The sequence below is a fragment of the Macaca nemestrina genome, chromosome 10 (assembly GCF_043159975.1).
Source record: "Macaca nemestrina isolate mMacNem1 chromosome 10, mMacNem.hap1, whole genome shotgun sequence".
NCBI classification, from domain to species: Eukaryota; Metazoa; Chordata; class Mammalia; order Primates; family Cercopithecidae; genus Macaca; species Macaca nemestrina.
Genome location: NC_092134.1, coordinates 31,304,085 through 31,425,980, shown reverse-complemented (window position 1 = coordinate 31,425,980; position 121,896 = coordinate 31,304,085). Strand labels below are relative to the sequence as shown.

The 121,896-nt window shown below is 41.6% G+C and overlaps 1 protein-coding gene, 3 non-coding genes and 1 pseudogene across 5 annotated transcripts; 2 read left to right on the top strand and 3 right to left on the bottom strand.

Annotated features, from left to right (window-relative positions):
* Nucleotides 1-234: 234 nt before the first annotated feature.
* Nucleotides 235-87,941, bottom strand: LOC105493830 (N-acetylglucosamine-1-phosphate transferase subunits alpha and beta). 2 transcript variants are annotated; one of them, XM_011761759.3, is made up of 21 exons: nt 87,735-87,941; nt 53,713-53,798; nt 46,958-47,077; nt 45,477-45,518; nt 42,926-43,131; nt 37,167-37,231; nt 36,762-36,896; nt 27,745-27,906; nt 27,155-27,334; nt 26,770-26,940; nt 24,420-24,543; nt 22,441-22,644; nt 20,547-21,649; nt 17,959-18,158; nt 17,522-17,741; nt 16,435-16,548; nt 14,348-14,433; nt 13,988-14,086; nt 10,159-10,326; nt 4,782-4,872; nt 235-2,331 (listed from the first exon to the last, which is right to left on the bottom strand). In XM_011761759.3, the coding sequence occupies exons 1-21, from the start codon at nt 87,849-87,851 to the stop codon at nt 2,254-2,256; spliced, it is 3,771 nt and encodes a 1,256-aa protein (XP_011760061.2). In that variant the 5' UTR covers nt 87,852-87,941; the 3' UTR covers nt 235-2,253. The 2 variants fall into 2 exon arrangements, with proteins under 2 accessions (XP_011760061.2, XP_070927339.1); XM_071071238.1 differs by lacking the exon at nt 87,735-87,941 and adding an exon at nt 68,434-68,505.
* Nucleotides 21,753-21,856, bottom strand: LOC112428895 (U6 spliceosomal RNA). Its single transcript, XR_003020960.1, has one exon. It is a non-coding gene; the product is annotated as a U6 spliceosomal RNA (small nuclear RNA).
* LOC112428897 (small nucleolar RNA U13) lies at nt 46,832-46,932 on the top strand. Its single transcript, XR_003020961.1, has one exon. It is a non-coding gene; the product is annotated as a small nucleolar RNA U13 (small nucleolar RNA).
* Nucleotides 53,442-53,548, bottom strand: LOC112428903 (U6 spliceosomal RNA). Its single transcript, XR_003020966.2, has one exon. It is a non-coding gene; the product is annotated as a U6 spliceosomal RNA (small nuclear RNA).
* Nucleotides 87,942-113,449: 25,508 nt separating the features above from the next.
* LOC105493829 (insulin-induced gene 1 protein pseudogene) lies at nt 113,450-114,393 on the top strand (annotated as a pseudogene).
* Nucleotides 114,394-121,896: the final 7,503 nt, after the last annotated feature.

Sequence of the window (121,896 nt, the reverse complement as noted above, 5' to 3'; positions counted from 1 at the left end):
CAGCTTTTATAATGATACCAACATATCCTAAATTTTTACCATATGATAAAGTCCATTTAGAAACTATTTTCCCCCCTATAAAGCAACATTCTTCTGTATAATACTAACCTTTCCTTACTTTCCACTTAATTTTAGTAATGTTCAGCACAGAACCTGATACACAGTAAAGGCACTCAAGTGACTGCTGAATCTGAGTAACAGTAAACTCAATCCTCAAAGATTTAAACATCAAAGTGTCAGACAAAAATTTAACTTTTTATGAGATTGCAGTTTTTGAAATACACAACTCTTACAGCACAAACACAGTATTTACATTTCAAGTTCTTTGTACAAAAGATGTACGCCATTTTGAAAGAATATTGTTGAGATCATGATCTAAAATACCTGTCAGAGTTACTCATGGAATCTGGTCTTCACAAATCCATTGTATTATGACATAAACAAAATATGGCTAGATGCCAAGGTTTAACCACACATAAAAATACTAATTCTCAGCTGGGCGCAGTGGCTTACACCTGTAAGCTCAGCACTTTGGGAGGCGGAGGCGGGTGGATTGCCTGAGGTCAGGAGTTCGAGACCAGCCTGACCAATATAGTGGAACCCCGTCTCTACTAAAAATACAAAGATTAGCCAGGTGTGGCGGCGTGCACCTGTAGTCCCAGCTACTTAGGAGGCTGAGACAGGAGAACTGCTTGAACCTGGGAGGCGGACGTTGCAGTGAGCTGAGATTGCGCCACTGCACTCTAGCCTGGGCAACAGAGCGAGACTCTGTCTCAAAAAAAAAAAAAAAAAAAAAAAACAACCACCACCACCACCAAAAACTAATTCGCAGTGATTGGCAAATGATGGCCTGAGGGTCACATCTGGCTGGTGGCCAGTTTTGTACGGCTGCAAGTTAAACATGGTTTTTACATTTTTAGAGGGTTGTTTGAAAAAAACAAACTAAACAACAAGAAGAATATATGACAAAGACACAGGTGGCCTGCAATAATTTACTATCCAGCCTTTTACAAAGAAAGTTTGCTGGCCTCTGTTCTATCTAAAACTGACTGAGAGAGATAGCTACTGGAATATACCGATGAGTATTCAACAAGACACCACTGTAATGTGCCAGTGCCATCAGCACTACTCATTTCTAAAATGAGGCACTTCTGTTTGAATATGTACATTTCCAAAACATAATTACATCTGGTAAGTAGCACTGTTACTAACTCTAGCCCTTTGAAATTAGACCTGCACAGGCCGGGCGCGGTGGCTCAAGCCTGTAATCCCAACACTGTGGGAGGCCGAGACGGGCGGATCACGAGGTCAGGAGATCGAGACCATCCTGGCTAACACCGTGAAACCCCGTCTCTACTAAAATACAAAAAACTAGCCGGGCGAGGTGGCGGGCGCCTGTAGTCCCAGCTACTCCGGAGGCTGAGGCAGGAGAATGGCGTAAACCCGGGAGGCGGAGCTTGCAGTGAGCTGAGATCCGGCCACTGCACTCCAGCCCGGGCTACAGAGCAAGACTCCGTCTCAAAAAAAAAAAAAAAAAAAAAAAAAAAGAAATTAGACCTGCACATGAAATTATAGTATTCTTAGGGGCTGAAGTCAATAATTACAAAGCATTTCAGATGTCAATCACTGACCTCTTCAGTAGTTAGTGGTTTAAGACCATTTACAGTCTTAAACATTAGTAAAACCCATAATTTAGGTTATTGTCAGTAAGAGGTGATATTGCTGCATTATTTAAATAACATCTATAAAAATAGGTTTAGACATCCCAATTCATTATACTCAGAAGCAAGAATAACTAGTTAACTTAGTAACTACTCATTTTAAAAATGGGAAATGAAAAAAAAAGTGCAAAACTTCAGCAAAAGGCTTTGGAATGCAAAGACTGGGGCCTCTTAGCAATCACTCCCAGCTGGCATAGGCTTCTCGTAATAAAGTTAGTCTGCAATGATTGCTGTGGGAAATTAGCAGCTGTCTCTTGCCAGTGAGCCTTTTTATAAAAAGGATGACAGGTCCATGAGCAAATTCTTGAAAAGTAAAATCAGTTCAGAGCTGCTCAACACACAAGTTTTCAGTGGGTTGGTTAAATAATTCCTGGTCATCGGGCTATATTCATGCCACAAAACAGCATGGTACTGGATATTTTCCTTCTTCGAGCCAAACTGCTAAGCATCACATCGCAAAGACATCTCTGTGAAGCTGAGTTTTAAAATGCTCAGTAAATGCTGAGGTAGATGGTTTTCAAATGAAGATCTTCTATACTCTGATTCGATTGGGACTAGCTTCTTTGTGTATCCTCCTTCTGGGAAATATCTTCCGCTTAAGTGCAATTAACTAAATGATGAAAGACACAAAATACATTTTAATTATCACGTTGATGAAAGAATATAAGTGCATCATACTTTCTAAGAGCCATATGACCTTAATCATTTCCACAATCTTATACATAAAAAACAGACAACAAACAAATCTCCATCATTCCTCCTCCAAAACAAAAACATTAGTTTTGTTTAGCTTTGTAGGGTCAATATGCCTAGATATGTGCCCACAAAGACACCCAAGAGAATTGCAATTATTTTAGCCCACGCTTCATTTTTCTAAGACCTACAACTGCAGACTTTTACACAGCTATTACCAAAGCATATTTATTTACAAGATATCCATTTGTCAAGTCTTTCTACTGAAGGAAACTGTCTCTATTTAGCGATAAGACACTGTCTCTGGGTTTGAAAATGACTACGTTTGTAAAAAAAAAAAAAAAAAAAAAAAAAACCACACACCTATATTGAAAATCTTATCAGCATTTCTCCCCCGCTATTTAACCTAATCATAATCATTGGAGAACACAGGCAACACCCAATTTAAAATGGATTGTAATATATAAGTTCATTTGTAAATTAGTAGCTTAGAACTTGAATACTTTTTTCCTCATAAAAAGTTTGCCTATAATACATCTGAAACAGAAAACCAAATCAACACTATAATAAAATTTCAATTTAAAAATGTGGGGTTTTTCTTTGAAGAGTCTCACTCACTCTGTTGCCCAACCTGGAGTCCAGTGGCGTGATCTTGGCTCACCGCAACCTCCACCTCCAGGGTTCAAGCGATTCTCCTACCTCAGCGTCCCGAGTAGCTGAGACTACAGATGCACACCACCACACCCAGCTAATTTTTGCATTTTTCGTAAAGATGAGGTTTCACCATGTTGGCCACGCTGGTCTTGAATTCCTGATTTCAAGTGATCTGCCTACCTTGGCTTCCCAAAGTGCTGGGATTACTGGCATGAGCCACCGCACCCGGCCCAAAATGTGCTCTTTATGTTTTCCATCTAGGATCTCTGGGTTTACCCTGTCTTCCCTCTCCCCAACCATGTAGGACTGGCTTGTTCCTTCATCTCTAGGTGGAGGCAGGGCTTTGTCCAAACATAAGCCACCATGGACTGAATGATGAACTGGGATTTGGGAGGGAAGGAAGAGGCAGCATTGGCTGATTTGTTTGTGAAGGTGGTAGGTATGGCAGGAGGAAGGAGTTTGACTCCAGTAGGTAGAGAGCAGGGTGCTGGGATTTAACCTGCCCTTCCCTTCCCTTTTCCTGCCTCTCTAGTTCCCTATTCTCTGCTGGTATAGATGACACAAAGGAAAGACTAACAGTCCTCTTCCTTTCCACTACCACGACTGCTCCTTTCGGTCAGGGCTCCTTTCCTTCCCCATCCTAGGTCAGCACAGCAGACTCAAAGGTTCCTCACTGGACCCTGTTCTAAAAGCAGGCACAGCCTTTCTGAGATTTTTTCATAAGACTTTTACCTGCCATGAACAATGGTAACAAACATCAAGAATAAGATGTACAATCCCTGGGAAGCAGATGAAGGTTAAGTTGCTGTCCTGTTCACCTGCCCAGTCTCTGTTTCCTGAATTTCCTTCCATTTGCAGCAAGAAGCCCATTCGTTTATCCTAAAGCTCTCAGTACTTAGGTGCCTGTCCTTCTTGGTATAAGTCAATTTGGTGTACATTTCATTTGAGTGACAGCTAGAAAAGCTCCACTCAATAGTCACCTTGATTGGAGGCAGAGGCCAAGTCACTTGCCCAACCCAAGTCAGGTCGGTAAAGATGCCCATTCCCCTCCTTCAATCCTTTATCTTCAGAGTATTTCATATGTGAATAGCCTAATGAGGACTCTCTTATCCCTTTCTTTTTACTTCACAAATCTCCCTCCTACTTCTGGTCGCTCACCTCAAGGAGGCTGCGTGTGTACATGCATGCAGAGGAAAGCCCAGGTGTAGAGGGGCTGATGAGGAGAGGAGGGAGGAGGAGAGAGGAGGGAGAACTCCTAGCGACTGAAAGAAAGATAAATGGGAGCTACCGGTGTGAGTGGGACAACACGACGGAACTGGGGGATGTCTGAAGACACTGTGCTCACTCAAGGAAGGGTGAGAGAGGAAGATAATTGGAGACCCACAGAAAATTAACATTAGATAAGGATCCTAGATGGTTTTTTGGTTATAAATACTTAGAGCTACTTGGTTTTAGCCTGGTATCTACAAGTTAATCTGTTGAGTTCCAGATAAAAAGAATACTGGTAATGGATTTAGAAGAGAAATGAATAAAAGACTGTTATATTTGCTGCCTGAATATTGTGAAACATATTTAACATATTCACATATGAGCTATAAGACAATAAGAGAAGCTAAAATTTTGATTGTAAGTGTATATCATTTTCTAAAACATTCAGACACTAGTATACCAAGAAATACCATTTAATATCCACACAAAATATACAAAACTTACCTGCTCAGCAAAAAATGAGAATATAGTAAACATAATCAATGTTGCTAGTACACAATGGGTCCAAAACTTCAATTTGTCTCGATAAGCCCTCCTGTGCAGAGAGAGAAGAAAGCAACTATGTACTTCTGTATATGGTTTCACTACCATTGGTTAAGCATTATTTATGTACTAGTTTTATAAAAACTATGTTGGGAAACACAAAAACATTGTCTTGCAATTCTAAAATGCTCACACAATATACATTTCCAACATGAGTTCAGATTTTTTATTATGTCATAGTAAATATTATACTTGAATTAGTAAAGTTATCCAGGCAGGGGAGAGGATTTCAAAAGAAAATTACTTCTGGCACTTAAACAAAACCACTCTTTCATTCATTTTTATTCATTCATACTTATTCACTCAGTTACTTGATAAATACTTCCTGTGGATATGGAGAGATGAACAAGATGAAGTCCCTGCTTTAAGTGTTTAGAAACCTGAGGCGTTGCTGACATGCTGACTGATGACTTGCCGTCACATAAGACAGACAGAAATACGCATTATCAAAAGCAGTCTTGTGGAAAAACTTAGAGAAATGAGGACAGCACCACAGAGATGGCGGCATTTCCTGTGAGCCTTGAAGGGGACAGGAAGCATAAGGATGAGAAAGAGAAGGAGCAGTAGAGTGGCACAGTGGCCAGCTGGACCCTGCAGGACTGAGTGGAGTGAATCCATGCAGCAGCATGGGGGGAGCTAAGCCAGGTGAAGGTGAGAAGGTGTGAACTGCAGCTGCTCTGCAAAACCACACAGTGGGGTCTGGACAGAACACTCTAGTGGGAAAGTGGATGAAACAGACAGGTGGGGGTGTGTGTGACATAATCAGGGTAAACATGGTGGCCATTTGAAGGATGGACAAACAAGAAAGGCAGGCATTTTAGTTTTAGACCAGGCATGAAAGGAAGCAGTGACAATGAAAAGAAATAAGCAACAGAAGAGACATTCCTGAGGTAGAATCAACTGGACCTGGAGCCAACAGAATACTGGGGATAAAAAGAGGCAGTATAGCCATTTCCTCATCCGTAATTTGGAAATAATGAACAATTGGTTATGAAGATTAAATAAAAATGCTTACCATAGGTTTGGAAGATATGCTAGTAATTACCAAACTCTGGCCTCTGTGCTGAGTTACAGATTCTCATTTTCCACTGTTTGGGTGTGGATGTCTCTACCTCAAGTCACACATCCAAAATGGCACTCTCCCACACACAGGTCTTCCCCCCGTATTTCCCACATCTGTTAACAGGATCATAACTAGCTCTGTCAACTAATGTCTAGTGTCATTCAGAATCAATGTGGATTCTTAAAGAGCTAAGGAGCCACAGACTACAGACAGTTAACGTGTTGCCTCAGCTGCAAGAGAACCCATGAAATGAGCGCCTGCTATGTACTAGGGAGGCACTGTGGACTCAGCAGTAAGACACCACCTTTGCCCTGGAAGAGGACTCATAGTCTATCGGGAGAGACAAACACAACCAGACAGATGGCTGTGCAGTGCTATACCCCAAAAGGAATGGGCTTCTGTGGGGACAGGAAGAAAGTCAATGCAGGCAACTAGGGAAAGATGGCAGGGAACTCATGGAGGAAAAGAGAAACAAGACAATTTCTAGGAAGCAGGGCTAGCAGTGAGAGACGATGCAGAGCTGAGCAGGAGGAGGAGCAAGCAGCCCCCAGGGCAGGGGAATGACTGCAAGAGCACCCACACCTGATTCACACCATTTGTATAGCACAGAAATCAAGGACCTCTCAAATTACTTTTAAGCCCACTCTTTTCTTATTCAAATGGACCACTGAGGGTAAATTTAGTCACAAATTGGATTTGGGGAGTTAACACTTAGATCCACCTAAAGATCTTTTTCCTCTGAGTTAAGGGAAAGTGAAAATGGTGAGAAGCCATTCCTTGTCATTTCTGGGAGAGATGACCCATGATTCAGTAATAACTTCTCCTTATGAAAATAAACACATAAAGATAGCAGCAATATTCATCCTAATTGTCTCATTTGCCCAACTCCAAGACAGCGAGGAGTTCTAGTGCCAAGGTCTGCCAATTTCCCTTTTAAAATGTCTCCCAATTCGTCTACTGCTTTTTCTTTATTGCCTGTATCCTTGGTTCACACCTGACTGTTTCTAGGACTATTGAAATGCTTACTTGTCTCCCTGCCTCCAGTTCCCAGACAACCCTGCCCCACTCTTAAGTACTTCTCCAACACTCCAACCTCCACTCTAATACTAATTATCATCTCAAATCATGAAGTCTGATCATGACAAACATCTAAAAAAAAATGTCTCCTGGGGGTCCATTCTCAAAAGAAAAAAGTCTAATTCAAATACAGTCTTTCACAATCTTCTTCCTTGACACAGGATTATCTTACACCTCTGTGCCTTTGCACATGCCATTTCTTCTACCAGGAATGCTCTTTCTTACCTGGAGAAGTCATTTTCATAATTCAAACCCAAGTCCAAATGTCACCTTCCTATAATAGAATCAGCTGGTCCTTCCTACGTACACCAACTGCACTGAACTCTTATTGCTGCCCTCAATATACTGTATCACAATTTGCCTAGTATCTGTCTCCCTGGATAGACTGTGAACATCTCAAAGCCTGGTACCACATACCTTTTATCTTAGTATTCCTAGCACCTGGCACAGAGAGGCAAGCAAAGGGTCAAAAATCTTCCTGTTACCAGGGGGTTCCTTGCAGGGGTTCCTTGCTCCCAGAGCTCCCAAGATGGTGGCAGGCCGCTTCCAAAATGGCGGCAGGCCGCTTCCAAGATGGTGGCAAGCCTCGTGTTCTCTGACCTGGGGTTCTTGGCCTCACAGATTCCAAGGAATGGAGTCTTGGGCCATGCGGTGAGTGTTATAGCTCTATTAGAAGCCATGGGTCACGGAAGACAACCACGGAACCCAATGACTAGTGTTCAGCTCGATTAGGACGAACCCCGGCACTTAGCCACGCAGGAACAATGGCAAGCCTTTAGCCCGATCGATCGGGGGAGTGGCAATGGGCGCCTGGCTGGATCAGGAGCACAGCAGACACCCTGCTGGATCCGGAGGGATGGAAGTCATCAGCAGGTCTGTGACGGCGGCAAACAGCAGTGGTGGACGGTGAGTGAAAGCTCAGTTCAAGCCGTAACAAACAGGGACCAAAAGAATGTGCAGTTGCAAGATTTAATAGAGTGAAGACAGAGCTCCCATACAAAGGGAGGGGACCCAAAGAGGGTAGCCATTGCCAGCTCGAATGCCTGGGTTTATATCCCGATCATTGTCCCTCCTGCTGTGCTCTCAGGCAATAGATGATTGGCTATTCTTTATCACCTGTTTTTGCCTAATTAGCATTTTAGTGAGCTCTCTCTACTATCTGATTGGTCGGGTGTGAGCTAAGTTGCAAGCCCCATGTTTAAAGGTGGAAGCGGTCACCTTCTCAGCTAGGCTTAGGGATTCTTAGTCGGCCTAGGAAATCTAGCTAGTCCTGTCTCTCATTCCTAAACCAAAAGATAAAATTATTTTTATAATTAAATGTTGGCAATTGCAGTAGAATGAAAGATGAAGAAAACTTATAAAGCAGCTTTGGAATACAGTGGAATGTGCAGAGGGTTGGGAGTCAGGCTGGATCAGCCACTTGCCAGCTACTTCAGCAGGAGCAAGTTACTCAACTCACATTACTATGTTCTCATCTTTAACGTGGCAGTAACAATACTTTTAACTGTAGATAGTAAATATCTTGCCTAGCACAGTGTTTAACAGACAACAGGTTCTTAAGAAAAAGGGTAGCTACTCTGATGGCAGTGATGATGATGAAGCACACTTAGCCGGTGTTGTAGGCAGAATCTGGTGAATGGGCTGCCCAGGTTCATACATGGGCTCCCCCATTCAGGAGCCAAGATGCCTTATGCAAGTTACTTCCTTTTGCTGTACTGAGGATAAAATGGACCTACTACAGAGTTGTTAGAAGAGTTAAATGAGAATGTGCAAGAAAAGCTCTTAGTCAAGTACCATGTTACAATTAAGTTAAAAAAAAAAAAAGGTCTTAGTAAGTATTGCTAGTGATTATTCCCACAGCAGATACTCAATAAATTAGCTGATTTAACAAATATAAGAATGAAAATTAGGGCCGGATGCGGTGGCTCACGCCTGTAATCTCAGCACTTTGGAAGCCTGAGGTGGAAGGATCGCTCGAGCCAAGGAGTTTGAGACCAGCCTGGCCAACCTGGCAAAACCCTGTCTCTACTAAAAATAACAAAAATTAGCTGGGCGTGGTGGCACATGCCTGTAATCCCAGCTACTCAGGAGGCTGAGGCATTAGAATCGCTTGAACCCGGGAGGTGGAGATTGCAGTGAGTAGACATCATGCCACTGCACTCCAGCCTGGGTGACAGAGCAAGGCTCTGTCTCAAAGCAAAAGAAAACAAAACAAACTGCTTAACTCAATCCTTTACTCATTATAAAGTTTCCCAGTTGATTATAAAGGCTAACCAGATAGTCTGGTTGTTGAAGTAGTGAATGAAATGGCTCCTAATACCTTTTCAGATTTACATTCCACGATTTCAATATATGAATTCTCCAACTAAGCTGGGCTAGCCCTCAAATTGCCCAGATCATTCCCACCTCCAAGCTTTTGCTCATTGTTCCCTTCTCACCACTTCTGAGATTCTGCCTTCAGGACTTAGTTTAATTCATTTTCCCCAAAGTCTTTGACTATCAACACAGCACATACTGACCTCATGTACCTCTCATTTTATACTAAACAATTCCTTCACTTACACATTGGTCAACAAACAGCTGAATAAATGAAGTTCCAAATAGACTGAAAGAACCCAGTTATGCATTTTTTCAAATCCCTTAAAATGCAAATAAATGTCTTTCAAATATTAAACTCAATAAAAATTATAACTATACTTTTACGAATAAATTACAGAGCAAATAACACATTAAAGAAATTTCAGCTGGGCACGGTGGCTCACACCTGTAATCCCAGCACTTTGGGAGGCCAAGGCGGGCGCATCACCTGAGGTCAGGAGTTCGAGACCAGTCTGGCTAACATGTTGAAACCCTGTTTCTACTAAAAATACAAAAAATTAGCCGGGCTTGGTGGCGCATGCCTATAATCCCAGCTACTCAGGAGGCTGAGGCAGGAGAATCACTGAACCCAGGAGGCGGAGGTTGCAGTGAGCTGAGATTGCGCCATTGCACTCCAGCTTGGGCAACAAGAGCAAAACTCCGTCTCAAAAAAAAAAAAAAGAAATTAAAAAATTTCATCGCTAACATATAGATACATACGTATGTATAATGTATACACTCATACACACACACATATATATAAAAAACATGAGAATTTACCATTCCTGCAGCTCATGCATATGAAGGAAACGGTTTCGATACTCTCTTGGCAGCTCAAACTGGGAAGGTATGGGGAACATGGATTCATAGAAGTCCCTGAGAACAGCCTTCACTGTCTGGGCATCTTTATGATTGTGGTCAATGTTGTCATTCAGGCAAACAAACTTCCTGAAATAACAGAGATCCAGGGTTATTAGTTACATACGGATAATCCTGACCTAACAAAACAAGGATGTGGATTCCAAATATATTTTAAATGGACTTATGTCCCAAGTTGGTATATTTGCTGATATGATTCTCTGGGGGAATGATGTTCTATACAATTTTTCTTTAGATATTCCTCACCTATAAAACAAGAGAACTAGGGTAGATGGCCTTTTAACTATGGGAGTAAATTAATTTAATGACTTCTTTTTGGAGTGTCCTGAATTAATTGTTCAATAAATGTAGTTAACTGACTAGAATATTTTGTTGGCAGCTAGAAAAGACAATCAGTGGCCAGGCATGGTGGTTCACACCTGTTATCCCAGCACTTTGGGAGGCAGAGGCGGGAAGATCACCTCAGGTCAGGAGTTTGAGACCAGTTTGACCAACATGGCAAAACCCCGTCTCTACTACAAATACAAAAATTAGCCAGATGTGGTGGCATGTGCCTGTAGTCCCAGCTCTTCGGGAAGCTGAGGCAGGAGAATCGCTTGAACTTGGGAAGCAGAGGCTGTGGTGAGGCAAAAAAAAAGACAATCCATAAGTACCTAAAACCAAGTTCTCTGAAGGCCACGCGTGGTGGCTCATGCCTGTAATCCCAGCACCTTGGGAGATCAAGGTAGGCTGATCACTTGAGGTCAGAAATTTGAGACCAGCCTGGCCAACAGGGTGAAACCCCGTCTCTACTAAAAATACAAAAAAATTAGCCGGGCGTGGTGGCGTGCCTGTAATCCCAGCTACTCAAAAGAATGAGGCACGAGAACTGCTTAACTCGGGAGGCAGAGGTTGCAGTGAGCAATCTTTAGATTGCACCATTGCACTCCAGCCTGGATGACAGAGTGAGACTGTCTCAAAAAGATTAAAAAAAAAAAAAATCAAAACTAAGTTTTCTGAACTGATAGTTATATTACAAAGAAAAATCATGTAAATGATTGAGAGAGACAGACAGTGCCTTATAGCTACAGATTCTATGAATTTGATAATTTCTGCTTACTATGTCTCTAACCAAGTTGTAAGATGCTAGAGTTCTGGCAAAAAAGCAGATTACAGTGGTGCTTCCTTGCTTGTTTCAAGTTCCTTTCAAGGCAAAGGTCACTAAACTGAGGGCCCATTAAAATGGCTTGTAGGTATGCCAACACTTTTGAAGTAGATTCACCAAAAAAAATCAAACAAACCTGATAAAGCCTTCAGATCCAACTACCAATTTATGGGAAATACAAGAGACATAGAAACATGTTAAACAACTAGGAATCAATCAGAGAAGGACAAAGTGTAAGATAGCTATAGAATCTATAATCAGACTTCTTCATATACACATGCAAAAAATTATATGGTTAAAAAAAGAGAGATGGAGGGAAAACCCATAGATTTAACTTCAAACCAACAAACTTAAAAACCAAAAAACACATAAGTCCTTATGAAAGTTAAGAGGAGTGAAAGGTGTACATTGACAAAGTAGTTGGTCATATTAAGGAATCGTTATTGATTTTTTTAGGGTGATAATGGTATTGTGGTTATATATACAAAAAATATGGAGCTAAAATGATACAATGTTTGAGATTCACTTAATATTAATCAGGTAGCAGTGATGGAGTGGGTGTGTTTAGATGAAACAAGGTTAAATATAAACGGAAGTAAATAAATGTAAATCACCTGTCTTCCTTCTGAAGAAGGATTCGATCAGGATTCAACCTTTCTGAAGAAGGAAGACAAGTGACAGGTATGTGCGAGCTCACTAATCTTTCTCTAAACCTGGAGACTGCTTTAAATTAAAGGATACGAAAGAGCTATGTCAACCTAATATAATATATGAGCCTTGGCTGTATCTTGGATTTAAAAACAAACAAAAGAGGCAGACAACAGCTATCAAGGGCATTTGGAGGCAACTGGGGAAATGTGAAGACAGGCTATTAGATGGTATTATTTAATCAATGGTAAAGTTCTTGAATGTGTTAATGGTCTGTGGCCTGATGATGAAGCCAACACAAGCAGAGCTAAGAAAATCAAAGAAAAACAAAGCCTGGATATTGTCTATCCCAGACTCCTTGTTAACGGGATAAACATGTCCTTCGAGCTGAAGTCAGTCTGAAGTCTAGTTTTCCACACCTGACTTAAAATAAGCCTTCATTAAAGTAAAACAAAACAACATAAACAAGAGTTAATGATAAAATCTGTTCAGGTACACAAATAGCAGCTGGGCCTGGCAAACTGTGGAAAAAGCCTGGCTTGCCATGTGTCTTTCTACTAAACCCCTGTCCCTCTAAGTACCATGAAAATGTCTATGAATACTCTAACCCAGTAACTTTCAAATTGGCACAAAGACGTAAAAGTATTGGCTACAACTAAAAACTGCAAATTCTCACATTATTACTACTCATGAATGAGACAGCTCATCAAGAAAATAGGGGGAAGTCTGTACTCCCATCAAAATTGGTTCTTAAAAGCTAAAGTTATTTTAAGAAATTGAAACAGTACACTTCAAGTGCAGGGAACAGCATATGCAAAGAGGGCTGTATGCTGGCTAATTATTATTGTACCTTATGGTTTGGTTGGCTTGTGGGAAACATTTTGTAAAAAATCAAGCATATTACTGGATTACTGAAGACACTAAATGGGTGTTAAAGATATTTTTACTTTTTTGAAAATTCCAATTTCTTTCTCCTCCAAACGAGAACAGGATTTGTAGAAAAAATATAACGGCTTTAAAATGCCTATAAGGTTCACATCTTTGATCATTTGTAATTAGAATCCTAATTTCAGCGAGGTAAAACTAAAGACCTCCTAATGCATTTAAAAGACTCAGAAATTAAAAATACTCAATTTTAGCTGGGTGCAGCAGCTCATGCCTGTGGTTCCAGCTACTCAGGAGGCTGAGGTGGGAGGATTGCTCGAGCCCAGGAGGTGGAGGCTACAGTGAGCCGTGTTTGCATTACTGCACTCCAGCTTGGGCAACAGAGTGAGATCCTATCTCAAAAATATATAGTTTATATGCCAGTGTCTTTATTTTCCAAAGAAGTTGATGAAACACCTATTTCCCACTAAAGTTAAAAACTCAAAAATGCATATTTTTAGCACATTTTATCAAACCTGCTAAAGTAACAGTTAAGGGGCTGGTAAAGAAATTGTTAAGGCTTAGGTAAACCTGAAAATTTATTCATCCCCAAAGGATGGCTGGAGTATACTGGATTAATGTTCCCATTTATGGTAGCATTCCGTTTTCCTCAAAAGCTAATCTGAACTTTACTTTGAATTGCTAAGATAAATCTAACCATCTAAACAACTGTTCTGGAAGCACCTTTTTAGAAATGCCACAATTCTAAAAAGGCATTTCTAGAATGTCCCAGCTGCCTGGCCTCACCTCCCCACAATGAGATCTGCCCCAGCTCTCCCTGAACAGCTTGTTATTAACAGAACCCAGTTCTTAGAAGTTCAGGCTCATCCCTTTGCATGGGGGACCCCACCTCAACTTGCAACTCCTATCTCTCACTCAACCCCCAACACTGCCTCCACTGTTCGGCCTTTTGGTATGTTCCATACAGAAATAAGCTACTCCCTTCTCTCCAGTCCTGCTGCCTTTTATTCAGGTTTATTTGCATAATTAAAAATTATATATAAAAATCAATACCTAGGGTTTTTTCTTATGTCATCCAACTGGCCAACCACATGAGAAACGTTGGTACGAATCATTTTAAAAGCGATTTCTTCTTCTCCCATGATTTCAAACCTAATTATCAAACATATTTGAAGAGTTTAAATAATTACATGGATATAAAAAATAAAACTTCAATAGAAAATACATTTTTAAAAACTGTAGTGGACTCAACATCCACAGGAATAACTTAAACTTTTAATACTACTACAGCAAACAATCTCATATAAATTTTAGAAGAGTGCTTAACAGACAAAATATTGTAGATTTATGAAAAAGCCAGACTTTTGTAACTACTCTTATACTAAACAAAGGGAATATGTGTGTACTACTTACCTATATTTGTTTTTGTCCTTATATGCTTTGTGGATTTTGTCAGTTACTGGTTTACAGTTTGTTACTAGACTTTTAGTGACCGGTGGCTATGAGAAAACATAAGTAGATCAGATATCACATCAGAGCTGAAAGTAGGGCAATTTAGTCCTAAGTTCTGATTTTTAAAACTTTGATTCTATTCTCTTCGGAAGTAAGAAAAACACCAACTGTGACTACATATACATCTTTTTCATCTTTAAGAACACATTGGCAAACAATTACTACGATTTATATAATAGAGAGTTTATAATGCATTTTTCACAAACAAACCTGAAGTACTTTATCCCACTGGATCATGCCAAAAACCCAAAAGAAACTGCTGAAGTACATAGACAAGCTGCTCCTCTGTTATTAGCCTGACTGCATACCAGCTCTACATGAGGCATCTGGTGAATTCCCAACCCACAAGTAGTCTCATAGTCTCATTCTTTTTTTTTTTTTTTGGAGACGGAGTCTCACTCTATTGCCCAGGCTGGAGTGCAGTGGCGCGATCTCAGCTCACCGCAACTTCCACCTCTCGGGTTCAAGTGATTCTCCTGTCTCAGCCTCCTGAGAAGCTGGGATTACAGGAACCTGCCACCACACCCAACTCATTTTTGTATTTTTAGAAGATATGGGGTTTCACCATGTTGGCCAGGCTAGTCTCGAACTCCTGACCTCAAGTGATCCGCCCGCCTTGGCCTCCCAAAGTGGTGGGATTACAGGCATGAGCCATCATGCCCGGCTGATTTTTGTATTTTTTAGTATAGATGGGGTTTCACCATGTTGGCCAGGCTGGTCTTGAACTCCTGCCCTCAGGTGATCCACCCACCTGGGCCTCCCAAAATGCTGAGATTATAGGCATGTGCCACCGTGCCCAGCCCTAGTCTCATTCTTGACCTGCTGATTCCTATCTGTTAATCTCACTAGAGCAAATTCCTTTAGGGCTGATACCAGGTCTTTACTCCTCTATTTATCTCAACTTTATTAATTTAGTAATGTTAAGTCTTAGCACATTTAGAGAATTGGCTTTTAAGTGGCACATATCTATATACTAACCCATGCCATATGCTAAATTAATCCACATGTGATAGGCAATACTCATACTGTATGCTCCGATGGCTGCTATGCTGACCTCTTTCACCAATGGCTGCCACTTTTCACACTACGTCCCCTCATGAGGGAGGAGGTGTCCTATCTGCAGTCATTATTTATACATGGCTTGAAGATTTGCAAGATAGTAATTTTTTTAAATACCATTTTATTCTGATTATGAAAGCAAAATCTACTCATTATAGAAAACGTGAAAAATTCTAGTGTACAAAAAGGATATTAAAAACTACCTGTGATTTAACCTACTGTCATTTCTGTTGTCTTTTGGGGTATGTGTGTTGTATATGTACTTGCGGGATTTCTACAGTTCAAATCATACTGTCTATATGATAGTACCCATTATTTCCCCCACCTAATTATATAAGAATTTTTCCATTTATCAGTAAAAAATTAACAGAAAATATCTAATGGCTGTATTATATTCATTTCATCAATTCTACAATTTTCTTCACATTTTAACTTCTCTGAAACTAAAATGTCTCTCATAATCTACAGTCTTCCAATTATTTCAGCTAAATGATATCCCAATGTAGTTGTGTGTTAGTCACCCACTGCCCCTACTGGTAAAATGGAGTAAGTGCCAGCATTAAAGCAATTGAGCTTTGATGAACGATGACATTCCATGTGATGAATATTTTCTTGATTGTTAAACCTCAGGATTGTTCTCTCTGGCCAATGAGAACAATCTGGGGCTATTTTCTGTCACCCTCAGCGAACAGGACATCTGTTTATGGAATACAAGCAACAAATCCAAATTACGCATCTATGGGGTGAACAGGAAGATTCCAAAGCAAGCTATGAATGATTCTGGATTACCTGTGCTACTATTTTGCAACAAAGCCATATAAAACCATAGAGCCTGCTTCTAGTTCTGAAGTGCTATACAGAAATGCTGTAAATAACACTTGATGAGGATGTACTTTCTGTTGTACATAAAAGTAACCCATTCCACTTACCAGATTGGGATCATAGTAGGCTTCCTGAGTTGGTGGAATATTATTTAGCTGAGTGATATCAGCAGGCAGCATTTTTGAGCAATTTATTAGCATGTGTTCCAGACCCATCAAATCCTAACAAAGAAAAAGAAGAAGATAAACCTGTTATGTGCATTGTAAGTAATGACTGTGGTTTTAAAAATAAAAATTAAGTGAAAGCTTCCAAAAATGGTTTAAATGCTATCTTCAAAGAGAGTCTGACTACATGATTCTTAAGATAAAGGCACTCTAAGAGAAGCAGAATGAGACAATGCCAACACAAATATTTCATCTTCATCTCAAAGAACGTTCTGGCCTCTGAGATACGCATTTACACAAGGTGGTCCAAGGCTCAGGAGAAATCATGCCCTGCAGCTAGATTCATCTGGGCACCTCCATTAGTTAGTTTCCTACTCCTGGGACTAGAGGATGCCATGAAGGAAGGGCCTGGCTGAGCTCTCTGGTTAGCCACATCTGAAGTCCTAGAATGGATATACCACAAGAATCTTATATGCAGGTATGGTCTGGCTCTTTTCCAGACAATCAAAATCAATCTCTACTGAAAAACCTACAAAAAGTAATTTCATAAAATACGAACCTCAAATTTGGTTATAATTCTGGCACTAAAACAGACTAGCTATGAATACCCACAGTAAATATTAAGAGTTATTTTTACTTGCAATAAATTATGTAAGGGAAAAAGAGACATGGTCAGAATTAAAATTTTCTCTTTGTTTTGAGACAGAGTCTGACTCTGTTGCCCAGCCTGGAGTACAGTGGCACGATCTTGGCTCACTGCAACCTCCACCTCCCCAGGTTGAAGCGGTTCTCCTATTTCAGCCTTCCAAGTAGCTGGAATGACAGGTGCATGCCACCATGTCTGGCTAATTTTTTGTATTTTTAGTAGAGACGGGGTTTCACTGTGTCGCCCAGGTTGGTCTTGAACTCCTGAGCTCAGCCGACTAGGCCTCCCAAAGTGCTGGGATTACAGGTGTGAGCCACCGTGCCTGACCAGAATTAAAATTCTCATTTAAAACATCAAAAAGTTTAGAATAAGACAATACGACACCTGCAAACTTAATGGCAGTTCGTGAATTCTGGTAGCCAGTGTTCGGATTTCTCTGTCAGACAAGACACCAGATTGGTCTGTATCAACTTCATCAAAGACTTGAGATATATTCAGTGGCTGAACTGCACTCATGAGATAGTAAAAATAAGAGAAGGCAAACTGCATATCCTCAGAATGGCGCACTTTGTGAAATGACGTCTTGTCAAATTCTTCAGGGAACCTGTCCAAATATAACATATTACAAACTCTGGATATTCAAAGTATGTACCGTATCTAACATTTGCAGAGATGGACTTTTTTCTTTCGCACTTAGATCATACCTTTAACATATTAGTCATCAAATATTAGAGCCATAAATTTAGTATGGTAAATATGCAAACTTCAAGTAGCCTTAGTTCTGAACACAAGCCAACAACTCAAACACGAGGAAGACTTACATATCTTGCAGCTCTTGCATAACAATCCGGTCAATCATGTGAGGCATGTGAGCGGGGACTTTCCGTGATGTGAATCCAAACTTGCTATTTAGAATTTTATTTACATATCTGAGGGAATCTGCAAACGTATCTTTCAGTTGCCTCCCAGTATTTTTGCTATCAGTGAAGTATGCCAATTGTGTCTTCAATGACTCTTCTTCCTGAAAAGAGAATTCTACATGTAACTCAGCATTATGTTTAGTGCACAAGTATACTTTGTTACAAGACATTTTATATAATGTGGTAATAACTAGTCACAAACTCTCCATTAGGAGCAAATGCAATGCATGTTAACAAGTCACTTTAAGGATCTAAACTGGATTTAGCAGGACTCAACTGGATTTCAGTGCAAGTATCACCAATATTGGTTTGAGAACAATAGCTGTATGAGGGAGATCTACGTAACAACAGTCACATATGGAGGATATTCTTCAAGGACTGGTCATTGTGAGATTTCAAAGCCAATTCAATGCAACATTTAGAAAATTTATTTACATATAAATTTGATAGTACTTTCAGTAACAAGCTAATTCTGCAGATGATATCAAATGTGCAAGTCCTTGAGTTGTAAGCACAAGGACTAGAAACAAATTTGGTTTCATCGTATAATAGTTTTAATATTATAAAATCAAAACCAGTTAAGTGGCAGAACTAAATAGGCAAAGAAAATTGGTAAAGCATTCAAATACTTTACAGAAATACTTTTGCTTCTCAAACTGATAAAAATGTAAGGAGACTGATATTAACTGGTGTTGGTTAGACTGCAGTGAAGCAAGCACTCCTGTATACTTTTTGTGGAAATATGAAGTGGTACAACATTTCAGAAAGACATATTTAAAGTTTATATCTGCTAACCTAGTAATCCTAGCCACAGAACTAAAACTCACTGAAGTGTAAGATATATGTACAAGAGTATTCACTGCAACACTATTTGTAATCACAAAACATTGGAAATAACTAACCTGCAGCTATTAAAAAGAATAATGGCATTGGCATGGGTATAAATAAATAATGGCATTTGCCCACATACTACAACTGCAGGGAAATACATGTAAATTTACACTATATATATATATATATTTCTCTCTATATAACCATACATACATATAGGTATGTTTGCATAGCTATAGAAAGATACTGGAAGAATACCCATCAAAGTATTAACAGTGATTATCTCCAGGAGGGAGACTGAAGAAGGAAGAACTTCCCTTTTTTTACTGTATTTTTTTGAATTGCTTGCAATTTTTACTACTAACCTATAATGCTTCTGTAAATTAAAAAAAAAAAAAAAAGGAAAGAAGCCAGGCATGGTGGCTCACGCCTGTAGTCCTAGCACTTTGGGAGGCCAAGACGGGCAGATCACCTGAAATCAGGAGTTCAAGACGAGCCTGGCTAACATGGTGAAACCCCGTCTCCACTAAAAATACAAAAAATTAGCTGGGCGTGCTGGCATGCGCCTGTAATCCCAGCCACTCAGGAGGCTGAGGCAGGAGAATCGCTTGAACCTAGGAGGCAGAGATTGCAGTGAGCCGAGATCACGCCATTGCACCACTCCAGCTTGGGAAAAAGAGCGAAACTCCATCTCAAAAAAAAAAAAAAAAGGAAAGGAAAGACAACAGGGGAAACTGAGGAAATAAACATCGTCAAGAACACTGCAGTCCTTCATTAGATCTGTAAATGCCTCATGTGCAAGGCACAAGATACTTCCTAAAATGCTGAGGACATAGTTCCTCCTTCCCCCTCTTTTCTCCCAGTCTTACACCCACTCGTGGCTGTGTGCCTTCACTATCCAGCCTAGACTGTGTATTTTTGTCTTGGTCTGTCAACTCCCACCTCTTTGAAGGTCAGTCCACAGGGAACTTCCTCCTGTATGCCTTCCTAGTACTTCTAGGCAGAGCTAAGGAGTCCTCCCCTCCGGATTTTTTGCCCATATCTCAACACAAACACACCTCTTTGTTATCTCCCCACAAATTTGTCTTCTCTACTGGTCCCTGAGCTTCCATGAGCAGTGGCTATGTTCCTGTCATCTTGCATTCCCCCGTGGTTAGCACCGTGAGAGCACTGAGGAGAGGTACAGATGACACCACAGCACAGTGGGGCCATGGTACAGGGGACGAGCACTCCAACTTTGAGGCTTGGCTCACACTGGTTTGCTGTTATAATGTTGGGGAAGCGAATGAACTTAATTGAACTCCAGGGTTTTTTCATCAGTAGAGCTGGAGAAATACCAGATCTGAAATGTCAAGACAAGACAACATACCACTTCCCGCTCTCCTTCCTCGAAGTATGCCCCTGGCTAAATCCCTTACTCATTCACACTTGGGCTGTTTCCTAAACTACAAAATGTGGATAACAATAATAAATACCTTCATGTGGCATTTTTTATTATTAGGGTTATTGGGCAAATTAAATGAAACCACATAAGAAAAGCATTTAGTTCCGTGGCCGGCACAAGGAAGTGCTGAATAAATGGTAGCTATAATGATATTATCACGAGATTTATTTACCCTTCCTGAACATGAGAAAGAATGAGGCTGGATGGAACTTACATCAAGAAGATCTTGGAAATACTTTTTTTTCTCCCATGGCAAAAAGCCCAAGTAACTCTCCGTGTAATGCTGCAGCTTTCTTCCAAGTAACACTTCAGTCACGCCTATGTGATTTTCGGCATTTTCCTCCATTCTGTTGTTCTCTTTTTCTTTCCCTGTGATTTTCTTTTCTTTTGTCATCTGGCTTGCCAGTGGAACAATCAGAGATGAGAGCTTTTCTTTTGTCACATTTCCACCTACAGTTTTTTGGGTGTGAGTTTCCGATCTAAATCTTGCTGTGGTCTCCAAGTCCAGGGGTAGATTCTGACCCTGGTCATGACCATTCACTTTTACACTCACTGCAGGAAAAGTCAACCTCTGTAATCTTTCAGACACTCCTAAGCTCTTTGGCAAGATGCTTTTATGAACCTGTTTTTCCTGTGGAGTCACCAAACTGTCATTTGTTTCATGTGTTATTATAGCTTGATTTTTTACTTTAGCATGCTGTGAGTTCATCAGAAATGATCTCAGCAAGGCTGACTTGGACAAATTGTATCCTTTCAAAGTGATGTCTCCATGTTCCAGTTGCAAATCCAATTTATTGAGACTTAACTGGGCCTCTTTTGGAAGGAGTGAAATATTTACCAGGGGAATTTTCACCTCTTCCTGGGCTCTCCTGGTTGAGTTAACATCGTGTCTCCTGAACTTCGGGAAGCGTTTTTCTTTGGGAATATCCTCAAAAAGGATTTCCGCCTCCGGAAGAAGTGTTGTGGGACTAACTAAATTTTCGTAATCTTTCTGGGCCGTGGAATTCAGTTTTGGTCCCTCCCTTGTGTCCACCTCCACTGTTATCTGGATTTTGAACTCTTCGTCATTTCTATTTTGAAATGTGAGATTAAAATGTATTGTGGTGGCATTCATTCCGCTGTGCATTATGAGGTGGATGGTTTTCCACTTGTTGGCAATAGAAGCATGTCGAATTATTGGATTGTCACTATAGGCACCTTCAACTCCTCTTTTGGCTATTTCTGCAAAGCTGAAATAAGGCAGGCATTCACCTTTTGGAATAATATAGTGAGTCTGGTTTGGGAGAAGGGTCACTTTATACAATTCATGAAAATGATCTAGAGGAAAAAACAGAAACATGATTTTTTTTAAAAAACTAGGCATTTTTCCTCTGTTTTCCTTTAATTCTTTGGGTCTGAGTTTTCACTTTCTTTAAAAAAAAATAATAGGGAATGCATCACAAATTTGCACGTCATCCTTGTGCAGGGGCCATACTCACGCCTAAACTGTTCTAATTTTAGTATATGTGCTGCTGAAGTAAGCACTGAGTTTTCACTTTCTAAGAGTGACTTTAATTTCAAAATAATTAGATATCCTAATACAACAGTTACTGGTACAGGGCTCATTTCACTATCTGAGGCAGTCACAATAATTACCATGAAATAGTGATCCTGACTCACTACAGAGATATGGCATGATTCTTAACAATAAATTACAATAATCAATTTCCATGTTTTTATCCATTTGAAAAAAACTTTCTGCCAAAACAAATTCCATTTATATGTTACCAACAAAATCCAGGATTTGAACCATCTTTATTTAATGAATTATTGATGGATATCAATAATTTTTTGTTTCCAAATTAAAACTTCACCACATATTTTCAGCTAAGGTAAATCTGCTTGGTCAAAACAAAACAAAACAAAACACCAGACTGCAACAATAACACTAAAGAAATAACACTCTTTAGTGATTTCTGTTGTTCTCTTACTTTTATAACGAGTCTGAATGTAAGGCTGGAAAAAGGATACACAGAGAATCATTATTGTAAATAACAAAAGCCATTCAAAACTCTACCTGTCAAGAACTTTTTATCCTCCTATTCTTGTTTGTTTGGCAGTAAACATACCTTGCCCACAGTCGCCAGCATCAAACCCACAGGACAAGACATTGCACGCTTGGTCACAGAACTTATCAGCAAGCCAGGAATTTGCACATCCCTGATTACAGTAAGAGACACTGTTTATTCCTCCACCAAACTGCCAGGGCTGTCCAACTCCAATACTCCCAGTACCTCCACCTCCTGCAATATAGCGACTCCCTCCACTGTTACCTGTAGAGCGGAGGAAGAAGAGGGAATCTTGCTGTAATTACAATTTTGAAAGGCAGTTCTGAACTGGGCGCGGTGGCTCACGCCTGTATTCTCAACACTTTGGGAGGCCAAGGCGGCTGGATCACCTGAGGTCAGGAGTTTGAGACCAGCCTGGTCAACATGGTAAACCCCATCTCTGCTAAAAACACAAAAATTAGCTGGGCGTGGTGGTGGGCACCTGTAATCCCAACTACTTGGGAGGCTGAGGCGGGAGAATTGCTCGAACCCAGGAGGTGGAGGTTGCAGTGAATCAAGATTACTCCACTGCACTCCAGCCTGGGCAACAAGATTGAAACTCCATCTCAAAAAACAAACAAAAAAGACAGTTCCTTATTTCATATTAATGTTTTCAAGGTTGATGTGTAAGTTTTAGTCAGAAAAGGTTCACCTCATTCTTTAGTAAAAGATTTCATGTACCTTAAGAAGAAAATAAACTGAAAAGGGAGTCACTTGACAGAAGTGTAATGAACAGGCCCTAGCATTTTGTAGCTATGCAACCTATAAGTACAGGCCTTACATTTGCTCAAGCGGCACGTGCTGACAGAAATGGAGGAGCACGAAAACAAAAAGAGATTATTCCAAAGACTGTGACTATCAGAACTGCCAAAAACATGTCCAAATGTGGGTATCGTGTTTGATACCCCTTGTTATCAAATGCTAATGTTCTAGTAGAGACTGACTTCTCTGGTCTACACAGATCTGCTTTGCACATCTGTATTCTCTCCCCACAGTTAAAGAGCATCTGACATATCTGACTGAAATACAACTTGAAGCTTTGTTTTCTCCAATAAGCAAACATTTCCAAATCCGTTTCTTCATATGGAAATGGGTATGATAACATTTGTGTACATACTCACTCTCAGGTGACAAACAAAATTCAAGTGAATATAATGAATAATGCTGTATACATTTAATGCTTTATAATTGAAAGGCAGTAAGTAAATGTAACAAATTGCTATTATCAGTAAGTCAAAATATAAGTATGTGAGGGAGGGAGAAGAGTTGCTGAGGAAAATACTTATTTCTTTTGCAACTCTTTAGTCATTCTGTAACCTATCATAATCTGCTGCTGATGGCAACCAGCAGTGAGCTCCTATAAGAACCAGTGAGAGTGATGCTTGCTCTTGGGTTTATAGAACTAAGTATATTCCAGATTTTCATATTTTAAATAAGATGACATTTTCAAGTGTATTTTCTCTTGTTCAATGCCCTCAACAACGAATAAACTGGGCCACATGGGAGCACTAATTACCACCTCCAAAGAGTGTACTGATTACTGATATATATATACATATATATATATATACACACACACACATTCATATATATATATATTTTTTGAGACAGGGTGTCACTCTGCCGCCCAGGTTGGAGTACAGAGGCACAATCACAGCTCACGGCAGCCTCGGACTCCTAGGCTCAAGTGATCCTCCTGCCTTAGCCTCCCAAGCACCTAGGACTACAGGTGTGCACCACCACACTTGGCTAATTTTTTTTGATAGAGATGGGGTCTTACTATGTTGCCCAGGCTGGTCTTAAACTCCTGGCCTCAAGCAATCCTCCCAGCTCAGCTTTGCAAAGCACTGGATTATAAGCTTGAGTCACCATGTCCAGCATTACTGATTCTTTATTAATACATAAAGAATGTTTGGTTACGTCTATTGTACATGTTCAATAATGATTAAGAAGAAAATATTCCATAAAAATGAACGAACGACAGTTTAACACATCCTTACCAGAGCAATCACCACCATCCCAATCGCAGGCTGAATTATTACAAGCCTTGTCACAATAGCCATCTTTAATCCAGGAACCGGGGCAGCCCTCGGCACAGTTTGGCACAGGCCACGTCAAATAAACCTACGATAAAACCAAAGAGAAAATAAAATGACTTCTGGCTTCTGATACGTTTTATTCTTAAGATTCCCTTTATAAAAAGAAATTAAGTCTCTAGAAAGATTAAAATTTTCAAAGGGCTGAGTGTTCACACTCACAAGCGCTTTAAGTTTGCCTGTACCTATAGTTATTGTTTAGATCCTGCTGTGTTGACCATTCTTACTGAGCATATTTACTTTTTTCCATTACTCAAGGAAAGCAGACAAGGATTCAACTCATGGAGTAGCCTCTCACAACATGCTTTGATAATCTACTGTGAAATAAAGTAACACCATGCCAGACTTGACTGCAAGTACCGAAGCATGTCAAAGCTGGTGGGAAGTATGCACGGTCACTGCTTTTCTGCAACAACTATCAGTAGCTCATCAGTGTATTTGTGCATAATCTTGTCTCAAGGCTGAGAGACAATATCCTCTATCTTCATGCATAAGGCCCTGTGATAAATTAATCGGCACAGCATTCTGAGCTGTGCATTCACCTGCTCTAAAAATGAGTGATGGGGTACATGGTTACTTTTTAAATTCAAAATCATTGAAAAAAAATACACTCCTCTTTAAAAATCTCTGTGCCTTTGCATATTCTGTCTAATTGGAATATCTTTTTTCACCTAAACTAACTCTTACTTGTTCTTCAAAGTACGTGTCAATTCGGATGGGCATTCTTCCTATCCCATCTGATTTAAGCCTCCTATGCTCACACGCCTCAGCACCAAGGCACACCTGTCAGCAGGAAAAGCACTGCACAGTCATTGATCTTGTGTTTGTCCCCTTGTTAAGCCACAAGCTCCCCTTTTAGCCCTACAATCTGATACAGAGGAGACAGGTCAATAGGGGAACAGGAGAATGGGCCTGGTTGGGTAGCATAAACAATAACAGACAAAGTAGTTTTGTTATTAGCACTTAGTTGCAGAGTTTTATAACTTATAAGTTTACGGTGATAAGTCTCTAACTGATCACTGAACCCTTCCAACAATGCTACAAGGGTTTTTGTACTTTCCACACTATGCAGACAGAAAACACAGAAGTAGAGCCACTGCCCAAGGTCATCCTGAAGAGTTGGCCCCCAAGTCTGCACTCTTAACCACTTCTCCATCCCACCTCTCAACAAAGTTAGAGCGCAACAGGCTGCCTTAAATGAAATTTTTTTTTTTTTTTTTTTTTTTTTTTTTTTTTTTTGAGACGGAGTCTCGCTCTGTCGCCCAGGCTGGAGTACAGTGGCCGGATCTCAGCTCACTGCAAGCTCCGCCTCCCAGGTTCACGCCATTCTCCTGCCTCAGCCTCCCGAGTAGCTGGGACTACAGGCGCCCGCCACCTCGCCCGGCTAATTTTTTTGTATTTTTTAGTAGAGACGGGGTTTCACTGTGCTAGCCAGGATGGTCTCGATCTCCTGACCTCGTGATCCGCCCGTCTCGGCCTCCCAAAGTGCTGGGATTACAGGCGTGAGCCACCGCGCCCAGCCATGAAATTTCATCTATAGCTTTCAGCACTAACTTGAGTTAACTTTCTATTTTGGCCCTTTTGCTGACATTCTAACCATGATTTTCTGTTTCACAGTGATTTTGCTTTTTCTGCTATCGTAGTAGTAGAAAATTTAGATGGTCAGGGAAAAGTGAGGATCCTGGGTGTCTAAGAATGTAGGAAAGCAAATTTCTAACTGTAGTGTTCTTCTTAATTGTTGACTTCTGAGCTTAGCACTCAAAAATGATTATTTGATCATATATACATATATATTTTTTATTTTATTTTTCAAGATCGGGTTCTCACTCTGTCACCCAAGCTGGGGTGCAGTGGTACAATCACAGCTCACTGCAGCCTCAACATTCAGGCTAAAGTAATCTTCTCATCTTGGCCAGTGAGCCCCCACTCCCCCGACTGGCCCCCAACACCCAAGTAGCTGAGACTACATGAGTATTCCACTGGGCCCAAATAATTGTTTTACTTTTTGTAAAGTAAAACAATTTACTTTTTGTAAAGTAAAACAATTATTTGTCTCCCTGTGCTTCCCAAGCTGGTCTCAAACTCCTAGGGTCAAGTGATCCACCCACCTCTGCCTCCCAAAGTACTGGGATTACAGGTGTAAGCCACCGTGCCTGGCCTGTGTGATATTTGACTATAGTAGTATGTGCACTGATTTTCTGATTTGCTAAGTGACTTCCACACTAGACATCCCCCCCTCCTCTTAGGCACTCACCTTTTGGCCTTTGGAGTGACTGTAAAAATCATCTGGCCAGACATCCTTCCCAAACATGACATCATCATTTAGGTAAATAAACTTCTGGGACAGCCCTTCGATGCGATGAATGTGACTTTCAATAGCAGGTGAACTAAAGGTAGGCAAGTGGCTCAAATTTCGAAAAACATCCTTTTAACAACAGCAAACAAAAAAAGAGAGTGAATGAGAGCTGTTTGGGTTTGGTTTAGTTTTTGAAAGGAAGGAAGGGAAGGCAATGAAGAGCTAAAGAAAGGCAGAAATGAAGGTAGAAGGGTACGGAGAATGAAATTATGGAAATCCCTGTACCACACTAAAGGAGCAGAATTAGAAACCACAGTCTCGTAATTTTTAGAAAGTCTTGTACCTGGTGTGTTACTATTGTCACTCGAGGATTGTCAAGGTTCAGCCAGGATGGAATCTGCCCGTTGGTGACAATGAAAATATTCCGAACCCATGGTGCATGCTTCTCAATAGATCGCAGTGAGTACCTCAGTTCTTCGTTATCTTCAAAACGACTGGCAGAGATGTCTTCATCCTGCTTAGACTGAGAAAAACCCTTGGCACATGAAGATGTGAAATACCCCTTAAGTCACACCTCCTCCTCTTTGTCCTTTCCTTCTGCCCCATCTGCTCTCAAGGTGCTCTGGCAGACTTTTAACAATGGAGTCTTAATTTTAAACATTACAAAAAATGCAGAAGATCAGTATATATATTTTTAAACCCAAAATTCAAACAGACAGCATTTCTCTAACACACTTTATAAAAAAGGTTATTGGATCTGATTCTAGGTCACTTCAGTTAATACCAAACCAACGGCAGTGACTGGAAAATTAGAAAAGTTCCAATCAACTCACCTCTCTGTAAGTCCCCTTTCCTCTTCTAATACAGTAACTTACACATTTTTAACATCCTAACTCTTGATTTGGGTTGTAAAAGCTTCTGTGCATCCCTTACCTGGCTGATAGCACTCAGATCCCATAATAAATATGCAGGACTTATGGTCAGTTCTTTTCCATCAATGGTCATGTTCTTCTTAGTTTGCTTGTTCAATTCTTGAAAATCCTTGGGGTTATTCAGTTTCAGAAGTGCTACACTGGCCTCTGAATACAACTGCAACTATCAAATAACAAGAGGATTACACATGAAAAGACTGAGTCTCAAGGATGAGGCACCTTCAAATTCCCAGTCTGCTCTTTAATCTTTCCTTTTTTTTTTTTTTTTTTTTTTTTTGAGATAGAGTCTCGCTCTGTCGCCAGGCTGGAGCACAGTGGCGCGATCTTGGCTCACCTCAACCTCCGCCTCCAGGGTTCAAACGATTCTCCTTCCTCAGCCTCCCAAGTAGCTGGGACTACAGGAATGCATCACCACGGCCAGCTGATTTTTGTATTTTTAGTAGAGACAGGGTTTCACCATGTTGGCCAGGCTGGTCTCCACCTCCTGACCTCAGGTGATCCGCCTGCCTTGGCCTCCCAAAGTGCTGGGATAACAGGCGTGAGCCACCACAACCACCCTGATCTTTAATCTTGAAATGGTAAGACAATATCAAAACACAACGAAAAGACCTACACAGACCAGATGCATTTCCCAAATGAATGTTAACAAAACAGGCATCTAAAAATAAGAAGGAGTGGTAAAGGCAGTGGCAAACTCGACACCTCAGAGCCATCTGAAAGCTGCAACCACTCAGTGGCACCAAGTGCTGCCAGTCTCCTCAGAGGCAAGAATCCCCAACTGCTGTATGAAATCTCCCCAATTTTTCAATGTTGGCTCAAATGATTTTTGACTTCTTTGCAAATATGCCTGCTGGCCAACAGTTTTGTGACTTTTCTTCTAGAATATTATCAATCTGCTTATATTGGGCTTAAAACCTGCAATGTAATTAACCTTGCTGGAATTGGTGACAAGCACATCTGCTAGTCGGGTGTCTGAACAGCTTTTGTGCCACATGCCCGGGAGGAGCATCTTCGGCAGGGCTGCCTGAAGTGCTTCCATGGGAAAACTAGCTTTCGGAGCAAAGCTTTTGGGGCAATCATAAATCTAAGAGTGAACATCACAAACATCAAGTTCTACAAACAGGCTTTGCCACCCCTACCAAAGTCCACACCACGCTTTATCTGTTGTCTGTTCTGACTCTGTATCACGCAACTTCCTACGAAGAGGCTTTCATCACTCAGGAAAAGTGGAGAGGCCTGAAAACCACAAATGTAGGATAGTAAAATCCTTCTCCTGAACTAGTGCTTCTAAAAGAGCCTATGGTTTTCTTTCTCAATCTATAAAACAGAAGCAAACACAAATTATTATGAGCTTATTCTGAGCTCTTCTGTTTGCTGCATGACTATTCTTAGCTCATTTTCTAAGCAGTTTCCTAAGCGTACATAGTCCAAAACACCAGAGGTTAGAGTTAGAAATTTCATTTATATCTTTTCCCCTTATTACATAGGCCATTAACTCTTCTCACAGATTAGGTGCATGTGTGAGCACCTGCAGGTGCTTGTAACTGTCTTCCTGACTCATCACTTTCTTTTACCTCTTTTACTTAGTGAGTGCCTGGCATATATTTAGCACTCGCTAAGCTGGTTCTCACTGAGTCACTATCTTGCCTCGGCATATGTGCCGGGTGTTGGGAGGCAGGCCACGCAGGGGATTAGTAGTCTGCCTGGGTCCCTGTCCTCCCTCTCACAGCACCCCAAAGCATTTCTGAGGGCTCCCTGGAGAGAAAAAGTCACTATTCTAGAATAATTTATTTATTTACTTATTTTTATTTCTATTTTTTGAGATGAAGTCTCACTTTATTGCCAAGGCTGGAATACAGTGATGTGATCTCAGCTCACTGCAACCTCCATCTCCCGGGTTCAAGTGATTCTCCTGCCTCAGCCTCCCGAATAGCTGGGATTACAGGCATGCATCACCATGCCCAGCTAATTTTTTTTTGTATTTTTAGTAGAGGCAGGATTTCACCACATTGGCCAGGCTGGTCTCCTGACATACGATCCACCCGCCTTGGCCTCCCAAAGTGCTGGGATTACAGGCATGAGCCACCAGGCCTGGCCCCCATCTCCCGTTTCTCAAGGGGCATCAGTGTCTGGTTCAATCATAGCTTCGTTATCAATTTCTAGATCACTTTCCTCACTTGAAGGCTCGTCTGTGTTTATGTTTTCCTCCACCTTCTTACTACCTGTTTTTAATTCCTTGGTATTTTCGTCTGATTTATAATAGCTTTCTGAGTAGCACGTGGTACTTCACCCCCATGCTCTCCACACACTCCCTCAGGAAGCACATTTCCTCGGTGTGCAGACTGCTCGGATCCTGCTTATACATTTTCACGAAGTCCTGAAGCTCGTTCACTTTGCGAAGGTCCAGGGTCGGAAGGCAGTGGGCGAAGCTGAGGGGCTGCAGGCCAGTTTTGGGCCCAGGTGCTGGCTTGGCATCACCTCGAAGACGAGGTGTGTCTAGTTTAATTTCATAACTTGTATTGGCCCTTTGTTTGGTAAGAAGGTATATCACTAAAATTATTCTTTTATTAGAAGCCTTGCCTAGGGTTGGTTTCTAATTATATGGGCATAAAAGAGCAAGAAGAGGTTTTTCTACAGTAACTATACAATAATTCGGAAAGAGATGAAAATTAATGAAGTTAAAGTAATATTTACATGTATGGGAAAGATTTTCTGCCACCGTAAAAAGGGTGGGGAAGTACCCTCTGAGAGCCACTAGGTGGCAGCCCAATCCTGGACATCATTATTACTTTTGTCAGCCGAGAGGAGGTAGAGGGAAGACTAGTTGTAGTTTGTGCCTAAGGTTGGAGTTCGTGGCTTGGGCAATTGTGGGCAACTGCCTCCATATATAGCATCTTACTTTAAATTATAAGTTTACATAAATTATAAGTTTCTGCAAAAAGGAACAACTTCTATGCCCACCCCCTACAGACCCACAGTGAACAACATGTGGCATGACTAAGAAATAAAGCTTTGTTGTTTTTAGCCATTGAGATTCCAGAATGTCTGTTCCAGCAGCATCATCTAGAATAACATGACTGATACACCTGGCACTTGTAGGAGTATGAGGCAAGGGCAGACAGACAGACGGAGAACTAAATGGTGGTTGAGGCCAAGGCCTGGGTAGGCTACAATGATTGAGCAACTGATGGATCAATTCGAGTCAAGGAAAGACAATACAGATGATGGTCAGGAGAAGCAGTGTTGCAGAACCCAAGAGAAAAAAATATTAATTCTGGTATATTTCTAAAGACAAAAAACAAGCATCAAAATTAAGGGACAAGAAACAAAATTAAGTGGGTTTTGTAATTAGTAGCTCAATGGAGACCAATTTCAATGGCATGACAGATATGGAAACCAGATTTCAAGTGCTTGATATTTCACAGTTAAACTTCTAGATACAATATGTACATAAGTATGTATATATTGGAAGCAAATCTAACACATTTTGTACACTGTATAACATAGGACAGGGATGATAAAACAATCCCAGAAGTATTAAATTCAGTATAATTCAGTATAAATGACCAAGTCACAAGATATAAGAATTGAAAAAACAGTGTAAATAATCTTCGCTTTTAAATTCTACAAATGATTAACTATCAAGGCAAGATTAGAGTATATTAATATAAAACATATAGAACCACTTTAAAATATTGCTAATTGTGAGAATAATAAACAGTTCATTCTACTGTTCTCAGCATTGTAGCCTATATTTAAAAATTGGCTTTAAAAACAATAGTAGTCAACAAATACAAGTAAGTTTGAATGCATGTTTTTAAGTCAACCAAAAACAATGAGTGCAAAAGAGAAAGTATCCTTTTAAGGCAGACAAAATAGTTGTATTTTAAGATAAGCCTTAGTTAAAAATCATGATATCGAACTGGTCATTTCTGAATGCCAAAAAGAAAGGCTGTGTCAAGTTGTCTAAACAATCACATATCTGCAAATACTACTGGAGGATAAAGACCTGGGATGCTGCTAAACATCCTACAATACACAGGACAGTCCCCTAAGGATAGTGGCATCCAGTCTCAACTGTCTCAATGGTGCAAAGGTGGAGAAAACTTGGTCTAGAAGAAATGCAAATCCAAAATAACAACAAAGGCTTTCCTATTAGAAGTTATGTTCCCAACAACTTTGAAGTGCTTACAAATTCAGAAGGTGTAATCTACTTTCATTTTGGATTCATTTGATCTAAAATCATTAAAAATCTTTTAGGAAAAAAACCCCACATGTCTGCTAATACCAACTGAAAACCAAATTAGTGCCTTTAAGTGATTCAACAATTCAAAGCTACTAGATTTTTTTTTTTTTTTTTTTTTTTTTTTGAGATGAAGTCTCACTCTGTCACCAGACTGGAATACAGTGGCGCCACCTCAGCTCGCTGCAACCTCTGCCTCCTGGGTTCAAGTGATTCTCATGCCTTAGCCTCCCAAGTAGCTGGGATTATAGGCATGTGCCACCACACCCAGCTAATTTTTGTATTTTCAGTAGAGATGGAGTTTCACCATGTTGGCCAGGATGGTATCAGTCTCCAATCAGATCAACCTCATGATCTGCCCGCCTCGGCCTCAAAGTGCTGGGATTACAGGTGTGAGCCACTGCGCCCAGCCGCTACTAGATCTTAATATGTCCTGGTGGTTTTCCAAAACTTAAATCAGTTTCAGAGTTGGTTGTTTCATCTATTGAAGCTTTTTTATTTTAGAAATAAAACAAAAAAAGAAAAAGGTACCATGCTTTAAAACAAGTGCACAAGGTGGTTTCAGAGAATTATCTAAAAGAAAGAGCTTCAGTACAAAATTATGACAATTTACTGTGACCTTAGGCCCTGACCAGAGCTTTGAGGGGGGCAGAGTCCACGCAGGACAATATGCTGTTCCCACCCTGCCTGCACAAACAACCTGTTCAGTCTTCAAGAACCCAGTTCAGCCTCTTTCTCTTTGAAAGCTTCCCCCATGTCTCTGACCCACAGACCTTTCCTGTTTCCAGCTCTAAACACACACGCTGCTTCCAAAATGTGACTATAAATGCTTAAGGGCAGGGTCTACATCTCCTCCACCTTTTGCACACCCACTCAGCAACTACTATAATTGAAGGAAACTTAGCATGAGAATTCACTTAACAGCTTTGGGAAGATTTCCCACTTGCTCTAAAATATGTTTAAAAAAGAAGTGAAGAAAAACAAAAATCAAAAAATAAATGCAAAAACCCACCATGAATGAAAATGTCTACAGATACAAAATGATTTAGAGGTATCTGAAAATAAGGACTGATGATCTGATTTATCAAAAGGTGAATTATATGTCCGTCATACACAAAAATCATACAGATAGAGTACTTAATCAGATCATTGAAGACCCACCTCAAGGTATCTCAAATTAGAAAGCCTCTTATAGAAAAGACTGATTTATAAGACTACAGTCAAAAGAGTTTATGAATTCAAATCCATTACCTTACAAATGAAACTATTTTCAAGTCCCACATTTCTGCCTCAGGAAAAAAAAAAACTTCAGGTTTTGTTCTAAACAGAATGACAAAGGCCTAGTTGTGTATATACAACAATGTACAAAGACACATTTCTGTGCCTAGAGTGACTCCTATGAATAATCACACTGCTGAAAATGTTTCCCTATATATCCCAAGACTGTTGCACCTGGCTCATTCCTTAAGCAGCCCCCTAAGTGCCAAGTAATCACTAAGGGTAAAAAGGTGAATAGGGCCGTACCTGTCCTGAGACAGCCGTGGCCTAGTGAGAATCTGTGGGACAGAGCTGAGCTGAGCCCTAGGTGGCTCCAGGGCCACAGGCCTTGGCAAAGACCTCCTGGGGGAACCTGGAAGGGCAAAGTGGTTCAGCGGTTCAAGTCTTGAAGTCCAATGCCTAACAGCCCTCTCCTCTGACATGCCACATACACCGCTAATGCAACACATCCAAAACTGACCTCTGGGTCTCCTTCCAAAAGACGTTTGCTTCTGCCACTGAAGCTCTGAGTGTGGTTAATTCCATAACTTCCATCTTCACCAGAAAGGTCCACTTTCCCTTTCATTCTCCCCTTCCTTCTCCTGAATAGCTTGTAGTTCACCAATTGATACTAAGTGTCTCTCTTAGACGCTTCTGGAACCATTTCCATTGTTGGCATCCCACTGCCGAGGCACTTGCTGCATGGGAACGTCTTGCTGAGCTATGGCAGCAGCAGCTGAACTGGTTTTCCTACCACACCTTTCCTTGTTATGTTCTTTAGAAGCAGATCAGACTGTGTCCTCACCCTGCCTTCAGGAAAAAATCTAGGCTTCTTAACAAAGACGTTTCTCAACCTGTCTTTACAATCTCATCCTCACCAAAATCCCTGCCTGTGCTAGAAACCATTGCCTTGGTTCCCTGAAAACGCCATTTATGTTCAGGCCTCCAACCCTTTGGCTCAGGCTGTTCTCTCTACATAGAATGGTCTCTTCTGCTCCCTTCTCTGCTGGGAGAATGGCTGCTCTGTTTAGGGCCCAGCTAAAATGCTTCTATTATGCAAACTCTGCCTTGACCCCAAGTACACCTAAAGCCCAGATGTTCTCATGGCACTCTGTATAAACTCTTATTTGGAGCTCATCATACACACAAAAGGTGTTTTGTTTGTTTAGGAACCCAATGATAGGAAACTTCATTCTCAGAGTACTCATAACATAATCAGGAAGCAGAGCCTAAGGAAAGCAAGTCACTTGAGGCCTGGACTCTAATGCTGACACTGCTTCTCTTCTTCCTCTTTCTCACTTTCTCTCTAGTCTCTAAAAATCTTAAGTCCTAGTACCTGAAGTTGATCACAGGTGTTGGAATCATGAAAAAAACCTTCAAGGAACATTATGTGTGATGAGTTTGATGCTCTGAGAGGTGTTGGCCCCCACAAAGACAACTCTGAAAATCCAAATAAATCTCCGACTTGGTGAGTGAACTGTGGAAAGGCATCTCCCCGTGCCTGGAGGCTGCTGGTTCTCCTTGTCCAATTCAAGTTGCTACCCTACTCCACCTCGACCTGCTTATACCACACATGCCACCCAAAAATAGTTTGCTGAAGTGTCAACCATGACTTGGGACTGGCATTCTCTGGCAGCACACAGCCATCCACCAGCAGACGCATGAGAGCAGTCCGCACTAGTGGGCAGCGGCAGCAGGCCAAGTGAATGTGGGATATTCAAATGGAGTGGAGTGTGGAGAAGTGGAATGAAACTTCTTTCTTTTCAGCATTTATTATATTAAAATTATATAAACAGAATCAAGAATGCCATTCTATCTACATCAGCAAGTTGAACTGGTGATCAAAAGTACAAATATACATGTGTCTATAATTCTAGAACTAATAACTAGGAAGCCAAGAAGTCAAATAAACATTGGCTGAAATGAAAGTTAATCCATGGTTTTATCTGCCCAAATCAGTACCAAAAATAACTCAGAGGAAGGACAAATGTATTATCTATTCTAAAATAACTGCAGTTAAGAACAAATTCAACTCTAATATAGCCAGGCATTACAGTATTTCAAAGTACAATAAAGAAAGTCATGAAGGGCGAGGAATGGTGGCTCATGCCTGTAATCCTAGCACTTTGGGAGGCCGAGGTGGTTGGATCACCTGAGGTCAGGAGTTGGAGACCAGCCTGGCCAAAATGGTGAAACACCTTCTCTACTTAAAATACAAAAATTAGCCAGGCATGGTGGTGCATGCCTGTAATCCCAGCCATTTGGAGGCTGAGGCAGGAGAATCGTTTGAACCCGGGAGGCAGAGGTTGCAGTGTGCCCAGATCGCACCACTGCACTCCAGCCAGGGTGACGGATGGAGTGAGACTGTCTCTAAAAAAAAAAAAAAAAAAGTTATGAAGAAAAATACGAAAAAAGTAAAAACTTCGTAAGTGGTTATTCACATTACCATTGTATTACAACGATAATACAATGTAGCATAAAACAGTAAAACACTTGGTCTGGGGTAGGGAGACACAAGTTAAAAGGAATTTCGTTGAGGGGGGGTGCATATAAAAACATGGTTAAGACAGGAACTAAGCAAAAACCCCTCTCTAGTCACCTCTAATCACAGCTCCTCCACCACTACTGCATCTTCAGCCTTTCCCCCTCAAAATTGTTAAATGACATACAACAGGAGGAAGTCAGAATCAGGTAAGCTAAACCCAGGGGCAGAACTCAAAGAGCATTTCTTTATAAAATCAAGAAAACTAGAACCTCATAAATTCTGAGGCAAGGACTTTATGCTCTCTACTCTAAGAGATGAGACATTCACGATTTACAACCTGAAACACTTCTGACAGAATAGCAGGCATCTTGACGTAAGGTCAAATAGAGAGAACACCTGCATGGACTATGTCCTAAGTCAATCAGACAAAGGCGTTGAAAACAATACATGTTAAGGAAAAGGCATGTCCCAGGCCAGCCTCCAGAGTCCACCTTAACAAATGGCATCAATGGTCAAACCTGAAGAGCGAATAAGTATCAATTTTAAATACACTTGTCCCTCAATTAGCTACTAATGAATGGTTCTCATTAGCAAATGTTCCATATATCTGAAGCACACTACCTTTATGAGTGAAAGCTTTGGGTAAACAACAGGCTGTGTGCATTGATGACATTTATGACTTCCCCTCATCTCCTCCTCCCATGCTTCCATTGTTCACACCCTAAGTTCCATCCGGGCCTTTGTCTACTTTGTCCACTGCTGCATCCCCAGCAGCTGTAATGTCACCTAAGACATTGTAGGAGCTCATCTGTTAAACAAATGAATCCTGCCCTATCTAGGAACCAAGCAAACGAAATAAGACTCTTAGATTTTTGCCCAAATTAAAAGTAAGGAATGAGGCTCTTCTGGCAGAACAGAATCCCTCTTTGCTTCTTATGTTTATCAGCTAAACTCTGAGAAAAAAATGGACCACAAGAATCACACATTAAATGAGAATGTGCCAGGCTAACTGCTCTATTTTCTATGTTCTTACCAGTTTGATTTTAGAGGAAAGATTTTCTGGCAATTTTGTTTTTAGTTGATTTGTTTCCTTGAATGTCGGTGGAAATCCACTCAGGAAAGCCAAATCTTGCATTAGCACTAATCCAGGGACTTCTTTATCTGTTGTCTAAAATAAGGGGAAAAACACAACTCATTTTCCACATCATGAGGCTGGTGAAAACCTACAGCTGAGAAAACTAATAAAGATCTAATGCATCACAACACAAGCTTCAAAATATGACTTTTAGGATTACTTGAATCAATAGTCATTAATATTAGTAAGCTACCCTTAGACAAAAAAAAAACATTAAAAAGATTCTCGAAGACAAACAGCTTTATTATTCATATTTTTATTCTAGTCTATTGTAAAAATGCAATTTAATTTAAAATAACATACCAAGTAGCCCCTCCATACTGTCTGTCTGTTGTTTCCTTTAAGCAGTCCAGAGTGGGCATCTTCAACTACAACCAAGAATACAATAAACAAGCACATTTTTAATGAATACTTAACTATGGTGTCTGGCAGAACATTGTGAAAACATTCTGAGACCTATTAAAGCAGCATAATATATGGTCCAAAAAAGGAAGCTGAAGGAGACAAAATTAGCCCATTCAACAAAAGGGGAACAGTGTAAATCAGTGTACATTGAAATGTTAAATTTCACAATACTATAAGTGACTGACACAAAGGGAATGCTTCATGGAAGCAAATTTAAGCTAGAATGCGAAGAAGGAAATGATAGGATGATAGAAATCACAGATGTATGTGCAAAGATGGGGGGAAAAAAGAATTGTTTGACTAGAGTAAAATATTTGGGAGTGGTGAGTACTAGGAAACAAGGGTAACCAAAGGGGGCCTTTGAATGCCAGGCAGTGGCATGTATGTTAACAGCAGGGGGCTACTATGGATCTTGTGGTTCCTTAAGAGGCACAGTTTTCTCAAAATGAATCCCTAAAATTCACTGGGTGCTGCTGCATGGAGCATCGTAAATCAGGGTAGGGATTGGGGGTGACACAGCCCCACTGGGACAGAGTTAGTGATGGGGACAAGTGAGATCAGCAAACTCGTTGCTGACATTCAGGGATTGTGGAAAACAGAAGACAGGTCAGAAAGCTCCAATTCTGATCTTCAAGATAAACAAAGAAGGCAGGTTCTCCAAATTATAGCCTGATGAGATGAGACGTCAATCCTGGGCATGAGTCTCAAGTGTACTAGAGTTACAAGGCACAGTAGCTCATGCCTGTAATCCCAGCACTTTGGGAGGCTGAGGCAGGAGTATCACTTGAGCCCGTAAGTTCTAGATCAGCCTGGACAACATGGCAAAACCCTGTCTTTACAACAAACAAACAAAAAACACAAAAACTAGCCGAGTGTGGTGGTGGTGGCGGTGGCGGTGGTGTGCACCTATAATCCCAGCTACTCCGCAGGCTGAGATGGGAGGATCATCTGAGCCCGGGAGTTGGGGCTGTGGTGAGCCACGATCATGCCACTGCACCCTAGCCTGGGGACAGAGTGAGACCTGGTCTCAAAAACTGAAACACAACAATATAGTTGGTAAGCACGGGAGAAAAGAAAGCCCTCATAATACACTGTTTATCTTAAAAGGAAGCACTGGCTGTTAAGAGTATGAGTTCATTACAACTTTATCAGATAAACTTTTCTCTCTCTCTTTCCATTGACATGATGAATTCTACCTAACAGATCTGGTATATGTATTTGTAATTCTAGCAAAGTAGCTAAGAGCATCTCATGTCATCTTCATGGATATAACAAAGATGTACAGGCTTGGTGCTCAGATGGGCTAGAACTTAACCAATTCTACCAAAGAGGTGAGATAACAAAGCCGCAATCAACCTAGAGGGAGGTTTAGGAGATTACTCACAGGTCCCGTCTTGCTGAACCCTCTATCAGTGTTTTGGAAGTTACAGAAGGCATGCTTGTGAAATGTGTAGATTCATATGAAGATGGCAGAGAAGCTATTGTCCTGGATAAGAAACTATGGATTCCCCAAATTTGTGACTATTTGGAGCAATGAGTCAAATCTGGCAAAATAAAATCTCCTATGAAGTAAAACCTTTATAACTTGGTACCAAAACCAACTATACAACCATAAACTAAAATAGGTATTTCAGCATTAGAGCATGTAAGTGTTTTTTTTTTTTAAAGGTAAGTTTTACTCAACAGTGAGTTCAGTATGAGTCTACAATGTGCTGTGGCCATACTGAATTTCCATCACATTTTTGTGTTTTTAAACAGAAGTAAAGTACATCGAATAAGAATAAAAAAGGTGACGATGTTCTCCAAAACTGAGTCATTAGGAAACCCTGTTGGGTTGACCTTCAAAATGTCCAGAATCCAACCCCTTCTTACCTTCACTGCACCTCCCTGGTCTAAGCAACCTTCCCTCTTGTCTGAATTATCACAACTTTTGCCCCTCCTCAGTCTATTTCCACCAAAGAAGCCAGACTGATCCCTCTGGAATGTAAGTCAGATCACATTACATTTCCACTCAAAACCCTCTGGTGATTCCGCATCCCACTCCAAGTTAAAGCCAGGTCCTTGTTATGGGTACCAAGGCTTATGCCATTTGGTCCCCCGCTTACTTCTTCAGGTTCATCTACTGCCTGTCTCTGCCTTGTTTACTTCATTCCAGCCACACTGGCCTCCTTGCTTTTCTTCAAACATGCCAGATACACTCCTGCCTCAGGGCCTTTGCAATGGCTATTCTACTTACTCAGATCACTCTTTCCCCAGATAGTCACGTTGCTGGCTACCTCACCTTCTTCACATTTCCACTCAAAAGTCACCTTCTGAGTGAGGAATGTCCCTACCATCCAAATTAGAATTGCAATCCCCCTGCCCTGGCCGACACTTCTCTGCTGCTGCCCCTGCTTGTGTTTTTTGTTTGTTTGTTTGTTTTTTTCCACAGCATTATCTTCTACAAACTATGTAATCTACTTATTTATTGCATTTACCGTCTGACTCCCTCCACCAAGATGTAAACTCAAGATAAGGGCAGAGATTTTTGTCCATCTGTTCCCTGCTCTATCTTCAGTACAGGGAACAGTACCTGGCACATGGCAGGCACTTAATAAGCACTCGTTAAATGGACAGTCCTGCTCTCCCTGCCAAGACAGAACCACACTAAAATAGAATGTTCACTTCCCATTGACACATTTTAGAAGTAATCTGAGAAGAGCAAACTGGGACACTCACAAGTCCCTGAGAGACAACCAAAGAAAGGAAAATAAAATGTCCCAAGGGAGAGGGATTACATGAGTTCTGTGTGACCATAGGAGGTACAACTTTAACCTATATGAGAAAGTTATAAGGAAGCAGTTTGTGGTTCCTTTTGAAAGTCAGTTTAGGGAGGCCGAGACGGGCGGATCACGAGGTCGGGAGATCGAGACCATCCTGGTTAACACGGTGAAACCCCGTCTCTACTAAAAAATACAAAAAACTAGCCGGGCGAGGTGGCGGGCGCCTGTAGTCCCAGCTACTCGGGAGGCTGAGGCAGGAGAATGGCGTGAACCCGGGAGGCGGAGCTTGCAGTGAGCTGAGATCCGGCCACTGCACTCCAGCCTGGGTGACAGAGCGAGACTCCGTCTCAAAAAAAAAAAAAAAAAAAAAAAGAAAGTCAGTTTAGTCTAGAGGTAAAATGAACTGCCACTGGAGGAAATTTGTTTGCTATAAATCAGAAAGTGTAAGCTTGATTGGAAAACTACTTTGCTGAGTAGACCCCGCTCCAGGCTGCAGATGGAATATGTGAGTGCTGAGGTACAAATCAGTTCAGGATCTATAGAGGGGGGATATATTTATACTTGGAAAGATTAACATTTCCTTTCATACTAAAAATAACTTTTTTTTTTTTTTTTCCAGACAGAGTCTCACTCTTGCACAGGCTGGAGATCACTGGTATAATCTCAGCTCACTGCAGTCTCAACCTCCCAGGCTCAAGCGATCCTCCCATCTCAGCCTCCCAAGTAGCTGGGATTACAGGTGTATGCCATCATGCCAGACTAATTTTCGGTTTTTTTTGTAAAGACAGGGTTTTGCCATGTTACCAAGGCTGGTTTTGAACTCCTGAGCTCAAGCAATCTGCCCACCTTGACCTCCCAAAGTGCTGGGATTACAGGCGTGAGCCACCACACCCAACCTCAAACTAAAAATAACTTGTTAAGTATCAGGGAGCAAGCACTGTTAGGCACTGATCGGGACATAAACTGGTGAGTGGTAAGTTTTCTGTTCAACAAAAAAAATTCCATGAGAAAAACCATAAACCCCTGTGCAATCAAACCTGAGTTATGAGTTAGATTGTAAGTATTATAGAAATGCAGGAAAGTAAAAATAAAAATAAAATCATGATGAATATATTAGTCTGGGAGCTTCATGAAGGAGAGAGGGCTTAAAGTGGGGCTGAATGAAGCAGGGGATGGACTGAGAGGGAAGGAGAAGGGGACAGGCAGCGGGACACAAGGCCTAGCACCACATGTGTGAAGACACTGACAGCTGCAACATGATGTGGGGAAGGCAGGGATATGGGGATCAACTGACAAAATCAAGGCAATTAAAGCTGAATCCCAAACACCAGGAAAAGAAGTTTGTATCCATGTGAAAAGCAAACATACACTGCTATATTATTCTTTTCATAAAGGCAGTGAACCCATAAAATCAGGGTTTTCAGGTTTATTTGAGACCTGTGTGCCAGACAGACTGAGATGGACTTTACACAGACAGAGCAGGAGTCTTATTACTGGAGTCTGAGGGAATTCAGTCTGGTGTGGAGGAAATAAGTAAGGTAAGAACCTAAGAATCATGTGCAAAAAAAGAAAAGCAAGTCATACGATGAAGTTAATTATTAGTTATATATGTAAAAGGTAAGAAGGGGTCAAAGATGGTTCCAAAGATTTAAGCTGGGAGGTACGACACTGGCAGAATGGGAGCTAGAGAACTAGACTTGGTGTTGGAAAGGGAACATGACAGCTTTCATTTTATACATAAAAACCACAGACCTTCCAAATAGAGACAATCCATGCAGAGGAGGAATGAGTCAGACAAGAGGCTAGAGCAGAAGATGCAGGTTATGGGCTCAGCAGTGCACTGGCCAAGTGGGAGAATGGGATCTCTAAGGATGTGGGTGCAGTTTTATGCCAGGAATTACCATTTTAATTCCATTATCTGCCCAAATCATCTGTTGTCTTATAAACAAGAGAAATTTGTTTTTCACAGTTCTGGTGGCCAAAGTCTGAGATCAGATTGCCAGCACGCTTGGGTTTTGGTGAGGGTACTCTTCCAGGCTGCAGAGGGCATCTTCTCACAACGCCACATGGTGGAGAGCAGAGGGAGCTCTCTGGAGTCTCTTCTGCTATTATTTATTATTTTGAGGCAAGGCCTCACTCTACTGTCCAGGCTGGAGAACCGCTCAGCCTTGAATTCCTGGGCTCAAGCGATCCTCCTGCCTTAGCCTCCCAAGTAGCTAGGACTACAGGCACATACCACCATGTCCAGCTGTGTTTTTGTTTTTGTTGTTGTTGTTGTTGTTATTGTTTGGTAGAGACAAGTTCTCACTATGTTGCCCAGGCTGGTCTTGAACTCCTTAGGCTCAAGCAATCCTCCTTAGTTTCCCAAAATTGCTGGGATTACAGGTATGAGCCACTATGCCCAGCCGAGGATCTCTTTTATAAGGGCACTAATCCCATCAAAGGCTCCACCTCCCAATACCATCATGCTGGGGGTTATGATTTCAACATACAAATTTTGGAGGAAACACAAACATTCAGTTCATATATCTCAGAATGAATACTCCAGGTATGTTCTGTCCAAACTGCAGAACGCAACCTTGTAGAGGAGTTATATGGTAGAAAAATTGCCTCTAGAATAACTCATGGCCAAGAGAACAAGGTAATTATGATGTCAGATTGAAGGTCCTCATCACAGCACAGAAAGGTATGTGTATTACACAGAGTAAAATATATGCAGCAATCCCTTTTTGAGGTTAGGCCAAAATACAATGGCAGCTCTTTTGCTTCTCTTTGTGCATTTTTAGAAAAGTTTATCAGACACTTAACAATGAATTGTTTCTATTCCACTCAGAATTTTGTTATTCAAACATCCAATGATAATATGATTTTAAAATATCCATAAAAAGATCTTACCATCCTTAGTACTGTCAAAAACAACAACTGAGACATTAGTAGAAGGGTTTTTTGGTTTTGCAACATTGAATATGTCACTGGCAGAATGAAAAGAAGGATAAAGAGATGGCAGGTCCTTCAGGGTGATGCTGGCTGGCAGGGCTGGGTCCAGGACAAGCATGGGCACCTTGATGCAGTGCGTCAGCAAACACTCTAACTGCTTCTCACTGGAAAGAAACACCAACATGCTCACAGCTACATTCTTGAAATGCAATCGACAATGAGAAGCTTGTCATACTACTGAATTTTTCAGATTTTTTATAGCCCATCAAAAAAATCATAGTATTTTAACAAATGAAGACTTTTATCTCATGGATACAAAAATTAAGTTCGCAAGTATGATATAAAATTGTTCAATCCAACTCTAAAGATAGAGCTTCCAAACTCCCACTAATAAGACCCCCACCAATATTTACTAACTCCAAAGTGCACATGAAATTAAGCACTTCATTACTATCATTTTTAAAAGATTATTCATAATTCCAATAAAGCCCATTATTGGGCAGATTAGGAAGGAGGTAGATTCTGGTTAATAGAGTGTCATGTTACCAGATACAAGTTACCAATTCCAGTTAGAAAACAACTAAACGCATTGGATATGACACTGCATTGATGTAAACAAAAGCAACTGTGACAAGGTTCTAATATAAATTTATATGAGATATTTCTATCTGATTATAAGAAATATCTACAATAAACCTATTACCTGAATAAACAAATGGATGGTCAAAGGACATGGCTAGAAAATTCACAAAGTAGGACCAATAACCAGTCAAACAGTATAAAAAATTGTTCAACTTCCTTTATAAAGAAATGTAAAAGAAAACAAAGAGCTATCACCTTTACTAAATTAGCACCCCTCAAAAAATGATGACTCAATATTAGCACAAATGCAGTAAATCTACTTATCTTAAATACTGCTGGTATCACTCCAAACGACACCAACTCTTTTGGGAAAGCAAGTTGGTAATATATACATATATGCTTGTCTAATACGCATATGCAATACATACATACTTATTCAGAACCATAAAAACATATATAGGCTTCTTCCTCAGTAACCTTACTTTCAGGAATCTAGTCCAGTCCAAGTATGGAAGAGAAACAAAACAGAAAAAACAAACCCACACACAGAAAATGCCACAGACCCAAATATAAGAATCATGAAATAATGACAATAGTGAAATACAGAAATGTCTAACATTTAGTAAATTACAGTACTCACTTTATGGAATATTATACAACTATTAAAACTGAAAGATATGAAGTATGAAGATAATACATCAACATGATACATATGTATAATTACATAAAGTTTAAAAAGTAGGATACAAAACTGCACACAAGATTATAAACTACAACTACTCAAATATGCATGAAAAGGGAATAATAAAAATAACAGTTGTTAAATAAGGGTTATAAAATTTTGTGAGTTTTTTCTTTTCACTTTCTTCTCAATCTTTCTTCGTGTTGTACTATTGCTTTTATTTAAATAATTTAAAAACCATTTAAAAACCAGTATTAATGTTAATATAGTTTATAAATAAAGTTATATAATTAACATAAAAAGATAGCTTAGAAGGCACTTCTGAGGCCTGACACGGTGGCTCACACCTGTAATCCCAATACTATGGGAGGCCGAGGCGGGCAGATCACCTGAGGCTGCAAGTTTGAGACCAGCCTGACCAACATGGAGAAACCCTGTCTCTACTAAAAACACAAAATTAGCTGGGCGTGGTGGTGCATGCCTGTAATCCCAACTACTTGGGAGGCTGAGGCAAGAGAATTGCTTGAACCTGGGAGGCGGAGGTTGCGGTGAGCCGAGATTGCACCATTGCACTCCAGCCTGGGCAACAAGAGCAAACTCCATCTCAAAAAAAAAAAAGAAGGCACTTCTGGATCTTGAAATTCTCAGGATCTTCTCCATCAATAAGCATTTTAAAAAGTCTGATGGTTAAGTGGGTAGGTGACAATTAACAGAGATGGCTTGTCAGTGAGAGAGTCTTGTTTTAAGGACCTGTCAGAGTCAGGAATGACTCAAGTCAAGATAGGTGTATTTGGTTCTTCTTGTTGGGCTAAATCTCCTTCCTAGGTTCTTAAACATAAAATGTACAGCTTTTAAAGATAAGGACGTATATATTGAACCTACAAGTAAATGATGGACATAAATTTTATAAATGAAAATACTGGGTAGAAGTTAGAGTATAAGTGGACCAAGAGAATAATGCACCAAGACAGATTAATAGGAGGGAACTATAGAGAAGGAAATCTTGGGACTCTAACCCTCCCCAATGCAGTGAAGCTTTGGTTAGCAAAATAACCAGAGTTCTCAATCAACTATGCACTCAGCACTGCAAAATTTCCCATCTAATAGATGTACCTAATTTGGGGTCAAAAACTATATGGATAATAGAGTAAATAGAAAATCCTGAATACCCAACAAAAATAAATAATCTGAAATTTCACTTCTATCTTTCAATTTTTATTCTTGAGAGGAAATCAAAATGCTTACCTCTTCTTAGTTGGTTCCGTTGTGTTTTTCCCAAGGATTTCTCTAATAAAAGGCAAATACAGTTTATTACATACATATGGACTAGTGGTAACCCTAAATGTGAGTAAGAGGGACTGACAATGCTTACCACACTTAAAATGCATAATGAATTATATGTTCCAGTGAAATATTACCAACAATACTGTACCTCCCACTGTAACCAAGACAGTTTGCTTAAAGCATAAACTTTTATATTTTATTAGTAAAACATTGTACCTGGCTGCCAGCCATTTTCATGCACTGGGTAAGTCGTATAACCTCAAACAAAGAGAAAATGAATTTGCTCCAATATAAGGTGGCCAAAGACCTGCACTGGGATGCACTCTTGACATTCACAAAGAAGTCAACAAGTAGGTACTAACAAATACTCCTAACGAATCAAAGGGGAATTACATCCGCCAGGTTCCTACCCCTGATGGCTATCCAGAAGTCTGCTGTATCTTTCCCAGATAAAGTAAATAAAATGACCAATCTCATATATTAAATAAAAAATACCAAAGTTTCTAATTCCATAATCTGGAATTTATTCCTAAATGGCATAAAGGGAATATACCTTTTACTGCCATTTTCAAATGGAAACAAGTCTGTGGCCCTATTATATTTTTTAAGGGAAGAATCTGTCTTACTATGGAGATATCTGTCATAACAAACACTTATTTCAAGAAGATACCACACCTGGGGCTCTAAATGAGTAAGCAGGCAGCCAGGGGGGTGGGGGAGGGGGTCCTCTGTCTTTAAGTCCCTTGGAGAGCAAGCCATCACTAGAGCACCACATTCATAAAATCATCTAACAAAGTGAGGCCAGTATCTGGCAAGAGTGGCTGAGTCCTCCTTAGGCACCAAGAAACACAGGCCAGATGGATGACTGCCAAGATCTCGTAATGGCATGAACTGAGAGGCAAGTTTGTTTGGATGGCACTGTGAAAATCAACTTATCTTTGGCTAATGCATGCTTGCTTGTACTCACGGGACGATGTGTTTTGTTTTGTTTCTTTTTCTTTTTTGAGACAGGGTCTTGCTCTGTCACCCAAGTTGGAAGGCAGTGGCACAATCACGGCTCACTGCAATCTCAACCTCCTGAGCTCAAATGATTCTCCTGCCTCAGCCTCCCAAGTAGGTGGGACTGCAGGCGTGCGCCACCACACCCAACAATATTTTTTTTTTTTGTAGAGATGAAGTCTCACTATGTTGCCCAGTCTGGTCTTGAACTCCTGGCCTCAAGTGATCCTCCCATCTCCACCTCCCAAAGTTCTGAGATTACAGGTGTGAGGCACCATGCCTGGCCTGTTTTGTTTTTTAAGAATCAGTTTTACCAGATCCTTTTGTAGTTCATTAGCATGATGATTGGGTTTTCATGCTCATGTGTGAGATGTGCCACCCTCAGACCTTATTACATCGCCACATTACCCATCTGATGTGGGAAAAAAAAAAATCAGTTTTACCTCATTGCTTTCTGCTCCTCCTCCATCTGTTCTCTGACCTGCTGTAGCTCCTTCAGTAGTTCAAGATCTGTGCCATTCACCCAGGTGTAAACAACGTCAATCGGCATGGGCAGGCACAGCCTAGAGCAAACCAAGAAATCCTACAGTTTAAATGAATTTTTCCAATATATTTGGGAATACGAATCTCACAGGGCTTAAACCCAGAGATTAAGAAAAAAAAAAATCTATGAAGAAGTAATCCAACCATGACATATTATCACAGAACTGCATGTTTTCAAACTGTAGCTGGGGGGCTAATATTTGTCAGGTACCTTCTCTGTGAGTTGTATTATGCTAGACACGTACGTAATTTGCATCGCTTGATCCTCACAGCCACTCTGTAAGAAGGCTAATATTAAAGATTTAAAGATGGTTCGTGGATGAAGTAGAGTAGTCTTGGAAGCTCAGTTTACATTAAACTGCCTGTTCTCATAATTTAGCAAACAAGGACGCTGGGACACAAATGCAGTCAAACATAGAAAATAAATTAGAAGTTTAAAGAACAAAATTACAGGCTCTGCACAGTGGCTCACACCTATAACCACAGCACTTTGGGAGGCCAGAATGAGAGGATCACTTGAGCCCAGGAGTTTGAGACCAGCCTGGGCAACATAGTGAGAACCTGTCTCTACAAAAAATTTTAAAAATCAGCTGGGTATGGTGGTGTGCATCTGTAGTCCCAGCTACTCAGAAGGCTGAGGTGGGACTATAGTGAGCTATGATTGTACCACTGCACTTCAGCCCGGGTGATAGATCGAGGCCTTGTCTCTAAAAAAAAAGAACAAATTACAAAAAAAGTTATCAAAACCTACAATGAAGACCTAGCCCTACTTAATGCTGTAGACTTCTTGTGCCTTGCTCCCCGCAAGCCCGGACCCTCCCCAGCCTAACCTTTGCTTTTCCTTTTTTTTTTTTTTTTTTGTTCACAGCACTTACTACTTTTGTAACATATTAAATAATTAACTTGTAACCTATTCCATTAATTATGTGTGGCCCTCTCCTAGAATGTAAGCTCCAAGAAAGCAGAAAACTTTCCTGCTTTGTTCTCTAAAGTATCCAAGCAATGAGAAGAGTGCCTGGCACACAGGAGCCCAATAAGTATCTGCTGACATATGAGACACTAGTACAGAAGACCTTCCTGAACTTGCACCATTTCTTCCTGATCATCTTATCCCATAATAAAGAGTCAGGCAGGCTTTTAACTACTGAGTATGTTGTTTAAGCCTCACCTTAGTGATTTTACCCAGATTTTATCCCTGCCAAAAGCACTCTTCCCTTTTCTCTCACTTTTCAAAAACCTACCCATCTTTCAGGGGCCTGCCCGGATGCATGCCACTCTGACTTATGACACAGGAGTTCATGTGTATGTACATCTGGGTACTGACATTACTTTAGATCAGGGGTGTCCAACCTTTTGGCTTTCCTGAGCCACAGTGGGAGAAGAATTGTCTTGGGTCACACATAAAATACACTAACACTAAAAATAGTTGATGAGCTAAAACAAAACAAAAAACATGCAAAAAAAAATCTCATCATGTTTTAAGAAAGTTTACAAATTTGTGTTGGGTCACATTCAAAGCCGTTCTTGGCCACATGTGGCCCGCAGGTTGGACAAATTTGCTTTAGATAGTGCTATTTCATGTTTAGTACTTTCCAAGAAACTGTATGGGTTTCGCAGTCTGATTTTTAGGCCACGGACCAAAGCATACCATCCTTTTATCCTCCTCACAGCCCAGGCACAGCCTAGACTTTCTACCATATTATCTTGTGGTAATATGGTAGACTTGCTACCATATTATCTCGTGGGAAAATAAATACCATTTGGTAGATAAATCTTTTGAATTATGGAAGGAAAAAATAAACAGAAATGACAACAACCTTTAGCTTACAAGAAGTAGGGGAGATAACTGGATGAGTTTATCCATTCACTGAATAATTCTTATTGAGCACTTAGTATATGCTAGGTACTGTTCTAGGTGCACAGGTTTCAGCAGTAAATAAAACAAAGCCCAAATCTGTGCTTTCATGGAGCTTACATTCCAGAAGGGAGAAGACAGGAAATAAATCAAATAAATAAAGTCAGATGATGTTAAATGTTGTGGAGAAAGTAAAGCAGCAAATGGGGATAGAAAGAGTGCCTATGGGGTGGAGGGGGTGGTCAGTTTTAAATAGGGAGATCAGAGATGGCCTCAGTAAATTCAGCAAAGAGATGAAGGAAGTGAGGAAGCTAGCCAGGTGGGTAACTGGGAGAAGAATGTGCCAGAGAAAGGGAATACCAAATGCAAATGCCCTGAGGCAGGAACATATCTTGCTTGTTCAAGGACCCAGAGGCCAAGTTCCCTGAGCAGAGGGGAGAGAGCAAATGGAAGAGAACAGTGGAAAATAAAGATCAAAGAGACAACAGAGTTCCAGAGCTTCATCAGGAAAATAAGGAATCAACTTATTCTCTGGCATATGTGATAGCTGAGTATTTACCAACTGTCTTGTCAAGTTTCACCACTGCCTGTAGAATAAGGTCCAAAGTCCTTCATAATCTGCACCTTGTGTTCTGGATGATCCAATTGTATACCCTTGTCCAAAGACGAAACGAACTTGCAGGCCTTTGTACCTTTGAACATGCTTTTCCTTCTGCCTAGAACATTCTTTCTTTCATGCTTCCTTTAACCACCTCCTCCTTCCTCAACCCCCTCCCTTCCCTCACCCCTCACAAAGAGAATCTATAGCTTAATATGCAGCTTCCACACTACTTTGGACTGTAAGGAATCCTGATCGTACTGTGTTGTGCTATTTTCCATGCAGCCCTATCTTCCACTAGATGGAATATCTCTAGGGCAGAAATTGTATCATGCATTCTGTGCCCTGCTTCATTAATTATTTCCTCTCTTTCCTACATCTTCAGGCTCTCTCTCCCTACTGTAATGATTTACAAAGGTTTCCCTATCTAGGGTTTTTCAGAATTTATCAATAAACAAATTCTAGTGTTTGTAGAATTTCTTTTTCTCACAAGCTCTCAGGTAATGCTGATGTTGCTGCTCCAGAAATTGCACTTTGGGAACCACTGATATACATGTAGGTTATATACTTCACTTTTTTTCCCCCTAAAATGCCAGTTCTATCTATATAAGGCCAATGAGTTCATTTTGTTCACCACTATATGCCTAGGGCCTAGAACAGTTCCTCCCACATGGGTGGGGTTTAATACATATTTGTTGCCTATTAGTTCATTCCTTTATCATATATACATCAGTCTTTCTCATTAAAAAAAAAAAAAAAATCCATCTGCCTCACACTGCCTACATGTAAATTATCCAAGGTCATCTCATTCCCAGCCTCCCAGGTGATTTATGCTCAGACTAACAATAAATTTTTAAAAACTGCTTAAGTGATGTTTTTAAAAGAAAAGGTTAAAGGAGAGAATTACATCTTAAGTTTTCCTGTAAAAGTAATCATCTGCTATTAAATATTTTTAATATATCATATATATTTAGCTGATTAAAACATAATATACTGTATGTATTACATGATCAATGTAACTTTGGTGAAACTGACAAATGGAAAGAGATTGTGTGATCTGCATGAGGTCAATGAGTCAGTTGTTTTCCTATTAGACATGGTCACACTCTAAATCTTTCATTCTAACCACTAGGTCACTATCTTGGTTCACAGATGAGAAGGAATGCTTTATCTTAGAGCTGAAAACTAAGACTAAGTCACCCATGACTCAGAACCAAAGCAGCGATGACACTGACACAACTTTCATTTTAATCACTGTTAAGTGAATATTAAAGCCACTTAACAGTCCCTTAGTTCTACATTCTATAAAGTAGGTGAGAAAACAGAGAACTTAAATAGTATTTTGTGTCTTATTTATTTATTTATTTTTTTGAGATAGTCTCGCTCTGTCACCCAGGCTGGAGTGCCGTGGTACCATCCCAGTTCACTGCAACCTCTGCATCCCAGGTTCAACCAATTCTCCCTGCCTCAGCCTCCCAAGTAGCTGGGATTATAGGCACTCACCACCGCCTGGGCTTATTTTTATATTTTTGGTAGAGACGGGGTTTCACTATGTTGGCCAGACTGGTGTTGAACTCCTGACCTCAAGTGATGTGCCCACCTTGGCCTCCCAAAGTGCTATGACTATAGGCATGAGCCACCACGCCTGGCCTTAAATAGTATTTTAGAACCAAACACTTGGAAGAGATTGTAATCTTAATCTAACAGATCTTAATCTAATATCTACATTTTATGGATGACAAAATTGAGCCCCAGATAGACGTAAAGACCCACAATAAGTAGCAGTGGATAGTTTACATATTCACTTTTACTGACATATGGAATGGGATTTTTTTCATTCAGAGCAAACAACCTTAAAAAGATTTACACTGGCCAGGCATGGTGGCTCACGCCTCTAATCTTAACACTTTGGGAGGCTTAGGTAAGAGGATCACTTGAAGTCAGGAGTTTGAGACCAGCCTGGGCAATACAGCAAGACCCTATCTCTATTAAAATAAATAATTTTTTTAAAATAAAAAAAAATTGTAGAGAAACTAGCAAAATAACGAAAATATATGAATGTTATGGTATTTTAAAATATATTAGACCATGTGAAATGTTATTTATGATCCATTTATTTGTCACCATCAAAATGAGGAAATTTTGAATTATGCCTACATAAAAATCAAACTATATTTTAGTACAACCTCTAAACTTTAGAAAGAGAACAAGAGTGTTTGATTAAAACTGCTGACCTCAAAATCTGCATTTTCTAATAAGCTAGTTTTCTTTCTAAAAGTTTGAAGCAGCTGTGCATGGTGACTCATCCCTTTAATCCCAGCACTTTGGGAGGTCAAGATGGGAGATTGCTTGAGTCCAGGAGTTTGAGACCTGCCTGGGCAACACAGTAAGATCTCATCTCTAAAAATAAATAAGTAATGAATTAATTTTTAAAATTAATTTTAAAAATTTTAAAAAGGTTTGAAGCTCCTTCGGGGCAGAGATCTATGTATCTGTAAACCATCTGCACGTGGCACAGCATAAAGCACAAATCAATAAATATCGGATTTTAAAAAGTTAATCAATTTAGAACTTTCCTTAGGGAAATTAACTTGTTAAAGTGAAAATTATATTTCATTAAAAATCCTTTACTGCAGTAGTTTTCACAGTGGGGGCACCAGACCAGCAACTTTGGTATCACCAGGAAGTTCGGTAGAAGTGCAGATTCTCAGAACCCCTCTGAGACCTACAGACACAGAAACTCTGGGCTGGGAAGTAACTGTTATTTTCTTAAGCCTTCCACTGAAAGTTAAAGTTTCAGAACTGCTATATTAAGGAATGATCCTCAAACTTTTACTGTTTGGTCCCTTAAAATTAAAAAATTCTTATGGACCCCAAAGTGCTTTAGTTTGTAAGGTTATAATTATCCATATTTGCCATATTTGAAAATAAAACTGAAACATTTTAAAAATACTTAATTCGTTTTAAAATGACAATAGGCCAAGAGCGGTGGTTCACGCCTATAACCTCAGCACTTTCGGAAGCTGAGGTGGGTGGATCACCTGAGGTCAGGAGTTTGAGACCAGCCTTGCCAACATGGCGAAACTCTGTCTCTACTAAAAATACAAAAATTAGCTGTGTGTGGTGGCACACACCTGTAATCCCAGCTACTCGGGAGGCTGAGGCAGGAGAATCACTTGAACCCAGGAGGTGCAGACTGCAGTAAGCCGAAATTACGCCACTGCACTCCAGCCTGGGAAAGAGTGCAACTCCATCTCCCAAAAAAGATAAGATGAGATAAGATAAGATAAGGTAAGATAAGATAAGATAGCATCTTTTATAATGAAATGGCTACATTTTCTAAAACAAACCAAAAAAATAGTGAGAAGACAGAAACAAAATCAGAAAGGACTTGTGTGATTCATTTTATCTGCAAAAAGGGAAGGAGGGTGTTGAAAAAAAATTGCTTCCATTCTGAGGCCTGTCTTGCCAAGAGGAAAAAAAAATCCCCAAAGGCAAGAAATGGTGAAGGCTGCATTCCAGAATGGCGGCACTAAGAAGCTTGGCCTTCCAAGAGAAAGACCCACACTATAAGGTATAAGGCTGTTTGCTCCTCCCTCACAGATAAGCAGCAACACGTGACCAACGGAGTGGGGTTCAGGCCCAGTGGTTACTGGGGAGTGGTCTCAGTTCACAGGATGTTGTCAACAGAATTCTGGCCAGGGCTCAGAAACTGGCTGTGTAGTAGCCACCTGGTTTCATCATCCTACAGGGGAATGAAATTCCCTTTACCTCACAGACCTGGGGAGACAGAAAATGCAATCATGCAATTTAAGATACCCAATAAACTATTAAGTGGGATTACTCTCTGAGAATCAGATTTTTCACCCACCAAGTGCGGTGAACACACTTTCTTCAGATGGGCATATTATGTTTTCTTTCCTTATTTTAAAAAAAGATTTTATGGAATACTTCATGAATTGGTGTGTCACCCTTGCACAGGGGCCACACTAATCTTCTCTGTATCATTCCTTTTTTTTTTTTTTTTATATATATATAGTATATGCGCTGCTGAAGTGAACACACCAGATGGGCATACTCTTGAGTAAGTTAAACCATATCTATAACTCAGAAAGACCACTTAAACTGTCATATTTACAGGATGGCAATTTATGACTCATGATTTAGGTCCAAATAATAGATTTCTCCAAAATAGATCTCACCGATTCTGAAAGGACTTTCCAGCAATATTGTCTCTATAGGAATCAAACAGAACGTGGTATTGATCTCGGCTCCATTCCAGAACCACCTAGAACAAAAAAAGAAACAGCGTTTTCTTCGCATCGAAGACTGAGAGTATATAACTTTCATTAAATTTTAATTTCATTAGAATTGCTAGAGAAATGGGTAAAGCAATCAAAATTCATGTATTCACTTACTGCCTACCACACACATTGTGTTATATCCAGGTGAATAAGCTACAGTTCCTGACACGGACAAACTAAAAGACTTAGTGTCTCACCATGCTTGGAATGGGGTAGCAGAATCAAAGAGGTTTAAATGGATGTGGTATTTGAAATGGGTCTTGAAGAATGAGTTCACCAGGTAGGGAAAAAAGGACTGGGCCAGCCAGTTAGAAAAGCATGCTCGAAGGCTGAAAAGCAGCAAGGGCAAATTGTTTTAGGGCAACTGAGTGGCTGGCTTTGTCCAGAAGACAGGTAGATAACTGTTGAGAAATGGGTCTAGGAAAGAAAGCTGGGCCCTAAGCGTGACGTGCCCTCTGTGTCTTGGGAGCACTGAAGGATTTTAAGGCAGTTACTAGAATCCCTCTAAAGTTTAAGACTCTTCCCAGAGCATTTACAAACACAAGCAGAAACAGAAGGGACCGTCTGGGCACGGTGGCTCACGCCTGTAATCCTAGCACTTTGGAAGGCTGAGGAGGGTGGATTCCTGAGCTCAGGAGTTAGAGATCAGCCCGGACAATATGGTGAAACCCTGTCTCTACTAATATACAAAAAATTAGCTGGGCATGGTGGCGTGCGCCTTTAATCCCAGCTACTCGGGAGGCTGAGACAGAAGAATTGCTTGAACCTGGGAGACACAGGTTGCAATGAGCCAAGATCATGCCACTGCACTCCAGCCTGGGCAACACAGTGAGACTCCACCTCAAAAAACCAAAAAACCAAGAAACAGAAGGGACTGACAAGATATGGGAGGATAACGACCTTATTACCTGTGAGGTTTCGGCTAATGACCTTGCTAAATAGGTCAGGAGAAAATGGAAAGCTTTAGATAGAAGTTCCCTCATGTTTGCACCCTAAATCTATAAACCTACCCACACATATATCCCATTTTCTTTTTCATTCCTCTTACCATAGAGGAAGTGTCCCTCCACCTTGCAGACATCCAATCTCTATTTGCTCTGGATCTCATCAACTTGTGTGTTCTCAAGACCCTGCCTCTCTTTTCCTTTCAACAGGATTATTCCCATTGGCACGCGAACATGTTCCCGTACCTTGGGAACACCTTCCCTGCACTCCATATCCATTCCAGTGAGTCCCTCTACCCCACATTTTCTGTCCCTTTCAAGGTAATCTCCTGCCTTCCCATTCACCCTTCAGCTCAATCCAGTATCACTCATGCTCTCGCCATTTTCGTGGCCTTACCAACGCCCCCACATTGTCGGGGCATTGGTAATGTTGTTGGCGCTGTTAATATTGCAGCGAGCTCATGTGCTGCGAGTATCTGTAGTGACACTAATTATCTCCATGTGAGCAGTCTGTCTCTCTAGTAAATTGCATGTTGTGGTAAAAAGTGATCTCTTATCTTTCTTACGTATTTTTCATATTTAAGGCAATACCGTAAACTGTGAAGAACACCATGGGACTCAGAAAGTGCCACTAGCGCTAATGGAAGTGCTCCCAAGAAGCAGAGGAAAGTCATGACATTACAAGAAAAAGTTGAATGGTTTGATATGCACCATAAATTGAGGTCTGCAGCAGTGGTTGCTGGCCATTTCAAGACAAATGAATTTAGCTAAGAATCACTGTGAAGCTGTCACTGACAGCTCGAAAAAACTGCATTTTTTGCTAAATGCCTTTTTATCTTGTATTGAAAATGCGCTTTAACGTGGGTCCAGAATTGCTATAAGAAACACATTCCTATAGACTAACATAATGCAAGAAAAAGCAAAGTTGTTAGATGACAACTTAAAGCAAAAGGACAATAAGGGTCTAAAGCAGGAGAATGTAATGCCAGCAAAGAACGATTTGATCATTTTAAAAAGAGATTTGGCTTAAAAATGTCAAGATAACCGGAGAAGCACCTTCTGCAGACAAAAAGGCAGCAGATCAGTTCCCAAAGAAAATCACTGATGAGAAAGGATATCTACCTGAACACGTTTTTAATACTGATGAAATTTAATTATGGGAAAAATGTGACAAAGAACATTTATTAGTAACGAAGAGAAGCAAGCATCAGGATTTAAAGCAGGAAGGGAAGGGACAGGCTGACTCTACTGTTTTGTGCAAATGCTGTCAGGCTTTCCTTATCTGTAATGCTGCTAACCCCCAAGGCTTGATGGAAAAAGATTAACACCAAGTCAGTGTTTTGGTTGTACAACAAGAAGACCTGAATAAGAGCTCTTTTACTGGACTAGTTCCTTCGACACATTGTCTCTGAAGTCAGGAAGTACCTTGCCAGTAAGGTACTGCCTTTTAAAGTCCTTTTGATTGGACAATGCCCATGGCCACCCAGAACCCCATGAGTTCAACACTGAAGGCACTGAAGCGGTCTACCTGCCCTAAAACACAGCATCTCTCTAATCAGCCTCTAGATTTGGGGTAGGGGGGTAAGTGGAAGGGCATAAAGATCTTTAATGCTCATTATGGTACTCTATGGAAAGAACTGTCAACACCGTGGAAGAGAACCCCAATAGAACTTTTGGTTTTGGTTTTGTTCTGACATGTTTCCACACACTTGCACGTGTACTTTAGTTTGTGGAACCCTGGTCCAAACCCCAAACATTCCCTGACAGGGCTTATAGGGTTCTTACTTTGTTCTTGGGAGATGAATGAGAAGCCGAAAAAAGCATGTAATCATAGTCCCCCTCCTGGGACCCCTGCCAGCTAGCTACATGTTCAAAAATTATGGTCTTTGGCCAGGTGTGGTGGCTCACACCTGTAGTCCTAGCACTTTGGGAGGCTGAGTTGGGAGGACTATCTGAGCCCAGGAGCTCAAGACCAGCCTGGGCAACACAGTAAGACCTCGTCTCTATTTTTTCCGTTATAAAAAATTTTTTAATTAAAAAAAATTATGATCTTCTCTTGTGAACAGTTTTAAATCAATGGATAGAGAACATCAAAACTAATTTGGATGGCCATCCTGGAGATCTTTTGAGTCCACAAACTTGTCTTTCTTAGAACAAAATCAGGGCCAGGCGTGGTGGCTCAGGCCTGTAATCCCAGCACTTTGGGAGGCCATGGAGGCAGGATCACTTGAGGTCAGGAGTTTGAGATCAGCCTAACCAACATGGTGAAACCCCATTACTAAAAATACAAAAACAAAAATCAGCCAGGCATGGTGGCAGGTGCCTGTAATCCCAGTTACTTGGGCGCCTAAGGCAGGAGAATCGCTTGAACCTGGGAGGCGGAGGTTGTAGTAAGCTGAGATGGTGCCACTGCACTCTAACCTGGGCGACAGAGTGAGGCTCCATCTCAAAAGAAAAAAACAATACAAGACAGCAGTCTTATAATTAAAAATCTGAGTGGGAGGCATACTTTAATTGGTACCTTGAAGCTTCTAAGCACACTCAGGGTCCTAAAATTGCCTCTCTACAACACAGAATCTCAAAATTAATTAAGATAAACAGTTAAGAAAAAACAAGGACCAGGTGGCTGACGCCTATAAAGTCAGCACTTTCAGAGGCTGAGGTGGGAGAATCACTTGAGGCCAGGAGTTCAAGACCAGCCTGGGTAACATAGTGAGACCTCATCTCTACAAAAAAATTAAAAATTGGCCAGGCATGGTGGCACACACCTGTAGTCCCAGCTACTCAGGAGGCTGAGTCTGGAGTATTATTTGAGCCCAAGAGGTGGAGGCTGCAGTAAGCCATGACTGCATCACTGCACTCCAGTCTAGGTGACAGAATGAGACCCTGTCTCAAAAAAAAAAAAAAAAAAAAGGCCAGATATAGTGGCTCACACCTTTAATCCCAGCATTTTGGGAGGCAGAGGTAGGTGGATCACTTGAGCCCAGGAGCTCGAGACCAGCATGGGTAACATGGCAAAACCCTGTCTCTACAACACCAAAAAATTAGCCAGGCGTGGTGGCACGCACCTGTAGTCACAGCTACCTGGGAGGCTGAGGCAGGAGAATTGCTTGAGCCCAGAAGGTGGAGGCTGCAGTGAGCATTTATTACTGTGCCACAGTGCTCTAGCCTGGGTGACAGAAGGAGACCCTGTCTCAAAAGAAAAAAAAAAAAAAAGCTGGAAAAAAATTAAAAAAAGAACAAGGCCTTAAGGACCCAAACTCTTTCCTCTCTGGAACAGATGAGACTTCCCCTTCCTTCTTTTCTCTCTGTTCTCCTCTCTTTTTCTGGTCTGCCAAAATCTGTCCCTTTAAAGTTAAAGGAGGCTGCATGAAGGAAAAAAATAAAAATAAAACAATTCAATTAAACTAGCCTGAGTGTGGTAGCTCATTCTGTAATTCCAGCACTTTGCAAGGCCAAGAAGTTGGGCATTCGAGACCAGCTGGGGCAACATAGTAAGACCTTGTCTTTACAGAAAAAAAAAAAAAATTTTTAATGAGCCAGGCATGGTGGCGCACACCTGGAGTCCAGCTACTCAGGAGGCCAAGGCTGGAGGATGGCTTGAAGTCAGGAGTTCATGGCCAGCCTGGGCAACATACAGAGATCCTGTCTCTAAAAAAAAAAAAAAAAAAAAAAAACCAACAAATCAATTAGCCAGGCATGGTGCATGTCTGTAGTCTCAGCTACTTGGGAGGGTAAGGTGGGAGAATCACTTTAGCCCAAGAGTTGGAGGCTGAAGTGAGCCATGATTGTAATACAACACTTGAGCCCAGATGACAGAGCAAGACCCTGTCTCTTAAAAAAAAAAAAAGAGAGAGAGAGAGGAAAGAAAGAAGAAGAAAGAAATGAAAATTAAACTCATTGACAATTCCTCTAGACTCCAAATTTCTTTTGTTCTTTGGAGCAAGGCTGAACTTCATGCCACTGCCAGGGAACTTCCAGAGGTTACTGGGGATCCTCATCAATTTGCTGATTAATTCAACATAGTAACTTAGGGTTATCAGCCAGGGTTTCTCACCCACAACAGGTGGTTCACATTCTCCTCAGTGAAGGTCAGGCACAACACTGGATGGTCAAGGCTCACTGGCATGATCCTGAGGGGGATTTAGACAAAAAACACCCCTAAAGACTATGGATAGGCCGGGCGCGGTGGCTCAAGCCTGTAATCCCAGCACTTTGGGAGGCCGAGACGGGCGGATCACGAGGTCAGGAGATCGAGACCATCCTGGCTAACACAATGAAACCCCGTCTCCACTAAAAATACAAAAAAATTAGCCGGGCGTGGTGGCGGCGCCTGTAGTCCCAGCTACTCGGGAGGCTGAGGCAGGAGAATGGTGGGAACCCAGGAGGCGGAGCTTGCAGTGAGCCGAGATCGCGCCACTGCACTCCAGCCTGGGCGACAGAGCGAGACTCCGCCTCAAAAAAAAAAAAAAAAAAAAAAAAAGACTATGGATAGAGTCGAAGGTATAGAAGAAAAAAACAAAACAAAACAAAACAAAAAAACACTCCACAAGTCTATTCTCGAGGCTCTTCCTAAAGCCTTACCCTGGAAAAATCTCCAGGCCTACGCCCAAGAACCTTATGTACAACTATTACAGTACGCTCCAGGTTGTATTTAAAGAAAATGTTGAATCTATTCAAGTAGCCTTTTATTCCATGTTAGTGAACAGCCTTTCTTGAGAACTCTCCCAGCTTGTCAAAAGGGCCCGAACAGAATGGGAAACTATGCCCACTTCTGATCTAGTTAATTTGGCAAATCAGCTTGCCAGCACCCTTGAGGACAATACTAAAAAGAAAACCACTAAAATCCTTAATCTCCACTTACAGCAGATGGAGACTCCCAGACATAACACTATGAGGAGACCTCCTGGGCTACGCCACTTCTGTAAGAAGCCAGGACTCAAAAAGGTGCTGAAAAAGATGGAATCTCTCAACAACTTTAATGAATCTCCAGGGAATTAGGCTGAGTTAAAAAAAAAAAAAAAGTCTCAAAAGTCTAGCAAGTGGACTCAGAAAGTGATACCGCAAAGACTGGCACTTTAACATGCCAAGAAGCCTTAGAAGCTGCCTTAGAATCAAGGTCCCTCTAACCTTGTCTTCCCTCCAACAAGGGAAAAAGAAAAGATAAATGTACCATGTTCCTAGATTACAAAAGTCTCCCTAGTTTCTGAAAACAAAATTTGTTTTGCAATGAAGCACTAAAAGAAAGACTAAGATATATTAAAGACATTTTAAGCTTTATCTTTTCTATTAAACCTCTTCCTCCTATGATATTAATCAGGAAGTAAAATCTGCTGATCACCAGCAGCATTTCTAATCACATTTGATTAAAGACACCCGTTTTCTCAATGCAAAGTGGCTTAGTGCAATAAAGCACAATTTTAAAAAATCAGGAGCTCAATGGTTAACACAGGGATGATTTCTTCTCTTCACATAAAGGAAATGATTCAAACCAAAAATGGATGACCACTATTTAGTCAAACATTAATTAAACTCAGACACTTTTCGACACCATGCCTACCCTCTTTGGATCCTCCACAGCAACAGACAACACAACATAACAGATTTTTTTAAGGAAGATAAAATGGAAATCAGGGCTTTGTCCTCAAGGAGCTGACATCCCTGTTGAGGATTAATCATTTATTTGCATGAAATGATGTAGGACTACTGTATAGCTTTTAAATGAGTACAGATTAAAATATAACAAACACTATTAGACAAAAGGGATAATCATGAGAGACTTTTCCATGGAGAGAGAGCTGAAATTTTTATGGAAATAAGGGAGTGGAGAAAAAGGAAGGATTTGTTTGCCACTTGGGGAGTAGGGAAGAAAATTGTATTAGAAGTCAGAATTAAGAATACTGGCCAGGCATGGTGGCTCATGCCTGTAATCCCAGCACTTTGGGAGGCCAAGGCAGGAGGATTGCTTGAGCCTGGAAGTTCAAGACCAGTCTGGGCAATATAGTAAGACCTTGTCTCTATTTAAAAAAAAAAAAAAAAAAAACTAAAAAGTTAGCCAAGCGTTGTGGCACTCACTGGCAGGAGAATTGCTTGAGCCCAGGAGCCAGAGGTTGCGGTGAACCAAGATCACTGGGTGACAGTGAGACTGTCTCAAAAAACCAAAACAAACAAAGTATTGCTTTGTGCTCTGACAATGCACTGTACTATATAAAAGTCATATCTAAAAGAAAACAAAAAGAACCCTTAGCAATCACACTTGGCTAAAAAGAAAAGAGAGAGAAAAAAAAAGGCACCAACGAACTACCAAAAATACTTTCAAAAAGTATTCAAACCGACTTTCTGAATATATCCAGGTTGCTTGTTTCATTGCTCAGAGTTTTCAGAATCACCAAATTCTACAGGAAGAACTTTAAATCCAGTGCCCTACTCTGCAGCCAATGTTTGAGTTGTTGTTACAACGTCCTGACAAATAGTTATTCTACCTATGAGAGTAGACCTGTGCTGTCCAATATGGTATCTGGCCACAAGTCATTATTTAAAATGTAAACTAAATAATATAAGAGATTCACTACTTTAATCACCTAGCCACATTTCAAGTACTCAACAGCCACATGCAGTTAGTGGTCACCATAACGGGCCAAACAGAAATAGAGATTTTGGTCACAGCACTAAGTTTGATTAGTGCTGCAGCTATTCAAACCTTAAAGACTGTCACAAAAGTACGCAAGGTGGCAATTCAGAACAACTGGACCTAAGCTCCAGTTTTGTGATTTTAGACAAGTCAATTTAACCCTAAATTTCAGTTTTAAAATTTAAATAATACTATCTTATCCCCCTAAGGAGTTGTTAGAAAATTCAAGTGAGCTGATATATTAATACATTAAAATATTCTGGCAACTACAAAGTACTATAGGATGTATAAGATATTAAAATTATGATACAATACTGAATTTATTACACCCCACAAGGGGCTCACAGACTACTGAGGAGACAAATATGAAGCAAATAATTAAAATACATCACGTGAAAAAAATACAACCAACATATGAACAAAAAAAATGGTTTAACTTGGTATAGACTTTTAGTATAATTAGTAAACCAGAAGCCAAACTAGTCAAATTAATATTTTCAAATCTTATTTTTGCAAAATTGTCATAAAAAAGTTTACTGAAATGAAGTTTTGCACGATATCGGTTTGTGAAACTCATTGTATTTACCTCCACTAACAAATGAATTTTATCTCTTACTGTTACCTAGATATTTTTAAAATACACCAAGAAGAGGTCTTATAAAAAACGGATTTGAAATGCTAGAAAGTCATAAAAGGTGAAAAGAATGTTTTTGTTTTTGTTTTGAGACAGGGTCTTGCTCTGTCACCCAGGCTGGAGTGCAGTGGCGTCATCAAGGTTCACTGCAGCCTTGATGTACTGAGCCTAGGCTCAAGCGATCCTCCTATCTCAGTCTCCTGAGCAGCCGGGACTATAGGTGCACATCACTATGCCTGGCTAATTTTTGGATTTTTTTGTAGAGACAGGGTTTCACCACATTGCCCAGGTTGGTCTCAAACTCCTGGGCTCAAGCAATCTGCCTGCTTCTGCCTCCAAAAATGCTGGGATTCAGGCCTGAGCCAGGCCAAGAATGTTATTTTTTTTTTAAAAAATAGCTGCCAGGACATTTTAAAAACTTGCCCCTTTCTTGAGGAGCAATTGGCAGTATGTACCAAAGAAACAAAGAAATAAATGTTCATGCCTATTTATCTGGTTAATTCCACTACAAGAAACACATGCCAAGGAAATTATCATAGATCCACCCAAAGGCTTCTGTATGATAATCACCATTATTACTGATAAAAATAAAAATTAAATGATCTAATGTTTAGATCATTAAACATGATCTAAAACTTAAACAGGAAATTGAGTAAATAATTATGGTACATTCATATAAATATGATAAAGCTATTAAAAATCACATTTTCAAACAATCATTTAAAACACAGTAACTTAATTATCTCAGTCAATAAATATTATGTGGCATCATTCTAGACACAGCAATGACCAAAACAAAGTTTCTTCCTTTGTGGAGCATTACAAAGTAGTCAAGGGATAAAGTGTTTGATAAAATATTATACTAAAAAAGCAACAATCAAAACTATCAGTCTGGAGCTTGACATCACGAAATGGTGGAACAGGCTGCTACAATTTTTCTTTCCCCATGTAAACATAGACAAGCCAAAACTGCCAGAATAATAACAAAAAACAAAAAGACAAATACTGTATGATTCCATTATATAAAACATCCAGAACAGGCAAATCCATAGAAACAGAAAGTAGATTAGAGGCAACCAGGAGCTAAAGGAAGAGATGAATGAGGAATTTAATGGTTACAAAGTTCCTGTTTGGGGCTATGAAAAAGTTTTCGAAATAGACAGTGGTGATGGTTGCACAACTTTGTATATGTAACTAACGCCACTGAGTTATACAACTAAAAATAGCTAAAATGGCAAATTTTATGTTATATATGTTTAACCACAATAATTTAAAAGAAAAGTAAATCACTACAATACCCTCCCTGCTAAAAAAATAAAGGAGCATTATGAACAACTCTATCTCCACGGATATTATAATTTGTATGAAATGGACCAACTCCTTGAAACATACGATCCAAAACTCGAAAAAGAAAAGGTCATCTGAATAGCGCTGTATCTGTAAAAAATTTTGAATCAATAATTAATAAACTTCCAAAATAGAAAGCCCCAAACCCAGATGGCTTCACTGGTGAATTTTACCAAACATTTAAGGGGAAAAAAATGATACCACTCCTCTACAATCTCTTCTAGAAAACAGAAGCAGAGGGAACACTTCCTAATTCATTCTGAGGGCACAATTACCCTAATACCAAAACAAGGCAAAGACATTACAAGAAAGGAAACTTATAAACCAATCTCTCATGAACACAGATATGAAAACCCTCAATAAAATATTATCAAAATTGGCCAGGCACGGAGGCTCACGCCTGTAATCCCAGCACTTTGGGAGGCTGAGGCGGGTGGATCACAAGGTCAGGAGATCGAGACCACGGTGAAACCCCGTCTCTACTAAAAATACAAAAAATTAGCCGGGCGCAATGGCGGGCGCCTGTAGTCCCAGCTACTCAGGAGGCTGAGGCAGGAGAATGGCGTGAACCCAGGAGGCGGAGCTTGCAGCGAGCCGAGATCGCGCCACTGCACTCCAGCCTGGGTGACAGAGTGAGACTCCGTCTCAAAAAAAAAAAAAAAAAAAAAAAAATTATCAAATCAAATCCAACAATATATAAAAAGAATTATTTACCACAACCAAGTGGGATTCATCCCAGGTATACAAGCCTGGTTTAACAATCAAAAATCAATTAATAAAATCCTTCACATCAACAAGGTAAAAAAGAAAAATTGTATGACCATACCAATAGATGCAGAAAAAGCATTTGACAATCCAACATTAATTTATGATAAAAGCTTTCAGCAAACTAGGAATACAGGAGAACGTCCTCAATTTGATAAAGAACATCCACAAAAAAAGTTTCACCTAATATTATACTTAGTGATGAGAAACTACATGCTTTCCTCCTAAAACCAGGAACAAGACAAGAGTGGATTCCTCCCCCCATCACCATTCTTATTCAAAATGGTACCTGAAGTCCTAGCTGATGCAGTAACACAAAAAAAGGAAATAAAAGGTAAACAGATTGAGAAGGATGAAATAAAACTGTCTTGGTTTGAGTAGAAGAAAAAAAATAAAACTGTCTTTGTTCACAGATGACATGATTGTCTATGTAGAAAATCACAAAGAATCAACAACAAAAAAAATCTGAAACAAATAAGCAAATATAGTAAGACTGCAGGATTCAAAGTTAACGTACAGGGCCAGCACGGTGGCTCACACCTGTAATCCCAACACTTTTGGAGGCCCAGGCTGGTGGATCACCTGAGGTCAAGAGTTCAAGACCAGCCTGGCCAACATGGTGAAACTCCATCTCTACTAAAAATACAAAAATTAGCCAGGTGTGGTGGCACACACTTGTAGTCCCAGCTACTCAGTAGACGGAGGCACGATAGCACCACTGTACTCTAGCCTGTGCAACAGTAAGACTCTCTCTCAAAAAGCAAACAAATAAAAACAAAGTTAACACACAAAAGTCAAGTTCTTTCCTATAACCAACAATGGACAATTGGAATTTAAAACTAAAAAACACGATACAATTTAGGTTAGCACCCCCAGCTAAAAAAGAAAACCAAGAAATGCATAGGCATAACTCTAACAAAATATGTACGAATATGTATGAAATCTTTGTGAAGAAAACTACAGAAAGCCAATGAAAACAATCTAAGAAGATCTAAATGAAATTCCATGTTCATAGACAGGAAGGCTCGATATTGTTAAGATGTCAGTTCTTCCCAATTTGACTAACAGATTCAATGCAAACTCAAAATTTCAGCAAGTTATTTTGTGGATATAGACAAACTGACTCTAACGTTACATGGCTGGGCATGGTGGCTCATGCCTGTAATCCCAACACTTTAGGAGGCCAAGGAGGGAGGACTGCTTGAGCCCAGGAGTTTGAGACCAGCCTAGGCAACAAAGTGAGACCCATCTCTACAAAAAAAAAAAAGCTGGGCATAGTGGCAGGCACCTGTGGACCCAGCTACTCAGGAAGCTGAGGTGAGAGGAACACTTGAACTCAGGAGGTGGAGGCTGCAGTGAGTTGTCGTTTGGGCCACTGTACTCCAGCCTGGATGACAGAGCAAGATCTCGTCTCCAAAACAACGAAAATATAGGTGACCTTGGATTTGATGGTAACTTTTTGGATACAACACCAAAAGTACAATCCATAGGTGAGAAAAAGACTGATCAGTTGTACTAATTAAAAACTTCTGGCTGGGCATGGTGGCTCATGTCTGTAAACCCAGCACTTTGGGAGGCTGAGGTGAGTGGATCACCTGGGGTTGGGAGTTCAAGACCAGCCTGGTCAACATGGAGAAACCCCATCTTTCTACTAAAAATACAAAATTAGCTGGGCGTGGTGGCGCATGCCTGTAACCCCAGCTACTTGAGAGGCCAAGGAAGGAGAATCGCCTGAACCCAGGAGACGGAGGTTGCAGTGAGCCGAGAAATCACCACTGCACTCCAGCCTGGGCAACAAGAGTGAAACTCCATCTCAAAAAAACTTCTGCTCTGCTCTGGGAGACACTGTTAAAAGAATGAAAAGATAACTATTGACTGAGAAAAAATATTTGTAAGACACATATCTGATAAGGGACTGGTATCCAAAATGTACAAAGAATTCTTAAAATTCAACAATAAGGAAACAAACAACCCAATTAAAAACTGGGCAAAAAAAATCTGAAGATACCCAACCAAAGAAAACATACAGATGGTAAACAAGTATATAAAATGATGCTCAACATCACATGTCATTAGGGAATAACAAATTAAGACAGCAATGAGATACCACTACACACGTAATGGAATGGCTAAAATCCAAAACACTGACAACACCAAGTCAGGAAAGGTGAAGCAACAGGAATTCTCATTGGTTGTTGGTGGGAATTCAAATGGTGCAGCCACTTTGGAAGACAGTTTGGCAGTGTCTCACAAAGCTAAACATAGACTTAGCACAGTCATGTCTCCAGGTATTTACCTAATTGAGTTGAAAAATTATGTCCATATAAAAATGTGCACATAAATGTATACAGGAGCTTTACTCATAATTGCACCAAATTGGAAGCAATCAAGAGTCTTTCAAAAGGTGAATGGCACCAGACAATGGAATATTATTCAGTGCTGCAAAGAAAAGATCCAAGTCATGAAAAGACATAGAGGAAACTTAAATGAGTATTACTAAGGGAAAGAAGCAAACTAAAAAGGCTACATATTATGTGATTCCGAGAAATGACATTCTGGAAAAGGCCTGACTACAGACACAGCAGAAAGATCAGTGGTTGCCAGTGGGGAGGAAGGAGAAGATGGGAGTGAATAGGTGAAGCACAGAGCAAGAACAATTGTAGGGCAGTGAAACTATTCTGTACAATACTATAGTGGTAGACACAGCACATTATGCTTTTGTCAAAACCCACAGAACTGTATAAAATGAAGAATGAATCCTACTGTAATCTATGTACGTTAGTTAATAAAAAATCTGTCAATATTGATTTGCCAACTGTTACAAATGTAACACACTGATGCAAGATGTTTTTAGGGGAAACAGGCCAGGTATGGTGATTCACACCTGTAATCCCAGTGCTTTGGGAGGCCAAGGCAGGAGAATCCCTTCAGACCAGGAGTTCAATATAGTGCGACTCAGTCTCTACGAAAAAAAAAAAAAAAAAAAGTGTGGTCTGTGTCTGTACACCTAGCTACTTGGGAGGCTGAAGGAAGGAAGATCGCTTGAATCCAGGAGTTCAAGGCTGCAGTGAGCTGACTGTACAACTGCACTCCAGCCTGGGCAACAGAGCAAGACCCAGTCTCTAAAAATAATAATAAGTAAATAAACCAAGCCTATTAAAAAAATATGGAAAACTATTTAGGGGAGAAGGGGTATATGGGAATTTCCTGTATCTTCCATATAATTTTTCTGTAAACCTAAAACTGCTCTAAAATGTAAAGTCTACTCCAACTTCATATATACACACATACATATATATAAACTAAATTCACATTCTTTCTTTTAAGCTCAAATTTAGAAACTGCTCACCAGGGGTGACCTTTCCATATTTAGATAGTAGAAAAAAATATTTCTGTGCTCAGCTTACTTCTAGGTGCCAGCTTTCCAGGGGCCGAAAATACAGTGGTGAACAAGACAGAAAGGCCCCTGCTCCCACAGAACCTACATTTTAAAGGAGAGAGGTAAGAAATCATATATATCAACATACAATTTCAGATTGGTACTAAAAGTATTATTTTTAAAAAAAGGAAAAATGGGGAATGTGATAAAGCAGGACTTGGGGAAAGAGGCTGCTTTAGGACAGGTGGTGGGGAAGGCCCAAGTGAAGTGTTACAGAGACCTATGTGACAAGAAAGCCTGTCAGCAGATGATCTGGGGGGAGTGCTCCCCCGCTCATGGAACAGGCAGTACAAAGCTCCTAAGACAAGAACAGTTGAATGCCTTCAAAGACAAAGACGGTGACTGCAGCAGTTCTAAGCTAACACCTCAGAAGCGTTTGCCAGTATCTAGAGGATCTCTCGGCCTCTGCCTTTGCCTTGAGAAGAACATGACCAGGTTTGTTTGCTGGTCCCTGGAGGATGAGGGACCCGTGGAGCAGAGCCAACCAAGTCCAACCCCAATCAGTTAACCAATGACCTGCACATCCAGAGAGCAAGTAATTGCCACTGTAAATCAAGGACTGGAAATCTTTCTCTGTAAAAGACCAAATAGCAACATCTTAGACTTTGCAGGCCATATAGTTTCTGTCTCAGCTATTTAATTCGGCCACTGTAATGTGAAAAGAGCCACAGACAGCATGTAAATAAATGCACATGGCTGTGTTCCAATGAAACTTAAATTACAAAAACTGACATTTAAATTTCACATAATTTTTTTTTTCTTTTTTACTCTAACCCTGTGGATTAGTCTGTTCTCACATTGCTATAAAGAACTACCAAGATTGAGTAATTTTTAATTAAAAGAGGTTTAACTGACTCACAGTTCTGCAGGATGTACAGAAAGCACTGCTGGGAGGCCTCAGGAAACTTACAATCATGGCAGAAGGCAAAGGGGAAGCTGGCACATCATCTTACATGGCCAGAGGGAAGGAGTAAAAGAGCAAAGGGGGAGGTGCTACACACTCTTTTTTTTTTTTTTTTTTTTGAGATGGAGTCTCGCTATGTCACCCAGGCTGGAGTGCAGTGGTGAGATCACAGCCCACTGCAACCTCCGCCTCCTGGGTTCAAGTGATTCTCCTGCCTCAGATTCCGGAGGAGCTGGGATTACAGGTGTCTGCCACCACACCCAACTAATTTTTGTATTTTTAGTAGAGACAGGGTTTCACCATGTTGGCTGGGCTGGCCTTGAACTCCTGACCTCAGGTGATCTACCCACCTCGGCCTCCCAAAGGGCTGAGATTACAGGTTGAGCCACCGCACCTGGCCAGTGCTACACACTTTTAAACAACCAGATCTCGGGCAGAGCGTGGTGGCTCACACCTGTAATCCCAGCACTTTGGAAGGCCAAGGCGGGCAGATCACTTGAGGCCAGGAGTTTGAGACCAGCCTGGCTAACATGGTGAAGCCCCGTCTCTACTAAAAAAATTGCTGGGATGCTGGACATGGTAGCGTGTGCCTGTAATCCTAGCTACTTGGGAGGCTGAGGCAGAAGAACTACTTGAACTCAGGAGGCAGAGTTTGCAGTGATCTGACATCACGCCATTGCACTCCAGCCTGGGCAACAGAGTGAGACCTTGTCTCAAAACAAATAAAATAAAATAAAAATAACCAGATCTGAGAATTCACTCACTGTCACAAGAACAGCAAAGGGGAAATCCCCTCCATGATCCAATCACTTCCCACCATGCCTCTTCTCCCACTTTGGGGATGACAATTCAACATGAGATTTGGTCAGGGACACAAATCCAAACTGTATCACCTTGCCAAAGCAAGGCCTCAAAAAATTAGCAAAAAACTCAAACTTGGGCTGGGCACAGTGGCTCATGCATGTAATCTTAACATTTTCAGAAGCTGAGGTGCGAGGAATGCTTGAGTCCACGAGTTCAAGACCAGCTTGGGCAACATAGTGAGACCCCCCCCTCCCCGATCTCTACAAAAAAATGAAAAAATCATCTGGGCTTGGTGGCACACACCTGTGGTCTCAGCTACTCAGGAAGCTGAGGCAGGAGGATCTTGAGCCCAGGAGGCTGAGGCTGCAGTGAGCTGTGTTCACACCACTGAACTCCAACCTGGGTGACAGAGTGAGACCCTGTCTCAAAAATAAAACAAAAAAATCAGAGTTGTTCCTCTCCATGAAAATATTTATTTTTGTTTGTAGAGATGGGGGTCTTACTATGTTGCTCAGGCAGGAGCACAGTAGCACAATCTCGGCTTACTGAAGTGTCAACCTCCCAGACTTAAGCAATCCTCCCACCTTAGCCTCTGAGTAGCTGGGACTACAAACATGCGCCACCATGCTGAGCTAAGTGGTTTTTTTGGTTTCGTTTTTTTGTTTTTTGTTTTTTGTTTTTTTTTGGTAGAGATGGGGTCTCACTATGTTGCCCAGGCTGGTCTTGAACTCCTGAACTCAAGTGATCCTCCCACCTCAGCCTCCCAAATTGCTGGGATTACAGGCATGAGCCACCACACCCAGCCCCATGGAAATCTTAGTATGAGGCAAAAGATTTATGAAATCCGAAGAGAAACCAGAGTATGAATTTCATATAATTTTCATGTTGTTGTGAAATGTTAATTTTTAAAAACCACTCAAAAATGTAAAAGCCATTATTAAATTACAGCCCACACAAAAACAGGTGGAGTCTGCTGCTCTCATTTTAAGCCAGCAATTTTGGGGATAGTTTTTTACAAGACATTTTCGTAGAAATAGTTACACGATACACACTGGTTACCTGATACAGGCTCTTCAGAGAAGTGGGTAGGGTGCTACATTTAGGGACATATATAAGACATTGAAAGGAGTCTGGATTTTCTATTATGTGCAACGGACATGATATAATCTGATTCACATTTTAAAAATGTACTCTGGTTGCAGTCTGGATAATCGATTATAATGGAGCAAGAGTGTTAAGAGATGACAGTGGCTTATATTTGTATTCGCATGATAGAGATACCATATATTTCTTTTTTTTAACATATGTTTCTTGTTAAATACTAGCAGCAGCAGTAGTCAAACTTTTTGGTCTCAGGACCCCTTTAAACTCTTAAAATTATTGAGGACTGGCTGGGTGTGGTGGCTCACACCTCTAAACTCAGCACTTTGTGAGGCCAAGGCAGGAAGATCACTTGAGCTCAAGAGTTCAGGCCGGGCACGGTGGCTCACACCTGTAAGCCCAGCATTTTGGGAGGTCGAGGCGGGCAGATCATGAGGTCAGGAGTTCAAGACCAGCCTGGCCAATATGGTGAAATCCCATCTCTACTAAAAATACAAAAATTAGCCAGGCGTGGTGGCATGTACCTGTAGTCCCAGCTACTTGGGAGGCTGAGGCAGAAGAATCATTTGAACCCGGGAGGCAGAGGTTGCAGTGAGCCGAGATTGCACTGCTGCACTCCAGTCTGGGCAACAGAGCGAGACTCCATCTCAAAAAAAAAAACAAAAAAAGAGTTCAAGACCAGCTGGGCAACATGATGAAACACAATCTCTACAAAAAAATAAAAAAATTAGCCAGGTATGGTGGCATGAGCCTGTAGTCCCAGCTACCGGCAAGGCTGGGGCAGGAGAATCACTTGAACACAGGAGGCAAAGGCTGCAGTGAGCTGAAATTGAGCCATTGCACTCCAGCCTGGGCAACGAGAGTAAAACCCCGTCTCAAAAAAATAAAAAATTATTGAGGACTCCAAACAGCTTTGAAAAATGTATGTGGATTATATTTATTGATATCTACTGTATTAAAATTAAAACTGAGGAAAAATTTAGGTGCTCATTTAGGCTGGACACGGTGGCTCACACCTGTAATTCCAGCACTTTGGGAGGCCGAGGCGGGCAGATCACTTGAGGTCAGAGGTTCGAGACCAGTCTGGCCAACATGGTGAAACCCTGTCTCTACTGAAAATACAAAAATTAGCCAGCTGTGGTGGCAGGCGCCTGCAATCCCAGTTACTTGTGAGACTGAGGCAGGAGAATTGTTTGAACCTGCGAGGCGGAGGTTGCAGTGAGCCGGGACCATGCCACTGCACTCTAGCCGGGGCAAAAGAGCAAGACTCCATCTCATAAATAAAAGAGTATTTATTTAATACTCATGTAAAAATAAATAAACCCATTACAGGTTAACATTATTTCTCATAAATAATAACTATATTTTCAAAAATTAAAAAATGTGAGAAATGGTACTTAGTAATTTTTAAAAATCTCTTTAATGTCTATTTAATAGAAGACAATGTCTGTTCTGCATCAGTCTGTTGCAATGTCACATGTCCTATAGGCCTCAAGAAAACTCCACTGTGCTCTCATGAGAGAATGTGAGTAAAAGGCAAATAATGTCCTAATATTATTACATAACTAGGTTTGACCTTAAGGATAACTGAAAAGGATCTTGGGGCCCCAGGAGTCCCCAAACTATACTTTGAAAACTGCTGGCAGCATAATAACTTACTTTTTTAAATTTTTTATTTTTTTATTGAGACGGGGTCTCATTTCATTGTCCAGGCTGGAATGCAGTGGTGTGATCTCAGGCTCACTGCAACCTCTGCCTCCCAGGCTCAAGCAGTCCTCCCACCTCAGCCTCCCAAGTAGTTGGGACTACAGGGGCATGCCACTATGCTGGCTAATTTTTGTATTTTTTTGTAGAGATGGGGTTTCACCATGTTGCCTAGGCTGGTCTCCCACCTTGGTCTCCCAAAACGCTGGGATTACAGGCATAAGCCACCATGCCCGGCCCATAATAGCTCACTGCCAAATGCTAGACTGTAAGTGATTTTGAAGAACTCTGACGCAAGTTACTCTACCCTCTATATTATAAAGAAACAAAGAGACTTGTGCAAAGCCAAACAATAAGGCAGCAATAAACAATGCTAGCTGGATGTGGTGGTGTACACCTGTAGTACCAGCTACTCAGGAGGCTGACATCAGAGGATTGCTTAAGCCCAGGACTTTGAGGCTGCAGTTTGCTATGATCATGTCTGTGAATAGCCATTGCACTCCAGCCTGGGCAACAAAGCAAGACCCTGTTCCAGAGGAGAAAAAAAAAAAAAAAAAAAGCCTCTCTCTAAAAACAAAGACACTTTCCTTTCAGGTCTTTGTACAGTTATAAAAGTCAATATTTAATGCTCACTGATTCTGCTCCCAAATAGGCAAAGCAATCCTGAAAGACTGCAAAAAGAACTAAGCTTGAGGCATCACACCACCTGACTTCAAAGTATACCACAGAGCTACAGAAACTAAAACAGCATGGTGATGCTATAAAACAGACACAAAGATCAACAGAACAGAATAGAGAACTCAGAAATAAATCCACAGATTTACAGCAAACTAATTTCTGACAAAAGTGCCAAGAACATACAGTGGGGAAAGGACAGTCTCTTCAATACATGATGCTGGGAAAACAGGATTTCCATATGCAGAAGAATGAAACTGGACCCCTATCTCTCACCATATACAAAACTCAAATCAAAATGGATTAAAGACTTAAATCTAAGACCTGAAACTATGAAACTACTAGAAGAAAATAACTGGGGAAATTCAGGACAATCGTCTGGGCAAAGACTTCTTGAGTAAGACCTAAAGAGAATACACAGCCAAAGATAAACGGACAAATGGAATTACATGAAGCTAAAAAGCTTCTGCACAGTAAAGGAAACAATCAACAAAATGAAGAGATTACCTACAGAATGAGAAAAATTATTTGTAAACTATTCATTTGACAAGGATTTAATAATCAGAATATATAAGAAACTCAAACAACACAACGGCATTAAAAAAACCCAAATAATCTGATTTTAATATTGGCGAAACATCAGAATAGACACTTCTCAAAAGAAGACACATGTAAGTGGCCATAGGTATATTAAAAAATGCTCAACATTACAAGTCATCAGGGAAATATGTAATTAAAACCACAGTGAGACATCTCACCTTAATCAAACTGGCTACTATCAAAAAGACAGAAAAAAGAAACGCTAGCAAGGACATGGTGAAAAGGCAATGCTTGTACTCTGTTAGTGGGAATGTAAATTAGTATAGCCACTATGGAAAACACTTTGAAGATTCCTCAAAAAACTAAAAATAGAATGACTATATGATATAGCAATCCCACTACTGGGTATAAACCCAAAAGAAAGGAAATCAGTATATGGAAGAGATACCTACACTCCCATGTTTATTTCAGCACTATTCACAATGGCCAAGATTTGGAAGCAACCTAAGTGTCCATCAATGGATGAATGGATAAAGAAAATAGTATACACACACAATGGGATATTATTCAGCCATAAATAAGAATAAAATCCTATAATTTGCAGCAACATGGATGGAACCAGAGGATACGATGTTAAGTAAAATAAGCCAGGCACGGAAAAACAAATTTCATTCACATTTCTCACTCATATGTGGGAGCTAAAAAACTGATCTCATGGAGGTAGAGAATAGAATGGTGGTTACCAGAGTATGGAAAGGGTAGTGGGGGCAGTGGGGATGAAGAGTGATTGGCTAATAGGTACAAAAATACGGTTAGATAGTCCTAGTGTTCGACAGCACAATAGGGCAACTGAAAAATAGTTTATTGTATATTTCAAAATAGCTAAAAATGAAGATCTGGAATGTTCCCAACACAAAGAAATGAAACATGGTTGAGATTATGGATATTCCAATTACCCAGATGTTATCATTCCCTTTTTTTTTTTTTTTTTTTGAGACAGGGTCTCACTCTGTCACCCAGGGTGGAGCAGTGGCACAATCATGGCTCAAGGTAGCCTCAATCTCCTGGGCTCCAGTGATCCTCCTACCTCAGCCTCCAGAGTAGCTGGGACTACAGGCATGTGCCACCACACCTAGCTAAGTTTTGTATTTTTTTGTAGAGATATGGTTTCGTCATGTTGCCCAGGCTGGCCTTGAACACCTGAGTTCAAGCAATCCACCCATCTAAGCCTCTCAAAGTGCTGGGATTCAGGTGTGAGCCACTGCACCGAGCCTGATCATGACACATTGTATGCATGTATAAAACTATCACATGTACTCCATAAATGTGCGTAACTATTGTACAGCCATAAAAATTAAAAATTGGCTGGGCGCGGTGGCTCAAGCCTGTAATCCCAGCACTCTGGGAGGCCGAGACGGGAGGATCACGAGGTCAGGAGATCGAGACCCGGTGAACCCCGTCTCTACTAAAAAAATACAAAAAACTAGCCGGGCAAGGTGGCAGGCGCCTGTAGTCCCAGCTACTCGGAAGGCTGAGACAGGAGAATGGCGTAAACCCGGGAGGCGGAGCTTGCAGTGAGCTGAGATCCGGCCACTGCACTCCAGCCTGGGCTACAGAGCGAGACTCCATCTAAAAAAAAAAAAAAAAATTAAAAATTAAAAGTAATTAATTTTTTAAATAGCTTACTAGCTAGCCAAGGTGACACATGCCTACAATCCCAGCTATGGGGAGTCTGAGGTGGGAGGATCACTTGAGCCCAGGAGTTCAAGACCAGCCTGGGGAACACAGTGAGATCCTGTCCCAAAAAATAAAAATATTAAAAAAACTTGTAGATTCTGAAGCATTATACTTGATGTGGGAGTTTCACCCTGTCTCCTGTTGCCCGTTTTCTCCCACCTGCAATTCATCTTCCACATTACCTCTGGAGCAACTGTTCTAAGCACAGATTTGATTTCATCACTCTTCCTTAAAATCCTTTCATGGTCCCCATTTACTTCAGGATGAATTCACATTTCTTAGCACCACCCAGCAGGCGAGTCCTAAACTGGCCCCTGCCTGCCTCTTCGGCTTCATTCCCCTGTCACTCCAAAGATGCTATAGCCCTTTAGAACTATTTTTATTCTTAGCAGTTAATAATGTCTCATATCCATACCTTTACACCAATGGCATCTTTCCCTTAAAAAACAAAACAAACAAACAAAAACACTCCCCGTCCTTTACTCAGCCATCTCCTTCCAGACCAAGCTCAGGTGTCACACCATCTGAGAAAGTGTGCCTGACACCCACACCTACCTCTTCAACTGCATTCATCACATTAAGTTTGCCTATTTGCTTGTCCATCTCCCTGTCTGGACTATGAGTTGTTCCAGAGCAGAAAGCAACCTAAATATCTTTGTGCGTCTTTTTTTTTTTTTTTTTTGAGACAGAGTCTCACTCTGTCACCCAGGCTGGAGTGCAGTGGCACGATCTCAGCTCGCTGCAACCTCCACCTCCCAGGTTCAAGTGATTCTCCTGCCTTAGCCTCCCGAGTAGCTGGGATTATAGGCACCTGCCACCACACAACTAATTTTTGTGTTTTTAGTAGAGACAAGGTTTCACCATGTTGGCCAGGCTGGTCTCAAACTCCTGACTTCAGGTGATCCACCCACCTCGGACTCCCAAAGTGTTGGGATTACAGGCCTGTGCAACCATGCCCAGCTCTCTGTGTCTTTAGTCAGCAGTAGAGATCCTGGCTGATATAGGTTGGTTGTGTCCCTACCCAAATCTCATTTTGAATTGTAGCTCCCATAATCCCCATGTGTCATGGGAGGGACCTAGTGGGAGCTAAGCAAATCATGGGAGCAGGCTTTTCCCAAGCTGTTCCTGTGATAGTGAGTAAGTCTCACAAGAGCTGATGGGAAAGGGCAGTTCCAAGAGGGCATCTGCACATGTTCTCTTGACTGCCACCATGTAAGACGTGCCTTTGCTCCCCCTTCCCCTTTCACCATGATTGTAAGGCATCCCCAGCCACGTGGAACTGTGAGTACCTTAAACCTCTTTTTTCTCTCTTTTTTTTTTTTTTCAGACAGAGTCTCGCTTTTGTCACCCAGGCTGGAGTGCAATGACACGATCTTGGCTCACTGCAACCTCTACCTCCTGGGTTCAAGCAGTTCTCCTGCCTCAGCCTCCCAAGTAGCTGGGATTACAGGTGTCCACCACCACACTTGGCTAATTTTTGTATTTTTAGTAGAGACAAGTTTTCACCATGTTGGCCAGACTGGTCTTGAACTCCTGACCTCAGGTGATCCGCCTGCCTCGGCCTCCCAAAGTGCTGGGATTACAGGCATGAGCCACGGTGTCTGACCTAAGCCTCCTTTTCTTTATAAACTACTCAGTCTCAGGTATTTCTTCGCAGCAGTATGAAATGGACTAATACACTGGCCCAGAGTGAACACCTCCATAAGCCTGTCACATGAACAACTTCTGAAAATTTGCTTTAGAAGCATTATCAAATTTGGAATTAATGAGAGACAGAAATGAAGTGAGAAAATGAAGGGGGAAAAAAGGTGTATCAAAGGAAAAAGATAAACTAGAATCCTAAAAAATGAAGCAATTTTGGGAAGTAATCTTAAAGTGGGCAACCTGGTTTTTAGTCTGATCGTAGAATGAGTTTCACTCCCTGAATGGGTGTGACCTGGTCTTTCTGAAAGATCACTTTTTCCTGTTTAATTTAGTACACACATGAATCACACATAGGCTGACTAATCAACTGCTAAAGATTCTGCATCTGTATCACAAGATGACAACCATCTAAAGAACGACAGAAATTTTAAAAAGATATATCATGAATATATATAATCTATTATAGATACACCTGTTATATTTTAGAAATAACTGGAGAAAGCCTACATATATTAGTATACAGTACAAGCTATATTAAATAAAGCCCTTGCTCCCTCTGATTTCATAGCAATCATAACAAAGCACACCAAGGTAAAGAAATCACTGTGAGTTCTTCTATTCTGTATTTAAGGAAAGATTAACAGGCATAAGCCCACAGGGTGGTCTCCTGTCCTGTCTTCATGAGCACTGTGGCCACATGGACAACAATCCTGAGATGGGACAGCTGGCACTTAATTAGCTGAATATCTAGCGCCAGGCTCTATACAAGATGTCTTATATACATTAGGCACCTCACTTAAACCACTCTTCCTAAGTTCAGTCACAATCAGCAACAAAAATAAATTTTGATGCTTGTAAGTATTCATTCAACAAATATTCACGGAAGACCTACAAGTAGGGTCTGTGAGAGCAAATGAACTTGTCTATCTCACTTACTTTTGTATCCCAAGATGTTAGTGGAGTGCCTAGCACATAATGGAAGATAAGGACTGGAGGATTTTGCCTCCTAGGCCTCTTGAATCTGTCCATTTCTCTTCCTATGTCCTTCCACTGACCTAGTCCCAGGCCAGACCTGCAGACTAACTGCCCTGCAGTCATTCTTGCCCCTTCTAATTCTGGATTTCTCAACTTCAGCGCTATCGACATTTTGGGCTGGATGTTCTTTGTTGTAGGGGCTGTCCTGTGCACTATAGATGTTTGGCAGGATCCCTGGCTTCTACCCACTAAATGCCAGTAGCAGCAACCCCATGCCATGCCCCAATTGTATCTACCAACAATGTTTCTAGACATGTGGCAAAATCGCACCTAGCTAAGAACCACTGTCCTAGAGCTGCCTTGACCTCCTGTCCTCAGTCTCAACAATTCTTACCATTTACTGTTGAACTCAAACAGCATCAAGCAAGAAAGCATCTCCCGGCTGGGCGCAGTGGCTCACACCTGTAATCCCAGCACTTTAGGAGGCTGACGTGGATGGATCACCTGAGTCAGGGGTTCAAGACCAGCCTGGCCAACACAGTGAAACCCTATCTCTACTAAAAATTTAAGAAGTCGCTGGGCATGGCAGTGCAAGCCTGTAATCCCAGCTACTCAGGAGCCTGAGGCAGGAGAATCACTTGAACCCAGGAGGTGGAGGTTGCAGTGAGCCGAAATCACAGCCACTGCACTCCAGACTGGGTGACAGAGCGAGACTCCATCTCAAAAATAAAAGAAAAAAAAAAAAAGCAAGCATCTCCTGATCCCCTGCCACCAGACCAAACTGATTCTCACTGCTGGTCTCTTCCACAACGATGCTCTATTTCTTTGCAGCAATTCTCACAATAGTAATGAAGTAGCAGTTAACGTCTGACTGCACCACCAGAATATAAGCTCCTTGTCAGCAAGAGCTGAGTCTGCTTTGTTCACTGCTGGATCCCGAGGGGCCTGGCACAGTACTCAAAAATTAACTACTAACTGAATGAATGAGGCGGTACTCTGCCAGGGCACAGGGATTTGAAGATAAGGAAGATTCCAGCTTTGTGACCAGGATGCTGAGCACAGAAATAGCAAATAAGTTTCATCTCCCAGGCAAGCTCAATTAACTGGTACCCAAATTGAGAAGCTGTGCATGTAAAAATAAATTTCTTCTGAGGCAGCAAAATACAAGATACCACATTCCAAAGTGAAATGTTGGGCCGAGTTTCTTAAGAGTTGCAAACTCATCCAAATCATGGTAGAAAGGTCCAAGAGGTGGCGATCAGAGGAGGTTTTCACAGGCAGCTGGCATTCTGTGACTCCTGCTCCACCTCATTCAAGGGGGAGCAGTGGAAGTCCGTTTCCCACTTCCTTACGCCCAAGAAAAGGGCTCAACAAAATTACCAAGAGAACTCACTATGGGTCCATGAAGTTGGGCGGGTACCATGTCTGTGTAACACCTGAAAAATATAAAGGGCTGGCCGGCTAAGCTCTGAGGACAAGAGAGAAGTTGTCACTCTGCTGGAATCAGCCCACCCTCCCCTAGTCTGAGCAAAGAGTGTGGGCCACACACAACGGAGAACCAGCAGAAGGTCACCCTGGGCCTACTCACTGGGCAAAAGAGGCTGAAAGGAGAAGCTCCCATTATTATCAGATTCTTAGGATCTATGGAAGGAATAAGCAACCAAACAGAATGAAGAGGCATTTGGTCTCATCAGCGGAAAAGCGAGTGACCACTCCTGAGCACGGTGGTGGCTGTGGTCTCTGAAGGACGCCCCTTGAAAACACTCAGGAGAGAATAAGCTCTGACACCTGCAAATCCCAGAGAGCTCCTGCACTCATTCAGGAAGAAGTTTCCTGTCCTCATTTCCTTCCTTTCTTCCACGTGCTCCAACACAGCAGGGATCAGAAACAGGTTACAGAGCAGAAAGAGAAGCATCAAGTGAGGAAAAGTGAGAAGATGCCCCCTGTGGCCACCCTCCCTTCCTCAACTGCAGGCTTTCTGCCTGCAGCAGGCCTGTACTGGGAGAGGGAACTTAGGCTTTAAGTTGTTATGCTTTAGGACGGAAGACTCTAATTGCTGAATTCACATTCTGTTCTATAGTGTGAAGTGACCACAGAAGTCTCAGGCCCACCTGAATTTTCATCCAGGGGCAGGAGTGCAAGACAACAGAAAGAGCCAGTGGAAGATAAAGAATAAAGGGATTGGCTACACATCCCACAAGGTGTGCTTGTTCAACATGACAATTACAGCCAGCTGCCTACCCAGCATCACTTATCGATTCTTCTTCCATAAAAGTACCTATCCCTACATAACAAATGTATGTAGACCAGCCCCCGGATTCAGAGGTAGGTCAGATTGGTCTAAAAGTAACCCCTTTCTCCTTTCAACAGATTTGCTTAAGAATGGCTCTATAAGCATAACTGCGACCAACACCAGGAAAGGATTGCTGAGGTCCTGGGTCAAGTTATTCCTCCATCTTCTGAGAGTCCTCCCAAAAGCAGCAGGAACACCAAACTGTTAGAGAAATTATTCTGAAACTATGTCTGGGCTTAGGAAGGGAAAAGTGCCAGGATGAACAAGGCCAAGTCTTAGGAAGGCAGGAGGCCATGTATGCGGTGTAGGCAGCTGGTAGGAAGTGTGGTTCTAGAGCTTGTTGGAGAGGCAGCAGGCATGGTTAAGGCCAGGCGCGGAGGCTCACATCTGTAATCCCAGCACTTTGGGAGGCCGAGACGGGCAAACCACTTAAGGTCAGGAGTTTGAGACCAGCCTGGCCGACATGCTGTAACTCCGTCTCTACTAAAATTACAAAAACTAGCCAGATGTTGTGGTGGGTGCCTGTAATCCCAGCTACTCGGGAGGCTGACACAAGAGAATCACTTGAACCCAGGAGGTGGAGGTTGCAGTGAGCTGAGATTGCGCCACTGCACTCCAGCCTGGGCGACAGAACGAGACTCTGTCTCAAAAAAAAAAAAGGTCAGGTTAAGTTTTTCTCTCACAATGTGATAAAATTCATTAACAAAATGAACAATATTTAGATCTCAAGAGAAAGACCAAATGCAATTATCAAATCACCATATTAAGTTAAAGGTATATATTTGATCATTACTGAAAGATTTATAAGGGCACACTTGGGCTGTGTTTAACAAAGCTCCATATTAATATATCCATGCAAGAAAACAAGTTTCATAGATAATTAACCAGATATTAAAAACAGAAACAACCCACTTTACAACTTCTAGAGTAAGGTAAAGGGCTAACAGCTATCACAGACACAATGTCAACAGTAAAGTCAGGGAAAGGAAATGGGTTTTGACTAAAGCCAGTGTCTTCAAGACATCTGTTGTTCCCGCTCTTCTTTGGGTAACAGCCTCGTGATTATCTTCTGGGGCTCTCCTCTCAGTTCATGTGGTTCAGCTAAGACTGATAGCCCCACCCACTCCCCTATTTCTGGAGATGATCCCAGTGGTTAACAAGGGTATAACAAGGACACTTATTTCTCTGGCTAGGCAGCCCTGAGTCTAGTTGGCACTAATGAGAAAGAAAAGCTTTCTGCTGCAGTTACTGAACTGGTAGAACAGAAGCTGGGGTTGCCAGCAGCAATCTTTGTTCTCATATGAGGAGAGCATGCTGAGAAGTAAACTAAAAGAGGGGAAGGCAGAGGTGAGGAACAGGGACAAAAAGAGATTCCTGGTGACATCATTTGAGCACCTCGATTCACTCCTGCCAGAAACTTTACCATATATATTTTTGTTGTTGTTGTTAATCTTTTTGTTTTTTGTTTGAGACAGAGCCTCACTCGTCGCCCAAGCTGGAGTGCAGTGGCACAATCTTGGCTCACTGGAACCTCTGCCTCTGGGGTTCAAGCAATTCTCCTGCCTCAGCCTACCAAGTAGCTGGGACTACAGGCACGCACCACCACGCCCAGTTAATTTTTGTATTTTTAGTAGAGACACGGTTTCACCACGTTGGCCAGGCTGGTTTCGAACTCGCCTTGGCCTCCCAAAGTGCTGGGATTACACATGTGAGCCACCACACCTGGCCTCATCCTGTATTTTTCAACTATCCCAGTTAATAAACTGGCTAATAATAAACTAGTTAATAAGCTAGGTCTGAGTTGGGAGTCTGTCACTTGCAACCTAGTGCTGTTAACTAATTCCAGCAGCAATGTTAAACCACCAGTAATTCAAAAAGAAAAAGCAATCACAAACTTTTCTGACATTACCAACTTTATGCTAAAATTACTCCCACTACTTTCTAAAATAATCTTTCCTTGTCTCTCCTCTGTTTAAACTCCTACTTGTCCATGAAGCCTCCCTAAAGCTCATGCCTCCCTGTAAAGGTCTTGGAACTGTCCCAAGGATGTTTCAACCCACAACATTCTTCTGTCTTCTGACTTTCTAAGCAATTGTTGTGTGCCAACTCAGGCATTCAATTGCTTATTCCCCTGTGTTGTTATTCAGTCCTCATACATGTATCTCGGCCTCATCTCAACTAAAGGATAGCCAAAGGCATGAGCTATAATTGTTTGTATCTCTGACAGCATTTTCCACTGTACATTCTAACAACAGCATCTTCCACTGTACAGTCTAACAACAGGTCTCAGGTTTTTAGAGAAAGTTACCAGAGCAGGAATGACTCTCAAAGCATGAAAATGTTCAAGTTATAATCAGATCAATCACATTTGAGAAATAAAAGGCAACTATAAACACTGCATCAGAGCAAAAAATTTACCTTTACTTGAAATAAATTTGAAAGGGTGTCAGTTAAGATCAACCCAATTCATCGATCCATTCATTCGTGCACCCGTCAAGTACTTATTCAGCATCTACTGGGTACCAATCACTTTCTAGTTGCTAAGAATACAGCAGAGAATAAGACAAGGTCCCTACTTTGATAGTTAGCTGGACTATGTATCTCTCTCAAACCCCTCAACAGAAAGAGACCTTTTAAAAAGGCTCTGTGTGGCCACTGGCATTTTCTCTCTGGTATAAAATCCATTACACCGTAATTCATGCTTCTCATGTGAAGCATCTAATAAATATATATTCACAGAACATTAAAGCTAAAATGAGGCCCTTAGAAATACAGTCTCATAGTTTTTAAACTTTTTTTTTTGAGAGGGAGTCTCGCTCTGTCGCCCAGGCTGGAGTGCAGTGGCGCGATCTCAGCTCACTGCAAGCTCCGCCTCCCGGGTTTACGCCATTCTCCTGCCTCAGCCTCAAGAGTACCGGCACCTGCCACCACACCCAGCTAATTTTTTGTATTCTTTAGTAGAGATGGGTTTCACAGTGTTAGCCAGGATGGTCTCGATCTCCTGACCTCGTGATCCTCCCGCCTTGGCCTCCCAGAGTGTTGGGATTACAGGCGTGAGCCACCGCGCCCAGCCTTAAACATTTTTTAAACAATGAAACTTTCCCCATCCCCTGAAAAAGAAGTTTACACAAAACAGATAAGAGGGACTACTCCCAACCCACAAGGTGGCTGGCAGTAACTCAGTTTGGGAACCACCGAGAAGCAGGCCAGACAGTCCCTGACTCTCAGGCCAGGCCTCTTTCTAATTCATCTATTTGTTGCCTTTGGCCAAGAACACACTCAAATATATCTGTTTAATGAGTGAACTAATCAAATACAAACATGATAACTAATTTCTTGAAATAAGGCCAGTATGAGACACTGGTCACCACTAAGGCTGAACACAACTTGAGCTAGACCCAGTTTTCAATTCTCCTTTTCACAGAAAATAACTCATTGATTCAAAACGGCAACAGAAAACAGGAAAGCAAAAGGGAGCAGAGAGGTCAGGAAAACATTACTATTCATTACCAGCAGATTCTATGTGAACCTATTTTGCTTCTTTATGTAAGTTAATTCTTGGATATTTGTTTCCATATTTGGATATTTGTTTCCATATTTGGATATTTGTTTTCATACTTAGTGCGCAAAGGAAGTGATATGCTATACATATACCATATCCCCACACAGATACACACATACACAGTGATCTACAATCCTCTATTAGTAATCCTGAATTCCAAAATGCTCTGAATACTGGAAGGGCTTTTAACTTTTTGTTTCTCATTTTTATTTATTTTATTTTGTTTTTCTGATTTTTAATTTTTTTTTTTTTTTCCAAAATAGACCAGTACTAACTAGAGATCTTTTTGTACCGTATTTGGCAACTAAACTTGACCTGCCCTGTACTTATTTGGTGGCAAAATGACCTAAACTGACTTGAGGCTATGTATAGTCTGTATTTTCCTGAGTGTGAGGAATTGTGGACTTGCATACAAATGGTTCGATTAAATAATGATGGCCCTGAAATAAATTTTAACTCAAAAGCACGTTTTAAAATCTATATAGTAGCAACTAACAGAGAACAAACTATTTAAAAATTGGAAGTTTCTAAGCTAAAAAACATCTTAAGAGCAGTCAATCTAGTAACCCCATTTGTGGAGCTAACAAACTTACAACAGTCTGATAACTGCTACCTACAGCCCAAGGCAATGCATTTTTGTGACCACTAGTCCCCATTCTGAGGGCTCTCCCCGTAGGAGTTTTTTTTGTTTGTTTGTTGAGACAGGGTCAACCAGGCTGGAGTGCGTGGCACAATCATAGGCACTGTACTTCAAACTCCTGGGCTCAAGCAACACTCCTGCCGCAGCCTCCTGAGTAGCTGGGACTACAGGCATGTGCCACCACACCTAGCTAACTTTTTTTATGTATTTATTTTTGAGACAAGGTTTCACTCTGTCACCCAGACTGAAGTGCAATGGTGTAATCACGGCTCATGCAGCCTCAACCACCAGGGCTCAAGTAATCCTCCCACATCAGTCTCCCAAGCAGCTGGGACTACTCTACCTTTTTTGTAGAGACAGGGTTTCACCATGTTGCCCCGGCTATTCTAAAACTCCTGAGCTCAAGCAATTCTCCTGCCTCAGCCCGCCAAAGTGCTGGGATTACAGGTGTGAGCCACCACGCCCAGCCTTTGTTTTTATTTTTTATTTTTTTGTAGAGACAGAGTCTCCTTTGTTTCCCAGGCTAGTCCAAGTGCAGGCTTCAAGCAATCCTTCAGCCTTAGTCTCCCAAAGTCCTGGGATTAGAGGCGTGAGCCACCTCACCCAGCTTGTTTTTGTTTGATACTTCCTTCCCTCAATTCTACTTGTCAAAGTTTGGATGAGTACAGAAAAGGCTTATCAAAATACAGCATCAAATACCTGTTATACTGAGAGGAGGAGAAGAAGATAACAAATTTACAGTTAATGATCTTCTGAGGGCCAGGCACGGTGGCTCACATCTATAATCCCAGCATTTTGGGAGGCCAAGGCAGGCGGATCACCTAAGGTCCAGAATTTGAGACCAGCCTGGCCAACATGGTGAAACCCCATCTCTACTAAAAATATAAAAAAATTAGCCTGGCATGGTGGCGGTCGCCTGTAAACCCAGCTACTCGAGAGGGTGGGGCAGGGAAAATGACTTGAACCTAGAAAGTGGAGGTTGCAGTGATCTGAGATCACCCCACTGCACTCCAGCCTGGGCAACAGAGTGAGACTCTATCTCAAAACAAAAAATAATGATCTTCTTAGTCCAAAAGGACTTACAATTAGTGAGCTTACAATCCATTACAATTAGTGAGATTATTAACAAGTTGGTAATATTAACTATATGATCAAAGTATTCTGATTCAAGGATATATTTCAAAATAAGGTTTAAGGACATAAATAGTTGATAATAGCAGCAGTAGCCATGACCATTTAATGAGGGTCTGTTATGTAGTAAGATCTGTGTGAGGTGCTTTACATACAGGTCTTACTTAATCCTCATTATCAACCCTGCAAGGAAGGTATTTTTGCCTCCATTTCAAAGATGAGGAAGCTCAGAGAGCTTCCCAAGATCAGACAAGGAACAGCCTGGGCTGTTTGAGAAACCATAAAAAGGGGTGCTTGAGAGCACAGCTTGGGCCGGTCGTGGTGGCTCACGCCTGTAATCCCATGGGAGGCCAAAGCGAGCGAATCACGAGGTCGGGAGTTCGAGACCAGTCTGGCCAACATAGTGAAACCCCGACTCTACTAAAAATACAAAAAATGAGCCAGGTGTGGTGGTGTGCGCCTGTAATCCCAGCTACTCAGGACGCTGAGACAGGAGACTCATGTGAACCCAGGAGGCAGAGGCTGCAGTGAGCCGAGATTGTGCCATTGCACTCCAGCTTGGGTGACAGTGTAAGACTCCGTCTCAAAAAAAAAAAAAAAAAAAAAAAGGCACAGCTCAGAGCCAGCCTGCCTTGGTTTGAAGCCCAGCTCTGCTGGGCTTAAGTTAGCTGGATTAAGTTATGCAAATGCCTCCATTTCATCACCTATAAAATGAGTATAATAATAGTACCTATCTCACAGGGGTGATGTTGAGGATTAAATTAGTTAATATTTGAAAAGCAATTAAGAGAGTGCCTGACACCTGTTAAGACCAATATACGTATTAGCTATTATTATGATCATTATCAACTGGAGCCAGCATTCAAGCCCAAATCTGCCTAATCATGCAGCTCCTCTTTTCCACTATGCCTTACAAGTTAACCACAGACCAGCTGCCTGCACCTCTCATGGCACCTGTTGGCATTGTCTGCCTCTCATTTCTCTTGTCTGTTCCAAACCTTATGATCTGTGGCCATTTCAATACTACAACAAAATGTCTCTCTTTTGGTAAACAGCCAGGCATGGAATGAAAGCAAAAGGAAAAGGATATAAAATGAAAAATTCAGGCCAGGTGCGGTGGCTTACGCCTGTAATCCCAACACTTTGGGAGGCCGAGGCAGGCAGATCACTTGGAGTCAGGAGTTTGAGACCAGCCTGGCCAACATAGTGAAACCAGATCCCTACTAAAAATACAAAAATTAGCTGGGCATGGTGGTACGCGCCTGTAGTCCCAGCTACTTGGGAGGCTGAGGCAGAAGAATTTCTTGAACCTGGGAGGTAGAGGTTGCAGTGAGCCGTGATCGAGCCACTGCACTCCAGCCTGGGGAACAGAGCAAGGATCTGTCTCAAAAAATAAAGTAAAATGAAAAATTCTAACACCTGATGCCTTTAAGTCACCTTCACACTGCATGGGACTTAATAAACAGTTAACTCAAAATTAATCAAGGCCAAAAAAATCACACAAAAGCAATAAGGCACCTAACTACACACAGATACATTAAGTTGCAACACATGAAACCAAGACGAGCAAGTGCTATGATATTCAGTAGATAGTCCACACTTACAAATCTGGAGCTTTCTCACCCTTATGGTAAGACATTTTTTCCCAGCCTCCAGAACCAAGAACTACTAAAAAAGTACATGCTCTGAATTCATGCCATATAATTTAGCCATTAAACAAATACTTGCACTGCATACTCTGGCAGTACCTGGCACTGTGCTTGGGCCAGGGTTACAGTATTTAGACAGACAGAACCTTCTCTTATGGAGCTTACAATCCAGGATGGGTAAAGACTTCAAGCAAATGTATACTATGGCATTTCTAAAAACTACTGTTAATTTTAAAACCTTTTGTAACATCCTACCAAAAAAAAGAAAAGAAAAGAAAAAAATTAAAACTGAGAGACAGATTTCAAACCACTCGAAAATACAGCTTTTCTCCCAGTTGCTAAAAGTGGCATTCTTGGGCCAGGTGCGGCAGCTCACGCCTGTAACCCCAGCACTTTGGGAAGCCAACAAGGAAGGATCACTAGAGCCCATGAGTTCCAAATCAACCTGGGCAACATAGGGAGGCCTCCGTCTCTATTTTTAAAAAAGGTGGGCGGGGGGGCAATATCTAAAATCACATACATGCCTTCTTTCAGTTCTGACTTTCGCATAGTCTGTACACGTTTATGATAAAGAATACTGTATTTGGCCGGGCGCGGTGGCTCACGCCTGTAATCCCAGCACTCTGGGACGCCGAGGCAGGGAGATCGCCTGAGCTCAGGAATTCGAGACCAGCCTAGGCAACATGGCAAAACCCCATCTCCAATAATGAAAAAAAACATACAGTATTGGGGCATCGCGGGGCACGGCGAGGGCAGCGCAGGGTCGAGGCGCCCGGTCCAGGCGGCGGCGCCGCTACTCACCTCTCCGAACTGGAAAGCGGAGACGATGGTGACAACGACGCCCACGAAGCAGACGTAGAGCCCATACCTGTGAGACAGGCAGGTATAGGTCTGTCTCTGCAGGAGCTTGAGCAGCATCACCTCGGCCGCCGCCACGCCACGCCCCGAGGAGCCTGAGCCGCCGCCGCCGCCTCAGCTAGCCGCCATTCAGGGGCCCCGGTCGGGCCGCCGCGCGCAGGTCACAGCCTCCGGGCGCCACTCATTGCAGCTCCGGCGACGGACGCCCGCTCGGCTCCGCGCCGCGGCCGCCGCTTCCGGGAGCCGGGAGCCCACGCCCTCGGCGCGGCGGAGGCGGACCTGCGGCCGGCAGGGCGGCCGGCGCCGCCCGGGTCTGGCCGGGCGAGAGGCGGCGGCGGCGGGGTCTCCAGCGCCACCTGGAGGACGGAGGGGCATGGGGCAGGCGCGCGTACTCCCCATCTGCGCATGCGCAGCGGGCCCTGAGGGCTGGGCTGGGCTGGGAGGGGCGGAGCTGAGCTGGCTGAGCCGGGATCCACTTACCCGGTTGGGCAGGCGACCAAGAGAAAACTGCCCCGTGTCGAGACTGTGCCATAGACGGTACTATAATGCCATGAATATTTTTGTGCATAAAACCTTCTCTGCATTTAGCATTCTCTGCAGAATGCTAAAAGGAGATGTTGTATGTGGCTCCTTTCCTCCAACCCCCCAACTATATTGTTTGAAAGAGGAAACCTTTGGGTTAAATCTGCCAAAACAGAATTTCATTCATTCATTTATTCGTTAAATATGTAATTTGTGCCTGGTGGGTGGCATAGTGCTTGGTGTCAGGTATTCAAAAATGAACTAGACTTGGCCACTGTTCTCAGAGACTCTAGTGGGGGAGATAAACATGTAAACCACTAAATACAAGAGTTGTTACGATAGAAATCATGCGATGAACTGGAGGGGAACCAGCTCAAGGGTGGCCGGGTAATCTGACTTTGACACCAGGTTTTCCCACGAGATCCTTTCCTTGGTGCCTGTGATTTACGAAAGGGAGATCTTTTTCTTAATCCCAATGCACCCTAGTTAATAAGATTTTTTTCCTAGTCACCCTGGGAAACAATACACTTATCTGATGTTGCCATGATTCAAAGCATTTTAAAAAATATCTTGCCGGGCGCGGTGGCTCACGCCTGTAATCCCAGCACTTTGGGAGGCCGAGGCGGGCGGATCACAAGGTCAGGAGATCGAGACCACGGTGAAACCCCGTCTCTACTAAAAATACAAAAAATTAGCCGGGCGCGGTTGTGGGCGCCTGTAGTCCCAGCTACTCGGGAGGCTGAGGCAGGAGAATGGCGTGAACCTGGGAGGCGGAGCTTGCAGTGAGCCGAGATCGCGCCACTGCACTCCAGCCTGGGCGACAGAGCGAGACTCCGTCTCAAAAAAAAATAATAATAAATAAATAAAAATAAAATAAAAAAAATAAAAAATATCTTGGGAGCCAGCTTTTCAGGAAATACTCAAATTTTTACCCTCAACTTTAATGATCAGGTGGAATTAACAGACTTGCAAAAGGGATTAGCTTCACTCCAATCCCAGGCAAGATTTTTACACTTTGCTGTCACTTCTTTTAATCCTTCTTTTAAAAAAGATGATTGATATATGCTATATGTACATGGCAAAAGATTATTGCCGTTGTACAAGACACATATAGTTCTGAGGTCTTTTCAAGCATGATAACAGATCTGAGGACTTAATCAGAAGGGGAAAAAAAGCATGGTAACAGATATAAAAACATCTGCCACTCAACAGGACTCTCAGTATACTGGCCAACATTTAGGTAGCATCTACCATGTGCCCAGCTCATCTAATCCTCACAACAATCTTATAATGGAGATACCATTATTATCCCCATTCTACAAATCAAGAAACTGATGAAAAGAAGTAACTGTCTAACATCACACAAATAGTAAATGACAGAATTGATATTTGAACCAGGTACTTAGGCTGTAGAACAGGGCCAAGATTAGGGGAAAGTATAGTGAAATGAGTCATGCAAGTTTGGAGTCAGATTCTGTCTTTGTTTACAGTTTTGATATTGGGGCTGGGTGCGGTGGCTCATGCATGTAATCCCAATACTTTGGGAGGTCAATGTGGGAGGATAGCTTGAGCCCAGTAGTTTGGGAGCCCAGAAGTTTGAGACCAGCCTGGGTAACATAGACCCTGTTCCTATTAAAATAAAAAAAGTTTAAAACATAAAATAAAACATAAAGTTTGGGTATTTTGCTTTTCATGGATATTCTTCAGTAATTTTTTTTTGTTTTTTTAGGTTTTGGGGTTTTTTTGTTTTGTTTTATTTTTGTTTTTGTTTTTGAGACATTCACAAGTCTTGTTCTGTTGCCCAGACTGGATTGCAGTGGCGTGATCTCAGCTCCCTGCAACCTCCGCCTCCTGGCTTCAAGCAATTCTCCTGACTCAGCCTCCCAAGTAGCTGGGACAGGCACATGCCACCAACCCCGGCTAATTTTTGTATTTTTAGTAGAGATGGGGCTTCAGCATCTTGGCCAGGCTGGTCTTGAACTCCTGACCTCAAGTGATTCACCCGCCTTGACCTCCCAAAGTGCTAGGATTACAAGCATGAGCCACTGCACCCAACCATTAATTTTGGTTTTTTAAAAATATTGTGTTAGGCTGGGAGTGGTGGCTCATGCCTGTAATCCCAGCAATTTGGGAGGCCAAGGTGGGTGGATCACCTGAGGTCAGGAGTCCGAGACCAGCCTGACCAACATGGAGAAACCCCATCTCTACTAAAAATACAAAATTAGCAGGTCGTGGTGGCACATGCCTGTAATCCCAGCTACTTGGGAAGCTGAGACAGGAGAATCGCTTGAACCCGGGAGAGAGAGGTTGCGGTGAGCCGAGATCACGTCACTGCACTCCAGCCTGGGCAACAAAGTGAAACTCTGTCTAAAATATATTTTAATGCCATATGTGTGTGTGTGTGTGTGTGTGTGTGTGTGTATATATATATATATATGCCGTGTATATATATATATAAAATGCCATATATATAACATTTAATGCCATATATAACATTATAATGCTATATATATATATATATATATCATTAAAATATTATTGCTCTTGATGAGTGAGTTTTTTGGAGTTCCCTCAGATTTTGCACCCAAGACAAGTGCCTCACTGTCCTCACTCTAGTCCTGGTCTTGCCTAGAACCTGTCCTCCTTAAAAAGTATGCTTTGTTGTAGCACAAATTACCCTTAAATTTTTTCCTTTATCTTTAGGCTCCAACCAGACAGCCTCAAGGGAGGTCAGAAGCATTGTCTAAGTCCCTTCTTCCAGAGAACTTGCTCTTATTCACTCCCTTTTCCCCCTCCTCAGGCAGTATGGTTGAACTTGAGTAAAATAAATACGGGTGCAATATAATACACCTGTAGTAGCTAGCTACCTTATACAGTTAGGAAGGTTATGTAAAATAACACATGAAAATGCTCAAGTGCCTGGGACATTTTTAGTGTTGGAAAAATTTAAGGAAAGAACATTTAGCCTTGTTCTGAAAGCAATGAGGTTTTCAGCGGAGAATTAACTGATTAAATATGCACTTCAAGAGCATTAGTAGTATGTAAATGCATAATTTGTGAAAATTATTTTTTTAAATTTTTTGTAGAGACAGGGCCTCACTATGTTGCCCAGGCTGGTATTGAACTCCTGGACTCAAGCAGTCCTCCCACTTTGGACTCCCAACATGCTGGGAGCCTCCTCGCCTGGCCTGGAAATGATTTTAAACTCTCCACATCTGAATGGTGGAAAAAATATGCAATAGCATCTCATTTATCTGGAAATCTTTTATCTGGCAACCTAAAAGAGCCAGAAAAGCCAAAAAAGCAAAAAGGACTCCCAGGAACCCAATGAAACCCCCGAGTTTTTCTTTTAGAAGAACCCCACAGTCCCTCTCTCAAAATCTGATAAATGTAATTCCGAGAAACTTGTTATCTGGGTTCTCAGTCCATAGCAGATAAATAAATAAATAAAAAGAGCTCCCTTTCCTGCCTTTGCCCCAAACATGAAGTAACTAGAGGAAAAAAAGGAGAGAGAAAATATGTTTAAAAAAGAAGTCAAATGAATTCCAAAAGTGTAATCATCTTCACATCAATGATGTAGATATCTGTGAGAGCAGAGAGGTACAGTGAAGGCAACAGTACCTCCAAGTACAGTAGACTGATATGGCATATAGTGGTGAGCACAATCTTTGAGAAAAGTTTAAGTAATGGTTGATATTTATTTAGCATTTGTGAATGAACGCTTTGTGCTGGGCATTTTATTGGACGTTGAGTCTATCTCGTAGTGACTTGGGTACCCAAATACTTGGGTACCAAGAAAGACATGTTCCCTGCTTTTGTGGGATTTACACTCTGGAGGGGCACATATATATTGGGTTAGTATTGTGAGGGGCAATAACCTAGCCTGGGAGGTCAGGGATGTCTTCCTAAAGGATGTGATGCTAAAGATTGAGCTGGAGGACTCAAGATGTGGGGTGGGGAGGGAACTATATTCCAGGCAAGGCTGGCCACATGAAAGACTCTAATCTAAGGCAAGAAGGGCTGGAGATGCAATGAGATGGAACTAGAGAGTCTGGCAGGACCTTAAAGGCCATAGCAAGAATGAAAGAACTTATCCTAAATACAATGAAGAATTGAAATAAAATCTAACAAATGACGCAATCAGATAAAGAATTTCAAGAGTTATCATAACTGTGGTGTGGAAAATGTATTGGAGGGAACCTGAGGAGTTGAAATGAGACCAGTGGCAGTAGAGTTGCCAGATAAAATAACCAGTTAAACGTGAATTTCAGATAAGCAGCCACATACATTTAGCATAAACAAATCCCATGCAATACTTTAAAAACTTTATTTACTTGAAATTCACATTTAACTGTGTGTCCTGTATTTATTTATTTATTTTTTGAGACAGAGTTTCGCTCTTACTGCCCAGGACAGAGTGCAATGGCATGATCTTGGCTCACTGTAACCTCCGCCTCTCGGGTTCAATCGATTCTCATGCTTCAGCCTCCTGAGTAGCTTGGATTACAGGTGCCCACCACCACACCTAATTTTTTGTATTTTTAGTAGAGACAAGGTTTCATCATGTTCACCAGGCTGGTCTTGAACTCCTGACCTCAGGTGATCCACCTGCCTCAGCCTCCCAAAGTGTTGGGATTATAGGCATGAGCCACAGCCACCGTGCCCAGCTGTGTCCTATATTTTTATTTGCTACAGATGTTCTGAGCCGCTCTTGACCAGGCATGGGAGTTCCTTTCCCTTGGCCCAAGCCTGTGCCTAGAAAGTGTATCAAAGTCAGGGATGAAGTATTAGCCTATATATCCCCTTGTCCACAGATGTAAAACAACATTCTCCAGTTAGCTTCATCAATATTAAAGCTGATCCTCATCTGTTTGTATCTTGCATGATCTTCTCAATTGGTTCAAAACTCATAAGACAATGAGAATGCTTTTATGTATTGGACCCTAAAACATCTCCCATCTTTGAGTCTCCCTTTGCTTAGCCCGGGTGAAAACTGAACATCCAAAGTAAACAATCTTGCTCAAACAGGGACCTTTTTTCCCAGACCTATACATATTTTGTATATAGAAATAGTGTGCTTCAAAAGCCTCACCTTGAGCTCATAAGAAAAGTAAAGAGCTTTAAGTAGCTGATTAAAGTTAAAATACCTCCCGTTAAGTCTATATTTAATTGAGTCCTTGCTTTATTAATAATAATAAGATAAAATGTTCATGTTGTAAATGCTTTCCTTTTAAGCTCTAGGCTTGAAAACCTTCCTTGTTCCCAGGAAACATATTTTTATTTTATTCCCTCCCTTAGTGTATATTCATTGACATGTAAGTTGTAAGTGATCCTATTCCTTTCTTTAGTCTAAGAAAGCCAGTCATAAAAAAGAATGAAATTATGTCCTTTGCAGCAACATGAATTGAGCTGGAGGCTATCATCCTAAGTGAACTAACTCGGAAACAGAAAATCAAATGCTGCATGTTCTCATTGATAAGTGGGAGCTAAACAATGGGGACACATGGACATAAAAATGGCAATATTAATAATAAACACCAGGGACTCCAAAAAAGGTGACCGCTGGGGGATGATAAGAGTTGAAAAATTACCTGTCAGGTACAATGTTCACTATTTGGGTAATGGTACACTAGAAGTTCAATCTTTACTAGTACTCAGTATACCCGTTTAACAAACATGCGTGTGTATCCCTTCAATCTGGAATAAAATTAAACACATTCTAAAAAGAAAGTGAGGATGGCTTTTAATTTTTGCAAACTAGTGCAAACAAAAGTATTAAGTAATTTAACTGTTTCTGATAGATTTTTTTTTTTTTTTTGTGCCGGAGTCTCACTCTGATGCCCAGGCAGGAGTGCTTTGGCACGGTCTCTGCTCACTGCAACCTCTGCCTCCTTGGTTCAAACGACTCTCCTGCCTCAGCCTCCCAAGTATCTGAGATTACAAGTGTCTGCCACCATGCCTGGCTAATTTTTGTATTTTTAGTAGAAACGGGGTTTCACCATATTGGCCAGGCTGGTCTCGAACTTCTGACCTCAGGTGATCCACCTGCCTCGGCCTCCCAAAGTGCTGGGATTACAGGCATGAGCCACCACACCCAGCCTCTGACAGAATTTCAAGAGCCAACTCTATGGCCATACCACCCTGAAGGTGCCCAATTTCAACTGATCCCCTTAAAGCTAAGCAGGGTTGGGCCTGGTTAGTACTTGGATGGAAGAATTTCAAGAGCCAAAACATAACATGGCCCACTGTTAACTTTTTTGTGAGTTCAAATACATCTCATATATATATATATTTAAAAAATACCTAATTTTCACATAAATGTAACCATACTTTATTTTTATTTTATTTTATTTTATTTTATTTTTTGAGTTGGAGCCTAGCCCTGTTACTCAGGCTGTAGTGCAATGGCACGATCTTGGCTCACTGCAACCTCTGCCTCCCAGGTTCAAGCAATTCTCCTGCCTCAGCCTCCCAAGTAGCTGGGATTACAGGCACGTGCTACCACGCCCAGTTAATTTTGTATTTTTAGTAGAAACGGGGTTTCACCATGTTAGCCAGGTTGGTTTCAAAGTCTCGACCTCAGGTGATCCGCCCACCTTGGCCTCCCAAAGTCCTAGGATTACACGCATGAGCCACCACACCAGGCCCAACCATAGTTTATTCTGTTTATGTGATATTTACTTGTGGGTTTTTTTTGTACATTTCATCCACTGGAATATAGGCAACATAAAGGCAAGAGACTTACACATCTTATCCAGAAATGTATCCCCAATCTTAGCATTGTGTCTTGCCAATAGAAACTAATTGATAAAAATTTATTACGTGAATTAATATATTTTGCACTGATAAAAGTACCAACCATTGGCCAAGGTGGCTCACATCTATAATACCTGCACTTTGGGAGGCCAAGGAGGGTGGATCACTTGAGCCCAGGAGTTCGAAACCAGCCTGGCCAACATGGTGAAACCACATCTCCGCTAAAAATACAAAAATGAGCCAGGTGTGATGGTGTATGCCTGTAATCCCAGCTATTTGGGAGACTGAGGGAGGAGAATTGCTTGAGCCTGGGAGGCAGAGGTTGCAGCGAGCCGAGATTGCACCACTGCACTCCAGCCTGGGTGACAGAGGGGGACTCTGTTTCAAAAAAAAAAATCACAGAGCTGTATAAAATTTTGATGAATTGAATTACAATATGTTATTAAAGGACAGTAGAATATTATAGAGAATAACCCTACGTTTTGAGGGAGAGCTCATTTGGAAAACTTTCTAGTTTGGGAACATTTTTATATGGGGGATTATACTAATGTCAACTTGGTTTTAAAACCTCTGTTATTTCTATTATTATTGACTCTGGTTGTTTGTTTGCTTCATTTTGTCTACTACTTCTTTGTATCTTTTATCCCTTTGCCTAAATTACCTTTTCTGTTTTTAGAGACAGGGTCTCTCTGTCACCCTGGCTGGAGTGCAGTGGTACCATCTTGGCTTACTGCAGCCTCAACCTCCTGGGCTCAAGTGATCCTCCCACTGCAGCCCCCGGAGTAGCTGGGATTACAGGTGTGCACCATCATGCCTGGCTAACTTTTGTATTTTTTGTAGAGATAGGTTTTCGCCGTGTTGTCCAAGCTGGTCTTGAACTCCTGAGCTCAGGCAATACACCCATCTTGGCCTCCCAAAGTGCTGGGATTACAGGCGTGAGCCACTGTGCACAGCCTAAGTAATCTTTTCAAAAAACCAGCTTCTGCCAAGCATGGTGGCTCACGCCTGTAATCCCAACACTTTGGGTGGCCGAAGCCAGTGGGTCACTTGAGGCCAGGAGTTCAAGACCAACATGGCGAAACCCTGTCTCTACTAAAAATACAAAAAATGTGCTGGGCATGGTTGCATGCACCTGGAGTCCCAGCTACTCGGGAGGCTGAGGCGGGAGAATCACTTGAACCTGGGAGGCAGAGGTTGCAGTGAGCCGAGATTGCACCACTGCACTCCAGGCTGGGCAACAGAGTGAGACTCTGTCTCAAAAAAAACAAAAAAACAAAAAACCACCAAACAGACAGAAAACCCAGCTTCCTGTTTGGGCCATTCTCTCTAATTTTCTGTGGTTTTCTATTCATTGATTTGTGCCTCTATCTTTGTAATTTTTCCCCTTATTCTGTTTGCTCTGTTGCTCTTGAACTCGTTTTTCAAATTTAATATTTAGCTCAATTTTTTCAATTTTATGGGTTTTTAATAAATGTTTTCCAAAGCATAAATGTCCCTCTAATTACTAATTTTATTGCATCCCATCAATATTGGCACGGAATGCAGGTGCATAATGGGAGTTGGAGCACTGCAGTGGGTGTCAGGGTTGGGCACACAATGTACCCATCAGGAGGACCAAGACAAGGAGGTCACCAGGCCTAGGCCAGGGTGGCAAGGTTCTGAGATACTGTGATCTCTGGGTGCACATGGCTGCTGCAGAGCACCACTGATGTCCTCCCATACTGGTACCCTAACCCACCATGTGGCAGGAGGAAGAAAACACAAAAACCAAACAATGAAATATGGAAAAGAAGGCTGGCCCACTGGCTCATGCCAGTAGCCCCAGAACCTTGGGACACCAAGGCAGGAGGATTGCTTGAGGTCACGAGTTCAATACCAGTCTGGGAAACATATCGTGATGCCCATTTCTACAAAAACTTTTTTAAAAAGAAAGAAAGAAATTAGCTGGGCATGATGGCCCATGCCTGTGGTCCCAGCTACTCGGTACTCAGGAGGCTGAGGCAGGAGAGTTTTCTAAGCCTAAGAGTTTGAGGCTGCAGTGAGCTGTGATTGTACCACTGCTCTCCAGCCTGGGTGACAGAGCAAGACCCTATAAACAAAACAAAACAAAACAAAACAAACAAACAAAAAACCCAGGCACAATGCCTCATGCCTGTAATCCCAGTGCACTTTGGGAGGCCAAGGTGGGAGGATCACTTGAGCCCAGGAGTTTGAGATCAGCCTGGGCAGCATAGTGAGACCCTGTCTCTAAAATAAGTAAAAATAAATAAAACATAAATGGGCACACTATGGAGTAGCCCTACTCCACAAAGAGCAGTAAAAAAATATGCAAAAATAAATAAATATTTGTAAAAGGACGAAGGGAGGGAGAGAAAATCTGGAAAGGGATGAGGGGGGCGGTGGTGCCACCTTCTTCCTGTAACAGTCCTTCATCGCCCTCTACTGGCAAAGCTTCACATCACACTCACTGCAAAAGAAATGCTTCAAAAGAAGTCGAATCCATTAATATACACAGCGGGTTCTAAGAGAGTGAATTTGGAACTGAGAGGCAAAAATTGATTATTGGCACATCCTTGAAGCCAGGGTTCTAGGTGTGATTGAAGTTCTCCTAATCAGGTGAATTCGCAGAAGATTTTAGCCTGGAAGTAAGCTATATGGAGAGAGAGAGGCAGTGCACAGGGTGCCTGTTTTGGCTGGAGTGAGTAAAGGCAGATGTGGAGCAGTTGGAAGCGGCTTCCTGCCCCTGTGGAAAGCATCCTGATCCTGCTCTTTCTGATCCCAGCGACATCAGTAGCTCCCTTGACAGCCTAGTTCAGTGGAGTATTAGGACCTGATCTTACGAATTCAACCTAGTATTCTCTTTCTAGAATACTATCGTAGGTAAAGCCTCTTTGTTCAGAACTCCTGAGGGCTTATGGGTAAGCCAACTTAATCCCTTTCTGTTTAAATCAGTGAATATATTCCTTAATCTACAAATAATTACCCTGACCAAAGTAAGGTAAGAGAACATAGCTTGTATAATAGTAAAACTCCTTGGAATTAATTGACTCTTCCTTTGTTGCCTAGCAATACATCGCCCATTTTTGTAAAGTTTCAGGTTTGCTCAAAAAGAAAATATTCTTACCAACTACTGTGGCTCATGCCTGTAATCCCAGTGCTTTGGGATGCCAAGGTTAGAGGATTGCTTGAGCCCAGGAGTTTACAACCAGCCTGGGCAACATCGTGAGACCCATCTCTAGGAAAAGAAAAAATATTAGCCAGTCGCAGTGGCTGACACCTGTAATCCCAGCACTTTGGGAGGCCAAGGAGGGTGGATCACCTGAGATCAGGAGTTTGAGACCAGCCTGGCCAACATGGTGAAACCCTGTCTCTACTAAAAATATAAAAATTAGCCAGGCATGGTGGCACATGCTTGTAATCCGAGCTACTCAGGATGCTGAGGCATGAGAATTGCTTGAATGCGGGAGGCGGAGACTGCAGTGAGCCGAGATTCTGCCACTATACTCTAGCCTGGGCGACAAGAGTAGGACTCCCAACTCAAAATAAATAAATAAATAAATAAATAAATAAATAATTAAATTAGCTAGGTGTGGTGGTACAGACTTGTAGTTCTAGCTACTTGGGAGGCTGAGGAGGGAGGATCACTTGAGCTGAGAAGTTTGAGGTTACAATGAGCTATGATTGCACCACTGTACTCTAGCCTGGGCAAAAGAGTAAGACAAAAGAAAATAAGGAAGGGAGGAAGAAAGGAAGGAAGGAAGGGAGAGAGAGGGGGGAAAGAAAAGAAAGAAAGGAAGGAAGGAAGGAAGAAAGGGACGGAAGGAAGGGAAGAGAGAGGGAGGGAGGGAGGAAGGAAGGAAGGAAGAAAGGAAGGAAGGAAGGAGAGAGAAAATTTCCTCTGTGTGTTTTTTCTGTCTCTCTTGTCTCTCCTGTCTCCCTCTTGGTTCCTAGTGTCTTCCCTGTTTAAGTTCTCACAAGCCTCAGGATCAACATGAAGTCCACCGTGATATACTTGGCAGAATCGACCTATTTGCGAAAACTAACTCCTACCCTCATCTTTGCACCTGGTGTTTGAAAACTGGATCAATTTTCCGATCCCCAAGCATTTGGAACTTTCTTTAGTTTTCTTCTCCTTAAAACCAAAGCTTCCAACCCCACTGGAAACAAACAAACAAATAAAACACCCAAAGCAGTGAGCACTCAATATATATATTGATTATCCATAAAGGCTGATTCTCTAATTCATTGCAATGTCAAGTGCATAATTAAATAGGGAGACTTTTGCATTTTGCACAGTATGCTTTCCAGAATACTGTCAGAGGTGCTCTGATATTTTGCTATAATGCTTTGGCAGTGCTCTAGATGTATTAAACTCATTGTAACCAATCCCAGGAGAACAGTATAAGTCCAAGTGATGCCAACCAACAAGGAAATTTCAGAGTTCATTTATCTAAAGTGTATATGTCACAGTGAAAGAGTAAAAACTGGTGCTTCTGACATTTTAGGCTAAAGGAACAAATAAATGACTGTGGCAAGAACCTCTAGATTATACCAAAAGAAGGGTGAATAATCATTAGGGTTAGTGTGAATAGAGAGAAGCTTATGAAAAAGAAAAAGATTTCCTGTTGTCTTTTCTTCTGACATCAAGTTCGAACTAGCTGCAGGTTTATCTCAGTTGCTCTGCTGTGAGATCCACGTGAAACAAAAAGATTCTAAAAGCTATATTTTAATTCCCTTCCAATGTGGACAGCCCCATTCCTTTCTAAGGCCTATATATTCTTTGGATTCTTAGTTTAAAGCAGTAACATTAAAATTGCAAATGAAATAAGGCAGGACTCGTTTTACCATTTTCACATCTTACTTCATATTGACCTGGATTCAAAGTAAAGTCATTTTCCTTGGATTTATTTTCATGTCACACAATATGCAGATTCACCACTAATTAATTTTGAGGTTTCTCCTCTAGAAACATGCTTTTATATTAAGACAAATTTCTCTCAAACAAGGTTAAATAAAAAAAAAAAAATTATGGGTCAAATCTTCATTGTCTGCTGAGCAATCATGTATAATTGCTTTAATTCTTTTTCCTCAATTTCCTTGAACATTCTCTATTTAACTTTATTGAGATTATAATTAAGATTCTATAAAATTAGGCCAGGCGCAGTGGCTCACACCTATAATCCCAGCACTTTGGGAGGCCAAGGCAGGTGGATCACAAAGTCATGAGTTTGAGACCAGCTGGGCCAACATGGTGAAACCCCATCTCTGCTGAAAAAAAATACAAAACATTAGCTGAGCATTGTGGCGTGGGCCTGTAATCCTGGCTACTCAGAAGGCTGAGGCAGGAGAATTGCTTAAACCTGGGAGGTGGAGGTTGCAGTGAGCCAGGATCGTGCGACTGTACTCTAGCCTGGGCGACAGAGCAAGACTTCGTCTCAAAAAAAAAAAAAAAAAAAAAAAAAAACACACACACAAAAAACAAGATTCTATAAAATTGGCCCATTAGCTGGGTATGGTAACTCACATCTGTAATCCCAGTACTTTGGGAGGCCAAGGAGGGAGGATCACTTGAGCTCAGGAGTTCCAGACTAGCCTGGGTAACAGAGTGAGACCCATTTCTACAAAAAATAAAATAAAATAAAATAACTTTTTTTTTTTAATTAGCTGGGCATGTTGGCACACACCTATAGTCCCAGCTACTTGGGAGGCTGAGGTGGGAGGATTGCTTAAGCCCAGCAGGTCGAGGCTGCAGTGAGCTGTGATGATGACACTACATTATAATCCAGCCTGGGCAACAGAGTGAGACCCTGTCTCAAAGTAAATAAAATAAAATAAACCCTTTATAGGTGAACAGTGCCACTATATATGCATGCCATTTGTGTGACTTCTTTGCTGAAAAGTCTTCTTCAAACCTTTTTCCCACTTTTTAAATTTGGTTAACCTTCAACAACCTGGCATCTACCCCTGCTTCTATTAAAACTAACCTCTGATATAATGAAATGCAATGGATATAGTGAATCCTAATTAACAAGTCTAGTAGTATATTTTGGTTCATCTTCTCCTTGACCCTCCTGCAGTATTGGATAATGTCTTCAATAACGTTTTCTTGAAATGTTGTCTTACTTTGGTGTCTAGGACAGAACATGTTTCTGATTTTTCTGGAAGATCTTTGATGGCTTCCTTTTTTGGGTTGTAGTCCATCTCCCACCCTTTCTAGGTGGTGGTTCAGTTCACATAGACTAGACCTCTGCCCTCTACTTTACTTCTACATTTTATTTCACGGAAACTATGATGTCTTCAAGAAAATTTCTAGATTAGCCAGGTGTGGTGGTGGCTGCCTGTAGTCCCAGCTACTCAGGAGGCTGAGACATGAGAATCTATTGAACCTGGGAGGCACAGGTTGGAGTGAGCCAAGATTGCGCCACTGCACTCCAGCCCGTGGGACACAGTGAGACTCCATCTCAAAAAAAAAAAAAAAAAAAAAAGGAAAAAGAAAAGAAAATTTATAGAAGGCAGTGAGGTATCTGACGATGTCACCAAGAAACTGGTGTTATGTGAGCATGGTGAGAGCTGGAGCTGTGGGAAGGAAACTGACTGACAGGCCCTACCATAGTGGAGGGATGCAGCACTGTGAGAAGAGACGCAGCTAGGCAGGAGAGAAACACCCCTTTGATCTCTTCCTGGTACCTCCCATGGGTTGAAACCAGAAGTTAGGAGAGTCTGTGTCAAACCATCCATGTGGTCAGCAAAGGGTGTGGGAATGAATCTGGGAGCAAATGAAGACTAGCCAAAACATTCGGGGTCTAAAGCAAACATTTCACCATCTCACCATTTTTTTTTTCTTTTTGAGTCAGAGTCTTGCTGCGTCATCCAGGCTAGAGTACAGTGGTATGATCTCCGCTCACTGCAGCCCCCTGCCTCCCAGGTTCAAGCAATTCTCCTGCCTCAGCAACCCCAGTAACTGGGATTACAGGCACACACCACCACATCCAACTAATTTTTGTATTTTTAGTAGAGAGAGGGTTTCATCATGTTGGCTAGGCTGGTCTTGAACTCCTGACTGCAAGTGATCTGCCCGCCTCAGCCTCCCAAAGTGTTGGGATTACAGGCGTGAGCCACTGCGTCCGGCCCTCACCTCTTTTGTGCCTAAATCATCTCCCTGTTTTAACTTCTGTGCCTCCATCAATGGCACCATTACTCTCCCAGCCTCTTAAGCTAGAACCTCAGAAATCACTCCAACTCCCTTCATGGATTTTTTTTTTCTGCTAGTAAATTCTTATCCCTTATTTGGCATTACCCATCTCATAGGGTTGAACTGTTAAATCCTCTATAAATATGAGACTTCACAATTTCATGGTACTTAGCATCACGGTTTAATTAAAATCCTCATGTGTGTACTTGTCTCTTGAATGAGCATTTTCAGGGCAGGGTCTGTGCTTCATACTTCAAATGCTCATTGTGCCTCTCAGCATTCTGTCAGGGTAGGGACTCAGCAATGCTTGTAAAATAAATAAAGGAATTATCTGTTCACTGTGGACATGGGCCTACAACTTGCCTGAATTCCTTGTCCGAATGACAGAATATGGCAACGAAGAGTCAACACATTTCACCACTAAGTGGCAGCATCTACAATGATAACTTCCAAAGATGCTCAATACTAGCAAGCATATCACTGCGACTTCAGTAACCATAGTAACAAGACTACGATAAGATCATAACCAGCTAGTCAGACTAATCTCTTTATGGTGGAAATGACCAATGAATTACTTTCTGTGAGGACTGGGTTACTCGAAAGAAGATTATTTATTTATTTATTTCTCTCCCTTCCTTTTTCTTTCTTCCTTCCTCTTCTTTCTTTCTCTATTTCTTTCTTTCTTTCTTTCTTTCTTTCTTTCTTTCTTTCTTTCTTTCTTTCTTTCTTTCTTTCTTTCTCTCTCTCTCTCTTTCCTTCTTTCTTTCTCTCTTCCTTCCTTCCTTCTTCCTTCCTTCCTTCCTTCCTTCCTTCCTTCCTTCCTTCCTTCCTTCCTTCCTTCCTTCCTTCCTTCTTTCAGGGTCTCACTCTGTCACCCAGGCTGGAGTGCAGTGGTGTAATTATAGCTCACTGCATCCTTGAAGTCTGGGCTCAAATGATCCTCCTACCTCAGCCTCCTGAGTAGCTGGGGCTACAGGCACACACAACCATTCCCAGCTAATTAAATTAATCAATTAATTAATTTTTGTAGAAATGGGTTATCAGTATGTTGCCCAGGCTGGTCTCAAATCCTGGCCTCAAGTGATCCCCCATCTCAGCCTCCCAAAGTGCTGGGAATACAGGTGTGAGCCACTGCACCTAATAATTTCTTTCTTTCTTTCTTTCTTTTTTTGATTTTAGAGTACATAGAGATGGGGTCTTGCTGTGTTGCCCAGGTTGGTCTCAAACTCCTGAGTTTAAACAATACTCCCACCTCAGCCTCCCAAAGCACTGGGATTACAGGCATGAACTGCTGCACCCAGCCCAGCTGATATATATATATATGTGTGTGTGTGTGTGTGTATATATATATTTTATATATATATATATATTTTTTTTTTTTTTTTTTTTGAGACGGAGTCTCGCTCTGTCGCCCAGGCTGGAGTGCAGTGGCCGCATCTCAGCTCACTGCAAGCTCCGCCTCCCGGGTCTATGCCATTCTCCTGCCTCAGCCTCCTGAGTAGCTGGGACTACAGGCGCCCGCCACCTCACCCGGCTAGTTTTTTGTATTTTTTAGTAGAGACGGGGTTTCACCGTATTTAGCCAGGCTGGTCTCGATCTCCTGACCTTGTGATCCGCCCGTCTCGGCCTCCCAAAGTGCTGGGATTACAGGTTTGAGCCACCGCGCCCGGCCTATATATATATATTTTTTAAGGCAGGGTCTCAGTCTGTCACACAGACTGGAGTGCAGTGGCACAGTCTTGGCTCACTGCAACTTCTGCCTCTTGGCTTCAGGCCATTCTCCTGCCTCAGCCTCCCGAGTAGCTGGGACTACAGGAACACACCACAGTGCCCAGGTAATTTTTGTATTTTTAGTAGAGACAGGGTTTCACCACGTTGGCCAGGTTGGTCTCAAATCCTGACCTCAAGTGATCCACCCACCTTGGACTCCCGAAATGCTGAGATTACAGGCGTGAGCCACTGAACCTGGTTAAACATTTTAAATAAATATAGTTGAGAATCAAAAAAATCTACTGCTAATAGCAAATATTTGCTTTCATGTATGATTAAAATGCATTTTAATATCTTTTTGTTTTTAAAGTTTAGTTTTATTTCCTTAAAGTATTATATCCTTAGTACAAAACACGTAAAATAAGACAAAATCTCCTATAGCTCTCCTTGTTGGTTGTTTTCTCTGTAAATGTTTCACCTTCCTTTTCTCTTTTGTAAATCGACCTTAATGTTATATTGTTGCGGCTGGGCATGGTAACTCCTGTCTGTAATCCTAGTGCTTTGGGAGTGCTAGGCTAAGGTGGGAGGATTGATTGCTTGAGGCCAGGAGTTTGAGACCACCCTAGCCAACATAGGGAGACCCCATCCCTAGAAAAAAAGATTATATTATTCTAAAACAATTCATACTCATAAAAATAAAAGCAATTAAAGGTGCATAGAGTAAAAAGTTAAAGACTTCCTTCTCTCCAAGGCCTTGTTCTCACTCCTAAGGAGTTAACTATTGTATTATTTCAGAAGATTATTTTTTGTAATGTAGTTTTTTTTTAAGTGTAAGTATTTTTTTTTTTTAATCACAAGCACAACACAAGTAATATTCTCTTTTTCTGTTTCCTTCCCTTACCCCTAGACCCCTCAAATGAAACTGCACAGAAATAATCATAGTTACCAGTTTCATGCGGATTCTGGTTCACAACACTTGGGCATTTGGAAATGTGGAAAAGCGTTTTTGGTTGTCACAGTGAGTAGCTCTACTGGTTGTTGAGGGCATAGTGCTCAGGGACGCTAACAACTGCAGTATGTCCAGTAGGCTCCCAAACGACAGAGCAATGTTCTGGAACATGTGGAATGCTGCTGGCACCCCCTGCTGAGAAACCCTGTACGATCAATCTCTTCCATGCTAACTAAACGTATGTACGTGCAGGTGAACACACACACACACACCACACACATACACAGTCTCATACACAAAAGTTGAAAGCCTTGTACACTGAAACTCTCATGTACCCACCACTTAGATTCTACTATTAACATGTTACCTTATTTGCTTTATCACCTATCTATCCAGCCATCTATGCCAATTCCCATTCATCAATAATTCGTCTTTTTAAAAATGTGTTTTAGAGTAAGTTGCAGAGGTGAATATACTTCATCTCTAAACACTTTAGCATTAAATTACTCTTTTTTGGCCGGGCGTGGTGGCTCACGCCTGTAATCCCAGCACTTTGGGAGGCCAAGGTGGATCACCTGAGGTCGGAAGTTCAAGACCAGCCTGACCAACATGGAGAAACCCTGCTTCTACTAAAAATACAAAATTAGCCGGGCGCGGTGGCTCACGCCTGTAATCCCAGCACTTTGGGAGGCCGAGGCGGGCGGATCACAAGGTCAGGAGATCGAGACCACGGTGAAACCCCGTCTCTACTAAAAATACAAAAAATTAGCCGGGCGCGGTTGTGGGCGCCTGTAGTCCCAGCTACTCGGGAGGCTGAGGCAGGAGAATGGCGTGAACCCGGGAGGCGGAGCTTGCAGTGAGCCGAGATCGCGCCACTGCACTCCAGCCTGGGCGACAGAGCGAGACTCCGTCTCAAAAAAAAAAAAAAAAAAAAAAATACAAAATTAGCTGGGCATGGTGGTGCATGCCTGTAATCCCAGTTACTCAGGAAGGCTGAGGCAGGAGAATCCCTTGAACCTGGGATGTGGAGGTTGCGGTGAGCTGAGATTGTGCCATTGCACTTCAGCCTGGGCAACAAGAGCAAAACTCCGTCTCAAAAAATAAAAATAAAATAAAAATAAATGACTCTTTTTTTTTTTTTTTGAGATGGGATCTTGCTCTGTTGCCCAGACTGGAGTACAGTGGCACAATCTTAGCTCACTGCAACCTATGCCTCCTGGGTAGAAGTGATTCTCCTGCCTCAGCCTTCCAATTAGCTGGGATTACAGGCATGTGCTACCACACTCAGCTAGAGTTTTGTATTTTTGGTAGAGATTGGATTTTGCCATGTTGGCCAGGCTGGTTTTAAATTCCTGACCTGAAGCGATCTGCTTACCATGGCCTCCCAAAGTGATGGAATTATAGGCATGAGCCACTGTACGCTGCCAAATTACCTTTTAAAGGGCATATTATACATATTGTTCTACAGCTTGTGGTATAAATATATTATCATTCAATAAGTCAGTATTTATTAATGGTTGTCTATGTGCCAGATACTTGGCTAGGCTCTGGGGTTACAATGACAAGCAAAGCAAACACACTTCCTAACTCATCCTAGAAAAGCTTACTCTAATACAGCTTTTGAAACTATTTCTATAGTAGCAGTAATAATAACAATTAGTAGTAAAATATATAACAATTATTATTATAACAACAACATAACCATAAAGTTATTTATTGTGTGCCTACCATATTCCTGACAGTGTTCTAAGTACTTTCAATTATTAACAAGTTAACTCTATAAGGTGAGAACAACTGCAATCCTTGTGTAGCAGAAGATGAGACTGAGACACAGAGAAATTAAGTAACTTGCCTAAGAACACAGAGCTAGTAAATGGCAAAGCTGGGGTATAAACCCAGGCAGCTCAGCTCCAGAGCCTCAAAACTGCACCATTACTCTGTACGGTCCTCTAGTGCATTGTCTCCGTGTTAATACTATATAATCTACCCTATTATTTCTTTACAGGTGCAACATATTCCACAGAATTAGCTTAAATATAATAATAATTCCCTTACTTTTTTTTTTTTTTTTCCACGCTCTGTCACCTAGGCTGGAGTGCAGTGATGTGATCTCGGCTCACTGCAACCTCTGCCTCCCAGGTTCAAGCGATTCTCCTGCCTCAGCCTCCCAAGTAGCTGGGACTACAGGCGCCCACCACCATGCCCAGTTAATATTTACATTTTTAGTAGAGATGGGGTTTCACCATGTTGTCCAGGATGGTCTTGAACTCCTGACCTCAGGTGATCCACCTGCCTTGGCCTCCCAAAGTGTTGAGATTACAGGCATAAGCCACTGCACTCGGCCTAATTCCCTTACTTTTTAACTAATTCTTCACTGTTATGTTTAATGATACAGTGAAGATCCTTGTTTGTATATCTCTGTACATATTTCTAAATATTTCTGTCAAATAGACTCTAGAAATAGACTTACTGAATCAAAAAGTACACACATTTTAATTTTGATAGATATTGGTTAACTGCCCTCCAAAAACATTGTGCCAATCTACATTCCTCTATAGAATATAATAGTACTAATTTCTGGCAAAGTGTGATGGCTCAGGCTTGTAATCCCAGCACTTTGGGAGGCCAACGGGGGCAGATCGCTTGAGCTCAGGAGTTCAAGACCAGCCTGGACAATGTGGTGAAATTCCATCTCTACAAAAAATACAAAAATTAGCTGGGCCTGGTGACATGCATCTGTAGTCTCAGCTACTCAAGAGGCTGAGGTGGAAGGATCACTTTGAACCCCAGAGGCTGAGATTGCAGTGAGTGGTGATCTCATCACTGTAGTCCAGGCTGGGTGACAGAACGAGACCCTGTCTCAAAAAAAAAAAAAAAAAAAAAAAAGGCCGGGCGCGGTGGCTCAAGCCTGTAATCCCAGCACTTTGGGAGGCCGAGGCGGGCGGATCACAAGGTCAGGAGATCGAGACCACAGTGAAACCCCGTCTCTACTAAAAATACAAAAAATTAGCCGGGCGCGGTGGCGGGCGCCTGTAGTCCCAGCTACTCAGGAGGCTGAGGCAGGAGAATGGCGGGAACCCGGGAGGCGGAGCTTGCAGTGAGCCGAGATCGCGCCACTGCACTCCAGCCTGGGCAACAGCGTGAGACTCCGTCTCAAAAAAAAAAAAAAAAAAAAAGTACCCAATTTTTTGTATTTCCCAGAACAGTATAAGTTTTTCACATCTGGTGAAAGAAAAGTACCTATATAAAACCATTTCTCCTTCATTCATTTATTCATTTAATTAACAAATATTCATTGAGTACCGATTATGTTACAAGCGTTGTGCTAGGCCAAAGAGACAATTGATGAACAATAAAAAAAATTCTTTCCCCTGTGGGTGTATAATCTACTAGGGATAGAGTCAATAAAGAAACGGGTAAATTAATATACATACAGTGTTCGGTGATGATAAGTGTGATGAAGAAAAATAAAGCAGAATAAGGAAGTAGAGAGTGATGAAATGAAGGGTTAGATAGTGTCATCAGGAAGGGTCTCAGAGGAAGTGACTTTTTTAGCACATGTGAATGAAGTGAGGGAGAGCCACGTGAAACCCTGGGGAAAGATCATTTCAGGCAGGAGGTGCAAAGGCCCTGAGATGGAGACTTGATGAAACTGAGAAACCTCCACTGGTGTTCTAAGTCGCCTTTCCCTAATCACTACTGAGATGAAACGACGTTTTCCCCCTCCACCTCTTCATCTATTAAATGTATGAATGTAGCAGTTTCATAGACTTCCAACCCCTTCCGTCACTAAATGTTAATCAGTCTGTGATTTCAATATGTTTAATGATTTTCAGCTAAGCCAATAGTAAGGATATTTTTTCATCCTTGTTTAAAAGTCAGGTTTATTGAGGTATTACTTACATGCAGTAAAATTTATCCTTTTAAAATGCAATGACTTCTGACAAAGGTATACAGTTGTGTAACCATCCCCACAATCAAGACAGGAAAATTATTCCACCAGCAACCTCCCCCAAAAAACTTCACTTGTAGTCTTTGAGATCAATCTCCTTTTTTTACTCTCAGTCTCTGGAAATCAATTTTTTGTACCTGTAGTCTTATCTTCTCTAGAATGTCACATAAATGGAATCATACAGTGAATAGCTTTTCGTGCCTGGCTTAGCATAATGCTTTTACGATACATCCATGTTGTTTCATGTATTGGTAGTTATTTAATCTTTACTGCTGAGTAGTTTCCAGGGTCTGGTTGTACTGATGCAGAGCAGGCGAGCCCCAAAACTGGGGCTTAACCTGGGAGGATTCTTGGCCTCACCCAGGAAAGAATTCAAGGGTGAGCTGGTGGTGTTAAACAGCAACTTTTCTTGAAATGGCAGTGTACAGCAGCAGCAGAGGTACTGCTTGTCGTAGAGCAGGACCACCCCAAAGGCAGTATGCCCAGAGTAGCAGCTCAGAGGCAATTCCATGGTCATATTTATATCCACCTTTAATTACATGCAAATTAAGGGGCAGATTACACAGAAATTTCTAGGAAAAGGGTGGTAACTTCTGGGTCATCAGGCGGTTGCCATGGAAAGGGGTGGTAACTTCCAGGTGTTGCCATGGCAATGGTAAACTGATATGGCACACTGGTGGGTGTGTCTTGTGGAAAGCAGCTTCCTCTCCATCCCTGTTTTAGCTAGTCCTCAATTTGGTCCAGTGTCTGAGCCCTGACTCTGGAGTCAAGTCCAGTCTCCTACCTCAGTCCTACAATTTGTTTATCCATTCATGAGTTGGTGAGCATCTGAGTTGTTTCCAGTTTATGGCTATTATAAATAAAGCTGCTATAAACATTCACATACACATCTTTGTATGGACACATTCTTTCATCACTGGGTAAATAATAAAGAGTGGGCCCGGTGTGGTGGCTCACCAAGGTGTTGGTAATTCCAACACCTTGAGAGGCCAGGGTGGGTGGATCATTTGCGGTCAGGAGTTCGAGACTAGCCTGGCCAACATGGTGAAACCCCACTTCTACTAAAAATACAAAAATTAGCTGGGCATAGTGGCAGGCACCTGTAGTCCCAGCTACTCAGGAGGCTGAGGCAGGAGAATTGCTTGAACCCAGGAGATGGAGGTTGCAGTGAGCTGAGATTGCGTCACTGCACTCCAGTGTGGGTGACAGAGCAAGACTCTGTCTCAAATGTCTCAAATAATAATAATAATAATTAATAGTGGGATGACTGGATTATATGGCAAGTGTATGTTTAACTCAATGTGATGTTGCCAAATGTTTTCCAAAGCATCTATACCATTGCATTCCAATCAGTGGTGTAAAGGAGTTCCAGTTCCTTCATCTCTTTGCCAGTGTTTGATATATTACTTGGTACATAGTGACATCCCATTGTAGTTTCACTCTGCATTTCCTTATACACTAATGAGGCTGAGCATCTCTTAATGTGCACATTTGCCACCTGTACAATTTCTTTAGTGTAGTGTCTGCTGAAATCTTGTCAACATTTTTTATTGGTTGTTTGTTCTTCTTATTGAATTTTGAGAGTCCTTTATATATTCTGACTATAGGTCCTTCATCATATCTTCAAAACTTTGCTGGGCATGGTGGCACACGCCTGTAATCCCAGCTACTTGGGAGGCTGAGGCAGGAGAATTGCTTGAACCTGGGAGGCAGAGGTTACAGTGAGCCGAGATCGCACCATTGTACTCCAGCCTGGGCAACATGCAAGACTCCATCTCAAAAAAAAAAAAAAGAAAAGAAAAGAAAAGATTTTCCTTTTTCTCTTGAATTGCTTGGCACCATTTTGAGAATCAACTGATCTTATATTTATCAATCTATTTTTGTTCTATTGAACTTCATATCTTTCCTTACACCAATACTACACTGCCCTGATTACTGTGAGAAAGCTATCAGTGATAAACATTCTCAATTTTTGCTTACCTGAAAAAACTCGGTTTTGCCCTTACTTTCAAAAGATAGTTTTCTTTAGTCTTTGAAGATATTTGAAGATCTTATTCCATACTCTTCTAGCATCCATTTGCTTTTGAGAAGTCAGTAGTCAGTTGTAGGTGACCTGTCTCTCTGATTGTTTTTAAAGTTTTTTCTTTATATATATATATGGAGAGAGAGAGAGAGAGAGAGAGAGAGAGAGAGAGAGAGAGAGAGAGAGAGAGAAGATCTAACTGTGTTGCCCAGGCTGGTCTTGAATCCTTGGCCTCAAGCAATCCTGACTTGGCCTCCCAAAGTCCTGGGATTACAAGCATGAGCCACTGCACTCAGCCTGTCAACGTTTAAAATACTGCTATTTATACCTTGTTTTATTTATCCTGCTAGCTATACATGTGTTTCTTATGTTTACATTTGTAAAATTACATTTTTATCAGGTTTAGAAGCCATTATTTGTTCAAATATTGCCTTTCTTCTCTCACTCTATTCTCTCTGTCTCAGTCTCCATTAATACGTATTAATTCTTCCTTTCCTCCATACCTCTTTATCTTTTTTTATATTTTCCATTGGTTTCTTTGTGCTCTGTTCCATATAATTTCTTCAGGTTTATATCCCAGTTTAATTCTCTCTTTGGCTATGTCTAATTTATTGTTTAATCCATTCACTGTAATTTTTGTCAAATATACACATTTGACAAAATATACATAAATATATGTAATAAATATAGAAATATAAATATATATTTAAAATATAAATATAAATATTATAAATATAAATATAATAAATATGATATAAATATAAATATATAATAAATATAATACATAAATATACATATACATACAAAATATGTTTTTTTTTAAGATAGTATCTCACTTAGTTGCCCAGGCTGGAGTGCAGTGGCACAATTATGGCTTACTGTGGCCCTGACCTCCTGGACTCAAGCAATCCTCCCACCCCAGTCTCCTGAGTAGCTGGGATTACAGGTGCACTCCACCACACCCAGCTAATTTTTCAATTTTTTGCACAGACAGGCTCTCCCTATGTTGCCCAGGCTCATCTCAAACTCCTGGGCTCAAGGAGTTTGAGCCTTGACCTCCTTCAGCCTTGGCCTCCCAAAGAGATAAGATTATAGGTGTGAGTCACCACACCCAGCCAATTGTATATTTTTATTTCCAGAAGCTGTGTTTGATTCCTTTAAAATATTTCTAAACATTTTATAATATCCTTTTTTCCTTGCTCATTTCTGTGATTCCATCCTTTATTTCTTTAAATTATTTTATTCTTCAATATTTTTTACTTTGTGTATGTGTATTCAATATCTGAAGTCTTTGTGGGTCTACATTTGCTTTTATTGTTGCTATTGACTTTTATTATATTGGCTTGTTACCTTATTTATTTGTTTGTTTGTTTTTTCTTTTTTTTGAGATAGAGTCTTGCTCTGTGGCCCAGGCTGGAGTGCAGTGGCCTTGATCTCGGCTCATTGCAACCTCTGCCTCCCAGGTTCAAGCAATTCTCTGGCCTCAACCTTCAGAATAGCTGGGTCTACAGGCATGTGCCACCACACCCGGCTAATTTTTGTATTTTTAGTAGAGATGGGGTTTTACCACGTTGGCTAGGCTGGTCTCGAACTCCTGACCTCAGGTTTTCCACCCACCTTGGCCTCCCAAAGTGCTGAGATTACAGGCATGAGCCATCGCACCCGGCTACCTTATTTATTTGGAAGAGCTGTTTCAGAGTTCATTTTTGGTTGATTTCAGTCTGAGTGACCTTTGGTAACTATATAAAGATGTGGATATTGCCACTCCACCCTTCATCCCAGAAGATTTAATTGTTTTCTTGTGCTAGGAACAAGGTTTGTTAACAATGTTACATGGTCTTAGATCCGATCCCTTTGAGAATCCCTGCTCAGTGTGAAATTCTCAGATTTCATTATTTCACCTTGACCCTGACCCCAAGTCTACTTTGCTAATAGTTTGCAGTGATTATTTTGGAATGTTCTCATGGGACAATCTCATTTCTTACATGTCCTTGCTACTTACTGTTCCCTGTATTAGCCTTAACTCACTTTTAAGGATCTTAGGGAACTTCTGAGACCTTCTTTATAGCAATTCAAATAAATTAAATAATCTCTTTGGGCTAATTTTTTTTTTTTTTTTTTTTTTTTTTTTTTTTTTTTGAGATGGAGTCGTGCACTGTCACCCAGGCCGGAGTGCAGTGGCACAATCTCGGCTTACTGCAACCTCTGCCTCTGGGATTGAAGCGATTCTCCTGCCTCAGCTTCCTGAGTAGCTGGAATTACAGGTGCCCACCACCATGCCGGGCTAATTTTTTGTAGTTTTAGTAGAGACGGGGTTTCACTATGTTGGCCAGGCTGGCCTGGAACTCCTGATGTCGTGATCCAGCCGCCTTGGCCTCCCAAGTAGCTGGGATTACAGGGGTGAGCCACCGAGCCCAGCCTCTTTGGGCTAAATGTTAACACACTTATGAGACATTTACATTTTTTCCTTTGTGAATTTCTTGAGTTGTGTAATTTATCATTTTTCTCAATGTTCTGTACTTCGTATTTTCCATCTAGTCTCGAATGTTTCGAAAGCATGATTTCAGGCCCTCCATATAAGCCGCACTTGGGGATGTCCCGGGCCACTACTCTTCATTCCGCGCCGCCTGGGCCAGGAAGCGCCTCTCCGATGGGGGTGATGGATGCCCAGATTGCACGACGACCACTTCTGGTGCTACTCCTGAGCCTACAGCGCCAGACGCCGAGGCCCCCAGTGAGCCCGGGCCGCAGGGCCGGCTGCCAAGGTTGGGGATACGATCAACACCTCCGTCTCCGGCCCCTCCCTGCTGGCGGTCTGTGGGGCCCTGGACACTGACCCTGCGCCCGGGGGGCCGCAGCGCTAGGATGAGCAGCCCCGGGCCCGGAGGCCTCCACACCAGCACCTGGCATCATTGCCTGGTGCAGAGGAGCTTCATGCTCTTCTCAGTAGGGGCGGTCCTAGCCCTGGTGCTTAACCTGCTGCAGATCCAGAAGAATGTCACCCTCTTCCCAGAGGAGGTGATCGCCACCATTTTTTTCTCTGCCTGATAGGTCCCTCCCTGCTGCGGGACAGCAGCTGCTGTTGTTGGTTTACTGTACCCTGTATCGACAGTCACCTCGGAGAACCCCACAAATTTAAGAGAGTGGGCCAGTGTCATGCGCTGCATAGCAGTTTTTGTTGGCATTAACCAAGCCAGTGCCAAACTGGATTTTGTCAATAAAGTCCAGCTGTCCTTGACTTTAGCAGCCCTGTCTTAGGGCTTTTGGTGGACATTTGATGGTTCAAGAAGTGGCCTGGAGCTTGGGATCACCATAGCCTTTCTAGCTACTCTGATCAGTCAGTTTCCGTTTGTAATGGTGTCTATGAGTACACATCCCCAGGTCTCCTCTATGTTCCTTCTTGGTTCCCACGTATAATCTTTCTCAGGGGGTGTCACAGTGGGAAGCATAGGACGACAGTTAGCTATGGGTGTCCCTGAAAAGCCACATAGTGATTGAGTCTTCAAAACCACTGATTCTGAAGAACAAGTAAGATTTGGGAAGAAAATCTGATTGTGGATTATGACAAAAATTACCTTTTTTGTTAAATAATCTATTTAGATTGGGCTGACTGCACAAATGATTCATGGAAAAAGATGTTCAATGGTGAAGTGGAGAAAATAACTACTTACCTTGAAATCCTACCTTGACTGACTGCGCTAGTGCCTCTCTGTGCCCTGGAACATTCTGCCAAGGCTGTGTAGGTTCAGGCAGGTGGCAGTTTCCTGAGTGTTAGATTTCATTCATGATTAAAACAAGATGCCATATTTCAAAGCCTTGAACTGAGACTTAATTACCAACTATGAGTTTTCTGTCACTGCCCAAAGGAGATGGGTTGGTGGTGCTTAACAAAGATGAAGTATGGCATAATAGGAATAATATTTATCCAAAATATTTTTAAAAATAAGTTTGTGTGGCTAGGCGCAGTGGCTCATGCCCGTACTCCTAGCACTTTGGGAGGCCAAGGTGGGTGGGTCGTCTGAGGTTAGGAGTTCAAGACCAGCCTGGCCAACATGGTGAAATCCTGTCTCTAAGAAAAATTCAAAAATTAGCCGGGCGTGGTGGTGGGCACCTGTAATCCCAGCTACTTGGGAGGCTGAGGCGGGAGAATCACTTGAACCTGGGTGATGGAGGTTGCGGTGAGCTGAGGTTGTGCCATTGCACTCCAGCCTGTGCAACAAGAGCCAAACTCTGTCTCAAAAAAAAAAAAAAGTTTGTGTTGAAGAAGGAGAAGGAGAGGAAGAGGAAGATGAAGAAGAAGAAGAGGAGGAGGAGGAAGAAAAGAAGCAGCAGTGAGTATAGAAAAGTCCTGCTCTAAGTAGGGTTGCAGTGTGGCCACACTTCATGATGTCTCTCGTTCATGCTATGGTGATGTGCTTACATGGTCACATGTGTACGTATCACCAGTGAGTCAACTGTGCTTTTCATTCCACCCATGGAAGTTTGTATAGACAATCTTACTGAGCAAAAGGCAATGAAAAGTCATGGTTCTACACTGTGATATATTGGAATTTTCACCCCAGTTTATGAAGTTTATTTTCAAATCCATAATCATCTAAGAATGAATACCTATCTGCCATGTATTTCAATCTTAGTGGGCCAAAATGGTTTGTTTCTTTGTTACTCCAGAAGGGAGATGACTGTTTTTTTCCACAGCCCTATGGAATTTGCAATCTGTGATTGCTTTGTGAAAAGGAGAGTGCATATGTCATTGCATTAAACATGTGGTGTTTCCAAATATTCCATGATATTGGTGAGCACAATGGTGAGCACAATTTAATGGCATAGACCATACTAGACCTAATTTGCAAGTATTGGATCTTAAACTTCAAGTGCAATGTATATGAAAACCAAGCTGAGCTTCGTAGCTCTTAAATGGTTATTTATTTTTTTAACGTGTGAGATGTTCAAGAGAAGAGTTCTGCATGGAGGAAACTCAGCAATGGTTTCTTTCAGTTGTGAAGTTTCTTTCGTGTTGTACCCTCCACTGAACCCTCCACCTTTGAAGTACTCCAGTTTTGTGGGTTTGTTAATTTTTACCTACAAATTTACCTTGCTGTGTTTTGCAATTTAAATGATTTTGGTTTGTTTTAAAATCTGAGAAAGTGGCCTGATTAAAAAACTCATTTTACATAGAAGTCACCGGTCAGTAGAACAAAAACTTAGACTAACTTGCCTATGAGTGTTGATCTGTGTATTTGGTTTCATATATGTGATGATCCTTTTTGGGGCTGTGTTTTGCTTTGTTTCGAGGGATCTTGGAGTAAATTTCAGGTTCCTGAAGCTAATTTATTTTAGAGGAATTTTGTTTTAAAAAATAAGATTATTGGCTGGGTGTGGTGGCTCAATGTCTTTTTCTCTTAAACTGGAAATAAATCTATATCTGTTAGAAATAATGTAGCCTAAGAAATGTAAATTTGGCCAGGCATGGTGGCTAACACCTGTAATCCCAGCACTTTGGGAGGCCGAGGCAGGTGGATCACCTGAAGTCAGGCGTTCGAGACTAGCCTGGCCAACACAGTGAAACCCCGTCTCTACTAAACATACAAAAATTAGCTGGGCATGGTGGTGTGCTCCTGTAATCCCAGCTACTAGGGAGGCTGAGGCAGGAGAATCGCTTAAACATGTAAGGCGGAGGTTGCAGTGAGCTGAGATCGTGCCACTGCCCTGCAACCTGGGTTACAGAGCAAGACTCCATCTCAAAAAAGAAAAAAAGAAAAAAAGAAAAAGAAAATCCAAAACCAATTAAAGCTTTATTTTGAAGAATGACAAATCTAGATTCTATTTTTAAAATTTGTGTTTTTGTTTTTGTATCTTGTTTTGAGATAGGGTCTCACTCTGTCACCCAGGCTGGGATGCAGTGATTTGATCTCAGCTCACTGGAACCTCTGCCTCCTAAGCTCCAGCGATCCTGCCATCTCAGCCTCCCAAATAGCTGGGAATACAGGCATGTGCCTCCATGCTCGGCTAATTTCTTGTGTGTGTGTGTGTGGTGTATGTGTTTGTTTTTCTAGAGATGGGGTTTCACCATGTCGCCCAGGCTGGTCTGGAACTCTTGGGCTCAAGCGATCTGCCCACCTGGGCTTCCCAAAGTGCTAGGCTTATAGGCATGAGCCACCACACCCAGCCCTGAAAAAATGTTTGAAACTCATATATGTTTAAGTGTGTGATGTATCTATTATTAAATTAAACACTAAAAGACAAAGACAAACAACACATGTTAATGCCTCAGGACTCCAAATCTCAGTGTCAACTCAGCCTGTGTTGAATGGTCCTTGAATGCCTCTGGGTATTCTTCTTTCCCCAGTGCCCAGCTACTTCAGTAAATGACCACTGGTCTTTTTGATAAAGGACTGAAAATCATTACAGAATATACTCAAGATGATGTTTCAGGGTTCTTTATTCTGGTGAACTGGCCACCTCTTCAGTCCCCCAGTACCAGGTCTGGAAATTGACTTAGGTTCAACATCAGGGCAAGAGATCCTGATTTTCTTTTGGGTGACCACCCCCAATTTTGTCAAATGCAGTTTATTAACCATTACACACCTACTGCTAAGCCCAGGGACTGACACATAGTAAGTACTCAAAAATATTTGTTGAATGAATGAATGATGCTTGGAATTTCAGAGACATAAAAGTTTAGGGTGGTATACAAAACCTCAATCAATCAGTGATTATTGAAATGTTTATTGTTTCATTAAGTATTCTACTTGACCTACAGGGAAAACATAGAGACCTACAGGGAAACATAAAAAACATAGCCTCTGGAATCAATCAGTGTGATTTGATATCAAGTCTCGTCTTATCATTTCTAAGTCTCAGTTTCCTCATGTGTAAAGTGGGTATAATAATAACTTACAAGGCTGCTGTGTGGATCACATGAGATAATGCACATAAAGATCTCATCACGGTGCCTGATACATAGCAAATGTTATAAGGTTAAAATTTTATTTATTCATTTTGTTATTTTATTACTATTAGTTTTTGAGACAGTGTTCCTCCGTCACCCAGGCTGAAGTGCAGTGGTGTGATCTCAGCTCACTGAAACCTCTGTTTCCCGGGTTCAAGCGATTCTCCTGCCTCAGCCTTCTGAGTAGCTGGGATCACAGGCCTGCACCCCCACGCCCAGCCAATTTTTTTTTTTGAGACGGAGTTTCGCTTTTTGTTGCCCAGGCTGGAGTGCAGTGGTGCAATCTCCATTCACTGTAACCTCTGCCTCCCGGGTTCAAGCAGTTCTCCTGTCTCAGCCTCCTAAGTAGCTGGGATTACAAGCTCTCACCACCACACCCAGCTCAGTTTTGTATTTTTAGTGAGGCAGGGTTTCACCACGTTGGCCAGGCTGGTCTCAAACTCCTGACCTCAGGTGAGGCGCTTGCCTTGGCCTCCCAAAGTGCTGGGATTACAGGTGTGAGCCACCACACCTGGCCAATTTTTTTTGTATTTTTAGTAGAGACAGGTTTTGCCATGTTGGCCCGGCTGGTCTCGAACTCCTGGCCTCAAGTGATCCACCTGCCTTTGCCTCCCAAAATACTGGGATTAATAGATGTGAGCCACCATGCCTGGCATAAGGTTAAAAATTTAAATACCACTACTCACATATGCCACAACTGTTACTCCTTTGTCTCTGCTTATAATTGATCTAAACATTCTCACTAAACTCCACCCTGTTTGGCTGGAGGGAGGAGGGAGGCAGAGAAGTAGGATGCCACAGGAGTTAAACTTGTCAGATGAGGGTCCCTTAGTCTCTGCAAGATGGTTAAGACCATCTCCTGCTGGGTAAATATGAAATAATCTAATATTTAACTCCACATCAGAGCCATTTCATCCTTCTTTCTCTTACTTTTCAAGGTGTCAGGGTTCCACGGGCAAGCCATGTGTGCTTTTGGCAGGAAGAGGACCCTATTATCCATAAATGAGTCTCTCCATAGGCTTTGGAATCCTTGTGGGCTTCAAGGTTTTTGCTCAACTTAGTATTGATATCCTGGTTATGCTCAGCCACTGGGGACACTGGGGACATTTGCTGCTGGAGTGTGTGGTATGACTATTGGTCTGTCCTCTTGGTTGGCGTATATCAGTCTGTTCTTACACTGCTAATAAAGACATACCTGAGACTGGGTAATTTATAAGGAAAGAGGTTTAATTGACTCAGTTCCACATGGCTGGGAGGCCTCACTATCATGGTGGTAGGCGAATGAGGAGCAAAGCATGTCTTACATGGTGGCAGGCAAGAGAGCTTGTTCAGGAAAACTGTCCTTTATAAAACCATCAGATCTTGAGAGACTTATTCACTACCACAGGAACAGTATGGGTGAAAATGCCCCATGATTCAATTATCTCCACCTGTCCCTGCCCTTGACATCTGGGGATTATTACAATTCAAGCTGAGATTTGGGTGAGGACACAGCCAAACCATATCAGTTGTGGTAGGGCCCATTGATCTACAAATATGACTTGACCTCACCTTTGCATCCCTTCAAGACTCAGCCACTGTCTCCCTCAGACATGTGGCAGAGGTTATCAGGTCCCTGTCTACCCAATTCCTCATGGTGACCCAATGGCAGGTCACACTCAATTACCTTCCAGTTCCCCAAAAAGGATGCTGGAAAGGGGACTTTTGACTCTCTTCTGAGTCATCAAGGGAGGTCTGCACTAATCAGGCTACCGTTACATCACTGTAGGCCTAGGTGCACTCTGCAGTGGTGTTCTCTCCATTTCAAAACAAGAGGTCAGGCTGAATCTGTCTTTACATATATTTTCTCCCCTCAACATAAACTGGGTTTTCCCTTTTCTAATCAATTACTGATGCAGGATTTTTTACTCCTTAGCGCAGCTAGGTCTGGGTCCTCATCTCACCACCAGGAAGAATTAGGCATGCAGACACTTGAAGAGTGAGAGGAGTAGAATTTATTAAGTGAAAGGAAAGCTCTCAGCAAAAGAAGGGGACTTGAAAGCAGGTTACTGGTTGCTGCCCCTTTCACAGTCTCATACCAAGGCTTAAGGCATGAATTTCTGGTGACTCCACCCTGTCTTTCCAGTGCTCATGCAGGCCCTTGGACTGAGCAGTTCCATATTGATCTATTTCCCTTACTGCGTATGTGTTAAGGAACGGAATTTTCCACTGCAGGCATGTTTAGGCAAGCTCCCTGTGCAAGTTCCCTTATCTGAGCAAAACATCTGGTGTAAGCACTTGTGGGGTGGGTGGGAGGTTCTCCGGGGACCCTTCCCTTACTGTCTGCCTAAAGCAAGCTGGCTAACTCTTATCATTACAATCCCTTGAGTTTCGACAGGGAGAAGGAGCTATGTATAAAGGAAGGGTCTTGGTGTCTAATCTCTTCCTGCACATCTTCTACATCCTGCACCACTAGACCAGTGGAAGGCTTCCCTCTGGGTAGACGTCCCTTTTAGAAATTTTTTTTTTCCTTAACCTAAAGCTAGTTCTTCTCTTTCATTTCCCTGAGGCAATAAGCATCTCCTAGTCTTAAAGTGAGGAATGTTTGCAAGAACAGGAAAAAGATTATAGAGAAAAAACTATTTGGGGAGTTTATATTTATATCACCCTTTAACTATCAAATTTGAGTGTCCTGAAATTTGAGTGCCTCTCTTCTATTTTTAGATTAATTATGCAAAATCAAGAGTACATGTTTTTACATAGCTAAGATATAATATGATATGATCTTGCCGTGTCCCCACCCAAATCTCATTTGAACTATAGCTCCCATAATCCCTACGTGTCATGGGAGGGACCTAGTGGGAGGTAATTGAATCATGGAGGCAGTTACCTTCATGCTGTTCTCATGACAGTGAGTTCTCACCAGATCTGATGGTTTTAAAGGGCTTCCCCCAACACCGCCTTCACTCTGCACTTCTTGCCGCCACCAGATGAAGAAGGACATGTTTACTTCCCCTTCTGCCATGATTGTGTTTCCTGAGGCCTCCCCTGCCCTGTGGAACTGTGAGCCAGTTAAACCTCTTTCCTTTAAAAATTTCCCAGGCTCAGGTATGTCCTTACAGCAGCATGAGAAGAGACTAACACATAATATTTAAATTTTGATCATGAAACATTGGAGCTCAATACATATTAATGATGATATAGTAATGACAGAATTGAGCAAAAACACAGAAAACTGCACTTGATAGGAATTGGAATGCATTCTGCCACAAAGATCTGTTTATAAAAAATAAACATAAAAAAGTAATCAGAATACTTAATGCTTCAGATTTTGGTCTGCTGATGAGTAATTTGAGCCAATCTTAAATAAGATTTATCTTATTTTAATTCTTTTTTTTTAAGTTGGAGTCTTGTTCTGTCACCCAGGCTGGAGTGTAGTGGCATGATCTTAGCTCACTGCAACCTCGGCTTCCCGGGCTCAAGTGATTCTCCTGCCTCAGCCTCTTGACAGCTGGGACTACAGGTGCACAACACCACGCATGGCTAATTTTTGTATTTTTAGTAGAAATGGGGTTTAACCCTGTTGGCCAGCTGGTCTCAAACTCCTGACCTCAAGTGATACTCCCCCTTCAGCCTCCCAAAGTGCTGGGATTACAGGTGTGAGCCACTGCCCCCGGCTTCTTATTTTAATTCTTTAACCAAAGAAATGTGAGGACAAAGGTCCTGGATAAGACCATAAAACCTGGATTATGATCATTATGATGGAGACTGATACTAAATAGCATATGAGTATGCACATGTTACCTCTCTGGTTTTACAGTTTCCTCTTGTGCAAATCCAAGACATTAGACCAGATGACCACTAAGGAACTTTTCTGTAGATCTATAATTTTTTCTGAAATGCTCAGATGGCTCATTGTCCATAAATGTGTCAGCCAGCTGAGTTATTCATTGAGTCACATGTTAACCTCTTACTGGAACTGCAATGCATTGCAGTGCTATTATGTAACTCTCCAGTCCCTTAGAATTGGGGTCATTATAATTGGCCAGAATGGAAAGAACTCCTGAATGATA

What these genes read in the sequence shown, in the direction of transcription:
- LOC105493830 (XM_011761759.3), bottom strand. Translation starts at nt 87,851, where the DNA reads ATGCTGCTCAAGCTCCTGCAGAGACAGACCTATACCTGCCTGTCTCAC. An exon ending in GGATGGTGGTGATTGCTCTG is followed by an intron (nt 22,645 to 24,419) that starts GTAAGGATGTGT and finishes TCCGCTCTACAG; the next exon opens with GTAACAGTGGAGGGAGTCGC. An exon ending in AACTGCCATTAAGTTTGCAG is followed by an intron (nt 16,549 to 17,521) that starts GTGTCGTATTGT and finishes TTTCTTTGTTAG; the next exon opens with GATTTGATGGGTCTGGAACA.